The 143,482-nt window shown below is 44.5% G+C and overlaps 5 protein-coding genes and 1 pseudogene across 11 annotated transcripts; 2 read left to right on the top strand and 4 right to left on the bottom strand.

Annotated features, from left to right (window-relative positions):
- Nucleotides 1–94: 94 nt before the first annotated feature.
- Cabp5 (calcium binding protein 5) lies at nt 95–9,738 on the bottom strand. Of its 2 annotated transcripts, none has more exons than XM_057762684.1 (6): nt 9,676–9,738; nt 6,848–6,878; nt 6,192–6,335; nt 4,067–4,176; nt 2,090–2,237; nt 95–120 (listed from the first exon to the last, which is right to left on the bottom strand). In XM_057762684.1, exons 1-6 carry the CDS (start codon nt 9,736–9,738, stop codon nt 95–97), a joined length of 522 nt encoding a protein of 173 aa, XP_057618667.1. The 2 variants fall into 2 exon arrangements, with proteins under 2 accessions (XP_057618667.1, XP_057618668.1); XM_057762685.1 differs by having other exon boundaries at nt 6,848–6,875.
- A 3,865-nt stretch (nt 9,739–13,603) lies between these two features.
- Pla2g4c (phospholipase A2 group IVC) lies at nt 13,604–40,451 on the bottom strand. Its single transcript, XM_057762588.1, has 16 exons — nt 40,316–40,451; nt 36,613–36,724; nt 36,251–36,387; nt 31,592–31,781; nt 29,065–29,185; nt 26,864–27,004; nt 25,510–25,563; nt 23,946–23,999; nt 22,985–23,146; nt 22,455–22,622; nt 21,211–21,306; nt 19,990–20,144; nt 18,269–18,440; nt 16,712–16,862; nt 15,885–16,013; nt 13,604–14,389 (listed from the first exon to the last, which is right to left on the bottom strand). Exons 1-16 carry the CDS (start codon nt 40,363–40,365, stop codon nt 13,969–13,971), a joined length of 2,313 nt encoding a protein of 770 aa, XP_057618571.1. The 5' UTR covers nt 40,366–40,451; the 3' UTR covers nt 13,604–13,968.
- A 31,310-nt stretch (nt 40,452–71,761) lies between these two features.
- Lig1 (DNA ligase 1) lies at nt 71,762–103,225 on the bottom strand. 5 transcript variants are annotated; one of them, XM_057755485.1, is made up of 28 exons: nt 102,895–103,225; nt 101,124–101,197; nt 98,786–98,875; nt 97,727–97,862; nt 96,482–96,605; nt 95,926–96,021; nt 94,384–94,491; nt 93,290–93,415; nt 93,074–93,149; nt 91,717–91,797; nt 91,402–91,458; nt 88,116–88,288; nt 87,267–87,433; nt 86,814–86,890; nt 85,429–85,520; nt 85,121–85,220; nt 83,968–84,053; nt 82,644–82,759; nt 81,437–81,532; nt 79,651–79,761; nt 79,052–79,123; nt 76,797–76,941; nt 76,559–76,641; nt 75,208–75,360; nt 74,382–74,435; nt 73,474–73,617; nt 72,024–72,116; nt 71,762–71,929 (listed from the first exon to the last, which is right to left on the bottom strand). In XM_057755485.1, the coding sequence occupies exons 2-28, from the start codon at nt 101,186–101,188 to the stop codon at nt 71,846–71,848; spliced, it is 2,805 nt and encodes a 934-aa protein (XP_057611468.1). In that variant the 5' UTR covers nt 101,189–101,197; nt 102,895–103,225; the 3' UTR covers nt 71,762–71,845. The 5 variants fall into 5 exon arrangements, with proteins under 5 accessions (XP_057611468.1, XP_057611460.1, XP_057611445.1 ...); XM_057755477.1 differs by lacking the exon at nt 102,895–103,225 and adding an exon at nt 102,361–102,546; XM_057755462.1 differs by lacking the exon at nt 102,895–103,225 and adding an exon at nt 102,435–102,536.
- Zswim9 (zinc finger SWIM-type containing 9) lies at nt 103,145–122,894 on the top strand. 2 transcript variants are annotated; one of them, XM_057755505.1, is made up of 4 exons: nt 103,145–103,191; nt 104,393–104,676; nt 111,728–112,040; nt 120,170–122,894. In XM_057755505.1, exons 1-4 carry the CDS (start codon nt 103,147–103,149, stop codon nt 122,147–122,149), a joined length of 2,622 nt encoding a protein of 873 aa, XP_057611488.1. In that variant the 5' UTR covers nt 103,145–103,146; the 3' UTR covers nt 122,150–122,894. The 2 variants fall into 2 exon arrangements, with proteins under 2 accessions (XP_057611488.1, XP_057611495.1); XM_057755512.1 differs by lacking the exon at nt 103,145–103,191 and adding an exon at nt 103,353–103,372.
- Nucleotides 122,895–124,731: 1,837 nt separating this feature from the next.
- LOC130870016 (60S ribosomal protein L17-like) lies at nt 124,732–125,286 on the top strand (annotated as a pseudogene).
- A 7,044-nt stretch (nt 125,287–132,330) lies between these two features.
- LOC130862339 (vomeronasal type-1 receptor 3-like) lies at nt 132,331–133,278 on the bottom strand. The gene has a single exon (XM_057751915.1). The coding sequence runs from the start codon at nt 133,276–133,278 to the stop codon at nt 132,331–132,333; it is 948 nt and encodes a 315-aa protein (XP_057607898.1).
- Between the last annotated feature and the right edge of the window lie 10,204 nt (nt 133,279–143,482).

Here is a 143,482-nt window from a genome sequence, read left to right as displayed (position 1 = left end):
TCACCCTCCACCCAAGTACCCCTGGGAATCCAGACCTCTACAAGCATTCAACCCATGTTGACAAGGCAGCATGTGTCTGCAGCTTCTTACCTCTTCAACGAGACATCATCTTCACAAACTCTGAAAAAGAAAATTTCCTGTGAAGTTCCTCTTGGTGAAAGCAACTTGTTTCACATCTTATTCCCTGGAAAATAGGTCCCTCACTGAACCTGGGGCTCACTAATTGTTGTTGTTGTTGTTTTAATGGGTATTGCTGTTTTGCCAATGTATACATGTATACAGTGCCTGGTGAGAACAGAAGATCTCACTGGAACTGGAGTTGGGAACTGCCATGGGTTCTGGGTCCTCTGGAAGAGCAGCTAACACTCTGAACCACTGAGCCATCTCTCCAGACCTATCTCACCAATTCTTTGTTAAGCTGCTGACCAGGGACTGCAGTGAACCTCTGATCACCACCTCTGTCCTCCACCAGTTACAGGCATGTGCTCATGCCTGAATTTTTTCTTGCATGGGTGCTAGGTATCCAAACTCAGGACCTCAGGAAAATGCTCTTACCCACTGGGCTCTATCTCTAACCTTTGTTCCGTCTTTCAGACCTCCTGATGCCATCTTACAGAAAAGACATAGAGGCTAGTAAGGGACACTGGCCTGATTGTGGTCCAAGTGCACAGTGAATGGGATGCCCTGAATGAACAGATTGCCCATTACTTTGTCTAGATGTAATGGCAGATGAATTTGCTGGCTCCACCATATCTTGAGGTCATTTTATCCTTCCCTTGCTTATAGTTGGCCTACACATATGTCTGATAGCCTCACCTCCACCTCTTTCCCATTTTCACTGCTGCACAAGGTACATCTGTGACTGGTAAATTTTAGCAGGTACCTAACAAATTTATTAAGTTTCCATTTGGGGACTTGTAGAGCAGATGTGGTGCGGTGCCCAACGCGGCTTTTAAATGGCTGGGGAGCTGGATCAGTGGGTAGGAGTGCTTGTTACAAAAGCATGAGGAGCTCAGTTTGAATCCCTGGTACTCACATTAAAAATTCCAGTGTGCACCTATAGCCACAGGGCTGTAGGAGGTGGTAAGAGGAGGACTGCTGGGGCTTGCAAGTTACCAGCCTAGCTTCAGGTTCAGAGAGAGCCTCTGTCTAGAGGGAATACAGTGGAGAGTGACAGAGCTGGACACCCAGTGCCCTCCTCTGATCTCTGTGAGTGTGTGTACACACATATATGGTACGTTGGCTTCACACACAAACACCAGCAAAAGGAAGGGGTGAGTGGGAGATCCTCAGCTGGCCTGCAGCCTGGAAACAAACACAAGGTAAGTTCCATGTAAAAGAGAAAAACTGTCTAGAAGGCTCACAGTCAGGTTTAATGTACTCAGGCAAGGGGAAGGGAAGATTCTTAGCAACTGGTGATTGGCATGTGTCCTTGAGGGATACGGAAGTCTTAGAAGTGCAACAAGTAGACAGGGCATGTGATACAAAGGAAGAGAAGTTGGAGGATGTGCAACAGGAAACACATTTCCCCAGGGCACAACAATTCACAGCAAGGTTGAAGAAGACAGGACTGGGTGGGCTGAAGCGGCATGGACTTGGAGAACAGACTACACATGGTCCCATGTCTAAAGGCAATAACTAGATGCTAAGTACTTTAAACCAGAGAATATCACAATTTAAACTTGATGTAGCCAACCTATGCCTCCTTCAGCTATGAACCCATAGTGTACTAAGTTTATAGTTATTATCACCTTGACACAGTCTAGAGTTGTCTGGGATGAGGAAACCTCAACTAAAGAACTGCCATCATGAGATCACCTGCGCACATATCTGTGGGTATTGTTTGGTGGCCAACTGATGCAACAGGTTTCAGTCCACTGTGGGCAACACCATTCCCTGGGCAGGTGGTTTCTGCATGAGAAAGCTATCTGAGCAAAGACCAGTGAGTGACCTGTTTTATCACGGCAACAGAAATGAAACTAGAACATACCTTCAAGCGCAAACTTGGAGAAGTCTAAGGAATAATGATTTGGAGAACTCATGGTGGAGGAACAGATGTAGATTCCTGGATTTCTGTCCAGTACATTACCTTCAAAGTCAACAGTGCCATCTCCATTGATGTCAGCCTCCTGTACCACCTCGGAAATCTCCCGAGGTGTAAGCTTCTCCCCCAGCAGCCTCTGCATGGCCTGCTGCAGCTCTGCCAGTGTGATCTCCCCATCTCCATTGGTATCAAACTAAACAGAAACAATGAAGCTAGATCAGCTTCAGTGGTGATACAGCCTCAGAGAAAGTCGGGGTTCCAGGCCGCTCAATAAAGGTCAGGAACTAAGGACATGTCGTCAACTGGAATGTTAGCTCCTCAAGGATAGGATAGGGCTTCTTTTAAATTTGCATCTACATTATTTTTAACAACTTTGCTGGGATGTAGTTGATATCTAAAGATATGTACAATGCACACAACTGGATGAGTTTAGACATATGCATGGATTCATGGAATCATCACAACTACTGTGACAGATACCCATCACAGTCAGGAGCTTCCTAGTTCTTCTTAGCTTTTGTTTGTTTTCCATGTCCTTAAACAAATTATTACATTTGTTGTTTGTTTGTGTGTGGGCACATGTGTGGGCACATGCATGCCATGGTGCACCTGTGAAGGTCAGAGGATAATTTGCAGGAGTTGTTTCTCTCCTTCCACTATGTGAGTCCTGGGGATTGAACTCAGATCATCAGGTTTGGCAGTGCCTTTACCCACTGAGCTATCTTACTTACCCCATGTTCTTATTCTTATCAATTATCAATATATTTTATAAGTTATTATGACTATTATATTATTATAAATGTTTGATAGAATATTTATTCCTTGACAATTTTATTCATCCATTAAAATTTTTAATTATGACATTTGCAAGAAGATAAATAATACAGAAACAATTGTGTTAAACAAAATACGCCAGATGGAGAAAGACAAAAATCAGATGTTCTCTCACATACAAGCAACATAGATTTAAATTTGAGTATGTATGTATATACATGTGTATGTCATGATACTAGAATGCAGACAATGAGAGAAGAGGGATTTGTAAGGGAGAAGAAAAGAGGGAAGAAAATAACAGAATACATGTGACATGAAAGTAAAAGAAGGACCAAGGCCTTGCACATACTAAAGCAGTGTTCTACTGCAAAACCACACTCCCAGTCCCTCACTGTGGGATTCTAAGAAGGTGCTTTGCCACTGAGCCATTCCCCAACCCCCCACTGTGGAATTCTAGGTAGATATTCTATCATTGAGTCACAGCCTCTCACTGGGGGATTCCAGGCAGGGCTCTACCACTGAGCCGCTCCTCAACCCCTGGTTGGGGGATTCTAGGCAGGGGCTCTACCACTGAGCCATACCCCAGCCCCTCACTGGGGGATTCTAGGCAGGGGCTCTACCACTGAGTCACACCCCAGCCCCTCACTGGGGGATTCTAGGCAGGGGCTCTGCCACTGAGCCACACCCCAGCCCCTCACTGGGAGATTCTAGGCAGGGGCTCTACCACTGAGCCACATCCCAACCCTTCATTGGGGGATTTTAGGCAGAGGCTCTACCACTGAGCCATGCCACTAGATCCTAGAGACCCTGTCTGTTTCTTGTTATGTTCAGCAGTTAGACTTACCTCCCTTCCACAAACATCTTCCTGTCCTACAGCCTCGGTAATAGAAGTTTTCTTCCCCAGAATAGTTCTGCCCTTCTGGAAATAACAAACTCATAGATTGTTCCTTCCTGTTGCAGGAACTAAGATGAAAGGCTCCAGAATTTACCTTGGGTAATGTGGGGTGTTGGATATCATTTGCGATCCTTGATTCTGGGTTCTTCATATGTATGATGGGAATAAGTGTGTGCTTACTCCTAATATTGTATATAAGGGTTATATAAGATGAATACATATTGCCAAGTGTTTGGAATATATGATTCTCCTTACCTTTGTATCTAATCTCAACCGCCCATGGTATGGACTAATAAAACTATCGCCTTGAGGTCTCCTGCACCCCTCTCAGCATTATGGAGTTATTAACTCACCTCCTTGAAGGCATCTCTCATCTCCTGGACACCAATCATCCCTGCCGTCTCTGCAAGCAGTTTGGGGGTCATCAGCTCCACAAAGTCTTCAAAGTCTACACGGCCACCAACTGAGGAAGAAAGAGCATGGTTAGCCAGGATTCCATAGGCTCTGAGCTTCTATCCCTGCACTTTCCCATTTAAGTCAGAATAGGTCAGCTGCCATCTTCCTGCATGCTAAGGGTTTTCTTTGAGTCTCTTCTATTATGACATGGAATTCAATCTTGTTAACTCACATTCATGCCTAGGAGTCAGGGTAATTCTCGATTCAATCACAGAATCAACTTAGGTTTCCATTTAATGATGCATTGCCAAACAGTGCTACTCAGTAACACTGGATCCAAGTCCAGGTGTGTATTCAACATCCATCAAGCTACTCTACTGATAAGAACCTACATATGGTAAGGGCTCACTGGGGAATACGACTTTTCCCACAGTGGCATACTTTCTACAACATGATGAATAAGTAAGCCATGATCATATCTCTGCTTGATTGATAGGGAAACTATAAAAACCAGGGATATTCCAGAAATATCCCACTGTTCAAAATGGTCACAAGGAGTAAATAATAAAAGATAGACTCATAGGCCAGGGAGATGGCTTCTCAGGTAAAAAGTATTTGCTGTTCAGTTTGATGACATTGAGTTTGATCCCCAGGATTCACATGGTGAAAGGAGACCACTGACTCTGGCAAATTATTCTCTGACTACCACACAGACGCTGTAGCATTCACATGTACCCCCTCTTCCACCAACACACAAAATATATAAATGCAATTTGAAATTGTTAAGTGGGAAGCTGAGCCGGCTCAGCTATTAAGAGCACAGTCTGCTCCTGCAGAGGACCTGAGTTTATTTTTCAGAACCCATATGGTAGTTCATGACTGTGTGTAGCTCCAGTTCCAGGGAATCTGACGCCCTCTTCTGGCTTCTGCAGGTGCCAGGCACATACTTGGTGCACAAATGTAAATACAGGCAAAACATTCATACACATGATATTTTTTTTTTTTTTTTTTTTTTGGTTTTTCAAGACAGGGTTTCTCTGTGGTTTTGGAGCCTGTCCTGGAACTAGCTCTGTAGACCAGGCTGGTCTCGAACTCACAGAGATCCGCCTGCCTCTGCCTCCCGAGTGCTGGGATTAAAGGCGTGCGCCACCACCGCCCGGCAAATGTCATTTTATTTATTTATTTATTTATTTATTTATTTATTTATTTATTTATTTTTGGTTTTTTTGAGACAGGGTTTCTCTGTGGTTTTGGAGTCTGTCCTGGAACTAGCTCTTGTAGACCAGGCTGGTCTCGAACTCACAGAGATCCGCCTGCCTCTGCCTCCCAAGTGCTGGGATTAAAGGCGTGCGCCACCACCGCCCGAACACACATGATATTTTTAATCATTAACATTTTTAACGATAAAATTTGTATCTAGATCCATCTTTATTTTTTTTTTATTCTTTTTTAATTAAAATTTCCACCTGCTCCCCGTTTCCCATTTCCCTCCCCTCCTCCCAAATATTGCCTCCTCCCCCCACTCCCCTCCCCCTATCCCCACTCCTCTTCTCCTCCCCCCACACCATTCCCCCTCCCTCTCGATACTGAAGAGCAGTCCAAATTCTCTGCCCTGCGGGAAGACGAAGGTCTTCTATCTACGTTCAGGAAGGTGAGTGTCTAATCAGGCTAAGCTCCCACAAAGCCAGTTCATGTATTAGGATCAAAACCTAGTGCCATTGTCCTTGGCTTCTCATCTGCCTTCATTGTCTGCCATGCTCAGAGAGTCCAGAATCAACCCATGCTTATTCAGTCCCAGACCAGCTGGCCTTGGTGGGCTCCCAATAAATCAGTTCCACTGTCACAGTGGGTGGGTGCATCCCTCGTGGTCCTGATTTCCTTGCTCATGTTCTCCCTCCTTCTGCTCCTCATTTGGAATCCTCTTTCTAACCACTTCAAATGCAGCACCGTCAAAGATGCTTGCTGGCAGGCAGCTCTTTCCCCTTAACCCCCTTCCTATTTAAAGTGCTACTCTCAACCTGAACACCTTTCTCACTCCCACCCTGTCCCAACTCTGGGCATGTCCCCGACCCCTGCCCTCACGGTTCATGCGGATTTGTTGGCCCAGCTCAGTCAACTCCATCTCTGTAGGCATGTAACCCATCGTCCTCATGAGATTGCCCAAATCCTTGTAAGAGATGAACCCATCTCGGTCCTTGTCAAATTCAAGAAATGCTTCCCGGAGCTCTAAAAATGAAGAGAGAAGAGCTAGTTGTAGAGCAACCTGAAACAGTCAGTAGAGAAGACTGGTATCTCTTGAAATTATCAGTAAGACACAACTAGAGATTAAATGTATTCTACAAAGAAACTGTGTCTGAAGAATACATTTAATGAACTGAATGACTCGTTTTTGAAAAAGCAGGGATTTGTAAAATGTGCTAGTGAGGTAACCCCTGAGAGCACTGAAGTCCTCAGAGTCTTGAGTGAAGTTACAAGGGATCTCAAAACCAACCAAAGGAAAAAATAGCAACGTTTTTTAAATCGCTCTAAAACTTATCATTTCTGAGTTTCAAATGAGGCAGACACACCCCATTGATACTCGGAAAGCAGATCCTAAACTGACACAGAATGAGCTGTGCAAATTACATTTAACAGGGAGAGGGAGGAAAGGAATATTCACATGAAAGAATTTACACAAAAATGCAGGAGAGGGCAGATGTGGGTGGCTAACATGGAAGAGCATTTGAGCAAGGAGTTACCATCAATCTCATCCTGTCCCAGTGGCCTCTCCTGAAAGGAACACAAGAACAAGAGATTGGAGAAGTCCCACTTCCCCAGACAAGCTCATTGTTCTATCAAGCTTTCTGGTCCTTCACGGCTCTTCCACTAACTTTCTTCTTCCTCCTTCCATCTCCACCTCCCATCCCCAGCTCTTCTCTGACCACCCTTTTCTCCCCTCCCCTCCCCTTTCCTGTCTCCTATCCTTGCATCTTAATCTCTGACTGTCCTAAACATAAGAGAGTTGGAACCTCTTCTCTAGATGAAGAAAATATGCCTCATCTATTGTGTTCAGAGGGATGTCTGTGTCAAGCTCTTTCATTGTATTTAAACCTCAGAACCATGTCAGTGAGATAAACTCAAATATTCTCATCTCACTCATAAGAAGCTGAAAAACAGAGAGATTAATGAGCCTACAAAAGGTCACACAGTTCATATGTAGAATATCCCCCTCCAAGGGAGAGATAAATCAATTAATCCTGTTTTCCTTTTATTTATTTGCCTATTTAATCATTTTGAAATGCAAGCATTTTCCAAGTACTTGTGAGGTATCAGAGGACAATTTGAGGCAGTTAGTTCTTTCCTTTCTTCATCCTGGGGATAGAACTCAGGTCTTTGGACTTAGCAACAGGTGCCTTGACCTGCTGGCCCTCACTGGCCCTTATTGAACTATTCTATTCTATTATGTATGTATGTATGTATGTATGTATGTATGTATGTATGTATGTATGTATGTATTGAGACAGTCTCATGTAGCCCAGACTAGTAGCCAAAAATGACTCTGAACTTCGGATCCTCATGCCTTCATCTCCCAGGCACTGAGGTTACAGGAACTTCCTACCACACCCCCTTTTTATGGATCTGGGAATTGAACCCAGGGCCTCATATGTGCAAGATAAACTCTACCAGCTAAGATACATACTCAGCCATTTCATCCTTTTAAGAAATGAGTTTTTGTTAACAAAGAAACGGGTTTGCGCTGTGATGTTGTCACACATCTGCATCGCCGACCTTTGCTGTCTTTGCACCACCACCACCTCTAGCACATGTTCCTCTCTCCCCAGTCCCATTTCTCCCCTGAAGTAACACCCTCTTCTGCTTGTATGACACACATACTCCTTTGAGATCACTCAGAGGTCAGACATAGGTCTCCTGGCTCCCATGCCCAATTCTTTCTGCTACATCCCACCGACTCCAGCACCTCCATCCTCATTTCCAGTAAGCATCCCCTTTTGTGAAACCAGTGTTCAGAGTGCTTCATGAATATTTGGTGTCAGTCTCACATCTGAGAATTGCTGGTCATTGTTCTCTACCCACGAGCACACCTGAGGTATGCTCAGGTTAGCAGGCATAGTGCCTGGGAATTTACTCCTTATCAACCTTAAAATTGGAGACCTCCTCACTTTGGATTCTTCTTCTTTTCTTCCCATGCAAGCTCTTACCTTCCCTCAGCTCTCTTCCCTCTCCCTTCCCCTATCTTCCCTTCACTTCTTTTCTCCTGTTTTCTCTTCCCTGCCCTGCCTTGCCCCACCTTGACTCATGTTCCCTCCCCTTCTCTTCCCTTTCATCTTCTCCCCTCCCTTTTTACCTTCTCCTTTCTTTTCTTCCCCTTTCTGGTGATTTTAAAGGCTTACAATGAAGAACATGTTCCTAAGAATCAAACAGGACTAAATACGTGGAGCACTGGACTGAGCTCCCAAAGTGCAGTCAAAGAGAGGGAGGAGCAATAATATGAGCAAAGGGGTCAAGACCATGATGGGGATACCCACTGAAACAGCTTACTTGAGCTAATGGGAGCGCACCGACTCTCGTCTGACAGTGGGGGAACCAACATAGGACCGAACTAGACCCTCTGAGTGTGGGTGACAATTGTGAGGCTGGGGCAGACTGCAGGGCCACTGGCAGTGAGATCAGGATTTATCCCTACTGTTTGTACTAGTTTTTGAAACCCATTCTCTTTGGAGGGATACCTTACTCAGTCTGATATAGTGGGGGAGGGCCTTGGTCCTGCCTCAAAGCAATGTGCTAGACTTTGTTGACTTCCACGGGAAGCCTTACCCTTTCTGTGGAGTGGATGGGGCTGGGGAGAGGGGAAGGTGGAGGGAGCCAGAAGAGGGAGAAAGCGGGAACTGGGATTGGTATGTAAAATGAGAAAAGATAGTATTTTTCATAAATAAATAAATTTTAAAAATTAAATAAATTTTAAGTAAATAAATAGGTAGATCCATAAATTGTGCTACTGATTAACTGTATAGACTTAAAGCAAAATACTTCATGATTTAATGGTCTCAATTTGCTCCCTTGTAAAACAGGAATGAAATCATACCCAACCTCATGTGCTATTCTGAGGATTGAATGCCACCAAGTCTTTTGCACAGGACTAGGCACACAGCAAGACTTAATAAGCAGTAGCTATTTTTAATACCATCATCAGCGTCATCAACACCATCACTATACCCATCATCATCAGAAGCGGCAGCACCACCACCATCACTATCACCACTGTCATCCCCATCATCACTACCATCACCATCAACATTGTCAGCAGCAGCAGCAGCAGCACCATCATCACCACCGTATGATTTATAAAACAATGATGTTATCAAGAATGGTTCCATCCCAATCCCTTTTACATTCCTCTCACTCCACCATCCTGCTTTGCTCCTGACTTCTGATTGCTGATCTTTGTATCCATATGGTGCGACTTGAACTCAGTTCACGCTCTCTCCACCTGCTCCCTTTGTTGCTCAGCATTTGCGCACCAGTTTTTCCCATGCCCCAGATTCCCTTGCTCTTCCTGCCACCTCACCCGCTGCTTCTCAGCAATGCCTTTCCTCAAGAAAATGCAGGCAGGGCCCATGGGAAACTGCATGGGGGCAGGTAGAGTTCACCAAGCTCTGATGTCAAGATGGCCCCTCCTTCTTCCTCCCCTGCAGCAGGCAGCCCAGTTCCTGATTGCTTCAATCCTTTGCCAATTCTTCTTGCCCTTCTTGGACTCTCCTCAGTCCCTGTGACAGATCTGTGACAGCTCGTGGGGAATCTCTAATCAGACAGTGGAGGGATAGGAGCTCTTCCTACCTCCCCATCTGGCTGGAGTGAGATGGGAGGGGAGAGCCAGTGTGGGCATCTGAAACTCTTTTATCCCCAGAATGGAATTAGATAGTACATTTTGAAATGGGGATTAAAGTGAAGCCTCTACTCATTTGCTGTTCCAACAAGCATTTTGAACATTCATCTAAGCCTGACCCTTGGTGAGTGAAAGTTGGAAAGGATGGATGTGGTATTTCATAAGTCAGTCATGTGCTCAAAGGAGCAGGATGCAAGAACCCTTGATACCAGGTCATATAGGCCTTAAGGGAACATGTTGCTGTTGTGCTAAATAGGTTGAAAAACTGTCTTCTAAATATTTAGTGCTACAGTTGACTTTGACTAGAAAAGCCTCCTCTGCAGTAGGCAGTTGGTAATGCAGAGACAAGAGCTGGTCAAAGTGCTGAGAATAAATGTCTGCTGAGTGCCCAGCCCTAACTGGGATATTGCTACCAACCCCTTCCTGAAGGTTCAGGAAATATTGAGCAGTGGGGATGAAAGTAAGCACTAAGGATGTGGGAAAGTACTGTGAAATATTGTCTTCTGGATGCAGCATGTTCATTGCACTCATGCACATTCTGCACCTATGGTTACTTGCACAAAATCAAGTCAACAAAATCAGTTAGCAGTGGATTTTCAGAGAGAAAGAGAGAGAGGTGTTGAGAGGTGTCAGGCAGTGTGGATACACTCAATAAATATTGTATATGTATATGAAATTGCCAAAGAATATATAAAAATAAAAAGAAACCACTTGATATGAGGCGTTGTGTGATCTCCTAAGGAGACATGAATACATGTCTATTCTCCCTAAGATAGGGCACAAGCAGCCAACCAAAGAAAATATTCCACCAAGCTTGACTCGGTGAACCAATGAGTTTATTGGGGTTGCCTACAGGGATATGAATGGTGAATTATCACCCAGATGCAGCTGCATCACCAAAAAGTCCATCTCAGCATGGATAATGATTTATGAATGTCACATACTGGAAAATCCCTACACAACTTGCAAACACTTCCACTAAAGAGTACTATATGGTGGTTTGAAAGAAAATGGCCCACAAAGGGAATGGCACTATTAGGAGTTGTGGCCATGTTTGGGTAGGTGTGGTCTTATTGCAGGAAGTGTATCACTGTGGAGGCAGGCTTTGAGGTCTCACATATGCTCAAGTCATGTCCAAAGAGACTGACCATTTCCTGTTGCCTGCAAGATGTTGGATTCTCAGCTACTTCTCCAGCACCATGTCTGCCAGCATGCTACCATGTCCCACCATGATGATAATGGACTGAACCTCTAAATTGTAAGCAAGCCAACGCAATTAAATGTTTCCTTTATAAGAGTTGCCATGGTCATAGTGTCTCTTCACAGAAATAGAAACCCCGACTAAGACAAAAGTTGGTACCAGGGACTAGGGTACTACTGTGATAGAACTGTTTTTGTTTGGAGGAATTTGAACTTTGGTACTTTGGGTTAGGAAAGCAGTAGAATGGATTAAGTGCTGCTTAGTGGGCCATACCAGTAGAAGCAAGACAATGGTGCTGAATGTGATTTGATGAGCTGGGAGTGGGGCAGGGGCTGGCTCAAGAGGTTTCAGAGGAAAATAATATTAATATGTGGCCTAAAGATCATTTTTGTGATGTTTTAGCAAAGAAAGCAGCTGCTTTTTATCCCTGTCCAGTGTATCTGGAGCTAAAGTGAAATGAATTAGTTCCATTGGCAGAGGAAATCTCAAAACAGCCTAGGATAGACTCCGTCATGTGGTTACTAGTACTCATGCTTATGAAGATGTGTCTGTCATGTGGTTACTAGTACTCATGCTTATGAAGATGTGTAATGGAAAGGAACATTCTGAGAGAAAACAAAGAACCATGAAGTGGAATGGAACTAAGTTCTGTGTTCAAGGAGATAAACAGATCAAGAAATGGAATAAAGGGAATGGTGACCTAGGACAAGATCCCACCTAGCTTAATTTCCAACCTGTGAAAAGGAATTAAAGAAATGATTAGACCAGGATGTGATGATGTACACCTTTAATCGTAGCACTCCAGACAGCAGAATATCAGATGTCCGCCTCTGGCCTCTTCAAGCCCATATTAGGTGCATGCTACCATGCACACACACATGAACACATTTTTTTTTTTTTGCCTGACACAGCATCCATCACTTTTATGATTTTCCTGAATTTGATCAACTATCAAAACTACCAAAGCAACTACTCACACCCTTCAAAGGGTCAAGGTCACAGAGTGAAGGGAAGATTGAGAACCTCACTGAACTTGGCAGACACCAAGATTTGGACAGTGCAGCACAGGACTCTGAGCCCAGACCCTTTTACCTCAGATGTCGGTATTGTGACAAATGATAACTCATTAGTCATTTTTGGTATTCCTTGCCTTGTGTGTACATCATAGCAACCTCTCCCTTCATATTCTCATAGCCTGGTACCTCCTTAATCAAGAATTTGCACTTGGCATTGTCCCTTTGGAAGGTTTGTCAGGATGTTTTGAGGATACGGCAATCAACTTGCTAAGGTGAAAACTGGAAAACAATAAAAAAGAAGCCCTGGGTGAAGGGAAAGTGGTCCAGTTCTGGAAAAGGTTAAATTCATTCTTAAGGTGTCTCTGTGTCTTCTTTCCATGGACCCACATGAACCCACATCTGTGTCATAATAATCTCATCTGCAAACTCTGAATTTCCTTTTAATGTCATATCTACAAGCACATGAGGTATGGCATCGACTTTTGGGGAGAAATAAACAATTCAACTCGTAGCAGTCTTTAACATTTAATGAGCCATGAGGAAGAGTGAAGTCACATTGTTTGTAGGAAAATGGACAAACCTGGAGCCCATCACATTAAGCAAAATAACCCAGCCTCAAAAAGATAAGTATAATGATTTCCCTCCTAAGTGTAATAGCTATCTCGCTATCTGCCTGCTATCTTTCTTCTGTCATCTATTTATCATCTATCTTAACAATCTACCTTATATCTATCTGCTGATTATCTTATCTATATACCTTGTATCTACCATCTATCACCTATCTACCTATTTTACTTATCTTTATCTATGTATTACATATGTTGTAGAAGTAGAAGGGGGACAATTTGGTGGAAAGAAAGGAGTCAAAAAAGATGAAGGACAAAAAGGAAATTAGGAAAGAAGAAAAGACAAATATGGCATGTCTTTTTTATATGCAAAATTTAGGTTAAAATACATATTTATGCACACATACCTATGACACAAGAGCAGGAGGGGAGTATTTGGAGGGAGGAAGAAGACCCACGTGAGAAGGAAGTGGGGCCAAATAGAGGTAATGGAGAAAAAGTATTAACAAAGTACAATTAAGCCATGATGAACCCAATTATCTTGTATGCCATCTAAAAGTAACTAATTTTTAATCAAAAGAAACAAACATCGGCTTGGGGAAAAAATAATGAGTACTGCCTCTTGAAAACTTTGTCTTTACCAGAGCTGCTCTTAGGGTCTTAGGACTGCATTCATGAGCCTCCCAGGACACAGACACAATTATCTACTCCACAGATGATGAAAGTGAGGCTCACATGTGAAAGGACTTGCCTGTGCTCTTACAATGAGTAAACTGTGGGACCAAGGCCCAAATCAGATATAGAGTCATCGAGCTTGACCTCGGACTTACAGGTGGGAGGGAGACAGGCAAGCAGAAAGGAGGGCTGAGGCAGCAGATAAGACAGCCAAGGAAGGCACCTATCTAAAACAGACTGAAGGGAAGACATTAAGGGAGAAAGGTATGGAAAGCAAGCCACACAGCATGTCAGGGAATGAAGAATAAAGGATACATCAAGGGTGGCATAGGATACAGCAGTGTGCTAAGAGACTAAGAAATGCATCATCAATCTGTTAGTCAAGCAGAAAGTATTTATAGAGTTTTTTGGCTCTGCAGAGATGGGCCATGATTTCAGATGAGATCTCTCCTTTCACAGAGACAAGCAATCTGACCAAAGTGTAAAATGAGCAGTTATGGACGAAGGGAGGAAACTTTTAAACAGCTTTGGTCTCAACCACTACATCCATTTTAGCCACATGGATGTTGGACATTGTGGCTCGGATGATCAAGGAGTCATGTTCCAGCTTCAGGGTCCCCTGAGGGATCTGAAGTTCATACTTTGCTACCTTTTGCTCTGGAGACCCATTTCCCTGAATGATGTCATCAAAAACACTCTCCAGGTCTCTGGAGACTGGCTCGGTTATGATGGCTAAGGCAAACTTAATTCTGTGAAGCGCATAGTTGAAGGGAATAGAGAACAGTAAGGCCAGGTGGACACTTGGGCCCTGGTAGACCAGCATGCCCACAGTGCCCTGGAAGCTGGAGCTCTTTTTCACAAAGGAACAGCTGACGGTGGACTCTGGAGACAGCACAGGTGGTGGGCCCACTAGTAAATGCCCACTCCGTAAGTAGTGCCTAGGAAAGAGAAGTTACAGGTCACTATCGCTCTAAGAAGATGGCCTTGCTTGTTGGAGAACAGAACATCTGGAGGCCTCTATAGACCATGCATGGTTCAAAGGAATTTTCTTTTCATTTATCTTATTCCACAAGAATACCTACATTTAATCTCAGCTTCACTGCCTAAGGGGTGTTCCCATCACCTATGCTTATTGTGTAAGTATTAGTTTATCTAATGATGTCAGTCTAGGAACAACTGTTCAGATCCAGAACAGGAGTGAATGACTTAGTCTACATCAAATATTAGATCGCTCAGAATCCACATCGTATTTCATTCTGCGTTTTCTGTTTCTTCACATTGAGCCACCACTAATGGCTTTCCTCCCACTTATTCAACAGGTTAAAGTCATTCTACTCCAGATTCTTTGCATGTGGTTCCCACAGACATCGTCATCGGCACTCTTTCCCTGTGCTTTGCAACCCTGATTCACCCGTGCACCACTTAAGGGCTGATAACAAGAAAACCAACATCACTGCCTCTGACTATAGGCAGCTGTGAAAAACTACATTCATCTCTGCCGCATGACATGGTGCCCACCCTGGGGAGGGAGTGTCCCACCATCAACCCTTCCATGTAAATGAAACCCATGTGAGGATGAAAGGGCAGCAGGTCCTCAAAAGATAAAACCATCCCAGCAGCTGTGCTTACCTGCACAACATCAGTCCACAGCCCCGGATGGGTTGGTGAGGGGCACAGAATCTCACACCCTGCATGAGGAGCTACTTACAAATTTAATAGTTTCTGGTGGAGAGAACATGTATTTTCTTTAAATAGACTTATGTCATCCCAGTAAGTCTACAGTCCGAGCTTTGGTGGATGACCTAACACCCACATATATGTGGGTAGCACCAGATGAACTCAGTGGGTTATTAAAAAAATGGACATGAAGCCTGGAAGGGGGTCTGGGGGCATCTGAGAAGAATTGTAGGGGATTTGGGAGAGTAAATATGATAGAAAGCTATCAAATATATATATTTCTCAAAGAAAAAGTAAAAAAAAATACTACATTTTTAAAAGTAAGATTGATGGCTTGACAGTTAAGAGCATTTTCCACTCTTTCAGAGGACCCAGGCTCAATTCCCAGCACCCACACGGCAGCTCACAGTTGTCTGTAGTTCCAGTTCCAGGGGATCTGATGGCCTCTTCCAACCTCTACTGGCACTGCACACACAATGCACATGCATATGTGCAGGACAAAATATTTATACATATAAGTTAAACAAATAATTTCTTAAAGTAAGAGCTTTGCAAACTTATGTAAGCATGCTATTAGCACATATGCTGTAAACAGGAAGCTGAGACTTAAACTGGCTACATCTATCTGATCTGCCATCATACACTGAGCCTTGTCTCTGAATTGGAAGCCCCTGCACAGATGCCCTATGATCACATATGGGGCAGGGGGATGGCTTAGGACAAGACTTGGGAGAACAAGAAAAGGATGAGACTTACAAGGGCTCCTTGAATATTATGTCCGTGTTGTTGGATATCTTAATCTCCACAGTCCGAGAGCTTTGGACATTCTGCACTCTGTATCCCAAAAAGTCCTCCTTATTCATCCTTGGCAAGTTGCCAGTTTTCCTGAGAGTGGAATGACAAGCAGCTCTGAATATCATCTGACAGACATTTCGGATCCAGGGGCAGTGACTGGGGACTCAATGTCAGTTGTGAAGGGCTGTGATGGAGTGGTCATTCAGTGTATACTCTTTGCTTATTAGAAAATCCTCACCTATCTGGCCTCCAAGGAGGCCCCAGAAGCCATGGCAACCCAGGCCACTCTGCTTTGTGCTTCAGAAAGTCACTCGCTCCAGCACTATTCACTGCCTATCTCCTCCCCTTCACACATGCAAGCTCTGGTGGTAAGAAACGGTTTCTGTCATGCCATAAATTTTTATTTTTAGTGCAGAAGATGGAGCCCAGGTTTCATATAAATTAAACAAGTACCCTACTACTGAGCTACAACCTGACCCCTCACTGGGGGATTCTAGCCAAGGGCTCTACCACTGAGCCATGCCCCAGCCCCTCACTGGGGGATTCTAGGTAGGGGCTCTACCACTGGGCCATGCCCCAGCCCCTCACTGGGGGATTCTAGGCAGGGGCTCTACCCTTGAGTCACACGGCCAGACCCTCATAGGAAGAGTTCTAGGCAGGAGCTCAATTTTATCTACACCCACAATCCTCCCACCAGATGTACTGAAAGTTAGTTCTGCAACAGATATTCCTTAGCGCCAACTCAGAGATCAGGGCATTTACAGCTGCTGATATAGCCTGATACTCACCCAGCCACTTTCCTCATCTCACTGAGGATATTATCCTTGTTTATCCGAACATTCTCCCTAGACAGCCTCAGCAAATCTGCCACAAGTTCTGGTGTGTAGCAGTCAGATGGTTTCATTGTCTCATATTTTTTTCTCCATGTGTCAATGTCATCTGAAATAGAACCAAACCAAGAAAAGCATTTGTCAAGTTAGGATTGTGCCCATTTATGTAAGAAGTTTGTAAACTACTTTTGTGGACCAAATCCAGCTGGCACACTTGATTTATAAATAAAGAGGTGTTGGTATATTGCTTTATAAAGTGAAGCATTGTTTTACCATCTATCCTCCATACCTGAACAAAAAAGAAAAATGTCTCCTTTTTCATATTAATATGTATTGCTCAGAACGACAGGTAATGTAAGTGACTAATAAATATTTGTTAAAAGAATAAAGAGAGAAGGCTGGAGAGATAGCTCAGCAATTAGGAGTAATAACTGCTCTTCCAGAGGAAATGAGCTCAATTCCTAGCACCCACATGGTGGCTCACACCATCTGTAACTTCAGTTCCAGAAGATCTGATGCCCTCTTCTGTCTTCCTTGGGCACCAGGCATGTGCATGGTGCACATGCAGAAAAAACACCCATACACATAAAATAAAAATAAAGCATCTTTTCAAAAAATTAAAAGAAGCAAGAGAGTACATACACTAGATGAGTATGGGAGTACATACATATCATAGTAACACTTGGGGACCAAGGCAGGAAGATTATGAGTTTGAGCTAATGCTAAACTTCACAGTGAGACTCTGTCCTAGAAATCAATTTAACAGGAACCAGAGGAATGGCCAGGCAGAGCTCATACTGCTCTTTCAAAGGACTGGAGTTCAGTACGCAGAACCCATGTCAGGTGATTCATAACCTCTGTAACTCCAGCTCCAAAGGATCCAGTGCTTCTATCCTCTTTGGGCATCTACACTCACATGCACAGACAGGCAAACACACATACACATAACTAAATAAACAAAAATAAATCTTTAAAACAAAACCAAGGCCAGTAGAAAGGAACAGGTTAAAGCAACGTGTGCAAGTCAGCACTCGGAAGGTTGAAGAAAGGGGAGCCTGAGCTCAAAGCCAGCTTTGGCAATAATAGGAAGACACAATCTACAGAAAGAGAAAAGACAGGCTTTCTACGTTATCCCTTCGAGGGAACCCCACTCCATAGGCAGTGTGGCAGAGAACTCCAGGGACTCCAGTGTGTTAAACAGCAGTGCTGAGACTGCCAAGAACAGTGCTACATGCTGAGACCCACCTAGGACTGTTCACCTAGGACCGGATAATAAATGTGGAGTGCCCAGATGGAAGGAGCCAGACATCCAGCTAGGACATGAATGTCCCAACAAAAGGAGGAAACAGACATAAATGTCGAAGAGAGAAACAGAAAGCACGATGCCCTTTTGGAGGTCCCACAGTGGACAGGATGAGTTTTAGATGTTGAAGTGTGGACTAGGCATCCCTAAAATATAGCACCAGCCAGCCAGAATCCCATGGCTCCTTACCCTGTTCTTCCTCCCACACCTACCTCCACAGTTGTTCTTGTTGAACAGAGTAAAATGCATGACAACAGGTCCAGTTTCCCCCCTGAGGATGTAGCAGCTCGCTGGGGCTTTGGCCCACTCCTTCAGCTGATCCTCTCTCACTTGAGGAAAAGGAATTCCATAGCGTTGGCAGTAGTCCGCTGTGGTCCTGACGGTCTGAGAAGGGGAGAATAGGGACCCTTGAGACACACTGGGACTTCAGCAAAGACCTCAGGAGGAGGCTGGAAAGTGCATGGTTGTTTTGGGTTTGGTTTTGTACAGAAGACATCTCTCACTCACTGTGGGTCAATGAACAGTTTCTTCAAGGCTTGAGAATAACTTTAGGGTTCTGTATGAAGAACAATGTACTCAGATGAGGGGTCACCTACATATATTTGGGATCAGTTAATCTCATTTCCTCCCTGAGAGACTCTTTAACCTCTACCTCCCAAGGAGGGATGGATGGTGACAGACAAAGCCAGTTTCCATTACTGGCTAACAGAAATGGAAAGTCAGCCATGCAAGTGCTTTTAAATAGCCTAATGATTACCACGGAAGTCAGCCAGTCCACTTTCCATTACTATAGCAAACACCCAAAACAATCAGCTTACAAAAAGAAAAGGTTGGTTTGGACTCAAGGCTTGGAGGTTCCAAGCCATGATCACTTGGCCACATAGTGAGAGTGAATGACAGAGCAAAACTGCTCACCTCACAAGGCAGATAGATAGCAGAAAGAGAAAGACCATGCTGTCCTTTGTGAGCATGCACCCAGTAAACTAGGGACTTCCCCGAGGCCAGTGTTTCTCAACCCGTGGTTATCAACACTTTAGGGGGTGAATGACACTTTCACATGAGGTCACCTAAAATCATCGGAAAACATAGATATTTACAATAGGACGCATAACTGTAACAACATTACAGTTATAACCTAACAACAAAAATAATTTTGTGGTTGGGAATCACCATGGCATGAGGAACTGTATTAAAGGGTCACAGCATTGGGAAGGTTAAGACCTGCACTAGGCACATCTCCTCAATGTTCTGACACTCCCCAATCGCTACACCCTAAGGATCAAGTTCAAACACATGGGGCAGAAGTTCTTAACTTCTGGGGTACATTCCAGATCCAATTATCACAGCCAGAAAAAAAAAAAAAAACATAAGTGTGAAATATAAATCTTTATCCACCAGCATTGAGGCTAAGCAGGTAAAGGCATTTGCCACCAAGCTTGATGATCTAACTTTTAATAAACACAAGTATACTTTTATATATCTGTATGCATTGCATAAGAGGTGCAAATCCATATTATATAAGTGTGTATATTTTAAAGACAAGATATATAAACTCATATATATACTTATTTTGTGTGCATGTGTATGTATGTGTGCACAGCACACACGCAGGTATGTGCATGTATTGCTACAATGTGTGTGTAGCATCAGAGGACAACTTATGAGATCCACCACATGGGTCTAGAGGATGGAACTCAGGTTGGCAGCAAGTACCTTTATCTGCTGAGTCATCTTGCCAGTCAACAAGGTTTTAAAATTGTGATCATTATGCGTGTCTATGCATGATGTGGTGTGTACATGCCATAGTGCCCCAGACAACAATTGCCCAATGTCCATTGCCCAAGCAGACCCTGAGTTCCTTCCTGCACTGCCCCATCTCTGTCCAGGCCAGCTCATCTTCTTCCCTCAAATACATAAGTTTCTTTTCAGTTACCTCTAGTGGATCTCCAGCACTGAAGTCAAATGAGAGAATGAGGTGAGTTTCACGAGCCGGAGGCAAAACAAGCGGGTAGGGAGTGTTGATAGCCAAACCAGCATCTATCAGATGCAGAAACTCCCGGCTCTGCATGGCCTCATCTGTGATGTTACCTAAAACCAGGAAAAGACTTGTCTAATCTAAGGTCAGAATGCAGGGTATAGGAAGCAGTTTGAGCAGACAGAACTGTTGTCTCAGACAGGTGAGTGGAGACCCCTTCCAGTAGGGTTCACTTCTGCTGTTGTCTGAACATGGTTTGAGTGTGCTCCTCAGAGACTCGTGCCCAGGAAGACTGGACTGCAGTGTGAGGTGCTAATGTGGAGGAAACTTTTAAAGGACAGACCAATTTGGAGGTGGAGGCATCAGCCTTGGAAGGGATTTGTGTGGCTGTAAATTATTACTTCTGGAGAGAGCAAAGTATTACAATGATGCCCATCCATCTGTGTCCCTTCTACACATGGCTTCTCCATTACATTATATTGCAACCAGGAACACCCAAACCAGAGGGTGCCACCTCATTTGGACTTTCATCTTCTAATGCTATGAGTTAAATAAAACTGTTTTCTTTATAAAGTACATGGCCTGGGGTATTTTGTTATAACCAATGAAAATAGAGTGATACAACTTCTCAAGGCATGTATGGTGCTGACCAAGTTAACAACATTGTGAAGCTTATCTTCCTAGGGAAATTACCTTTTCTCAAACTACAAAGGCATCAAGGCACAAGATGTTGGTGGTAGGCAGTCTCATCACGGAAGAATGGTAAATGGGAATTGGCATAGTCTTGGAAGAAGTCATTCATAGAGCAAGATGACAGAAGTTTATAAAATATACAGTGACCTAAGAGTATCCCACAGGCCAGTGTATATTCTGTCTGAATGATGGAGGGCAGATCATGAAAGGATAACCTATGGTGAATGTCTACGTATTTTTAGAATCAGAGGAAAGCACCACTATTTCAGGGGCCTTACTATGCCTTCTATTGACAACAGAAAGACTATGTGTCTCTTGTTAGGAACCACTACCATGGAGAGGCCACACACATCATTGAGCATCATGCCATCCCCACCCCCACAGCTCCACGAAAGGGATGAGCTGAGATCACTTCATGGCCCTCATCCTCCATAGCTCACCACAGCCCATTAGAGATTAGGAAGGCAGAAAGGGGTGCATTCTCACCGTTTTTATAGAGGAAGTTGTAAACAGTTCCCCACTCCCACCTCCAACAACAAATTGCAGTTTTACTCAGGAAAGTAAAAGTGTCCTGGAAATAACCTAGATGCAGAAATGGAAAAGTAGAAATTAAGTATCATGGGCTGGCATGGGTTGGCACTCCTCTAAAGTCCTATGGTGAAGCACTGACCTTCAATGTGACACAGGGTTTGAGTAGGGAAGTCCTACCTTATAGTAAATGACAATTTCCCAGGGGCTTGGGTCCCCAATTGAAAAAAGAGAAAAAAGTGAACTGAACACCAGCATCTCTCTCTCTCTTCCTGTTTTTCGCTCTATATGTGTCTCTTTTCTGTCTCTCACTCTCCTTCTCTATCTCTGTCTCTCTTTCCTTCTCTCTTTTCTCCCTCTATCTTTCTCCCTCTCTATGTCTCTCACTCCAACTCTGTCTCTCCATCTCTCTTTCCATCTTGCCCTGTCTCTCTATCTCTCGGTGTCTCTCTGTGTGTCTCATCTCTGTCTCTTTCTGTCTCTATGTCTCTGTCTTTATGTCTCACTCTGTCTCTCTCTCTGTCTATCTCTGTGTCTCTCTGTTTCTTTCATCTCTCTCTTTCTCTGCTTTCTGACTGTGGATAATGTGACCAGCTACCTCAAACTCCTTCTGCCATGGTGGACAGTATCTTCTTAAACTATCTGTCTCTGTCTCTCTATGTGTGTGTGTGTGTGTCTGTCTCTATGTCTCTGTCTGTCTCTCTTTGTGTCTCTCTATGTCTCGCTCCCTGTCTCTCTTATATCTCTGTCTCTCTGTCTCTGTCTGTCTCTCTCACTCTGTCTCTCTCTCTCCTTCCTGACTGTGAGGCAATGGGACTAGCTGCCTTATACTCCTTCTGCCATGGTGGACAGTATGTCCTTAAACAGTCTCTCTCTCTCTGTGTCCCTGTTTTCTATCTCCATATGTATCTCTGTGTGTCTCTATGTGTATCTCTCTGTATGTGACTCTCCTCTCTCTTTTTTCTCTCTCTGCTCTCCTTTGTCTCTCCTGTCTCTCCTCTGTCTGTCTCTGTCTCTGTCTCTCTCTGCCTTCTGATTGTAGGGCAATGTGACACTCTTTTTGATGGACAGTATCTCCTTCAACTCTGAGTCAAAATAAATCACTCTAAGTTGCTTGTGCCAGATAATTTGTCACAGGGATAAGAAAATGTGACAGATACCAGTAGGGAAGATAGGAGGAGGCTGATAGTGCTGGCACTTACTCCCAATCCAGTTTGTCGGTGCAGACCTGGAACCCACAGGAAGCGCTTTTGTCCTCATGAAGCAGTACAACAGATATTCAAGAAACTGCTCCTTCTCCTTGGGAGAGATCTCATTCCAATTCTGGACCGCCTCAGCCAGCCAGAAGTACTTCTGTTCACCAAACACATCTGCCACAAGAAATCCAACTGATTACCCACTTCATGACAGACCTGTGCCATCTCTTGAGAGTCACTGTTTAGCCTACTCCATCTCATCTCTTGTGCCGACCTGGATGTGACTGTGCTGTAGAGCAATTTGCTCTGAGAGAAAACATTCTATCCTTCAGAGAAGCCTATGAAAGCTCAGGAAATATCAGGCAGCAGAGCTTAGTTGCATACACAGTCACTTACAGGGGGGAGGGAGAAGAAGAAAAGAGGGCCACATCTCCACGGTGAGCCACCTGGCTGTGTGTCAACCCCCTGCTTCCCTCACGCTCTCTGGTCCCTTAGTATCCACACAGTAGTTTCCAAGTGTGAGCTCATGTACAAACCTCTCTTAGCACCCAGAACCTGCTGCAGGGCCTGGAGCTTATCCTTGATGCTGGGGTCATTCTGATCTTTAAGAAAAGCCATCATTAAATCCAAGAGCACTTCATCCACCTGTGTCTCTGGTGCTCCCATGTATGCCGCTGCTCCAGCTGCTGATCTAGGCGCTGCTCAGAGATAAAAGTAGCCTCCCATGAGAGTGTAGAGAGACCATCACTGCCTGTCCCATAACAGTCTCTTTGTCACCCCATTCCTGACACTGCTGTGTACACCCAACCCAGCTTCCGTGTGTTTTACTTAGAAAACTCCCACATGAAATTCACGAACCTAGATGTTCCTCCCAGGCCCACCTAGGCTGACAAATGGAAAGTACAGAACAGAAGCCCACCTCCCTTGTTCCATGTAGCACAGAGGCATGAGTCCTCTTGATAAGGCTTCTTACCCTCCCTCATTACCTCTTTACAATTACTGGAAGAGTAAGGAACACACAGACACACGCACACAAACACACACTTCCAGCTGTGGTTTCTCTGTCTCCCCAGATCCTCAGTTGCCTCATCTGTCAAAAATCTCCTGAGTGGGGGTAGGGAGATAACTCCATCAGTAAAACACTTGCTACTCAAGCATGAGGAACTGAGTTCAGATCCCCAACACCCACTTAAAAAGAAAGGCAAAGGGGCACACACCTGTAATCAGCAATGATGGTGGGGATGGGAGCATCCTAGAGCTTTGCTGGCCAGTCAGTCTAGCCAGTTAAGAAATTCCATGTTCACATAAGGTAGAGAGTGATAGAAGATGGCACCAGACATCATCTTCTGGCTTCCACACACATGCATAGCACACACACAGAGAGAGCACAGGTGAGCAGATGAGGTAAGAATAGCACTTCACAAGGTGACTATCAGCATAACCATGACATCTCATCCATGTCCTCATCAGTGATTCAGAACACAGCAGGGTGCTTACCTCCCATAAACAAATGTCCCTGGTTCAATTTTGCTCTCAGGTCTGCTAACATGTCTGCAAGAAGGTAAAAACGTAGAATGTTTATCTGTACAATGCAGTCACTGGCTATGGTGTTGAGTATATTTTTTTTTCAGTTTTCGAAGACAGGGTCTCATATTGCCCAGACTGATTTCAAACTCCCTTCATAGTTGAAGATGACCTGGAACTCCTGATCCTCCTGCCTCCACCTCCAAAGTGCTGGGATCACAGGCATGCACCACCAGTCCTGGTGTTGAGTGTGTCCAAGGCAAGTTTCTCTAGGGCTATTCCTTTATACTATTGGCCACAGCAGGCTGGAATTTTGCTCATAATGACTCTCAAGACCTAACTCCATGCCTCCCTTCTAACTCTACCTCCAGTGAACCCATATTGGTAACTTGAAATTGGACAGGACAATACATACCACTATAAATCAAGGCTTCTTCACCAGAGAACAAGCCTAGTACACCCACTAAGGAAATGAAACATGACTTCACCTCCAACTTTAGCCTCTAGGTCATTTAAAAATCATCTCTGAAAGGCTGGGGTGGGGACTTCTGTCTCAGTTATAGGAGGTATAGTGTCACAGAGCATTTGGTTGGCCAGAGCATATTAACATACTGCTCAGAGCTGTGATGTGACACCATTCATTCCTACATTAGTGCTCAACTGACAGTGAGAGTACACAAGTAACTCAGCATTCTTATGACTCCATGGCTCTCAAAAAAACTAAAGTTGAAGGTTGGGAAGATGATTCTGTGGTTAAGAGTACTGCTGGCTTATCCAGAGGACTCAGACCCAATACCCAGTACACACATGACATTTCTCAACCATGTATAACTCCAGTTCCAGGGAATCCAATGCCCTCATCTAGCCTCTGCAGCCACCAGGCACATACAGATATACATGCAGACAAAAGATCCATGTACACAAAATAAATAAAATGTTAAGATAGGGTCTCTCTATGTAGTCCCGGTTGTCCTGGAACTTTCTATGGAAACCAGACTGGCCTCCAACTCACAGAGAACTCCTATCTCTGCCTCCCAAATGCTGGGATTAAAGTGTTACCACTATGCCTGGCAAAAATAAACAAAATTTTAAATTCAGGTGATTTTAGCATCCAGTCCTTTGGGTTGTGGTAACGATAATATAATAGAACAGATAATAACTGCTATTGTTACCCAGTGCTTTTACCTACCAGGCTCCATCCTTAGTACTTTAGAGGAATTCACTCTCTAAATCCTTACAAATACTGTTGTTGTCATCTATGTGGTGTAGATAGAGCAATGAAGATGCAGAGAAGGTGGGAAAAGGAAGTCACATGTAACTAAGCGCCACTGTTGCCAAGGCAGCCCACACCCAGCCACTCTGCAGCAATCCTGGATGCCCCAATGGTGGATTGAGAGAAAGCACTAGCATTAGGAAATATAATTATAGGCACAATAACAATAGTCTCCTCTTCTGTCACAAGAAGGAAACTGAAAATTAGTTTCTTTACATAAGATATCTCTAGGCTCTGGCCCTTGGGTCCCCCTCAAATACTCACCACAAATAAATTTCTTAATTTCTTCTATATCAGCTAGAGCACTTCCCCATAAACCTGGAAAGAAAAGAGAAATAAGACAAAAACTTCCTGTAATTAAAGTGAATCAATAAGGTTCCATTACATGTGAATCCTGTTGCCTATAATCGACAGAGGCAGAATGGGAATGTGGGGAACAGCTGAGGGGTTAGCAGTTCTAGTGTCAGACAGTGATAGCTTAGGTGTGGGATGCTGTTGTCGGTGGGAAGGAAGGCGTATAAATGGAGTCTAAAAACCTGGAAATGGAATGTAGATGATTTATATCCAGATTAGAAATATATAAGATGCAGAGATGACATCAAAAGGCCCTAATTCAGTGACTAGATGGTTGGAGGGCCATTTTCAATGGAGGATAAGGTGAAGTAAAACAACAGTCTCAGCTCTGTTTCTATGCAGAAGGAGGCATCCATGATGGACTTCACAGTATATCTCAAAATTATATGTTGACCAGACATGGCAGTGCACACCTATAATTCTAGAATTTGGGAGATGTTGCAAGGAGAGACCACTTGTTCGTCCCGGCAACCCAGAGCTGAAATAATCACACAGAAACTGTATTAATTAAATCACTGCTTGGCTCATTAGCTCTAGCTTCTTTTTGATTAACTCTTACATCTTACTTTAACCCATTTCTATTAATCTGTGTATCACCACGAGGTTGTGGCCTACCAGCAAAGTTCTAGCATGTCTATCTCTGGCAGTGGATTCATGGCATCCCCTGACTCTGCCCTTCTTTCTCCCAGCATTCAGCTCTGTCTTCCCTGCCTACCTAAGTTCTGCCCTATCAACAGGCCAAGGCAGTTTCTTCATTCATTTATGGTAATCACAGCACACAGAGGGGACTCCCACATCAGGGAGAATGGATACAGAAGAAGTAAGAATTCAAGACTAGCCTCAGCCACATAGTCAGTTCAAGGCCAAAATGGGATACATGAGACCCAATTTAAAACAACAACAAAAATAATTTACTGAATAAATAGAGATTTAATTATCTTTGAATTTCTACCATACTCTGGGCACAGTGTTGAATGCTTCATTTGTGAGGTCACATATAAATCCCATACCCGCACTCTAAACCTGCTTATCATGTAACCTTAGATTCAGGTGCCTCCTGGACCATTTAGAAAGCAATCAGGTATCTATCTGTCAAGCAAGGGAGTCCCTGGGAGATGCTGAAGGCCATCCTCTGGAAACCCCAAGACCTCTCCTTTTCTCCTAGCAATAAAGAAGCCTAGCAGAGCTAGGTACTCAGAGAGGTCATTCTTGCCCAACATCTACTCCACACCTCCAGTGAATTCCATCTGATCCCAATACTGACCTCTCAAGTAATTCAAGTCTCCCTCAGGCTCAGATCTAACCAATTTTCCATTCTTAAATCTGCTTCCAAACTGCGTGATGGGGACGTAAGCCCCAAGTGCAGGGTAGCCAGCATGATGAGGGGTGAATTCGAACCAGGACTCTGGGGAGGCAAAGCAAAAGTAAACTATAAGCTCTGAGCCTGGAACATAGGTGCTGGAGGAAGGGATGCCATAGAGAAAGGAATGCTAACCAAGAGACTAGAGATGGGCTGACTGATCTCAAATATTTGGGGATCTCTTCCCCATGCCTCTGAAAGTCTATTCAGATGGAAACAATTCATTACTTCAAAAACCCTGCATCCATTACTTCCCCAAACGTAAGCCTCATACCCACCTTTCTCTTCAAATTCATCACAGATGCAATGTCAGAGTGATGGAAATTCCAGACACACTGTGATATGAGGGTTATCTGGGACACTGTGGACTGAGTGACTACTTATTATAAGAAGGATAAAACGCACATAATCATGTTTGTTCTAGAAATTTCCATCAAGTAGCTATGGAAGGCACAGATGACAATGTCTAGGAAAACAGATGAGGAAATAATTACAAGAGTCCTCAAGAGAGATGCTGATACTTGGTCCACACTGTGGAGAAGACAGCAGTTGCGATGTTGAGTAGAGGTCTCATTGTTCATTAGGGAATATTTGTAAAGAGTGCAGCTATTCTGACATGCTTTACTGAGTAACTGTCTTCCTCTACAAGGGAAGGCCACCCTCTCCAAACCAGTGTACAGCTCAGGAGGGACATATGGAGTGGCTAGAGAGGAAGGAACCTCCTGGATAGCCAATAATATCAGTCAAATCAACCTCAGTCATGAATGGAGTGGCGGATATTACAGCCCAATTAACCTTACCTATGAGCTGATGGGGGAGGTCTATGAAAAGGAGATCGCCTCTACCCACTCGAGTGGAAAAACCATACAAGGACTATGCTGATTAATTTCAACTTTCAACCTGGCATGGGCCAGAATACCTGCTAAAAGAGGGGCATTTTTTGCATTCTTTTTTTTTCTAATACCAACCACAGTTCCTCTCTCTCTTGTCCTACTCCCCCTTACCCCACTCCCACCTCAGCACCCCACCATCCACTCCTCAGAAAGGGTAAGGCCTCCCATGCAAGGTCAACAAAACCTGGTACATCAAGTTGAAGCAAGTCCCTCACCCTTGTATCAAGACTGAGCAAGGCACCCCACCATAGGAAATGGGCTCCAAATTCAGGAGTCTTAATGGGTAATAGATCAGGTTAGCCTATGGGAATGTCTGTGGGAGTCTTTCTTGATTGTTAACTGAGATGGGGAAATACAAGCCTATTGTGAGTGTCAGTATTCTCTAGGCAGAATCAGTATAAAGGGAGGGAAAGCTAGCCCAGAGTAAGCAAGAAAATAAGGATACATGTGCATATTTCCTCCCTGCTCTTGACTTCCCCAAAATAATGGGCCATAACCTGGAACTGTCAGCCAAAAAACTCTCTCTTTCCTGGGCTGCTTTTTGTTACAGTAATTGTGAAAACAACCAAAATGAAACAAGATCAAGGACACAGACAGGGACGAGAGAAATAGAGCATTGACCTCAGGAATTTCCGAGCTTTAAGATGCTAAGGTGAACAAGCACCTGGAATATGGCTTGACAGATATTGAGAAATAGGGGCAAACACATCAAACAAATAAGTGCATTTTATATATAGTAAATTGGGTGAAGAGTTCTTGATTCCAGGGCAAAGATTGTGGCTGAAAGGAAAAATGGAACATTAGGAAAGCCAGCAGCACTGGGGTAGTTATTGGAGCCATGGAGAAAATGACAGTAAAGAGTCATGCCACTGTATCTCCAACCTGGGTCCCTCACTTCACCCATATTTCAACATCCTTGGTCACCCAATGCAAGTATGGCCTGTGTGGTAGTTTCTGGGAGGCCTGTTTGCTCTCTGTGAGCTGAGCATACTATTCTATCCTGACAGAAAAATATCCATTTTTGCTCCTGGACCTCCCAACGGGGAAGTCTGGAAGAAACAACCATACATTCTACTCAAAGCCTTGCTGGGGAGATGGAACCCAGAGTCCCATGCATTCAAGGCAAACACTCTACCACCAAGCTATATCTGCAGCCCTGTTCAGTGTCTTTCATTCCCTTGCTGCCTCCCCTCCCTTCAATTTTTTGCTTACTCCGAGTTTTTCTCTTCCTCCAGTCAGGCTGAAGGTCACCATCAATGGCTGCAAAGATTGGATAGGGCAGCAGTCCTTCTTCCACGTGCTTCTTTATGCTGGACAAGTTAGAGTTCTGTAACTATGGAGGAAAAATACCCAGACTGAATGGGGTAGAAGCACAAGGGGATGATTTATTCTCCCCAAACTCAGTGGGATCTTTGCATATAGTGCATCTAGTTCCGAAATAGTCTTTTCTTCCTTTTTCATCTATGAAACCCATTCCACATGTGTGGAAATCCGAGGACAACATGAAAGAGTCAGTTCTCCTTCTACCACGTGGGTTCCAGGATTGAACTCAAATCTTCAGCCTTGACCGCAGCTATCTTGACAGTCCACTGTTCATATTCTTCAGTGTAGAAAACAGACAGCGCTCATCTACAGAGTACAGTGGGGTACCTCAAAGGATGAGACTGGAGAAGAGTCAGAGAGACCACTGCTGAGGAAAGCAGTCCCACAGGCCAAGAATAAAAAGAGAGATCATGTCCCTATTCATCTGGAGGAATTGTATCCCCTTTGAGCAGCAGTTCTCATTTGTCTCTTTCTCAGGGTGCTGACCATCACCATTCTGTTCTTCATTCCTGTGATTTTACTATCTTAGATGCCTCAGAGACATGGAATCTTGTGACTGGCTTGTGCCACCTAGCATAACTGAAGGGGATAGTTGTCATACAAACCATTACCATGTCCATCTGTCTCACAAATCACACACACACACACACACACACACACAGAGAGAGAGAGAGAGAGAGAGAGAGAGAGAGAGAGAGAGAGAGAGAGAGAGAGAGAGGAACACAAGAAATTAGCACTTTGATCATGATAGAGTTCACGGGTAAGTGCATGTATCCAAAGTCATCAAGATGTGTTTGAAATATATATGTATGTTCAACTGTGCACGTATCAGGTATACCTCCATAAATCTTAAAAAAAAAAAAAACAGTAAGTTAAACTGTGAGAGAGAGGGTGAGAGAGAAGTACAGTGATGTAGGTGGGTCATCTGTCTACGTATTACTTTCATTGGTTAATAAAGAGACTGCCTTGGCCTTTTAATAGGGCAGAAAATTAGGTGCATGGAGTAGACAGAACAGAATGCTGGGAGAAAGAAGGCAGTGAGGCAGACGCCATAGCTCTCCTGTCTGAGATGGATGCAGGTTAGAATCTTCCCGGTAAGCCACCACTTCGTGGTGCTACACAGATTATTAGAAATGGGTTAATCAAGATGTGAGAATTAGTTAATAAAAGGACAGAACTAATGGGCCAGGCAGTGTTTAAATGAATACAATTGTGTGTTGTTATTTCGGGTAGAAAGCTAGCCGTGCGGAAGCTGGGCGGGATGAAAAGCAGGCCTGCCTGCAGCTCATCACTACAGTACAGGAAAGAGAGAGGATGGAGAGGGGACTGGAAAGATAGCTCCAAGATTGAAAACACCTGCAGAGGACCAGGGTTCAGCTTCTAGCACCCATGAGGCAGCTCACAAGCATCTGTAACACAAGTTCTAAGGGATACAGTGCCCTCTTCCGGTCTCTACGTACAGTGCATGCATGCAATGCATATACATAAATGCGGGCACTCATATACAAATAAAACAAAAAATAACCTTAAGGAAAAGGAGGGGGAAAGGTAGGAGGGGCAGAAAGGCAATGAGAAAGGGAAAAGGAGGGAGAGGAAAAGAGGGATAAGAGGAGAAAACAAATACACCGTGGGTTCCTGTTCTACTTTAATAGTTCTAAATAGCATCTGTTCCCCTAGGACACACAGTCTGGTAGGAATTCTAACAGTGTCATTCAAAACTTCCATTTTCTCTCTTTTTATTCCTGTCTCTCAGTTCAAGCTGTGTCTGTCTCTCATTTCTAAGAATGGCACAACCAACCCAACTCAACCAAACCACAAAACCAGAAGAAATCCACTGGAGAAAGAACTCTTGGGGCTGAGTTCCTACTGTCATCCTGACTCTCCCATGATGAGTTCACCCTGCAGGTCACAGACATTTGGATCGTGGTAGCCATCTGCCCTGAATAGAGCTGACCAGGTGATATGCACAGACAGCCTGGGGATGGATCCTAGAGCTTGCTGACTAAAGGGTCTGGAGGTGACCACAATGGCACTCTGGGCCTGGAGAAAACTTTTCTAACTAAGAACACAGGGATGTAGAAAACTCCAGTGTTTCTGGGGTAAAGAATAAAATATGAATACAAGCAGAGAAAAGTAAATTCAAGAAAAGAAATGATCAAGGACAGAGATGGAAAAAAATAGGTGCCTTGGAGCCTCTTGCATTTGGATGATCCTAGATGTTTCTATGGTCCTCATAATTTCTATTCACTTTACTGCACAAACCACTCAGAGTCTGATTCTTCTACTTCCAAACAATCAATCCTGGCATATTTTTAGTCTTGAGGTAGAAGTTCCGAGTGACCAGATTTGGAAGAGCTGAAAGAAGATATTGGTCAAGTCTTTTGGGACCCCATGTCCTCTACTAGGAGTGACTTACTTCTCTGGTTTGCCTGGAAACAACAAAATAGGCCCAAAAGTCAGTCAAGGAGTAATTCTTTTTCTTTGATGCCTGTATGGCTTTCTCCAAGTTCTCTCCAAAGTGCCACCTATTCTCCTCATATCGCTGTTTCAGCTCCTCTTCCATCCCTTCCATATTTCCATTGTTGATGTAGAATGAAGACAACGCCCTGGAGAGAGAGAAAAGAAATCGACTGAGGATCAGAATAGTGACCCCAAAATGCCATTAACCCTGACTGTCTCTATCATGTAACAAGCCAGGGGAAGAATGATTAACTGTCATAACAGAAAATAAGTATGCAAACAAGGATGAGAGTCCATGGAAGACTCACGCATGTGAAGTATGTGTGGTATGATTCTTTTATTCAACAGATAGGACAGTGAGAGCAAGATAGAAGAAATACATCATAGTTTAATGTTAGACTCCAGGCCAGACTGCTACCCTGCCCATCATACAGATGACACAGTCATGTGCCTACTAAGACCATAGTCTATGAAGATCTAGTTAACATATTCCCAAATATCAGGACCTCTAACCTGGGGAAATAAGTTTACATCAAAGAGGGTACAGACAGATACACATCCTGCTCCCCAACTGCTTCCATGATGGGAAATCAGAGAAACTAACTGCAGCATCATGCTGAAACCTACCTCTGAGACCTATAAAAAGTACTCTACCATGTGAGTCCTGACTCCTGTCAGAGCCCCCACCATGTTGTCTGTCTCATTGCTGAACACTGAACTCTATTGTTATCTATGTGTTGATGGCATTAATAACTGGTGGTTTGAATGAGAATGTCTTTTATAGATTCATGTTTTTGAACTTGGTCCCCAGTTGGTGGCACTGTTTGGGAAGGTACTGGAACTTTCAGGAGGTAGAAACTTGCTGTAAAATACATCACTGAGGGTGAGCTTTGAGAGTTCACAGCTTCACCATATTTTCAGTTCACACTCTCTGGTTTCTGCTTGCACAGGGGATGTAATCTCAACATCCTGCTCCAACTTTCTGCTGCTATGCCTCTCCTACCACTACAAACTCCCCTTTAAAGCCATGAGCCCAAATAAACTCTTCCTTATACAGTCACTTTGGCCATCATGTTTTATTACAGCAACAGACAATAACTAAATAGTAACTTCTGATAAAGTTTTAACCCCCACAGTCCATCTCAGTGTCCCTCTGAATCCCACCTCTGAGACTGGATCCCAATCCTACATATGACAGGCAAATAGTATTTGTTTCAGATGAACATCTATCAAGTATATGACTGTTACATCTCATTTGGTTTCTATTGCTGTGATAAAATCTGACCCAAACTAACTTTCAGAGGAAAGGGTTTATTTGGCTTACAGGCTAAATTATACTTCATCACTGAGGGAAGTCAAAGCAGGAACTCTGGTAGGGCAGGAACTGATGAAGAATTCATGGAGGAATGTTGGATCCATGGCTTTCTCAGCCTGCTTTCTTATACAACTCAGGACCACCAGCCTAAGGATGGCCGTAGCATTTACCTAAATTATTACTAGTGGAGTACTGACCCTTGTAGTCGGATGCTGTTCATGCATTCCCAGCTTCCCAAACTCAAAATAATCATACAGAAACTATATTTTTTGCAATACTGTTTGTCCAATAGCTTAAGCGTATTGCTAGCTAGCTCTTATATTCTAAACTAACCCATCTCCACTAATCTGTGCATCACCACGAGGTCATGGCCTACCAACAAAGTTTCAGCAGGCTCTAGCAGAGGCCTCTGTCTCCTGTGGCAGCTACACGGCTTCTCTCTGACTCCACCTACTCTCTATATATATCTTTTCCAGCCTTGCTATATTCTGTTATGTCATTGGCTGAAAGCAGCTTCTTTATTAACAAATGGCAATAAAACATATTGACAAAATACAGAGGAAAATCCCACATCAGACCCTGCTGGTCACCTTTTCCTGATCCAAAAGCCCCAGAAGTACCCCCATCCCCTGCTTCTCTCTTCCTGTCCCTCTCTTTCTCCCGACTTCCTCAGTCTTCCAACAGCTCTATGACTAATCCCAGTCAGTCAATTGTTGGCTGCTGCTCATGGTCTTAATAAAATGCCAATAAGCTATTAATCTACTACCACTACTGCAAGATCGAGATTTTAAATTCCCTTTGGTCATTTTCTAAAGATACTTTCCATTGTACAAAAACATCTGTCATAGTTATTCTGGCATAAATATGCTGCTGCTTATACAATGTATATATCTAATGTATGTTTTACAAACTCAAAGAATTCTTGTGAGTTCCAGGGAGCCAAATTGAAGGATTCACTTAAACACATCAGACACACAGCTCTCTCAATACCCAAGCCCTGGCATCCCCCTCAATTACCAAAACCTAAAGAAAATTTTTTTCTTCCTAAACTTAATTTGTCCTCTGCTCTGCCAACACCTTTCCAAGTCAAAGAGACACCAGACAGTTCCACAACAAATCCTGAACAGGAGTGAAAGAATCAGCTACCCCAGGACATGACCCTCTTCCTCAATAGCCCAGCTTTCTCAGGTACCCCAAGACTCCAACATCCACAGATAAGCAAGAAGCAGTCTTGAGAACCCAGTGCTCTCATCCCCTTAACCTATCATGCCTAACTCCTTGCCTTATTATAAGAAAAAGGTGGGAATGTTTTAATCTGCTGGCCTGGTCTGCCACCTGGGTACCCTGTCCCTTTAAGAGACAAGTCCCAAACTCCCTCTCCTCCCCTCCCCCCCTCTCTCCACTTCCCCTCCCCCTTATTAACCCCTTTCTCTTATGCCATTCCCAATACACCCTAAATAAACTCTATACCCATAGTCTCTCTGCATGGTGTATCTATCTGTCTCCCATCCTCATGGCCTGGGTCACCAGTGTCATGTCACAAAGCCCCATCTGTTGATGTGGGAGTGATTTCTTTCTAATCTGTTGCTTTCATTGGTTAATTAATAAAGAAACTGCCTAGGCCCATTTGATAGGTCAACCCTTAGGTGGGTGGAGTAAACAGAACAGAAGGCTGGGAAAAAGAAGCCGAGTCAGGCAGTCGCCATGATTCTCCTCTCTGAGGCAGACACAGGTTAAGATCCTCCCTGGTAAGCCACCTAGTGGTGCTACACAGAATATTAAAAATGGGTTAGATCAATATGTAAGAGCTAGCCAATAAGAGGCTGGAACTCATGGACCAGACAGTATTTAAAAGAATACAGTTTCCGTGTAATTATTTCGGGTATAAAGCTAGCCGTGCGGGCGGCCGGGTGCCAGGAACGTAGCCCGCCGCTCTTATCACAACAATCTGTTATATAACTGACAGACTATTTTGAAGAGAACTTTCAGTCTGGGAAAATGGCTGAGTAAAAGTGCCTGCTATGCAAGCATGGGGACCCAAGTTTGAGTCCACAACATTCATGTAAAAAGTAGGCATGGCATCTCCTGTAATCAGATTGGTAGCCACCCCAATTGTCACCAGAGAGCTTCCATCTGACTGGTGAAAACAGATGCAGAGATCCATAGCTGAGCTCGGAGAATTCTGTCAAAGAGAAAGATTGTACAAGCCAGGGGGGTCAAGGTCTTCACAAGGGAACCTACAGACACAACTAACCTAGGTTCATAGGAGCTCACAGACTCTGGGCTAGCATGGACTGACCTAGGCCTTCTACATATGTGTGGCAGTTGTGTAGCTTGATCTACTTGTGGGAGTCCTAGTGGTGGGAGCAGGGCTGCCTCTAACTCTTTGGCTGGATTCCAGAAACCTATTCTTCATACTGAGTTGCCTTTCCCAGCCTTAATGGAGGAGCTCGGTCCTACCTCAACTTGATATGCCAAGCTTTGATGACACCCAAGGGAGACTTGCCTCTTTCTGAACAGAAACAGAGGAGTGGATTAGGGAGAGTTGGGGAGAAGCGGGGAAGAGAATGGGAAGAGAGGAAGGAGGGGAAACTGTTATCAGGATGTAAAATATGAATACATTTAATTAATAATTTTAAAAGGCAGGCATGGATGAACATGCCTGCACCACTAGCACTGGAGAGCAGGGACAGGTGGATCCTACAGTCAGCCTAGCCAAAATTGTGTGCTTTAGACTCAGTACGAGGCCATATCTCACAGCAATAATGTAGGACCAACAGAGGACACTTGATAGCTGCCTTGCTCTGGTCACCACAGGCCTCCATAGGAATATGCACAGCCCAACACCCTCACATGCAGCAGTAAATCTGAGAGTGAGTCTGTGAAGGTGTTTACAGAGACATTTAAATGAGATGAGAAGAAACACCCTCATGTGGTCACACCATTCCCCAGGCTGGACCCAGATGATGCTCAGCTGAGCACCAGCACACCTCCTTCTCTGCTTCACAAAGTGCCCTTAATGCCATGACACACAAGGCCTTCAAGCTGAGAACCAAGGGAAACCTTTCCTTTGTTCAGTTGCTTTTGTCAGGTATTTTGTTACACCAAGAAAAATGAAAATACATCAGTGCACAACCAATCCATATACTAAAATATCACAGCATACAACATAAAATACACATCTGTCCATTTAAGAAATGGAAAACAAAAGACAGCATGCATTTGGTATCTTGAGGAAGATGCTCTCATTCTGATATCAAAAAACATGGTACACCTCCCGTCCCCACACACAACACTTACCAAGTGGACCCGGAGACCCCTGCGAGGTATGTGATAGCATCCAACAGGCCAAGTTCTTTCATCTCACTCAGTACCCCAAGACAAGCGATGTGGGCCCGCAGACCCCCACCAGAGCCCAGGACAGCAATCACTGGAGCCTGGGCATTAGAGGAAGGACAATTAGAGCCAGTAGATAATGTGAGGAATAAGAGGGCATCCAAGGTCCTGCTTGGGTAGGGTGACATCTGTTCCATGTCGATTCTCTAGCAGAGTAAGTTCATACCTATTTATCCACCCTTCCTGTTCATCCTGGATGAGCTGAGCTGCAGAGCCTAGGGACAGTAGAAGCAATCCCACCAGTATGGAGCCTCACTTGCACTTACCTGGTCGGCCTGGATGTTCAGCTTTTGCAGAGCCTCCAACACCTTGGAGCTACGTTTGTTCACAGCCGCCTTCTCTTCTTTCTGGAGTCCAGTGGCAAAGTAAACGCCAGAGCTTCCCAGGACAAAGGGGAAAAACAGGAACCGTCAGGAATTTTGCAGTAAGTAAACAGAAATTACCTAGAGTTCTGTCCTCCAAAGAACTATCTACCAGCTGCAGGTTGCTCAGGAGCAAAGGTGATCAAGGGTTCTGAGTTTAGTTTATCAAATAGTGAAAACATAAAGTGCAGCCAAGGGCCAGCCAAGATGGCTCTGAAGGTAAAGGTGCCTGCCAACAAGTCTGATAAGCTGAGCATACAATAAAGGGAGAGAACTGACTACCCCAAGTTGTCTTCTGACCTAAACATGCTGTGGCATGTGTATGCAAGCATGTGTGCATGCATGCATTCACACACATTCATACAAATAAATGAATATAATTGCTTTGAGAGGGCTGGATACTTGGCTCAGCAATTAAGACTGCTGGCTGCTAATAGTCTGGAACTGGAAGCAACCTAGATGTCCTTCAACCAAAAAATGGATAAAGGAAATGTAGTCCATTTGCATAATGGAGAATTATTCAGCAGTTAAAAATGACATCATGAAATCTCAGAAAAATGAATAGAACTACAAAAAAATCATCCTGAGTAAAGTAACACAGACCCAGAAAGATGAACACAATATGTACTCACTCCTCAGTAAATATTAGCTATTAAGGATATTCACACTATAATCCACAGTCCCAGAGAGGTTAAGTAAAAAGGAGGTTAGGTGGGGGGGTTGCATGGATCTCCCTGGGAAGGGGAAATAGAATAGATTTTGTGGGTGGACTGGGAGCAGGTGGGGATGGGAACAGGCAGGACCAGGTTGGAGAGGAATGGACAAGGGGAGAGAATACAGGAAGAGACTACTGGACCTGGGGGACAATTGGAGGCAATTTGGGAACCCAGTGCAGTGGAAACTTCCTAGAATCTATGAGGCTGACACTAGTGAGGACTCCTGGTAATGGAAGACATAGAGCCTGAACTGGCCATCTTCTGTAACCAAGCAAGGCTTCAAGTGATGGGACCGGGACAGCAACCAAGCCTCAAAACCTTCAGTCTACAACCTGCCTGCCTATAAGATATGCTGGGCAATGGTGGCTCAGAACCTGTGGGAGTGGCCAACAAATAACTGGTCTAACCACAGGAGGGAGACCATGGCTGACACCACCTAGATGGCTAGGAACCAGAGACTGAATAGCCCAGAGACCTAGGATAGAACTAAACATGTCTGCCCCCCCCAAAAGTCAATGAAATGATTCCTAATTCTGCTATCCTCATAGATCACTGCCTAGCCCAGTCTTCATCAGAGAGGTTTCCTATAGAAGCTGATGGGAGCAGATGCGAAGATCCACAACCAAACATTAGGTGGAGCTCAGGGAATCCTGAGGGAGAAGGAGGATTGTAGGAGCCAGAGAGGTTGAGGATACCCAGAGAACATGGCCCACAGAATTGACTAAGCAGGGTTCACACGGGCTCACAGAGACTGAGGTGGCAATCACAGAACCTGCATGGTTCTGCGCTAGGCCTTCTGCATATATGTTGTCTTTGTTTAGTTTGAGGTTTTTGGGGGACTCCTAAAGTGGGAGTGGGGGTATCTCTGACTCTTTGACCTGTTCTTGGGACCCCTTTCCTCCTACTGGGTTGCTTCATCCAGCCTTGAAATAAGGGTTAGTGTCGAGTATTAATACATCTTGTTATGCAATGTTCAGTTGCTATCCCTAGGAGGTTGCTCTTTTAAAGGGAAACTGAGGAGGAGTGGATCTGGGGAGATGGAGGTAGTGGGGGGACCGGGAGGGGTGGAGGGAGGGGAAATTGCAGTTGGGATATATTGCATGAGGCATGAGAGAAGAATAAAAAGAAAAGAACACTTGCTGTTCTTCCAGAGGACCCAAGCTCAGTCCCTAGCACCTGTATTAGGCAGCTCACAACTGCTTATAACTCCAGTTCCAGAGGATCCAACACCCTCTTCAAGCATCCAAAGTTACATACAAATAAAAATAAATCTTAAAAGAAAATTCAAAGAGCACACAATAGTTCAGCAAGAAATTTTGTCATGACTTGTTGAAATGCCACAATTCAGGATATAATGGCTACAAACACCTGGTGCCCTCAATATTTTCAGGGTCTGTATATGCAAATTCAGTGACCCTCTGAGAAACTTACTGTCAGACACTTTCCAGCCACTATCCACTGAAGAAGACAGTGGATCATCTGCTCCCACAGAACTGGCTCTTACTTAGAACTGAAAGCCAAGAGGATGTGTGGATCTCTGCAGGTACCACAATGTCTTACATAAGAGAACAGGACACCTGGGGGAATGGGTGTCTGCAGAGGGCTAGTGCTGGTCTGGAACCAACACTTCATGGATACTGAAAAGTGGCTGCATTTTATAACAGCATAGCAGAAAGCAGTTCAGTGGTTCTCAGAAATGCTGCACAGAAAAGCTGGCATGGTGGCTTATGCCTGTAATCCTACCACTTAAAGAGTTGACAGAAGAGGATGCTGATTGGGGATCAAGGCCTCACAGTGATGCTTGATCTCAAAAAGGCAAAAGAGAGAGGTGGGGAGATAACTTATACAGTAAAATGCTTGCTGAGCAAGAAGATTTGAGTTCAATCTGTAGCATCCAAGTAACAAAGCAGTGTGTGCCTGTAACCTCTGCAGAGGTGAGGATAGGACAAACCCAGGGACTTGCTAGCCATCTGATCTACCTAAATCTGTGAGCAACAGTTTCGGTGTATAACCCTGTCTCAAAAAATAAGGTGAAGAGCAACTGAGAAAGACATCTGATGTCGAGTTCCGAGCTGCACACATATATAAGCAGCAAAAAAAAAAAAACAAAACAACTGCAATGTGACCCAGAAATTTCAGTCCTAGGTATATATTCCAAGTAATTCAAAGCAGCTATTCAAACAAAACCTTGAAAACCAACCTACAAGTTGTTCATAATAACTAACAGGCAGAACTGACCCATTGTCATCAAGTGATGAACACCCAAACAAAATGTGATCTAGTTGAGTGATGGTTTATCACTCAGGAATCAAAAGTTTCCTGTACATTCTGCATTGTAGGTGGACCTTACAAAGGAAATCCTCAGTGACAGAGACAAACACAAAGGTCATATCTTATATGACCACCCTACATCGAGAACAGGATCTAACACACAGTGATAGGAAGCAGGTCAGTAGCTGCCTGGGACTGGAGAGTGGGAGAAGTGGAAGAGATGCTTAGTGCGGTAGGGGGTTCCTTTTGGGGTGCTTAAAATATTCTGAAATTAGACGGAGGTGACACTTGGACTTCCCTGAAAATGTGATAATTGCTACTGATTTGTTTACTTTTACATGATCAAGATGGTAAATTTATGTGTTTTACCCCAATAAAAACAAATAAGTAGTTAAGAAACTAAACTTCACCTGTTTGGAAGGCATCACTATGATAGCACTTGCCTTCAAGTCTCATGATCTGAGTTTGATTCCTCGGACCCACATGGTAGAAGGAAATGGCTCCCATAAATTGTCTTTGAGTTCCACATATAAGCCATACCACATACACATCCTTCACATACACGCTAAATAAATGAATGTGATGAAAACATTAAAATTTAAATTATACCCATGACTCACCGCTTATGTATACTGGATGGTTGTAACATGGGAGACTCTTCAGGGTTCATCTTCTCAAATTCTTCAACTACTTTCAATATTGTTTTATTCTGTGGCACAGTCACGTCCCACTTTGTGGTGAGTTAATGGAGTTCAATGGTCAGTATTGACTCTAGTTGTGGTTTCTGTAGTAATGAACCTAGATGAGTATTCTTTAAGGCAGATCAGTTGACCAGTACAGCCTTACTTTGTAGTGATTATCTGATAAATGTCATGTCATGGGTTGAATTCAAGTAGTCATTTTTAAAAAATTGAAGCTAAACAAGAGGGTAAACCCAAGGAAAAACATATAGATATCCTCCCAGCTATGGGAAATAGACAAGATTGATGGTCAAAAAATTGGAATCTTGGGGGTGGGGTGGGATGGGGATGAGGGGTGATGGGGAGAGAAAAGTGTGAAGGAGGGGATGAGGGGAACTGGGGGAATCGGGGTGATTGGGGATAAAGGAAGGTTGGATAGGGGAGCAGGGAAACTCATACCTTAGTTAAGGGAGCCACCTAAGGGTTGGCAAGAGACTTGAACTTGGAATGGCTACCAGATGCCCAGGGCAATGTCCCCAGTTAGTTCATTGGGGCACCTGAGGATAGGGAACCTGAAATGAACCTATCCTATAATCATACTGATGAATATCTTGCATATCGCCATAGAACCTTCATCTAGCGATGGATGGAGATAGAGACAGAGACCCACACTGGAGCACCGGACTGAGTTCCCAAGGTTATAATGAGGAGCAGAAGGAGAGAGAACATGAACAAGGAAGTCAGGACCATGAGGGGTGCACCCAACCACTGAGACAGTGGGGCCGATCTATTGGGAGCTCACCAAGGCCAGCTGGACTGCTACTGAAAAAACATGGGATAAAACCGGACTCTCTGAATGTGGCGGACAATGAGAGCTGACGAGAGGCTAAGGAGAATGGCACAGGAACTTTCATCTGGCAATGTATCGAGAGAGAGACAGAGACCCAATTTGGAGCAACGGTCTGAGCTCTTAAGGTCCAAATGAGGAGCAGAAGGAGAGAGAACATGAGCAAGGAAATCAGGACTACGAGGCATGCACCCACTCACTGTGACAGTGGAACTGATCTATTGGGAGCTCTCCAAGGCCAGCTGGACTGGGACTGAATAAGCATGGGTTGAAACTGGACTCTCTGAACATGGCGGACAATGGCACTAGGTTTTGATCCTAATACATGAAGTGGCTTTGTGGGAGCTTAGCCTGTTTGGATGCTCACCTTCCTGGACCTAGATAGAAGTGGGAGGACCTTGGTCTTCCTGTAGGGCAGGGAATTTGGACTGCTCTTCAGTATCGAGAGGGAGGGGGAATGGACTGGGGGGAGGAGAAGAGGAGTGGGGATAGGGGGAGGGGAGCAGGGGGAGGGGGCAATATGTGGGAGGAGGGGGAGGGAAATGGGAAACGGGGAGCAGTTGGAAATTTTAATTAAAAAAGAATAAAAAAAATGAGAAAAAAAATTGAGGTGAGGCACAGAAAAGAATATTTGGGTCCTTGTTGAAAGCCTATTAGAAGGTTCTCTGGCTTTGAACCAGATATTTTTGTCTCTTCAGCCATTGGCTCTCAGCCCAGGAGGGCAGTGATTCACTCAAAGTGAGGTTATTGATATGACTGCTGGTAGGATGAGGCTAAGCTGGAGGGCAAAGGCATATCGTGAACATACCACCTTCCTGGAGGACAGTCCACACTGTCTCCTACCCTATACCCCACCCTCAACTTGGAGATTCAGAAGACCAGACTCCTTGGTAGACACTGAGAAGGAGGCTCCCTTGACTACACCCAAAACATTTAAGAACAGTGGGTTCTAGGGCTAGCCGTAACTCCTGCCCTGCCCTTGCCCTGCTCCAATCTAGAAATTCCTCACTTCAGAAATGGCTTAGATGTTTCAAGTCTTTGTAGAGTTTGCTAGAAGATGGACTGAGAGGCCGAACACCTGTACCTCTCCAGCTTCCCCATACACGTCCATCCCCAAAGACTCCTGTATCCTGAGGGATGGACTAATGAAAAGAGCCAAATTCCATCAGACAAAATTAGCTCTGGGGAAAGAAACTACCAGTTGAGAGTTGCAATTGCCAGTGACTATCCGTGCTGATACAATTCACAAGTCAACACAAGATTGGCTTTTTATTTCAAAAAAAAAAAAAAAAAGGTTGCTTTTATTCTATTTATCAATTGCTCCATCCCCGCACTACCCGAATTTCTTGAGCAATTTAGCTGGTAACTGCTGTCCCCAGCAAGAACCCAGCACCTTCACCATCAGGGTGTCAAAGTACAAACAACTTCAGTGACACAAACACATAGAAGAGAAAGTTTGGTTAAAGAAATATTTTGGTACTTACAGACCCTGGGGAATCTCCACAGGCCTCCAGCACAGAGGAAAGATAGACAGGAGAGAGTGGCAACCTGCAGTATATACTGGCTCTGGGGTTGCTTCAAGTTATCAGGCAAATGCCTGGGTGGTACATTTAAAGGAAACCCAGCCTGTAGAGGGAGAGGAAAAGGGTGCTTTCTAACTTTTATCTATGTTGCAAGCTGGCACCCACTGGGTGTGGTAAAGAAGTACATGGAAACTCTCAAAAGAGACTTACTTGGAAATGTTGTTCTTGAGATTTAAGTTAAACATTAAGAAGTATAAGCACCCACACTAAAGCTATATTTTTTATGAGGATATTATTGCTCCAAAGGAATCACAGGTTCTCCCACTTCTACCCCTGATTTTGCTGATTTTTCAAAGCAGTATTGCATATGTATTTAGGTTTTATTAGAGCTTTCAATTTCCCAATCCAACTTTTCTGAGATAATAAAAACTTATGTTAAGTGGAAATGTGGTGTTATCTGTTATAGTTTCCATCGTCACTGAGATTATACTTTCTATTAATAAATGTTGTTCTTTTAGACATGAAAAGGAAACTGCAACTCATGAAATCTCGACAGAATGGTTGTCCAAACAAGACCTGTAAAATGAAAACTAGTTGACATGTAAACATGAGTGGGGAAAAATCGTACATGGCCCCACCCCTAAGTGAAGAACTACTGGCAATTAATGACTGCTGAGAGGGAAAGGCAGTCTTCTTCTCAAAGAATGTGCCAAATAGGTTATCAAATCCAAAGTGGTCCCCAGAAGCACATGTACATACAAGCACTATTAAATAGACTCATTATGGTGTATGTGGTGCGGGTATGGGTGTGTGATTTATGTGAGCATTAAAATAGAGATCAAGTATTTGAGAGAGAGATGCAGCAGAAACTAGAGTGAGGAGATAGGAGATGTGGGAATGCTGTAAATACAGTATTTATATAAAATTCTCATAAAATTTTTTTAAAGTCCCTAATAGGTTGACCATGTTCCAGTGACAGGCCACAAATCCATGAACATATGAGCAACACAATGGGATTTGATGGGTGAGGAAATTAAAGACACAAAGTTGGATGGATAGGGAAAGTAAAATGGATCTGGGAGGAATTAAAGAAGGGTGAATGTGGACAAACACTGCATAAAATTCTCAAAGAATAAAAGTTTTAAAAACTAGGTTTTAATGTCTTTTATTTTATGGCTAGAAACCGATTATGAGTGAGTACATCCCATGTTCCTCTTTTTGAGTCTGGGATACCTCACTCAGGATAGTGTTTTCTATTTCCATCCATTTGCACGCAAAATTCGAGAAGTCATTGTTTTTTACTGCTGAGTAGTACTCTAATATGTATATATTCCACACTTTCTTCATCCATTCCTCCATTGAAGGGCATCTAGGTTGTTTCCAGGTTCTGGCTATTACAAACAATGCTGCTATGAACATAGTTGAACAGATACTTTTGTCATTTGATGTGGCATCTCTTGGGTATATTCCCAATAGTGGTATTACTGGATCTTGGGGTAGGTTGACCCCAAATTTCCTGAGAAATCGCCACACTGATTTCCAAAGTGGTTGCACAAGTTTGCATTCCCACCAGCAATGAATGAGTGTGCCTCTTTCTCCACAACCTCTCCAGCAAAGGCTATCATTGGTGTTCTTGATTTTAGCCATTCTGACAGGTGTAAGATGGTATCTCAAAGTTGTTTTAATTTGCATTTCCCTTATCGCTAAGGAGGTTGAGCATGACCTTAGGTGTCTTTTGGCCATTTGAATTTCTTCTGTTGAGAATTCTCTGTTCAGATCAGTGCCCCATTTTTTTATTGGGTTCATTAGCATTTTAAAGTTTAGTTTCTTGAGTTCTTTATATATTTTGGTGATCAGACCTTTGTCTGTTGCAGGGTTGGTGAAGATCTTCTCCCAGTCAGTGGGTTGCCTTTTTGTCTTAGTGACAGTGTCCTTTGCTTTACAGAAGCTACTCAGTTTCAGGAGGTCCCATTTATTCAATGTTGCCCTTAATGTCTGTGCTGCTGGTGATAAACGTAGGAAGTGATCTCCTGTACCCATATGTGTGATCCTATAGAAGCTAAATAAGAAAGTGAACCCAAAGAAAATCATATAGTCATCCGCATGGAGAGGGGGAAGTAGACAAGATTCCAGGGCAAAAACTGGGAACTTGCGGGTGAGGTGGCATGGGGCAAAGGGGAAATGGGATGAGAAATATGAGAAGGGGAGGATGGGAGGAGCTCGGAGGATTGGGATGGTTGGGATATAGGAAGGATGGATACGGGAGCAGCGAAGTATATATCCTATCTAAGGGAGCCATCTTAGGGTTGGCAAGAGACTTGACTCTTGAGGGGTTCGCAGGTGTCCAGGAATATGTCCCCAGCTGGTACCTTGGGCAACTAAGGAGAGGGAACCTGAAATGACCCTATCCTATACTGATGAATATCTTGCATATCACCTTAGAACCTTCATCTGGCGATGGATCGAGGTAGAGACAGAGTCTCAATTTGGAGCAACGGTCTGAGCTCTTAAGGTCCAAATGAGGAGCAGAAGGAGGGAGAACATGAGCAAAAAATCAGGACCACGAGGGATGCACCCACCCACTGTGACAGTGGAACTGATTTATTGGGAGCCCACCAAGGCCAGCTGGTCTGGGACTGAATAAGCATGGGTTGATTCCGGACTCTCTGAGCATGGCGGACAATGAAGACTGATGAGAAGCCAAGGACAATGGCACTAGGTTTCGATCCTAATACATGAACTGGCTTTGTGGGAGCTTAGCCTGTTTGGACGCTCACCTTTCTGGACGTAGATAGAAGGACCTTGGTCTTCCCGCAGGGCAGGGAATTTGGACTGCTCTTCAGTATCGAGAGGGAGGGGGAATGGAGTGGGGGGAGGAGAAGAGGAGTGGGGATAGGGGGAGGGAAGTGGGGGGAGGGCAATATTTGGGAGGAGGGGAGGGAAATGGGAAATGGGGAGGAGGTGGAAATTTTAATTAAAAAAGAATAAAAATAAATAAATAAGTAAAAAAAAAGAAGTACAAAAAAAAATTAAAAAAGAATAAAAATAAATAAATAAGTAAAAAAAAAAAAAAACTAGGTTTTGCTCTTTGACAATTCCATACATGCATACATGTGTTCTGGATCCACTTCCCCATCCTCTCTTCCTTCCCACCCATGCCATCTCCCTTTATCCTTACAAATCTCCTTCCCATATTTACTAGTTTTTGTCTTTAGTGTCAGCTATAGAGGGGGAAGTGGCTCACCAGACCCTACCACTTACTCTTCATCTATTGGCACTAATAGATTCTGGAAGAAAGGATGTCATGGTACCCATTGCATACACACTAGTGAGTACACCAGCCTCTGACAGGTCCCAACTCAGGGACACATGGACAGCCCTAGTTTAATTCTATGAAGCTGTACCTGATTTTACCCTTCTACCCTCTCCTCTCCTCCTCTCTGTTGATGCCGCAACCATTAAATATCTCTCATATCATTTCATTCTCTTGTGCTCTCTCTCCCTCCTCTTTCTCTCTCCATCCTTTCCTTTTTGGTTTTCTTAATGCCTTGTTCCTCACAGCCATTTTCTTGGTAGCATTCTCAGCATCTACCCTGTTCCTCCTTTTTTACTTCTTTCTCCCATCTCTGTTCTGTACTCTACAGTACCCTAAGAAAAATACTGGCCTGAGACCAAGTGCTGGCTCCATTAAGCCAGAGATAAACCTCAGGTCTCTATCTCTTATGGTTTCCAGGTAAAATGTCACCACAGGCTCATATTTTTCAATACCTGGTCCCCAGTTGATACCACTGTTTTAAAAGCGTGTGGAACTTTTAGGACACAGACCTAGCTGGAGGATGCAGGACCACTATGGTGGGCCTTCCACATTGGAGACCAGCATCCCTTCTGGTTTAGTGCTATGCTTCATGGAAAGATTAACTAGATTCTCAGTGAATTCCAGCCCCTATGACAGGGTCCCAGCACCATGCCTTCCCTATCATGGTGGGTACCTATCCTTAAATCATGGGTCAAAGGAAATGCTCTCTTACCTAAGTGGCTCCTTTCAGGTCTTCTGACACAGGTATGAGAAATATAGTCTTTGAGATCAGCTCCCTCATCTTGACAGTAGGTAAATGACTGTGATGCTCAAATGACAAATGTGGAGGCTATCCCAGGACACAGCTGCACACTGAGATTGCCTCCCACCCCACTGCTCCAGTCTCTCCTGTTCACTTACCCCCTCTTCTGTTTCTCTTCCTTTCTCCTCCTTATTCTTGGCCAAGCACAGCACCTAAATAGGTGACTTGTAATATTCTGTGTTTGCAAAACAATGTTACTTCCCATTAATTTCTGCAGAAAATGGTTACTTAAATCCCCTGGGCCACAGGGCCATTGCCTATTGATAAGGACATTACCCCATTATTCTGCAGAAAATGGTTACTTAACTTGCCAGAAAGATCGTCTTCAAAATGGGGACATTACTTCCTTTGATTTTCAAGAAAATACTTAACTAACCAAGGTCTTAAGGTTCTTATCTGCAAATTATAGACAACAGCATGTCTTGCAGTGTGTTTACATGAGACATGAGTATAATCACTTACAACCTACCTTGCACACAGTAAGCAACATCTATATGTAAATGATTAATCTTATCAGTTGTTACCAGGTGGTGGTAAAAGCCAAACATGAAAAAGGAATGATGTGAAATTCCTTTCTACTCTTTGGTTTTGGGTTTGGTTTCGTTTTTCAAGGCAGGGTTTCTCTGTGTAGTCTTAGCTGTTCTGGAACTCCACTCTGTAGACCAGACCAAGCTGGCCTCAAACTGACAGATTTGCCTGCCACTCCCTCTGATGTGTTGGCATTAAAGGTATGTGCTACCACTACCCAGCCTCTCTATTATTCTTAAGAAACTACATTTTTCTCACTTCAGGCAACTTATTACTGATTTTCTCATATCTTTCCAGAATTAACATAGGAATTAACAAATAACAAATGTATAGTAGTATAATATACAAACATATATACTATACATACACACTATACACACATACACATTATATATACACACTATACATGTGTATATCTCATGTACATGTATTTGTTATATATACACTATACACATTCACCATACACTACATATAAATACTATATATACACACATACTACTCATATGCACACACTATAACTATAAACTATACATATAATTTACGTATATGCTGCACACATGCATGTCATATATACATGTATGCACATACATAGACAATGATCTGTACATCCCTGCATACTTACATCTATATTATATGGATATATAACACGTCTATACTACATACATATATATATATATATGAGTACATACATAAATATACTACAAATTTACAGATTTATAACATCCATACACATCTTAATACAATATATAACTACATATTTACAGATATATACTATATCTGTATTTATAATGATAGATAAATATATGCAAACATAAACGCAAAAGACATATACTGTGTATTCTCATATACACATATGTACGCATTGTGTGTCTGGTGGTATGCTAGTACACTTTTAACAGCTGTCTTTCTGTAGCAGGAAGATGTTACCTAACTTGAGCTCCTGGGATACAGACTATGATCCCCAGTTTGATAACAGGGACCCTGGCTTGCAGTACCTGGAAATTCTTGTGGTGGCAATAGTCTCATCACAGGTGATTTCAAGCTTCCATCATGAGGACTGTGGAATTGAGAAGAGAGGCCAGACAGAGAAGAGGAAGGAGACCAGTAGGAGCAGGTAGGGGAATGGAAGAATGAAGGAGACCAACAAAAATTTTGTGAAGAAATGTCACAATGAAACATACTGCTTTGAATGCCAATTTTAAAAACTAATTTTTAAAAATGTAAATAGTCACTAAGGGCCAGTGTGATCAGGCTTCAGTTCAGCACTTATGATAACAAGGAGAGAGAGGAGGGGTGGGCACAAAATCCATGAGGGGTTTAAAGCCCCTAAACCCTTAGACAAGGGAAAGTACAGGGGCCTAGGTTAGGAAATATGGAGAACTGTAGAATTCTAGATGTTGTCCAGTGATCCAGAATAGAGTGTGGGAAAAACCTGGGTGTCTGGTCATCTGCTGATTTGGCACAGTCACAAAATCTAAATGGGCCTGACAGCTACCAGTTACTTTTATTTTGGCACCATTCACCATGAAAGGGAGGAAAGAGATCAAAGGTATCCCAGAAAAACCAGTCTGCATTGATGGTTTCAAGCAAACATTCCTCAAATGATTAACCACAACTGCTGGCCAAGGGCAGGGTCAGGATTTCTTAGGCATGGTGCTCAGGGGTGTTACCATGGCCAAGATCTGAGAGACAGAGAACAGCTCCACACAGATCTCCAAAAACAGTTTTTTATACAGTCCACTACGTGCAAGTGACAACACAAGTGAAACCAGGGGGTTGATTGGAGTCGCCCAGTCTCATCAGCACTGACACTGTTTTCTCCAGGTCAGCTCCAGACAGCAGCAACAATGCGATTCCCACCCTAGAACAATGATGGAATGGGGCTAATTCCATCATTAGCCTGAAGAAGAATGTTCCTACTTTTATATTAGTTTGCCACACCTTTCCACTAAATCACTGGAAATATTTCTGTAGTTATGAAAACCTGGAATTTCCACTCAAAAGATTTATGGTGTGTTTCTCCTGCTATTTATATGAATTCTTTAAGCCAATTTCTTTTTGATGTTTTGTTCATGGTGAGAATAGATATTTGACAAAATTTGCTAAGACCATTCACAAATGCCATAAGTCCTGTTACAAATTCATTATTCAAAATAGAAAGCAGGATTCATTTCATAGGTTCTAACAGGGTCTAGGAGCCAGAAGCAGTAGTTCCTGTTTCCAGTCTCCTCTTTCCCATCATGCTCCACTCCTGCCAACAAAACCTATTCCAAGTAAGGGACATAGCATAGCCTGCAAGTAGTGACTACACAGAGGGCCCTCCTCCTCGCTTTGCAAAGAAATCCTCAAGGCTGCATGTCATCATAAAAAAGTCTTTTTCCCCCCAATGGATTCTCAGCTTTTGACAATTTAAAGAAAATCCTGAACATGTATTCCCAGACACATTCATTTCCTGTCTGCTATCCCGCTTCAGTCTGGGTCACCATTGCTGTCACCCTGTCCATCTCCTCACCTTAAGTACATTTTATGCATTTACTTGTCTAATTCTCAAGACCTTCTATGGTAACTTGTATAGTCACAAAATGTGCTTTTTTGTTCCCATTTACAGAGAAAGAATCACTGAAATTTCATATTCACATCTACCGCAGGCATGATTATCAAGTTATACATAAAAAAACAAACAGGGTTTCAGTGAGATCACAGGGGGCACCCAAACCCTTCACAGGCAAGCAGCCAAGCCATGCTTCATGAGAGTCAAGAATTCCTGCTCATCCGTTGTAGCAAGCACAGGATGGAACCAGAACAAAACCCCAGCAATTACAGACACCTGATTTTTGACAATGTTTCCAAAAATATAGAGAAATAGGCTCTTCAACTAACAGTACAGGAATAACTGTGAATCCACATGCAAAATAATGAACAAGATCCCTTATCTCTCCCCTTCTACAAAGGTGTGTTCCATATGGATCAGACATCTTTGTAAGAAATGTAATGCAGAGAAGAGATAGTCTCCATGTCAATAAGCTGAGACTGCCTTACTGGAACAGCAAGGAACCCCAGCCTTTCCTCAGAATGAAGGTTAATCACCTTTGCAGGAGCTGGGGGACATATAGATACACATAGGTACCTACAGCTGTTTCTGTAGTTTGACTGGGAACAGGGTAAGTTGTTTTCAATACACAGACATATTTTTTTCTGCAGATGGAGCTGAAAGGTCAGGTTTGGACAAAGCAAATCTTTATGGCTTGGGGCTACTGTCAAATACACCCTGACTCAACTCCTCATGACCTGAGTCTATTACCCAACAATCCAAAGAACTGAAACTCATGTTAGAGGAAGAATTGTAGCTGGAATGTAAAATGAATTAGAAAAAATTAAAAATTAGGGTAATCATTTCAAGATACAGGAACAGGCAAGGAGATTTTAAGAATAATCCCAGATCCAGGAGTTCCTGTGTAGGTGCCGAGAAGTTTCATCGGGACGGGCTACCAACCCAGAGCAGTAAGTCCCTGACCAGAGGGCAGGCCTCAAGGTCCCCGCCAGGGAAAGCGGGCCCCTGCTGCTGGGACTGCAGTCTCTGCTGTGATCTGCTGGACCTGCTCTGCCTGCGCCCTACTTCCCTTAGTCCCTGGCTCATTGGGGCATCCAGGAGTTCCTGTGTAGGTGCCGAGAAGTTTCATCGGGACGGGTGAGTGTGTGCTATCCTGGGGCGGACTGTCCAGGTAGAGAGCACAAACACCCCTCCCCCAGCTCCTGCTGCAGGGCTTGCTCTCCTACACACCCGCCCCCACCCCCACCCCCAAACCTGCCTTGTCTGCAAGGTCCTTAGCTGTGGAACAGTTTCCTGCCATTTCACTAAGGCTACCAACCCAGAGCAGTGAGTCCCTGACCAGAGGGCAGGCCTCAAGGTCCCCGCCAGGGAAAGCAGGCCCCTGCTGCTGGGACTGCAGTCTCTGCTGTGATCTGCTGGACCTGCTCTGCCTGCGCCCTACTTCCCTTAGTCCCTGGCTCATTGGGGCATCCAGGAGTTCCTGTGTAGGTGCCGAGAAGTTTCATCGGGACGGGTGAGTGTGTGCTATCCTGGGGCGGACTGTCCAGGTAGAGAGCACAAACACCCCTCCCCCAGCTCCTGCTGCAGGGCTTGCTCTCCTACACACCCGCCCCCACCCCCACCCCCAAACCTGCCTTGTCTGCAAGGTCCTTAGCTGTGGAACAGTTTCCTGCCATTTCACTAAGGCTACCAACCCAGAGCAGTGAGTCCCTGACCAGAGGGCAGGCCTCAAGGTCCCCGCCAGGGAAAGCAGGCCCCTGCTGCTGGGACTGCAGTCTCTGCTGTGATCTGCTGGACCTGCTCTGCCTGCGCCCTACTTCCCTTAGTCCCTGGCTCATTGGGGCATCCAGGAGTTCCTGTGTAGGTGCCGAGAAGTTTCATCGGGACGGGTGAGTGTGTGCTATCCTGGGGCGGACTGTCCAGGTAGAGAGCACAAACACCCCTCCCCCAGCTCCTGCTGCAGGGCTTGCTCTCCTACACACCCGCCCCCACCCCCACCCCCAAACCTGCCTTGTCTGCAAGGTCCTTAGCTGTGGAACAGTTTCCTGCCATTTCACTAAGGCTACCAACCCAGAGCAGTGAGTCCCTGACCAGAGGGCAGGCCTCAAGGTCCCCGCCAGGGAAAGCGGGCCCCTGCTGCTGGGGCTGCAGTCTCTGCTGTGATCTGCTGGACCTGCTCTGCCTGCGCCCTACTTCCCTTAGTCCCTGGCTCATTGGGGCATCCAGGAGTTCCTGTGTAGGTGCCGAGAAGTTTCATCGGGACGGGTGAGTGTGTACTATCCTGGGGCGGACGGTCCCGGTAGAGAGCACAAACGCCCCTACACTAAGGCTACCCAACCAGAGCAGCGGGCAGGCCTCAGCAACCCCCGAAAGGGAGCGCAGGCACCTCCAGCTTGTACTGCAGTGTCGCCTGTGTTCTACTGGACCCCGCCCGACCCCTTGCATTCGGCCTTCTTTACGCGGGTCATTGGAATACCACGCATCCATGTTTTGGTGTTGAGGAGTTCACCTGGAAGGGAACGGTTCCTGCCCCTACACTGAGGAGATACACCTAGAGAGTTAGTCACAGCAAAGACTGGGCCAAGACATCAGGCCTCTCCTGGCTCCATTTGAAGGAAAAGATGGGCAGGCGCCAATGCAAGAATTCCCCCAACAACTTGAAAGGCAACGTGACATCACCAGGATCCAGGAATCCCGAAATGAGAAGTCTAAACCCTAATACAGAAGAATTAGAAGAATTCGACTCAAAAGTGAATTTTATGAAAATAATAGAGGACCTTAAACAGGAGGTGAAAAACTGCCACAACCAATTAGAGATTACAAACAAAAAGGTAGAGGAAATGAATAAATATCTCAAAGATACCCAAGAAAACCAAGAGAAACAAGAAAAAGTAATCAAACAGGTAAGGGAAACGGTTCAAGACTTGAAGAACGAAGTGGAAGTAATAAAGAAAACACAAACCGAGGGAAGGATGGAGATGGAAAATTTGAATAAACGAACAGGAACTACAGAGACAAGTACCACCAACAGATTACAAGAGATAGAAGAAAGAATCTCAGACACTGAAGATACCATAGAGAAAATAAACACTCTCATCAAAGAAAACAGCATAACCAACAAATTCTCATCACAAAACATTCAGGAAATCTGGGACACAATAAAAAGACCAAACCTAAGAATAATAGGGATAGAAGAAGGAGAAGAAGTACAGCTCAATGGTCCAGAAAATATATTTAATAAAATTATAGAAGAAAACTTTCCCAACCTTAAGAAAGATATTCCTTTGAAGGTCCAAGAAGCATACAGAACACCAAATCGACTGGATCAAAAAAAAACATCTCCTCGTCATATAATAATCAAAACACAAAACATACAGAATAAAGAAAGAATATTAAGAGCTGCAAAGGAAAAAGGTCAAGTTACCTATAAAGGTAAACCTATCAGACTTACACCTGATTTCTCTATGGAAACCATGAAAGCCAGAAGGTCCTGGATAGATATACTGCAGAAACTACGAGACCATGGATGCAAGCCCAGACTACTATACCCAGCCAAGCTTTCGTTCACTATAAATGGAGAAAACAAAGTTTTCCAGGATAAAAACAAATTTAAACAATATGTAGCCACAAATCCAGCCCTTCAGAAAGTAATTGAAGGAAAATCACAAACCAAGGAGTCCAACAATGCCCACAATAACTCAGACATCTAAAGACCCTTCACCAGCACAACTTGAAGAAGGGAAACACACAAACTCTACTACCAAAGGAAAGAAAGAAAGAAAGAAAGAAAGAAAGAAAGAAAGAAAGAAAGAAAGAAAGGAAAAATGACCGGAGTTAACAACCACTGGTCATTAATATCACTTAATATCAATGGACTCAACTCACCTATAAAGAGGCACAGGCTAAGAGATTGGATACGAAAACAGGATCCAACATTCTGCTGCTTACAAGAAACACACCTCAACCACAAAGACAGACATCTACTCGGAGTAAAGGGCTGGGAAAAGGTTTATCAAGCAAACGGACCTAAGAAACAAGCAGGTGTGGCCATACTAATTTCTAAGAAAGTTGACTTCAAACTAAAATCAATCAAAAGAGATGGAGAGGGACATTTTTTACTCATAACAGGAACAATTCACCAGGATGAAATCTCAATCCTGAATATCTATGCCCCTAATATAAAAGCACCCACTTATGTAAAAGAAACGTTACTAAAACTCAAGGCAGTCATCAAACCACACACACTAATAGTAGGAGATTTCAACACTCCTCTCTCACCAATGGACAGGTCAATCAAACAGAAACCTAACAGAGAAATAAGAGGATTAAGGGAGGTAATGAATCAAATGGACTTAACAGACATCTATAGAACATTCCACCCAAATAGGAAAGAATATACCTTCTTCTCTGCAGCTCATGGAACCTTCTCGAAAATAGACCACATACTCGGTAACAAAGCAAACTTACACAGTTACAAAAAAATATCGGTAACCACCTGTGTCTTATCAGATCACCATGGATTAAAGTTAGAATTCAACAACAATGCTATCCCCAGAAAGCCTATGAACTCATGGAAACTGGACAGTCAACTACTGAACCTCACCTGGATCAAGGAAGAAATAAAGAAAGAAATTAAAGTCTTTCTTGAATTCAATGAAAACGAAGACTCAACATACTCAAACCTATGGGACACTATGAAAGCAGTGCTAAGAGGAAAATTCATAGCATTAAGTGCCCACTTAAAGAAAACGGAGAAAGCACACATTGGAGACTTAATAGCCCACCTGAAAGCTTTAGAAAAAAAAGAAGCAGACTCACCTAGGAGAAGTAGAAGACTGGAAATAATCAAATTGAGGGCTGAAATCAACAAAATAGAAACACAGAAAACAATCCAAAGAATCAATGAAACAAAAAGCTGGTTCATGGAGAAAATCAATAAGATTGATAAACCCCTATCCAAACTAATCAAACGGCGGAGAGAGAATACGCAAATTAACAAAATCAGAAACGAAAAGGGAGACATAACCACAGACTCAGAGGAAATTCAGAGAATCATTAGATCTTACTACAAAAATCTGTATGCCACAAAATTGGAAAATGTTATAGAAATGGACACTTTTTTAGATAAGTGCCATATACCAAAGTTAAACCAGGACCAGGTGAACAATCTAAATAGACCTGTTAGTCGCGAAGAATTAGAAGTTGTTATAAAAAACCTCCCCACCAAAAAAAGCCCAGGTCCAGATGGCTTCAATGCAGAATTCTACCAGAACTTCCAAGAAGACCTAATACCTATACTCCTTAATGTATTTCACAATATTGAAACAGAGAAGTCATTGCCAAATTCCTTTTATGAAGCTGAAGTTACTCTGATACCAAAACCACACAAAGACACAACCAAGAAAGAGAACTACAGGCCAATCTCACTCATGAACATCGACGCAAAAATACTCAATAAAATACTGGCAAACCGAATCCAAGAACACATCAGAAAAATTATCCATTATGATCAAGTAGGCTTCATCCCAGAGATGCAGGGCTGGTTCAACATACGAAAATCTATCAATGTAATCCATCATATAAATAAACTGAAAGAAAAAAACCATATGATCATTTCATTAGATGCTGAAAAAGCATTTGACAAAATTCAACATCCCTTTATGATAAAGGTCTTAGAGAGATTAGGAATACAAGGGTCGTTCCTAACTATAATAAAAGCTATTTATAGCAAGCCGTCAGCTAACATCAAATTAAATGGAGAGAAACTCAAAGCTATTCCACTAAAATCAGGAACACGACAAGGTTGTCCACTCTCTCCATACCTCTTTAATATAGTGCTTGAAATTCTAGCAATAGCAATAAGACAACATAAGGGGATCAAAGGGATTCAAATCGGAAAGGAAGAAGTTAAACTTTCATTATTTGCAGACGATATGATAGTGTACATAAGCGACCCCAAAAACTCCAGCAAAGAACTCCTTCAGCTGATAAACACCTTTAGTAGCGTTGCAGGATACAAGATCAATTCCAAAAAATCAGTTGCCCTCCTATACACAAAGGATAAGGAAGCAGAGATGGAAATCAGAGAAGCATCACCCTTCACGATAGCCACAAATAGCATAAAATATCTTGGGGTAACCCTAACCAAGGAAGTAAAGGATCTATTTGACAAGAACTTTAAGTCAATGAAGAAAGAAATTGAGGAGGATACCAGAAAATGGAAGGATCTCCCTTGCTCTTGGATAGGGAGGATCAACATAGTAAAAATGGCAATTCTACCAAGGGCAATTTATAGATTCAATGCAATCCCCATTAAAATCCCATCAAAATTCTTCACAGATCTTGAGAGGACAATAATCAACTTTATATGGAGAAACAAAAAACCCAGGATAGCCAAAACAATCTTATATAATAAAGGATCGTCTGGAGGCATTACCATCCCTGACCTCAAACTCTATTACAGAGCCTCAGTATTGAAAACAGTTTGGTATTGGCATAAAAACAGAGAAGTTGACCAATGGAACCGAGTAGAAGACCCTGATTTTAACCCACAAACTTATGAACACCTAATTTTTGATAAAGGAGCTAAAAGTATTCAATGGAAAAAAGAGAGCATCTTCAACAAATGGTGCTGGCAGAACTGGTTGTCAACGTGTAGAAGAATGAAAATAGATCCATATCTATCACCATGCACAAAACTCAAGTCCAAATGGATTAAAGACCTCAATATTAGTCTGAACACACTGAACCTGATAGAAGAAAAAGTTGGAAGTACTCTACAACATATGGGTACAGGAGATCACTTCCTACGTTTATCCCCAGCAGCACAGACATTAAGGGCAACAGTGAATAAATGGGACCTCCTGAAACTGAGTAGCTTCTGTAAAGCAAAGGACACTGTCACTAAGACAAAAAGGCAACCCACTGACTGGGAGAAGATCTTCACCAACCCTGCAACAGACAAAGGTCTGATCACCAAAATATATAAAGAACTCAAGAAACTAAACTTTAAAATGCTAATGAACCCAATAAAAAAATGGGGCACTGATCTGAACAGAGAATTCTCAACAGAAGAAATTCAAATGGCCAAAAGACACCTAAGGTCATGCTCAACCTCCTTAGCGATAAGGGAAATGCAAATTAAAACAACTTTGAGATACCATCTTACACCTGTCAGAATGGCTAAAATCAAAAACACCAATGATAGCCTTTGCTGGAGAGGTTGTGGAGAAAGAGGCACACTCATTCATTGCTGGTGGGAATGCAAACTTGTGCAACCACTTTGGAAATCAGTGTGGCGATTTCTCAGGAAATTTGGGATCAACCTACCCCAAGATCCAGTAATACCACTATTGGGAATATACCCAAGAGATGCCACATCAAATGACAAAAGTATCTGTTCAACTATGTTCATAGCAGCATTGTTTGTAATAGCCAAAACCTGGAAACAACCTAGATGCCCTTCAATGGAGGAATGGATGAAGAAAGTGTGGAATATATACATATTAGAGTACTACTCAGCAGTAAAAAACAATGACTTCTCGAATTTTGCGTGCAAATGGATGGAAATAGAAAACACTATCCTGAGTGAGGTATCCCAGACCCAAAAAGAGGAACATGGGATGTACTCACTCATAATCGGTTTCTAGCCATAAAATAAAAGACATTAAGCATATAATGTGTGATCCTATAGAAGCTAAATAAGAAAGTGAACCCAAGAAAATCATATAGTCATCCGCATGGAGAGGGGGAAGTAGTCAAGATTCCAGGGCAAAAACTGGGAACTTGCGGGTGAGGTGGCATGGGGCAAAGGGGAAATGGGATGAGAAATATGAGAAGGGGAGGATGGGAGGAGCTCGGAGGATTGGGATGGTTGGGATATAGGAAGGATGGATACGGGAGCAGCGAAGTATATATCCTATCTAAGGGAGCCATCTTAGGGTTGGCAAGAGACTTGACTCTTGAGGGGTTCGCAGGTGTCCAGGAATATGTCCCCAGCTGGTACCTTGGGCAACTAAGGAGAGGGAACCTGAAATGACCCTATCCTATACTGATGAATATCTTGCATATCACCTTAGAACCTTCATCTGGCGATGGATCGAGGTAGAGACAGAGTCTCAATTTGGAGCAACGGTCTGAGCTCTTAAGGTCCAAATGAGGAGCAGAAGGAGGGAGAACATGAGCAAAAACTCAGGACCACGAGGGATGCACCCACCCACTGTGACAGTGGAACTGATTTATTGGGAGCCCACCAAGGCCAGCTGGTCTGGGACTGAATAAGCATGGGTTGATTCCGGACTCTCTGAGCATGGCGGTCAATGAAGACTGATGAGAAGCCAAGGACAATGGCACTAGGTTTCGATCCTAATACATGAACTGGCTTTGTGGGAGCTTAGCCTGTTTGGACGCTCACCTTTCTGGACGTAGATAGAAGGACCTTGGTCTTCCCGCAGGGCAGGGAATTTGGACTGCTCTTCAGTAACGAGAGGGAGGGGGAATGGAGTGGGGGGAGGAGAAGAGGAGTGGGGATGGGGGGGGACTGGGGGGAGGGGGCAATATTTGGGAGGAGGGGAGGGAAATGGGAAATGGGGAGCAGGCGGAAATTTTAATTAAAAAAGAATAAAAATAAATAAATAAGTAAAAAAAAAAAAAAAAAAAAAGAATAATCCCAGACACTCAAAAAGTAATACCAAGAATTAAAAAATGGGATTTCAAACTTTTAAAAGCTGTGCATAGCAAAAAAAGAGTTGAATGAAAAGACAAACTGAAGAATTGCTTTAAAAGCATTCCCAACCAGTGCTGACCCAGCAACAAAGACTTTCTAAAAGCCAGATAATGGCAGAGTACAGTGATTCATACCTGTCATGCCAGCATTAAGTAAGAGGACAGCCTGGGCTATACAGCAAGCCCAACTAAACATAACAAAACCAGACAATAGAGCAGCCTCATGTCAATAAGCACTCACCTGAAAGTCTCCTAACAAGTCACTCTCTAGGGACCCCACTTCCACAGCATTCTGTTGGTTTCTGGACCTGCCTGCCCATGGATTCCTAATCTCTTTTCTTCCCTGAACCCAAATGAGGTCAGTGTTGTGTTCAAGGTTCTACTGTGTCTGGAGCTATGTGTTCCTTTGCTAAACCAAAGAGCCCATTCCTGTTTTCATATGATGGTTCTACAGTCTTCCTTTAGCTTCTGAATGCTAAGGTCCTTCTGTCTTCGAGGAGCTTCTAACTCAGGTGAAAGGAGGGCATAACCTCTGCTGTCAGCCTGCCCTCAGTCAGGGTCTCACCTTGCTGGAAAGAAAATTGGCCCGAGAACAGTAACCACACATTTCTAACTGGTCAAAAATTGGGTGTTCCTGGCAGCAACCTGAGCTGTTGCTTTGATTTTGTTGCCAAGATGGCAAGGAACTTGCAGGCAAGGAGTTGGGCAGTGTGCCCAAGACAACTCTTTGTGACAAGCCATAAAGGGCAGTGAAAGACAAGCTCCAGATAAAGGAGTGGCACTTGGAAGCAGATACTGTTTCCAACCACTATCTTTGCTACCCCTTAGACTCTCAGGCAGCTGGCGAGCTCACATAATTTCATCATTAGTGGGCTGGGAGGCCCATAAAGAAAGCATATCTTCAGCTAAGCAGAGAGGTCTATTTATATCATAATACATGAGATGTTCTCAGGGTTTGAGGGCACCAGCCAAATCTCAATCCACTACTTGCTAGTTAAGGTTTATAGCAAGCAACAGTATCCTGGTTAAGACGGATGCTAAAAAGAAATCCCACACTAGCTCAGAATTGAATATAATAAAGGGTTATTTATTTAGAGGTAGACTCATAGATCACAGTCCTCTGCTCAAACAGAGAACAGCAACCAAATCCAGTAGCTGGAAGAGAGAGGGAGCGCACACTTTACAATGGCATTTACAGTTAAGAGGCCATGTCCAAGTGGGCTGGTAACTTAAAGGCTACTGGCTAAAGGAGTTCCTACAGCACCTCCCTCTTTCGTTAAATAATAGAGTTCTAAGCCTAATACAAAATTATATACAATAAGAACAAATATTAAGTATAAAACTTAGAATTACAGCCAGTATAAACAATATAAACAAGAAGCATGTGATAAAAGTTTCAATAATTATCTTATCGTAAGGAGTCTAAGTCTTATATTATAAATAACTTGACCAAGTCATGAGGGGAAAGTAACTACAACTATCTAGTTTTAACCCCATTGAAGACCCAAGATGGGAAATAACATTACTTGAGTAAGCAGGAAGTGCAATCAAGCAACTTCCAAAATGTGCAACAAATGACAGAGACAACTGGCTACCTGGACAGTCACCCAAAGTCTCATTTGCAACACTGGAGCAACCAACTTTGGCTAAGGCCTAGAGTAACTGACAGACCATTTTCAGAGAGGAAAATTTTCAAAACTGTCTTACCTGTCTTGGAAAGATGTGACAGTCTTTTTTCTTATATTCTGCTTGTCTTGTCCAGACATTGTGCATTTTGTCAGTGGTCGATGCAAGAGCAGTTCCTTGCACAAAGGCCAATTTTGCCAAAAGGAAAACAAGCTCCAAGTGGAGTATCTTCAGCGCTCAACATTCTCTAGGAAATAGATCAGTGCTGCCAGGAGCAATCGTGTCTCACTTCAACAGAACCCTTAATTATTTAAATGCCATATTCTACAGCTCTTTGAACTGGTTGAAGATTACCTATCTATGCAGAATACAATCTCTATGTGTCTAAAGAACTTGATAATTCTAACTGTGAGTATTACAAACATGGATGAGTATTGACCTATAATTCTTAATGCCTATATAGCTTGAAGACTAAGAATTCATATTAGAATACTAAACAATTTTAAACAACTATGCAACAAATGAGGACAATGACCTCAAAATATAAACAATGTATAAGTATCTTGAAAAGAGGTCAAAATGTATAGTGCAATATAATAAATATATCCTAAAATTATATAAATATGCAAAATGTCTTAAGCAAAGGTAGAAGTACGCATGCATACAATATGACAAAATAACTTTGTCTAGGTGTACAAATACTATAGACAGAAATAGGAACATATTCAATACAATTTGAATTTATATCAATACACAAGAATCTATACCAATATAAAATGCCTATAAATAATAGCTCACAAGTATCCACTCTATTACTCACTATTATTATTAGTATGAGTAAGCTCACACTAATCTATTATCCCATCCAATTTCCCTTTATATTTTTTCAAAGAGATCTCTGAGCCTACATAATTTCCACCCCAATCCCCAACCCTATACCAATTATAATCAATTCTTAATTGATGTCCCTAACCCTGAGAACAAACTTTGTTGGGAGAGGGGATGTCATCTTCTAGAATTACTTCCAGTTGTCATGATGGTTAAGTTTCAAGATTACTGTCTGGTATAATTGCAAATAGTCTCTGAACAGTTGGGTTTTTCTGAGAATCCTATTCGGAATTCTGGCCAGAATGTTGTAAAAAAGTGTACCATTTCAGCTAACCAAGTAGAAACCATCTTGAGCAGCTGGTACCCAAAACTGGTCTTATAGTAGCACTATCAGCATCATGATGTTATATCAACTAGGTGGAGTTGTTATTGTGGGGCCCCATCTTCTTCCTGGTAACTTCAAAGATTACTGCAGGAAAAAAAATCATTCTTCATTGTGGGAAACTTAAACATTATTTATACAGACATATGTCAGGTATGAGAGAGACAAAAACAGGTATGTAGAAAAATAAATTTGTTTTCTAAATTTTTTTCTTCTTTCTGTCCCATACCATGGCTCCAGAGAAGAGACAGAAACTCTGAATTTTTTTTTTTTAAGAACATGCTTGGATTTAGAGGACAGAGCCATTTCCAACTCCAAAGCTAGTTTTGATTTTTAAGTGAGTCATGACTAATATTCTAATTTATGTTCATAGATTCTTATACTCAGATGACCTGTTCTCATAAGTCATAATTCTTTTTGCTTGATGATCCTATCTGAATAATTATCTTTTCCTCTTTAGACATCTAGATGTCCAGGGTCTTTTGACTTTTTGAAGATGAGTATTTTCCTGCAAAGACAAGAACAAAACCCTGCCCCAACCCTTAAGAGGTTTCCTTACCACCTGTGTTGTCACCTCTGTGGATAAGTCATCATTTCTCTTTATCAACAGGTTTTTTTCAAGCCAAATTTTTATCAATTTTGATGGTATCCATAGCTGTTCTTATCCTGTGGAAACAAGAGCAAAACCCTTTCCCCAATGTAGCACATTTCCTGGTTTCCATTGTGAGGTCAATAAATCCTTGAAATACACAGGCTTATTTGATTCAGAAGACCTTTATATTATTTAATATCCTCTGCTGCCCTTGTCCCTTTCTCATTAGCATTAAGAAAATTCAAGGTTAATAAAGCATTATGTAATCTATTTCTAGGTGTATTTTCCATCCCTTTCTATTTGTTTAACATATCCTTTATAGTTTGGTTTGATCTTTCTATAACTGCTTGACCTGTAGGATTGTTTGGTATACCTGTAATATGCTTTATATTATAATAAGCAAAAAAAAAACTGTTTCATTTTCTTAGAGACGTATGCTGGACCCTATCTGTCTTTATTTGTGCAGGTATACCCATGATGGTCATAACTTTTAATAAATGTATGATTACTGAATCAGCTTTTCTGAGCTTAAAGCAGTTGCCCACTGAAAGCCTGAATAAGTGTCAATGGTGTGATGTACATATTTTAATTTTCCAAAATCCGCAAAATAGAATATATCCATCTGCCAGATTTCATTCCTCTGAGTACCCATTGGGTTACTCCCTGCAGCCAGCAGTGTTTGGTTATAGGAAGAACATCTCTTTATAATATCCTTAGCTTGTTGCCATGTAATAGAAAACTCTTTCTTTAAACCTTTGCTATTGACATGTTTCCTATGAAATTCTGAGGCCTTAAGCACACTTCCAATCAATAATTGATCAATTTCTGTATTACCTTGTTCTAGAGGACCTGGTAATGTATATGGGACAAAGCCTATTTCTGATCATATCTTGAACCTGTATGGATAATGAAGTCAATTCTATATCATCAGGTATAAATTCAGCAGTTTCAAAATGCAAGACAACCCTTTCTGCATATTGTGAATCAGTAACTTTATCGAGAGGTTCTTTAAAATACCCTAGTACCACGAGAAAAGCATATAATTCTCACTTGTGAACAGAATTATAAGAGCTTTATTCCATTTACTTAAATCTTCTGATTTGTAACCTGCCTTTCCTGATTTATTTGCATCACTATAGAATGTACAGGCTCCAGTTATTGGTGTGTCCTGTACAATGCAGGGAAGGATCCAATTAGTTCTCTTTTATAAAGTCAATTCTATCACTTTCGGGTTAATTGTTATTAATCTCTCCTAAAAAATTAGCACAAGCTCTTTGCCAAAGTTTATTGTTTTTCCATATTTTTTTAATTTTATCAGTAAAAGCACTATTATCTCTGCTGGGTCTATTCCTCCTAGTTGACAAAGTCTCAATTCTCCATTTATGATTAATTCAGAGACCTTTTCCACATAAGTTTTTAATTTTTTACTTGGTTTATGTGGTAAAAAGATCCATTCTAAGATAATATCTTCCCTTTGCATTAAAATTTCTGTAGGGGAAATTCTAGAAGGCAGTATGACTAGACTGAAGTTAAGATTTGGATTCGCCCTATCCACATGTGCCTCCTATAATTTTTCTTCAACGACAATCAATTCCTTTTCAGCTTTAGCTGTTAATTCCCTGGGACTACTTAAGTCTTTGTCACCATCTAAGGTTTTGTTTAAATGAACTATTAGATCAGGTGTTATCTCAACAGCTGGTCGTAGATTGGAAATGTCTCTGAACAATCTATGAAAACTATTAAGAGTGCGCAATCGGTCTCTCCTAATTTGTGCCTTTTGTGTACTAATTTTCTGTAAACCTATTTTATAACCTAGGTAATTTACAAAATCTCCTCTTTGAATCTCTTCAGGAACAATTTTTAATCTCCATTTTGGCAAAACTTTCTTTACTTCGACACACATTCTAAGTATGTACATTTGAGTCAGACAGCAAAATGTCATCCATGCAATAGTAAATTATAGATTTAGGAAATTGTTTACGTATTATTTCCAATGGCTCACTTACAAAATATCAGCACAGGATGGGGCTATTGAGCATTTTCTGTGGGAGGACAGTCCACTGGTATCTCCTAGTTGGCTGAGAATTATTATAAGTAGACACTGTGAAGGCAAATTTTTCTGTCCTTTTTTTGTAAAGGTATAGTTAAGAAAAACTCTTTTAAATCAATAACTATAAGGGGTCATCCTTTTGTTACTAGAGAAGGCAGAGAAATTCCAGACTGAAAAGGCCCATAGGTTGAATTACCTTGTTGACAGTTCTTAAATCTGTCACCATTCTCCATTTACTAGATTTCTTTTTAAGAACAAATAAAGGAGAATTCCAAGGGCTGGTTAATTCTTCAATATGCCAAGCATCTAGCTGCTCCTGTATCAACTGTTCTAAAGCCTGAAGTCTGTCTTCTGTCAAAGGCCATTGTTTAACCCATATTGGATTCTCAGCTATTTTAAAGGTAGGACTGTTGGTACCTCTAACGGTTTGTCAATTGCTTTGTGTTCTTCTACAGCCTGAATGGCTCGTAATATTTGTGTATAGTACCTTATAATAACCTTCCCAAAAATAAGAGTTTCTGGGACCGCAGGAAGATTAACCTGGGTATTTCATTGCTGCAGCACGTCAGTACCCCATAAATTCACTACGATATTAGCCACATATGGCCTCAGCCTTCCTCTCTGTCCTTTTGGCCCTTGTGCTTTGTTTCACGTGAGATAGGGTTCCAATTCCTAGGAATTGAACTTCTGCTTCTTAAAGATGCCAATTTGGATGCCAAGATTCTGGACTAATGATACTCACATTCGCACCCATGTCAATCAAACCCACAATTACAATGCCATTTATGCGTACTCCTAGCTTTGGTCTTTGATCATTTATAGAAGTCTTCAGAATACACGTTTCCTATTTCCTATTGGAATTTTTGATTCAGTCTCCATGTTTATTCAATCATCCAGAACAGTATGGTTGGTTGGTTGGTTGGTTTTACAGAAGGCACTGGATTTTTAAATTTCCTGGTGAGACATGTCGTCCACAGTGACTGGGAATGACTGGACCACTTTTGAGTTGGGGGCCTGTGAGAGACCCCCCCACAAGGAGTTTCCCAATGGTATTGGGTTGCCTTGTCTGTTTTTTGTTGATCTGCATTCATTGGTCCAATGTCAGCCCTTGCCACACCTCCTACATAATCCAGAAGGTTGATACCTTCTATTTTTGCCATTCTCAGAGGAGCCAATATTTCTAGGAATTCCTTGTCTACAATCCCTTCTCAGATGTCCTATTTTTACCTCAATTAAAACATTTAGCATTTTGATGTCTCATACCTTTGGAAATTGCTTCTCCTACCGAAGATTCAGTATTATAGTCAAATGTCTCAGTGTTTAATGTATGCAGGATCCATTAATCCATTGGTGCTGATATAACCTTTAAAGGCCCAAGTATCTTTTTGCATTCTAAGTTAGCGTTTTCAAAAGTCAGGGATTCAATAAGTACTCATCTAGCTTCTGGGTCTGTTACTCCTTTTAGCTAATCTTTGTAAAAAGTCACTAAAGGTTTCTCTCTGGACCTATTTAACCCTGATATATGATTCATCTTCCTGATTCTTGAATCTTGTCCCAACCATTTATGGTTGCTTTGTGGCATAGGGACAAGGCTTGTTAATCATAAAAAGTTTGAGGCTAAGGGTCAGCAAAACTGTCCTCGCCAAGAATTTGATCTTGGGTAGTCTTAAGTCCTTTGCTTTTCCCTGTTGTTCTAAAATTTTGGCCTCTTCTCACAAATAATATTTCCACAGTAATTGTGGCCCATCACCCAGGACTGCTGATACAAATTAAAGCCAGTCATGTGGGGTGGCCTTATTGCTAGAAGCCTGTCTTTACCATCTCCCTAACAAATGCTGAATGCAAGCCCTAAGATACTACTGCTTGCTTAATTTCATTTAGGTTTTTCATTTCTATAGGTATCCATCTACCTTCTTTGGATACTTTTGGGGATTTAGAACTTGATGCTTTGTCAGAGTAGATTACAGGGTAGGAAGCTAAAACCCTGAGTAAGTCAGGTGAAGTTAAATCCTGTCCTTGTAACTTCTTTCACTGCTCATCAACTCCAATAATTTCCTCAATTGCTTTAAATCTTTTTATTACTGTCTTGTGTAAAGCCTGAATCTCCAGGCCTATATATATTTCTAGTGATTTCATTGAGGTACCTAGCCTCTGGTCCTCATTCTGCACGTGTGATTCTAAGGTCTGAAGTTTTTCCTTTAAAGATAACACGTCATCCTTGGACATTATTTGAATAGTATGCAGACTGCCTTCCTGGAGAAATACTCTTTCTGTTAACCTATCATAACTTTTTAACCGATTTTGACTGTCAAATTCAATAGTATGAATTTTTTCAGATAATTTCTCAGTACTCTTTGACACAAATTGAATTTTGCCTGTCAAATTAATGTTATTCTTTACAATAGTATTATTTTTTTTCCGGTTACTTTTGATTTTCAATAGTATTAATCCCTCAGCTAGCTTTTCATTATTAGTCTGTAAAGACTGTATCATTTCTAAAAATACCTCATTCTTGACTTTGTTATCAAACCATTTTCTTAAGGATATAATATAAAGAAAACAATGAGTCCTAATATCGAATAAATGGATGTATCACAGTAACCATATAAGCCCTGCAAAATACACTTCATAGTATCAGCAAAAAGGTTATTAAAATTTTGCATGGTAATTGTTGGCCATTACACAACTTTCAAGTTTACTGATTTATTTATTAATCAAATAGTTACCTTGTTATTAGATTTGGTAAATTGTTGATGTAGGAGGTTCTTCTATCTATGTTTTGCTTTCATTGGTTTAATAAAGAAATTGCCTTGGCTTTTTGATAGGGAAGACTTAGGTAGGCAGAGAAGACAGAACAGAATGCTGGGAAGAAGGGCAGAGTCAGAGATTTCCGCCATGGAGCCAGCTGCCAGGCATGCTGAATCTTTCCTGGTAAGCCACAACCTCATGGTAAAATACAGATTATTAGAAATGCGTTAAATCAAGATGTCAGAATTAGCCAATAAGAGGCTAGAACTAATGGGCCAGGCAGTGTTTAAATAAATAGAGTTTTCTGTGTGATTATTTCAGGTATAAACTAGCCAGGCGGCGGGACATGACCCACCACTCCTCTTACTACAAATTGTTTTAGGTGTAATGATCTTTATTGTCCAGCAGGTTTTGCGGTTGCAGCTGCATGGCGAAGACTTGCGGCTGATGGCAGCGCAACCGGTGGCGACAAGAACAGTCCTGTGCGGCTTTGGTTTTCAGCCGTGGTGCCTGACAAATATGCTTGGCTTGACAAGTAAAAGTAATTAAATCAATTCCACACACAGAGCAAGGAGCCTAGAACTTATAAGCAGGGAGGAACGAGGCAGTGGGGGGTGGGGGTGTGCGTGAGCCTGGAAAATTTCCAAGTCACCTCACTTAGCTCCTCTGTGGTGGGGTTTTACAAAAAGCCCACTTAGTAGGTGAAAGCAAGCGAGGTGAGCAGGAAGGAGGGGGATCTTCTGGGCTGTGGACCTTTGGACCTTTTAGACCAGTCTATCCAGTAGGTGTGAACTTGGGATCTACCTGGGGCACCAGATGAAGATAGACACTAAAAAGAAATCCCACACTAGCTCAGAATTGAGTATAATAGAGGGTTATTTATTTAGAGGTAGACTCAAAGATCACAGTCTTCTGCTCAGGAACAGCAACCGAATCCAGCAGCCAGAAGAGAGAGGGAGCATGCACTTTACTTCAGCATTTATATTAGAGGCCACTCCCAAATGAGCTGGTAACTTAAAGGCTACTGGCTGAAGGAGTTCCTATAGCACCTTATAGTGTGGATAAGGTTTTCTTTTACCAAAAGACATAAAAAATAACTGTACCTATGAGGGGGAGCCTCGAGTACGAGCCTCAGTACCCCTCAGGGCTCAGAACTGGATGTCTATAGCAGGCAAGGAACTGAGGGTAAAAAATTAACTCAAGTACATTACCTCTGCATGTTCTCTATTTTTCATGTGAGGGGAGAAAGTGAAGAGGTGTGGAGTAGAATAAAGGGAAGAAAGGAGAGTAAGGGGAAGAAGTACAAAAATAGTGAGGAGAAGAATAAAGAGTAAGGGCTGATCTCCACGAGGTTGCCAGTTTTTACAGAAATAGTTGGGAAATTCCATAGGCAAAAACAATGATAATATGCATATCAAAATTACAAAGAGGGCAGGTAGAACCTGACAGAACTGTAGTACTCTGGAACAGATGACCCGACCCAGGAAAGAGCCAGTATTCAAGGGGAAGTATCTAACATTCCAAACCAGTAGGTAAATGTCCCTGAACCGAACTCATCCGTTCTCCTCATCTAATCTCTTTTGTGATAACCAGCTTTGGGGATGCCCAGATTTGTTGGTTAGCAAAGGTAGACCATGCTGCCTTTCTGCTCAGTCCTGTCTTCTATAGAAATTTCTATGTAGTCTGTTAGCAAGTACTTTTGTGGGACTGGTTCTATGTAAATTTGACTGTTAGAGCAAAGAGTGAATGCCATCACTCCAAGGCCTCTTGGCGTGGGGGAATAGAACAAGGTTGTTCCACTGGCTGTGTAGAAGACACACTGCTGAGGTGCTTTGGGAACAAACCCCATTTCAAAGGGAAGAATCATGGCTTCACAAGGTTTCCACAGATATGACAGTGACTTTTCCAAAAGACAAGTGTCCCCACAGCTCTGCAAAACGGGTTATTCCATGTGGACGTGTACATATACACTTCACGTGGATCTGCCTATTGGTCTGTCAGTTGTGCATTCACTGTAGAGTCTTGTGGGCTCCAACATGAACCAATAGAATAGCTTCATGGGAGGGGGTGAAGTCATGCATGAGACATTTAAGACAAAGCCTGACTCATTTTGTGTCCATATGGAAAAAAGTGGTGAATTCCATTCACAACTGGCTGGTTTAAAAACTCCTTCCCAGCAACCTTTGTAGTAGGTGTAATCACGTGACTGAGATCTGATCATTCTGATTCACCTTGAATTGGGAGTGTCGCTTCCAGTTCAACCCCTCATGTTGCTCTCTGAAATATACTCAAACCCCTGTTCTATCATCTTTTCACCTAGACAGGCCTGTGACAACTTTTAAGATGAACAGGATTTCACTCTCTGGGGAAAGATTATTAAGCCCACTGCTCACCTAACTCCAGGCTTGTTTCTTCAGTGTCTACATACTCTACACTTCAGCATGATTCCTTCCTAGCAGACTCGATCATAATAGGTTCCATATTCTTATGGGTGTGCGTGAGGTCCACATGGCATACTTACTGTGAATATGAGGCCTGAAGCAGAGAGCTCAAGCTAAATCCTGTCTCAGCCCTCCCCCATCACTCAGAATTTCCACCTGTTAAATGCAAATCACTTATAAACTAGAGGGGCTCACTGGTGAGAATGAGAGGAAAATCAATGGCAAGGCAAGAAGGCAAAAAGCCACTTGGTTCAGGCTCATGTTTAACACAACTAGATACCATGAGTACTGTGCTGGCCAGAGAACATTAACCCCTGTGCTTCAAGCTCCTTCTTGCCTCACCTTATTTAACTTTTATAACAGCCCAGGCAGGATGCCAATTGTAGCCAACACAAGACCCCAAAGACAACTGTTTCTGTGTGTATATATACATGATCCTATTGGTGTAGTCACGTGGGTGTGCAGGTACATGTGTGCTTACGTATGCTCAAAGTTAGTGTCAGGTATCTTCCTCAATCACACTCCACATTAGTTTTTGAGGTGGATCTGGTCTTTCACTTAATCTAGAGCCTGGCAATTCAGTTCATGAGCCACAGGGATCCTGCTGTCACTATTGCTTCTATGCTGGCATTATAGGCGCATACTACAATGCCTTACCTTTTTTTTAATTATGAGTTCTGGGGCAGACTGGACTTAGATCTTCATGCTTACACAGCAAGCACTTTACTGACTAAGCCATCTCCCTGCCCAGGACAACTGCTTTTAAAGGGCTTTGTGAGGGAAGAGTTGTGTCAAGTTGACACAAGGTAGGGAAGATGGAATCTTGACAAAATGTTTCCATTAGGTTGTCTGTAAGCAAATCTGTAGGGCATTTTCTTGATTGACGATTGATGTGAGAAGACCTGCTCATTATGGGGAGTGCCACCCTTGGGCTGATGGCGCACGCCTTTAATCCCAGCACTAAGTCAGAGGCAAGTGGATATATCTGTGAATTCGAAGCCAGCCTTGTTTACAGGACGAGGGCTGTTACACAGAGAAACCCTGTCTCAAAACACAAAAAGGAAGGAAGGAAGGAAGGAAGGAAGGAAGGAAGGAAGGAAGGAAGGAAGGAAGGAAGGAAGGAAGGAAGGAAGGAAGGAAAAGAAAAACAGGCCATGCAAGTCATGGGGAGCAAGCCAGTAGGCAGTACTTCTCTGTGGCCTCTGTATCAATTCCTGCCTCCAAGTTCCAACTGTGACTTCCCTCAGTGATAATGAAGTGAACCTATAAGCTAAAATAAACCCTTTCCCCCTGAAGTTGCTTTTGGTCATGGTGTTTTATCACAGCAATAGAAAACTCAACTACAATAGGCTTTACTGCGTCCCACGAGAATGGCTCTAGCTGTGCAGACCTGGATATGTCTCCTCCAGTTGGTGGTCAGAGAGCTAGCTGCTGCAGGTCCCTAGAAAGATGCCAGGGCCCAGTTCTTTCTGGAAACATCTCAGAAAAGCAGGGCTTTCTAGAAGATTCTCCCTCTCATCTTAGGGGCCTTTCTTTCACATCTGCCTAAGTTCTATAACATGTCTCTGTCTTCTCCAGCCTCAGGTGACCTTCAAGGACAAGACAGGCTAGGGCTATCTACGCCTCTGTGAGGACCACAGTCCCTCCTGAAGCACAAGAGAAAAGGAAAGGGACACTGCAGGATGACTAGCAGTGATGCCTAGTCTCTGGTCACGTGTCAAAGGAAGCTGGCACTCATCCAGTACTTCTGAGCACCTGTCATACACAAGACATTGTGTTCAGGGCGTGGCCATGAGCAAAGCAGTCAGTCACTTGTTGATCTTGTGGACTAAAGACGGAAATGCTCAATTGCGGATTCTAAGATGATGCCTGGTGGCAAGATGGTAGGTGACACACATTGGAACCACACACCTGGGACTGCAACTACTGTCTCCCAAGAGACAGTATTAGGAAGATATGGAACTGACTGCCAGCCTGGCCACTGGATTAAAGCCATGAGTGCTGGAGATCTTGACCAGGGTGCTTGGTGGCCCCTAGCAGTTTCAATGTCCTCATCTATATTTGCAGAAGACAGCATGACACTGTCAACCTGCCAGAGTACCGAGAGTTCAAAGAAGTTAAAACATGAAGGCTCTCAACTATTGCTATTAAATAATTAGCACTAGTGACATGTGGCTATTTACAATACAATTAGCTCTTCTAGTCTTAGGTGGCAATGGCCATGTGTTGAGTAGCTGGAGGCTGCCGGACTGTAGGGAACTGGAAACCTGAGTAGCACCAGGCATGTCATATACTATACCCCGTGTGAGCTCACAGAGTAATGCCACAGAGCTCAGTGTAGACCTCCTCACAGAGCAGGTACTTATAGTCATTTATTTAAGAAAATGAAACATCACAGTACCAGTATCCCACCCCTATTCCCCCCCCACACACACACACACCAGTCAACATCACCAAGCAAATAGTACCCAGGTTCCCTCAATCTCCACTCCAGGCCCAGGAGGCCAGGGGGTTAATAGCAGTCCTCAAAATCGGAGTCCAAGTCTGAGCTTTGCTGGTTCTGAATCTGACTCTGCTTCCGGTATAAACAGGCCACCTGAGGAAAGGGTAGAAGGTATCAGCAGCTCCTCCCCAGCTACTCCTACCTCTATGGTTCCTGGCAAGAATCAACCCCCTTCCCAGGGCCTCACCTGGTCACTGGTAGTGGCTTGCTCTGGCTGCTTGTCTCCACGGACACGAATGAACCGAGGGAAACGAAGGGAGATACCTTTTTCTTTGTCCACCTGTGGGAGAGAACAGTCATGGGGGTGGGGGATGGCAGGTTCTACAGGGCTCCAGTTGCAATAAGCTAACAAGTGATTCCCTAGTCTCTTCCTCTTTCCTGACTTGGGCCTTAGCTTATGGGACTGAGCAATGGGCTGTAAAGGTTAAAGAAGGTGTCAGCATGTTTGAAATCTTGGTACCCAATGTACAGTAACACTCAGGAAATACCAGCTGTTACTGTTATCTGTGCTGTTAGCACCCTGATGAGGACAAGTACTGAAAACCAGCTAGCAGCTCTCAATTGTCAAGCAGCTATGAGCCAGTTACCACAGCTCTCTGTGATGCTCATTCTCACCTATGAACATAGGCACACAGATTGGCATTTCTATGAGGCTTAAATGGGTAATGTGCCAGTTACTAAGCTATGGCTGCATCACTGGAAGTGTGTAGGACAAAGGTCAACTACTTGCACTTGGTACCAAGGGCCCTTGCTCTCTAGTATATAGTAAGTGTGATTTAAAGAGAGAGAGAAAGATAAACCAAGCCTGGAACAACTTGCTTGCAACCCCAGCTGCTCAGGAAGATGAGGCAGGAGAATTTCAAGTTCAAGGCCTGTGTGGGTTGATAAAAATTTGTCTCAAAATAAACAATATCAAAAGCACAAAAACAAAAACAGAAACACACGGTAAAGATAGAGGAAAGAAAGAAACGTATGATACGGCATAACACCCCAGTGAGGGGCCAGGGATGTGGCTCAGAAGTAAAGCACCTGCCTAAAGTCCCCCAGTGAGGGTCTGATCAGCAGTAGAGAACTTGCCCAGCATGCACCAGGCTCTGACTTAAGCACCAAATAACCCTAAAAGGCAAAAACCCAGGAGGTATACTTTTCAAACTACAGGTATGATTATACTCAGAAAGCATATGCCAGTCATGCTTCAGGAAGAACGGTCAAAGGAAAAGCCTTAAATTTGAGTGGTACTATCTCCTGTGTGCTGCCTACTGACTGCTATAGCCAACAAGGCTACATCACTGATCTGTTCTGACACAGGGACATTAGCCACGGAACTGCAAAACTTGGTAGCATGACAACTAATTCTGGGTGAAGTAGCAACTTCAGTCATGAAGGAAACACGCGGGGGGGGGGGGGGGGGGAGGCAAGCAGAATTTTCACCTAAGTCTAGGTTCTCAAGTTACTGTGGAAATGAAGGGCAGATGCTACCAAAGGGAACAATGTCACTGTCTTCTTACTACAACTGATATCTGACAGCCAAAAAATTCACAGCTTTTTAATCAACACACAGGAAGAGCATGACCCAGAGTGCCTCCCGATCAGTTCTGCCTTCCCTCCTGGAGTCTTTCCCAGACCCCAGCACTCACCAGGCCCCGTGCAGCAGGGTAGATGGGGGACAGAGAGAGATCTGCACACTTCACCTCCCACACGACACTGGGATCCAGCCAGTGGTCTGGAGCCACTGCCCCATCAATTCTCACATAGGGGCGTGGGGTTGGCAATACCAGGGCCTGCAGTGAGCAGAAGGAAAGGAGATGAGGTTAAGCCTCAAAGCCAGGGCAAGAGAAGAAAGTAGAGATGTTTCTCTAAAGCAGTTCTTTTTTTTTTTTTTTTTTTTTTTGGTTTTTCAAGACAGGGTTTCTCTGTGGTTTTGGAGCCTGTCCTGGAACTAGCTCTTGTAGACCAGGCTGGTCTCGAACTCACAGAGATCCGCCTGCCTCTGCCTCCCAAGTGCTGGGATTAAAGGCGTGCGCCACCACCGCCCGGCTCTAAAGCAGTTCTTAAGACAAAGAACTAGATATGGAGTATCCAAAGGAAATGGAAAAGGGAAGAAATAAGACACCATTGGGACTGAGAAGGAATACTAAAGATACAGAGAGGCAGAAGCCCAGAGACACACACACACACACACACACACACACACACAGGGAGAAGTTTGAGGAGGAAGGCACAAACCTAGGGAATAGCAGAGAGATATCCAAGAATGGGACAAAGATGGGGTCTGACCTGAAAATACCAATATACAGGACAGAGATTCACACCTCAAAATGCCTGAGACCAGTAAGAGAGATAGTCTTTCTCTAGAGGCTCATAGCACTTCTAAGGGACAGCTCCCAGATGTATGTTGTGCTGGGATATGCAGTCCCTTGGCCAGCATCTCCAGGAAGTAGTTGGCAGATCTGGCACTTGAACCTAGATGTTCTCAGAATCCATGCTGTCAGCACCCTGGCACAGGTGAGTGTGATGAGAGGCACTGGGTAGTCACAGGACCTACCTTCAGGCTCTTGTGATGCTCCTCCAGCTCTTCATCACTGAATCCAGTTCCCAGCTGCAGGAGAATATGGCAAATTAGAAGCTCATCTGACCAGCTAGGGTGATGCTACTGAACACTGGGCCAAAACTCTTAGGAAATAAATGAAAGGCTGTACATGTCATGTACTGCCATTTGTTTTCTAGAAAAATCTATCTCCTCTGCTGTGTCTCTCCAATGTCTAGGCAAGGTCTCTACCACTGAGCCACACCCCAGCCCCTCACTGGGGGATTCTAGGCAGGGGCTCTACCACTGAGTCATAGCCTCAGCCCCTCACTGGAGGATTCTAGACAACACTTATACTGCTGAGCTACATGCACTGACCTTGTGACTCTCCTACCTCCCAAGAGCTAGGATTACAGGCTTGCACCACCACTCACCACTCCTGCTCTTAACACTACCAGCAAACTTAAAACTATCATTTAGGAAATGCTAAAAAGGAAGTAGTCATAATCTGTGCTGGCAACTAGCATTAAACTGGTTATGTAAGTTCCTAGCTAGACAAGTCCTGTCTGTACTGATAGCCGTATTACTGGTTGCCTTCTGTCCTAATAATAATGCTTTTAAAACCCCATTCTGGATTAACACTGTAAAAATGCAAAAATATTGCAAAATATACTTTTGGCCACAGACTAGTACCCAAAATATGACAAACTACAAGCCACCTGATCACATGGGTAAATGTGAGATATCACTCATTTAATCAGAGATAGTGGAGCCTGAACATGCACATCTCAGAGTGTAACTGTATCCCTCCCCATCATGTGACCAGCACCCAACTCCCCAGGACCTTGCATATGGCCTGCAGCTCTTCACTCTCTTCATCATAGGCAGCCAACAGGAAGCCCCCATACCGGCCAGCACGCTTCCCCCGACCCAGATAGGCACCAATCACCACAAGATCCAGAGTGTCACCCACACCGTCAAGGTAGTCCTTCTTCAGCTGGAGGAGAGAAGTGAGGGATGAGAGGGGAGAAGGGCAGATGGGCTTGTCCTTAAGTACCTGAGAACTCCGAGGAAGAGGAGCAAAGCTCATGGGGAAGCTGCAGCTGAAAGGACTTTTCATCTTGAAACAAAGCAAATGGTTGGAAGTATGTGAGGGGAATCATCTTTTATCTTTCCAGGCTGAGCAGGAATCTGGATTCTCCTGCCTCAGTCTCCAGAGTGTTGGGGTTACACTATGTGTCACACACAGCTCAGGGATCCTCTTGTTTCCCTTTGCTTCAGTCCCCAAACAGTCAAGGTTAACTTACTCAACCCATTCCTTCACACTTACCCATCCACTCCAGAAACACTTATGAAGCACCAGCTAAGTGCCAGACAGGTACGTAAGCAGGCACAAGAGTCAACTACTGCTAAGGCAGGGAAGGCTTACACACAATGAGTTGCTTCTAGACAGAAGAAACAGACCACAGCCAAGAGGAAATGCACAACAGGCCTAGCTTGCCCAGTGATCCAACTGCCATCTTGTGCAAGAAAACACTCCCCCACACCCTTCTCACTTTTACCCAAACCTACATCACACTGGCTTATTCTCTGTAAAGTAGCCAGAGTACCTCTGCAAAGTGACAATAGGATCAGACTTTCTCTGAGACTCTGCTGACTTCCTGAACCCAGTTTCATCTCACAGGGCCCAAGGTGATACACAGTCTACAGCCTGCTCCCCTGACCTCCCCTGCCCACCCTGTAGCCTCCTGGCCCTTGCACCTGTGGCTCTCCAGTCCAGCTGCTCTACCCTCATCTTCACACGGCCCACCCCTTCCTGCTGTCCAGAGCTGGACCCAGATGTCCAGCTGGATGGCTTTTCTGTACCCAAGCCCTCCCTAACAGGATGTCTCTTTCCTCATGAGCTCACCAGAGACGGTTTATCTTGGAACAACCCTGAGGACTCTCCTTTGTGTACTTCATATAACAATGACACAGCACAGGGAGCACAGAGACCTGGCTTGGCTTCCTCACCCTGATATAGTTCACAGTGAGTTACAGGAAGAGCCATTAGCCATGCTTTGCTGAGGCAGGACATGTGACTGGGTTGGAATCATATAATGGGACCCATGCTCAAAGAGGAAGTGTTTGGAGACTCCACTGCATAGTGGGGACAGACATCCATACTGGGAAGGCCAGGCAGAGGCCAGAATCACCTTGAGCCAATTGTGTGACCTCTTGGCGATCTCATAGGTGGCATCAACATCCAGGGTCTTCACCATCAGCCCCTCACAGGAGTCTGTAGGAAACATGGAAGCCTGGTTGCGAACCAGTGGCTCACGAGGCCTGAGCAAGCAGGATTCCAAGCCAATCTCAGGGGTTGGGAAATGGAAACATGGCCAGCCCAGGCTACAGCAAGGTTTCAGACCCTGAGAGAGATCTGGTTGCACTCACCCTTCACCGACTGCTCCAAGAACTCAGCGATCTGCTCGATATCTTTGGTGTCCAGGGAGGTGGCGAAGACAAACTCACCCTCCGTCTCCACAAAGTTCTCCCGGAGCAGTTGCCGGCGTCGAGACAAGGGCTGGCGAGTCAGGGACTGAGGAGAGAAAGTGGACAACACTGAGGAAATAAAAACAAACAAACAAAAAAAGCCCAGACCTTAACAGTGTACACAGGGGCCACACATAACACATGGTTACAGAAAGCTGAGGAAGAAGGAGCCAGCGGCCAGCAGGACTGCCAGAACTCTAACTGCAGGTGGAGGGATCAGAGAAAAGCAGAGCCCCCTAGTATGCTCAACTCAGGATTACCTAATGGGAAGCCATCATCCAGCCAGCCAGAATGAACACTTTGTGGAGCTATAATTTAATGTCTATCTATTATTAATTTGTTTATCATAATATGAAGATGTGGGTACCCATGGCATATGTGTGGAGGTCAGAGGATAATTCTGTGGAGTCAGTTCTCTCATCTTCACACAGGTTTCAGGGACTGAAGTCATGTTACAAAGCTTGCCAGGCAATCACTTTTATAAATGCTATCTCGTAAGCCCCATTTCTTGTTATTTTTAATACTATCCAACAAAGGTTAGAGCCATGACGTTAACACACATTTTCAAAAGGATCATCCCCACACTAACGAAGGACTGAGAATCCCCTTCGAAATGAGAAAGTGATTATCAATGCAATGGTCCCTCAATATCTACGGGAATGAGTTTGGGAGCCCCCCGCCATCCCAGTTATCAAAATTCACACATGTTAAGGTCCTTTATAAGCAAAGGTGAAATAAGTTAGGCAGGGGTTGATGCCTGCTTACTAACTCAGGAGGATGAGGCAAGATCACACACATACAAACTTTATAAACACAGACAAGACAGACAGAACATGAATAAGATGTTATCTATCCATGGGAAAGCTAGCCTCTGCTAACCTTACTTCTCTATAACAAACTCATCTGTCTAGTCAAAACAATCTGCACTCTGTGGCTCAATTAGCCAGAAATGTATACACCATTATTTCTCCTCATAGCCCAGTGACAGATTCAAGTCTGGACCAGGTACAGAGATTTGACTGGAACTGCCCAGACAGAAGACATCAAGAGAGAAGCAGAAAGAGAAGTTAAGAAAAGAATGGGAGATCTTGTCACTCAGCCCAACCCCCTAAAGCACAAAGGAGGAGTTCTCTCCAGGCTGGTTAATAACGATTTCTGTGACAGGAATCATCAGCTTCTTAACTAGTATAGTACCCTAAGTGACCATTTTCAAGCTTTCATTCTTAAGACCCTTTATAGCCTTTTTTTTTTTTTTTAATTTTTATGTTTTTAGCAGATACTGGAGATATAAGATGGTTTCATAAATAGTAGGCAGGTACTTTACTTCTGAGCTCCAGCCCCGCACTGGGGGATTCTACACAGGGGCTCTACTACTGAGACACACTCCCAGCCCCTCACTGGGGGATTCTAGGCAGGAGCTCTACCACTGAGCCATGCCCCAGCCCCTCACTGGGGGATTCTAGACAGGGGCTTTACCACTGAGCCATGCCCCCAAACCCTCACTGAGAGAGTCTAGGTAGGGGATCTACCACTGAGTCACAACTTGTTAAAAAGTACTTGAGGACTCTCTTCAAAGGGCTTCTATTTAGGGGTAGGGGAGAGGTGGTCATTACTTCTTGATATTAATGATATCAGAAATTTAAAATATAGTTAATTCGTTAAAAAAACAGTGCATTCAATATGTCAAAATAGCACTTATTTTTTTCCCCTTTTTATGGTCTGCAAACAGAGCTTATGACCTTGAGCAAGCCAGGCAGGTACCCTACCACTATACTACACCTACACACCTCCAGACAGTGTATATTATAAAACACACATCTACTTAAAAATAGTGAGAAGAGAGGCACTGGCTGATTAACAGTATGCAGACCCTTTTGCTCAACAGAACAGAGGCTGGTTTTTTCATTGCTTCTGAAATCACTGAGAAAAAACTCCACTTCTATCATAGAGATGTAAAACTGCATGAGGAGTCCTCAAAATCACTGCAAGAGGTCTGGGGGCCTCTGGTCTATTGAGCCCACATTTAGAAAGCCACTGCCTGAGCAAGACACGGCAACTCAGTGATGGAGCAGAATCAGAAATGGGAGCCAGAGACAGCTCCAAACTCACTCCAACCTGCCACTCTGTGTGGCCACCTGTCACAGAGCAGAACTCACCTCTCCGTTGAGGAAGATGAGATCAAAGGCATACAGACACACCTGCACCTGTATCTCTGATGCATCCACCTCCTAGTAACAAAATAAAGAACAGGCATGAGGGAAGGGGAGATGACCTTCTGTGCCCTATCCCATCATGCCCCTCTCCCCAGAGAAGGTCACACTGCCGAGGAGGCAGCAATGCTGCAGACACAAGTCCTGAGTGAGGATGGCTTCTGGGAAATCCTGACTTCATTCTCCTTCACTGCATGATTTGCTTTCCACCCTCCCCCTGCTGGTAGCTAATGATGATAAAAATGCCACAATTCTAGCCAACTAGATATAAAAGAAAAGCCAGCTGAGGTAATGGATGTGTGACCTCCCCAGTAGGCCTTTCATAGAGAATGAAATATAGGAAAAGGACCCTTCTATCTTTCCTAACTGGGATCCTGGGGTGAGACTGTGATAGCTGGAATGATAGTAGTCACTTCGCCAAGGCTAGGAGATCCACATCCAGATTCATTCTGACCCTTAGGGGGCCAGGCAGGACCCAAAGTCAGGACCGGGAGGAAAGACACAGAGTGTGGCAATGCAATAGGGAGTTGATGGGCCGATGCTACCTTGCGCTTTCGTGTGGTGAGCACTTGGAATGGCTGGATCTGCTTCTTTTCCCGATCCCAGGCCACAGCCTCAGTGTCCAGGATGAAAGAAGTGACAGAGGGGAGTTTAATCTGCAAAGTGAGGATAGAGGTCAAAAGACAGACGCAGGCCAATGAATTCCTTTTCCCTCCATTGTTCTCATGAACCACAACTGACCTCAGCAAGACACAAAGACCTTCCTGAGTCCTCACTAAGGGGCACTAGCTTTCCTGGTGACTTGCCATTTTGCAGCAGCACCCACAGAGAAACTTCCCTCTTCCTCCAACCACATTCAACTTCCCCTGAACCCTTGAGGTTCCCCTCTGAGGTCTCTGAGCCTTCACCTCACCACACCCTGCCTCAACCACCCCAACTACTGGTCCCCAATCCTGCACTCTACAATAGCATCTCTGGCCAGCAGCCAAGGTGACTTTCACAAACCCTGATTATTACTGCTAGGCTTACTATTAAAAGTGGTGTCACTTCTTTAGACTCTGGAGAACTCTTCATCAGCCCCAGTCCTCTCTTCACTTCAGCAAATCAGCTGGCCTGTGTCTCTGAGGGGCAGGTATCTCACAGCACTGGGCCTTTACACACCCAGTTCCCTATGCAATGCCTGCCTTCCTCCCTACCCTCTTTCCTATGGTCTGCCTTCCCTGGGAAGCCTTCTTTTCCCTCACTAAAACACTGGTACAATGCCAGGGGTTGCCTTTCATGTTACATCCCAGATCTAGCTGTACGGTTTAAGACACTGCATGACAATTCAAAAATGTCCAATTCAAATCTCCTTTTCCCTCAGCGAAAGGAACTAAACATAGGGCCTTCAGGACCACATGCCAAGAGTGGCATGCCTTCAGCCTTCATTGTTGGGACTAAAGAAGAGTGCTCTACTGCTAAGTCACACCCCCAATTTCTCATCGTAGACTCTAGGCCATTGTTCGAACACTAAGCAATGTCCCAGTCAGTTATGGCTCTTATTCAGGGTCACAGATGATGGACCTTTTCTTCAGAGTCTATAGTGCACCCCTCTAACAAAGGCAGCAAGCCCTGGCTGTGCTACCTACCACAGGCTACAGCACACAGCAAATGCCTAATCAACATTTGCTAAGTGAATGGGCACAGAAAACATGCTCCATAAGGGTACTTCCAGGAAATAACAAAACCAAGATGTGCTCAGTGGTTAAGAGTACTTGATGTTCTTACAGAGGACTTGGGTTCAATTCCCAACATGGAGGAAGAACAGAGAAACTCCTGGCCCAAGGCCTAGCCCTGCTCTGCTCTGAGCTACTTGTAAAGCCACAGCTGCTCACAGGCCAGTGCCCTTTAGGTCCTCTCTTGGCCTCACTACTGGACAGGCTTCAGACTGATCCAGGATTCTACTAAGGATGTTACTCAGAACCTGTGCTAGACAGTGCCCACAAGTTGAAGCCAAAGGGGCCAAGGGTAGGGGTAGGGGTCCAAGAAAGCATTAACTTCCCCATGGGCTGGGTGAGACATAGCCTAGAGCCTCCTTTTCCCTTTGTTTCTATCTGGAAGTGTGGCAGTTGCAGGGAGACAAGAATAGGATGCAAGCTAGACAACCAGGACAGTGGAATCAGAACAGCCTTGAATCACCTGCCTCCAGACTGCAAAAATAAGCAACATCTGCTCAGGCCATACTGAAGCAAGGCTGCTACACACAGCTACACATCTGTCAGTCTCCTAGTAAGCCCTAAGTAAGGTTGGTCCAGAGAGGTCTATACCACAGCTCAGCAGGCAGACACTCACCTTGGGGATGCGGCTGATGATGTCAGGGTACTTTCCTGTGTTGTCTTCCTGGTTCCTGCTGAAGATCTTCACCTCTCCACCTTCCAGAACATGGATCTACCATCACAGGGAAGGGAGAGAAAGTCAGGCAAGCCCTTCCTGTGTGGCACTGTCTTCAGACCCCACCTTCACTGGTAAGTTTGGGAAGCTCAGTGAGATATTACACAGATCTGAGCAAATCATCTTAAGTGTCCTGGTACTTGTAACCTGTGTATGGGATCTACCATCTTCTTCTTTTAACATTTATATAATGTGTGTATGCATATACATGCTTGTGTGCATGCGTGTGTGCACAAGATTTACCATACTGTTGAGTGTAGAGGTCAGAGAACAAGTTGAGAAGTTAGTTCTCTCCTTGCACCATGTGGGTCCTAGGGATCGAATTCAGGTCATCAGGCTTGGGAGAGCATCTTGCCTACTGAGTCATTTCACGAGCCTGGTTGCCTGCCTTCATTGCTTCTGACTTCTCATTTTCCCACCTCCCTTTCTTTGAAAGCTCATCCACCTTGCTGAATGCAACCAGACCTGTCATGAGTTGTGCTACAATTGAACCATTCTGGATTCTACTGTTGGCTTAGTTGTTTGAATGCTGTCTGGTCACAAAATTTAAGCAGGGTTTTACATATACATGCCATCTCACATGTATGGTATCTTTAACATATATATGCATATGTTTATAATCATGACCACTATTATAAACTATTTTCTGGTTGTCTTCTCAGTATTATTCTGAAGACTCACTGCTGAGGCTGTACATGTGGAATCCACTGCTGTGACTGCCTCAAAGCCTCAGGTACCACTCACCTCATGCGCTATCCCTTCCTCATGTGATAAACGCTAAACTAATACCAAATCCCACAGATACAGAAAAGCCACAGCACACTGTCCCAGGAGGTACATGCCTGTCACTGCGCTAAGATGACACAAGGACCTCCCAGAATGGCAACCATAAATCATATTGTATTCACCAAGCACCAGGGGAGTCAGCATCTCCTGACGACCCTTCTGTGGGTCAGAACTTCTAGCAACTCCCATTTTGCCATAAGCTGGAGATGATAGGTACTGCACTCACTGAACAGACGGGAGATTAAAGCCAAAAAGAGGACTGTACCATGCAGGACCTGTACTGAGTATCTTCCTCACACAGGAAGCCGTGCTTAGCCCATACCTGCGCCCGCTGCCCATCGTACTTATACTCGCAGGTGAAGTCCACTTCCTCAAAGCGCTTCAGTACCTCGCTGACACCCCGAGTGGGATGGGCCAGCATTGGTTTAAGAGGGATCCCTGGGAGGAGAAGAAAGCAAATTAGGATGGCACAGGGAAGGTGATCAATCAAGGAATTAGAGGGAGAGGCAAAGGCTACCAATGTGCCCAGGACCTACTACTCTCTTCTCCTGCCATCATGTCAAGGGGAGGAACACCCACATTTCAGAAGAGACACTTGGGTCCCCATATCAGCCTCCCTTATTATTCCAGGAATAAGAGCTTCTGCAGTCCACAGGAATCATGTAGTGAGATTTCAGTGGATAAGGCAGAAGGCTGACCCAGCAGAACAAATGGATTCTCATGGAGGCAAAACCAGTTCACATGGTGCTGGGCCTACCACCTTTTGCATATCAAGTGATTCTCACAGTGAATCTCTTGTGCAATCATAAGCACTCTCCCTTGGTGTAAGATTCAGCAGAGTATAGACAAGTGGGCACGACTCTTTCCCACGTACTGGTATACTGGGTCATCCCCCCTACTCTATGGGACCTCCAGTGGGAAATTTAGACTTGGTTCCCATAGTCTAATCTCCACTTCACTCCCTGAGGTACCTCCCTGCAACTATCTCCCATTTGGCAGGACCTGTAGTCAGGAAAGGAGTCTTTCATATAGATCACATTTGGGACCTTCAAAGATAAAGAGACGTCCAAGCTCAGGGAATTTTCTTTGTTTTGTGTGATATAAAAACTGGAAACTTTACAGAAGAACAGAAGGAAAAGAATAAAGAAACTGATGCAGAAAAATATGTAGTGGAGAGTTCATTTTCACCCTCAAATCGAAGTCCCGTGCCTGCTGTAAGTCTTCTTCTGAACCCCGAGGGGACACTGAGGCTGGCATTCAGAGGTCCCCAATAAAGAGCAGTATATGGTCGTATCAGTCACATTCTTTATGAGCAACATGATTAGCTCCCCTCTTTCCCTGATCATATAGGCTTTAGAGCAACAGCTTCAAGCTAGCAGAGAGACAAAAAAAGGAACCCAGGTCCCTGAATGACCACTGTAGCACAGACACATGCTGCCATGACCACCTGCCAGGCCAAGCCACTGCCTGCTGGGGAACCTTTGTTGCTGCAGCCCATGTTCCACTAAATTATAAGGGAGAGCTCAGAGAAAAAGGAAAGGGTCTCGGCAAAGGGAACAAGGACTCAGAAGCTGTCTGGATGTAGCTGCTCACACCGGCTCAATGCAGGATAGCAGTCCCAGCTTCAAGGGCCCATGGCATGATACCTGGGCTCAGCCTGCAGTGCTCTGGGAGACGTTCCAGCCCATGTTCCAACAGCACAGGGATGATTCGATCCAGGTCAGGCACCTCACTAGGAAAGGATTAGAGAGAAGAGAACAAGATGACAAGGTCTTTTGTTTTCTTCCGTGGTGCTAGGTGAAGAGGTAGAACCCAAGGTCTTAAGCATGTGAAGGAAATGTTCTGTTGCTGGGTCACACCCCCAGCCCAGATCAGGATGGATCTAGGCAGACATCAGGGGTTTCTAGGACGTGGATTCTAGGCAAGCACTGTATCACTGAAGCCATCCTCTTCGCCACTCACTGGTGGATTCTAGGCAAGCACTCAACTGCTAAGACACATTCCCACTCTGATTTTATAAGACAGGATCTTGCTACATACCCCAAGCTGGCCTATAACTTGAGATTCGAAGTGTGTACTGAGATTTCAGATGTACGACCACATCCAGCCCATAGAGGTTCTTTCTAGAACTTGAAAACGTCTTGTCTATATACAAATCCAAGTACAGAGATACCAGACCTGGGTTCCTGAACACCTCTGCTTCACTGTGACCATGTCCCCAACTCCTCGTCACTATGTGTCCTACTCTCAGTCACCATACATGCTGACTGGTTCCCTAGCATGTATCCTCCATCACCCTTTGCTCATGTCCTGAGAGCAGTAACTGGGTCCCACTCAAGGCTATTGCTGACAGAGTCTGGCAGATCGTAGAGCCTCCAGAGGCTGAGCCACTGGGAGATCTGTAAGAAATTCATGACTGCTGTGCGCCCAGTACCCAGGGCAGTCGGGCCCAGGTCAGGTGCCTTGGGGATATTTATGGAACCACTCACTGCTCTTTCCTCTAGCATGGTCACCAAGTCAAAGGTCCTTGGTCAGCTACTAACTAAAGTCCCTCCATGTGGCTCACTATAGAGCCCTAATCCTCTCTGTGCCTGTAACATCTATTATGAGTGGTCACCAGTCTCTTCTCTGGGTACCTTAGGGAGTCTTGTGCCTGCAGCCCCACATGCAGTCAGTGTCTGCCTCTCGCTGCTCACAACCCAGTGTCATCCCTGTCATGATCATGGTCCCTTGCTGTTGTTAGACCCATGTCAGTCACTCACGTGTTGGCCATCACTCTGCCCCATCCCTGCATCTCACCAGAAGGTCTGCTTCAAGATCATGCCTTGTTCTTCCAACCACATCTTTCTGGCCTCTGCTGTCTTGCCCTTCCCAGCATCCACAACAGCAGGGGGAAATTCTACGAAAAGACCCACCAGCAGCTTAGTGATGAACATGACCCTCAGCTACTCCAGGGTCCATGGTCCCAGAGGGCAGTATGTGGTATATGACATGGAAAGGAATGAGGTAAGCTGCCCAAGAACATTCAGAGGAGAATCAGGCAACAGATGGAGAAGGAAAGCCCTGAAAAAACAGTGATGGCATAAAAATAGGCCAGAACTACTCACCTTGGCCAGGGGGTGTGAGGCTCACAGCCTGGGCAAGTGCAGCCAAGACCGACTGCTCAGCCAGCCCAAGGCGCAGCCGTCCACTTAAGGACCTGAGGAAAAAGCATCAGGGGTGAGCAGGCTCACTACTCTCTAGTTTTGCCCTCTACAGTTTGCCTGCTCCTGTCTACCCAATCTCCCCAATCTCCACCTTTTGTGAAACCTCTTCAATGTCCTATCTTCCTAGCTTCAAAGGAACCCAAGATTATCACATAACCCCTAAATGACAAGGAAACTAAAGCCAGTCAGGAATGGCCATGACCACTATTTATCCCTGGGAGAAGGAAGCAGGAACCTCACAAGTGACAGGGTATGGGCTTGAGGAGGGAAAGTCACAGACAAGACTCTGCTAGTGGGTGTCACAGTCAAGAACCTGACCCAGCCCAGGCTGTGGTTTAAGCCAGTCACTACACAGGTAGCTAAATCGCCTGCACCTCCACCTCTATCAACTGCAGGCTCTACCTGACAGAGCGGCTGGGAGAACTGACGCCATCAAACAGTAGGTACAGAGCAGAGCACCTAAGAAATTGTCTCAAGACACACTTCAAGAGAGGTCAGTGACTTTCCTTCTACCGTCATGATAGCTTTATGTTGAACTCAGGCCAAGGCAGACATAAGTAATCAATCACAGAATTTACCCTTGAGCTCCAGGATCCTTCTCTAGGTAGGATCACCAGTGCAGGGGAGTTCACCCATGAAAGGAAATTATTATAGTTTAATAAGAAATATTCCCCACGAACAGGGGGAGGATAGAAGAGGAGAAGGGAAGAAGGAAGGGGAATGGGAAAAATGTATATAGTTCAATAAAAACAATTTAAAAGATAAATAAATAAATAAATAAATAAATAAATAAATAAATAAATAAAAAGAAAGAAATGTTCCCCACAAGCTCAAATTTTAATGCTTGTCCACAGCTGGTGGTACTATTTTGGGAGGCTGTGGTAACTTCAGGAAACAGGGCCTAGCCAATGGAAGCAGGCCACTAGGTCACTGTGCAGCAGATTATACATGCCTTGGTTCTAGTCTTACTGTTTCCTTGTCTGCTATGAGGAGACACACACACACACACACACACACACACACACTCCTGTTGCCACACACCCTATCAAGCCTTCCCCACCATGATGAACCCAAACCTTCCAAATCATGAACCAAAATATTCCTTTCCTCATCAGGCAGTTTGACCACAATAATGCAAAAGTAACTAACAAAGATTCCTATGCAAAGTCAGAAGTGTTGGTACTTTTCTCATCAGAAGGCAGTTAGGTTTTTAACAGTACCTGGGGCTGCCAGGTGCTCACCACTATGCCCATATGCCTCCCCAGTCTCATGAGTCCCATGTTTACCTGGCAATGAATCGGGCTTCTGAGTGGCGGCAGGCAACAAAAAGGCCCTTGATGATGTCCACCTTCTTAGCCATGGACTGAAAAAGTGGAGAACAGGCACAGCACCATCAGAGGAGAAACCAGACAATCTTCACCTTTGGAAAAGCTGCCACCACCACCGCCGCCACTACTATCACCTGTGGTAGCCTCTTGCTCTGAGGGCAATGACAATGAACTAGCTCTCTGCCTCTCTCCCTTTATCCAACAAGCATTAACAAGAGTTCTGCCCTCCCCACCCAGGAGGCATGGCATTAGGTTCCAGGGTCTCCAGGAGAACAGGACGAGACACTGTGAACCACACAAGCAGAAAAGAACACTCAGCTTCCACAGTCAAAGCACACAGTCCCCTCCACATGCTTTGCTTTAGGTCCGAGGACATCTGGGTGTTGGGATGAGCCACTCCATTCCACTTACAGCACTGCCAGTGAGCCGGGCAATGTCACAGAATTTGGTAAAGACCCCGGAGGTGGTGAGTGGAGGTGGGGGCAGCATGAGTCTCTGAGTGCTGCGGCTGTTTTCGGCCACCAGTCCCACATCTCCCTTCTCAGCTACCTCAGCCCGGATGGACTCCAGCTGACGACCTTGATGGAGGAGACAGTAGGGAAGGAAAGGGGATGCAGACATTGTGGCTACCTGTCTCCCTTCAACGGCTGGATGCTTCTCCAGCTATCTGGGCTTGTGGTGTTTCCCCTTTCCTACAGATCACTTCCTTAGTACAGAAGAAGGCTAAGCGACAGCCATTCAGAGGAAGACAAGCAGCTGAGTGAACACACCCAGACTCAGGGACACGAGTGGACAGGACTAAAATCCATGGGATGGGACGAAGTCAATGAAGAGTGAAAAGGGATTCTGGTTCAAATCTTAGTCTCTAACAATCTCCAGCTTCCTGTTTATTTTGTTTCTGTTTCTGTTGTTCTACCTTTCAAAAATAGCAATAAAAATATGGGCCGTGCCTTAACCTTGTTTATGGTTAAATCAGAGTCACATTATGGCACACTAGAGGTACGAACAGGAGGCTGGCAAGATGGACAGGCAGGCAGTCACGGCAATTCAACGGCTGAGTTTGTCCCATTTCCTGTCTTCACCCCTCCTCTCCATCCCATAGCTCTTGTCCCAACAGGCTGGGCCTCCACACCCTGTACTACCCAGATCTTAAAAATCTGGTCCTGTCAAGTACTCTTCCCTACTGGCCTCTTCCTCTACCCTGCCCCACCCCCAACCCTTCACACCCTCCAAGTGTCACCTCCTGTTGGGGCTTCCTACCTGTGGCCTGGGCAACTGCCTTGAGGAGGACACCATCACCTACGCCCAGCTCTAGTCCCTGCTGAGGTGGCCCAAGGCGGCTGAGGCTGAGGTAAAGGACAGGGAGCAGGTCTGGGGGTGACAGGGCCACCACAGAGCGTAGCAGGTTGCTCAGTGTCTCCACCATCTTGAGGCTAGAGGAAAGAGTTGGAGTATGTCCACCTATTTCAAGGTCAGTGGGGTGTGGGGTCCCAGGACGTGAGGGGGTGGGCAAAAGCAACAAGAGAAAGGAGAGGGACGAAGAGCCAAGGAAATAGTGACAGCTTGCCTATGGAGGGTGACTGTGAAAAGGACAATGAAGATGGTAGTAATCACTAACGGAACAGCCGCCACACACAGACACTTCCCCAAGAGGGTGCTGTTTACCCTTTCCACCATTTGTCCCCTCTGAGATAGGTGGCATCTTTATCCCCAGTTTACAAGTGAGAAACAGGCATGGAAAGAATGAGACTTGCCCAAGGTCATGAAGCATCAGGCTGAGGTTCAGGCCGAGGTTGTCCACTCTAGGACACTCAGCCACTGAAAATGATGGCCATGCTGCCTACGAAACGTTGGTTATGGTGACACAAACAGAAACTGTGGGCTTCCTATTTGCCTGGCTTACACGGCCTAACTGAAGAGGCCATGTAGGCTGGGGATGTAGTCCAGTTGGTAGAGTGCTTGCACAGCATACACAAATGTCCACACAAACTGAGCACAGAGACACACCTCTAATCCTACTACTCAGGAGGTGGAGGCAGAAAGAGCAAATCAAGGGCAGTATGAGCTACATGAGACCTGTGACAAAAACAACAATTTTTTTTTTTTTTTTTTGGTTTTTCGAGACAGGGTTTCTCTGTGGTTTTGGAGCCTGTCCTGGAACTAGCTCTTGTAGACCAGACTGGCCTCGAACTCACAGAGATCCGCCTGCCTCTGCCTCCCGAGTGCTGGGATTAAAGGCGTGCGCCACCACCGCCCGGCAAAAACAACAAATTTTAAAGAAAGGTTGTGTTTTCTTACAACAGATGTTGGAATGTGCAGACACCTTCCTTCCGAAACCCTTATCTACTCAGCTCCAGAATGGGACATATCTTGAAATAAGAACTTTGTAGGTAGGACTAAGAATAGAGAGGAAAGCATGCTGGATTAGAGTGAACCCTAAACCCAAGGTCTCTCAAAGAATAGGACAGAGAAAGAGAAGGTGGTAATAATACAAGCCTAGAAATGCTAAGGTTGGCTGGAGTCCCAGAAGCTGGGAGAAATTGTGCCAGGTTCTCTCCCCAAGTCTGAAGAGGAGTCAACCTGCCAACCAACAACCAAATTGTTGCCAGCACTTTAGGCTTCCTGAGTTGTGAGAAAATCATTTTCTATTGTTTTAATTCACCAAGTGGCAATCTGTTTCTGCCACCCTGGGACAGCAGCAGAGGTGAAACAGTAGGTGGATATAAGAAAAGGAACAGGAAATTCCCACAAGGTTGCTAAGAGGGAAACTGCATAGTGGAAAAGCCAGGCATTCAGCTTTGGAACCAGCTGATAGGGACTAGACCGATGACATTATATGTAGTGAGAAAGCATTGTCTGAAACTAGGTCTGAGGATACATGCTACAAATCCAAAGTGAGACCTTCACCCAAGTGGCCAAAACTTTCAGCAAGTATCAAGGTCACAAAGGACAGAGACAGATGGAGGGGATGTCTGCGGACAGGCCAACTAAACACCACAGGCGGGAACCCAAGACAAGAAACCCGAACAGAAATGGGTATCACAATGCAAACGAAGGCAGGAATCTCTAACAGCCTTGTGTTGACATCTTGATTCTGACTGTCTTGGTTCTGACCATGGTCCAAAGCCCGAAAAAGACATCAACACAAAGGAAGCCAGTAGTCCAGATATATGACGACACCCAATTACTTTTGAAGGTTTTCTAAAAAACCTTCCCAAAAACCTTTTAAAAAAGAAACAAACAAATCGGATAACCCTATACCCCATTATTTTAGGCTATGGGTCAGGTCAGCCAACTGCAGTTCCTTCTAAGTAGATAATGTATGAGATTCTCCAAAAGTTAATGTCTCCCCTATGTCATGTTGATAAATTCAGTCTCCACAGAAGGCAGAGATGTATGTTCTCTCCTTTATTCATGGGGAAACTGAGTCTCAGAGAGGTAGACCAAGCCACCTGCCATGGGCACAAAGCCAGGAAGCAGAGCAATGTTAACTGTCCCCTTGACCACCTCACCAACTGCTGCTATAAACCACTTTCTGGTACTCAAGGCCCTTCTCATGTCCTCCATCACCTCACTGTAGAGTTACACTCCATGGGAAGTTCTTAAACATTCCCAAGGAAACATTTCTAAGGACAAAGCATTGAGGGCAGCCTAAAGATGTATAAAAATGAAGGAATGTTATAGGAAAATTTAAATATTCCAGAAAAGCTTAAGCCAACATGGAGAAGTAAAAATGAGATTGATCAAACAAGCACAGGCAGAATGAGTACACCCCATAACACTTATACCACAGAAGAAAGCCCTAGGAGAAAGTCCAGAAAGGACAGGACTGGGGAGAGAGGCGAAGGAGCCACCATGGACTACTGACGCTGATGTTGTGCATCACTGGGAGGGAAAGCTCTGCAGGGGAAGTGTGGCAAGCAAGGTCACCCTCGCTGTAACCAAGATTAGACTACACTCACTTGAGATGTGGAAGCGAGACTGAAACATTTCCTGTAATTCCTAGAATCTGTTTCCTAACCCTGCAGATCTGGCTGACCCTTGTTTCTCACACAGGCACATTCAATCTTTGACACTGCAAAGTCCACACTCGAGAACAGTGCAATCGATTTACAATCAACAAGAGACAGTTCTCACGATGCATTAAGTGTAAGATTTCTGTGTTGAGCTATAGTCATAGCTATCTTTGAGCACAGGTTGGACCTGGACCCACTTAGATCAAGAGAATATGACATTAGAAACGATGCTGTTGTGGCACATGTCTTTAACCCCAGCAATCTCTGCGTTCAAGGCCAGCCTGGTCCACATAGTAACTTCAGGCCAGCCAGGGCTACATAGAAAGACCCTGTCTCAAAAAGAAAAAGAAATGATGCTGAGAGTCTTCTGAGGCTGGGCCTCAAAATGATGTGAGCCATTTCTGTGAATGGACAGTGACAATGATGGGGAGAAGAGATGAGGAGAGACCGCAGAGAAGGAGGCAGCACACAATGCCATGCTCTGGACAGAGCCACAGAGCACCTGTCCCCAAACCTGAGTAATTAATTACCGAGCAGAAACCTCCTCTATCTTCTCAAATGTCCGGGCCACAGCAAGAAAAGGAACCCTGGGAAAGAAAAGAGATGCGAGAACCATTTGAATAGGCCAACATATCCTGTATCCAACCTGGCTCCTCACACCCTCCTAGGGGATAGCCTTGACAATACCAAAATGCAGAGGGAACTATCCACTATCCCTTCCCATGGTGCTGTGTCCCCAAAATAGAGATAGGAGAGATGTTACAGACCTTCCAAAGAGGTCAAAGTCACAGCCTCCCACAGTCACAGTACAGAAGAAAGACAGCATGGGAAGGCTAACTCCTTACTTCTGGCCGTGTTTCCAGCAGGCATCTTCAATGGGATGGTAGTTACTCTTGGAAGGATTATAATTTGTTGGATCCAGGGTTCTATGAAGGCAAAGGAGAAATAAAATTGGGTAACTCTAAGGAATGTTTCTACTACGTTTTAGCTGACTCACAAGGCAAAAGGCCACCAATACCATCTCCTCACTGGTAGAAACTAGGCAGGAGCTCTACCACTGAGCCTCTACTGCCTCACTAACTGATTCTAGATAGGTGCTCTACTACTGAGCCATACTCCAAGCCCCTCACTGCAGGGATGAGAGGGGGAATCCTATGCAGTGGTTCTACTAAGCCATATCCAGCTCCTTGCTAGGCAGGTGCTCTACCACTGAGCCTTGCCACCAGGCCCTCACCAGGCAACGATTCTGAACAAATCCTCTACCATTGAGTTACAACCCCAGCCCACATGGTTTTGAGTAAGCAAGAATGGGGTCTGATCCCATTACTTTGTAGGATGCTTATCCACCTATCCTAATTGTCCGTCCATTCAACAAATTTTCTAGTGTTCATAACCGGTGATATAAGAATGGCCCAATCATGATGGGCAGTAGTGGCGCACGCATTTAATCTGAGCACTCGAGAGGCAGAAACAGGCAGATCTCAGTGAATTCGAGACTAGTCTGGTCTACAGAGCAAGTTACAGGACAGGCTCCAAAGCTACAGAGAAACCCTGTCTCGAAAGAAAAAAAAAGAATGGTCCAATAACAATAAAACAATCACTTAGCAGCCTATTCAGAGAACCACAACTCTAATTCACCGTAGTTATCAGGAAAGAGAAGCGGCTCTAGGTGGTTCATACCCATTAGCCACTCAGGGCTGGCAAAGAGGTCCTCAGGAGATCCCAATGAAGATGCTTGTTGTTTCTGAAACATGTGCTCAACCTGGTAAGCAGGACGGTGGAATCAGAGTACTAAGAACTGAGGACAGAGTGCTGGGTGGAGACCAGTGGGCAAAGGGGCTTAAGATTTTGTTCTGGGGTTAGTGCATAACCACTCTGACGGGTGGATAGGTGAGAGAGGTAAGAAAACCCATGATTACATTGCCGTGTCGCATAGGTGCCCCCAGTCCTTTGACAGACAGACAATCCTTTGGAGGCTGGCTGGAGGTCAGGTAAGAGGCCAAGCAATCAATGCATAGGCAAACTCTGTCTCTGAGCAGTTCTTATTCTGCCTGCATCCTACAGCTTTGCAACAGGGGCCAAAGATGTCTAAAATACTGACCAATGCCCAAGCCCTCTGAGCGTAGGAAGCCCAAGCTGGGGCTGAGTCATGGGATGAAGACAGGAATGTCCTAGATGTTCTCATACCTGGGCACGACTTACCCCTTGGTCTCTTCCTTCCTTGGAGTACCTGACTCTTCTTGTTTCACTTCAGCTTTCACTGCTGGCTTCCGGGGAGCTGCAAGGGAAGACAGGGAATAGAGGACCTGACTCCTGACAGTCCCACCTTCCAAGCTTTGTCCAGCCAGCACTGCCTGAGCAGAGTCTGCAATCTGCTGGCTGCACAGCCCAGAGGAACAAGGGGAGAGAGGTGCTCACCAAAGAAGCTGCTGAGTGTCTTGGTACTTCTAGCAGGAGGTTTGCTCTGCTCCTCTTCCTGAGGATCCTGTTTGACACCAGCCTTACACACTGGAATGTTCTCTGTCTTTGGCAGGGTTACTGACTCTGAAGTAAGAAAGGTGATACAATCTGTTTCTACCTATAGACTTTAAGAAACCAACTTCCCTGTATCCTAGAAGTAGAAAATCGAACAATTCCGACCTTTCTCCATCCATTAAAAATGCAGGGCACAGTGCTAATGAAAGCACAGCAGCACTGGAAACGGAAGACTTAGGAATGGCAGCGAAAAGAAACCTCAACACCCAGCATCTGCCTGAAATCCCAGCCATTCGGGACACTGAGGCAGGAGGATAGAGGAAGATCTGGGGGTGTGACTCAGTGGTAGAGGACTTGTTTGGAATCCCCCAGTGGGGGGCTAGTGGAATGGTTCAATGGTAGAGCTCCTCCTGCCTAAAATCCCCAGAGTGGGGCTGGGGGTGTGGCTCAGCAACAGAGCACTTGCCAAGAACCCACTAGTTAGAGGGCTGAGGTATGGCTCAGTGTGTTAACAGAGGACTGAGATGTGTTAAACACTTGCCTAGCATGTGCCAGGCTCTGCGCTCCACCACAAGGACCACAAAAAAACTAACTAAAACCTTAATGTGATTCGAACAGTCTTCTTGCACTTGTAGGAAACTAGATCCAAGTATGTCTTAAAACTGTCCTTGTAAACGTCACCTATGACACAAGGATCTCAAGGACACCAGGGCACAGAAGCTGCACCATGGCCTCCAAGACCCTCCCGCTTTTGAATCTTATAACTAAGTTTAGATGTCACTCTTAATAAATACCTACTCAGTTCACTGTATTTGATTGGCACTTCTGATGTCTAAAAGCACAATTATTTGAGGTCTCTTTCCTCTTTTTCCTCATACAAACAATAAACCCAACAGTAAAAACAAAATCTATGATAACCTTGGGAGTTCCCACTGAACCCAAGATGGAGAGTCCATGCCTTGTTTTAAATGGCCCACCCTACAAAGACAAGTACCACCCCAATCAGGATCATAAAGCTGGGGGAATAAGCAACTCACCAGGGGACTTTGCAGGCTCAGGGGGCACTATGGACTGGCTCCCCTCCTTTTCTTCCTTCTGTTTTACACCTTCAGCCTCTGTGAGACTTTCTGTTGGGGTCTGTGCTTCTGGTGATACACAAAAAAGTTAAATGGCAGTAAGGCTTAGAGGCACTCCCACTCAATAGATAGTCCAGGACAGGAAAGTCACAAGTTCAAAGCCTGCCTAAATTACAGAGTAAATTCAATTTTTTGTCTGGGCAACTTTGTAAGACCCTGTTTCAAAAACAAAATGATGACATGTAACTCAGCAATCCAGCACTTACCTAGCCTGTACATTTTTATTTACAAATGTAATGAAAAGTTATGCCCCGGTAATGATAACACCACAAAGACTAACTTGGGGGGAATTTGCCTTAGGACAAAGATAACTCCTTTTACTTTGAGATACTCAGAATAGCTAAAATCTCCAACTTACAGTGAAATTTTTTACGGACTACAGATTACCAATAGGAAATCAAGTCTCCACCAAATTAATCAAACCTGCCATGGGAAACTGAGTCTATTTTTTTTCTTAGCACATAAACAAGAACCTGGCTGTGTCAGAGACTGCAACTGATGGAATCACAGACAGCTCCCATGATCACTGGATCTATCCCCACGGCTGTTTCCCTGCACTGCACCAAGACAAAGGGAACTGTCTCAACAGGCTGACAGTCTATAGAGTGTCCAAAGGAACACAGAGACACCTGCTGGACACTAAATGAAAGAAAAACTAGCAAAGGGAATTTTGAGTTTTCAGTTGTCTCAAAGTAGAAAATATATCTCAAAGTACATCCTTGGATAAACTCACCACCAATGAAAAATAATTCCCCTGAAAATGGGATGTGCTGTATGAGAGAAGAATATATTAGAAGAAAAATACACAAAAAAAACTTCAGCAAAGCAATGGTAAAAAAAATAATAATTATTATTATTATTTCCATTAAATAAAAACAAAATTAGTTATATACAATACTAAATTAAGCCGGGCAGTGGTGGTGCATGTCTTTAATCCCAGCACTCGGAAGGCAGAGGCAGGCAGATCTCTGAGTTTGAGGCCAGCCTGGTCTACAAGAGTTAGTTCCAGGACAGGCTCCAAAGCTACAGAGAAGCAATGTTTCGAAAAACCAAAAGGAAAAAAAAAATCCTGAAATTAAGGCAAAAAAAAAAAAAAAATAGTTTCAAACAGTTTTCAGGATGAGCGTCTATGTACTGGAATATGGAATGTTTATTTATTGAAACAGGGTTTTGCTATGTGGACCAGACGGACCTCTAACAGGCAGTGATCCTCCTGCCTCAGCATCCTGAGTGCTATGATTATACCATGTCTGGCCCCCGAGTGCAAAATGTTGATTTAAAGGTTTAAATAACAGATCTGGAAATCCAAACATGCTGTACTGCACACACCTCTCCTACCCCTGAAGGTCCCCATTCCATATCATGGATAGGCGTGTGCGCGCGCGCGCGCACGCGCGCGCGCACACACACCACACGAGCGCTCCTCTCATCCTGGTCCCTCACCTTCTTCCTTCTTCCTTTTCTTGGCTGCTCTGTCTTTGTCTTCATTCTGCTCCTCCACAGAGTCCTGAATTGTCCGTTTCGGGAGCTGTTTCCGAGCTGGAAAGGCAAAGGGAGCACTGTGGTTGACCACTGGTTTATCCGCGCTTGCCCTAGTGAGATCAGACACTGCCTGGTCGATGGGGCAACTTAGAAGGTTCCGGATCTTTCACACCTGCCACAGTTACTTCCCCAATAAACATCTCATCCTTCAAGCTCTGAATCTGAGACCTTGAAAGTTATTTAACCTCTGTCCTGCCCCTTCTTATATTTTAAGATAAAAAAGTTCTAGTAAATAACAACCTGGTGTCTGACTGTAGGCCGAATCAGCCTTGAATCCTGGCTCTTCTGGGCTGTTGGCACTGTACTTCAGTTCATACATACCTCTTCAAAGGTGAAGTTGCTTGCCTCAGGTCACACAGCTGAGGGACAGTTAACTGTGCTCACCACCAGGAGTACTATCATCATGACCACAAGAAAAATGACCACCATGGGAAGGAAGGAGTTAGCCTGACCTTACCAGTGCGACGCTTTGGGAATCCTGATGGGGAAACATCCATGGAGGGGCTGTTGAAGAAAGGACTGTTCTCAGGACATGTGCCAGGGCTGGAAGGAGAGTTCTGTTTGGAGTCTGACACAGACTGCTGGAAGGAGACAAAAAGAAAATTTCTAGAATAAAGAGAACGTATGCATTTATCTGGCAGTTGTAGCTACCACACTTGAGAGCAGAATGGACTTGTCTCTTGTGTCTGCCATATTTCTGGTTCCTCAGTCTCATCCCTACTCAGGCTATCTTCTCTCACCAAAACACTTTTTCACTTCATTATGAACCCCATATTAATTCTGCCTCTTAGAAGTAACAGAATCTTCCTTTTCCAGCTGTACATCTGGTGGCCTAACTAAGAACTGATTGTACCAACCTCCCTTGGAATTAGTAGAATCATAGGCCTGAGTACTACATTTCTCCACTTCCTCTGTGGCTAGTGTGCTCATGAGACTAAGGACTGTTTTTTCAGTCGTCCTTGTATCTTCTACAAGGCGCAAGGAGCAGACTAATTCTTGCATGTTACTATGTGACACCATACACCATGGTATGCACACGCATTCCACACATTGATAAAAAAATTTTCTTTTACATAGAAGCAAGAAGTCACAAAGAAATGTGACCACAGAAAGCACAGAGACCATAGGCTGGCTCAGCAGATGAAGAACAGGCTTCTAGAAGTATGAAGTGGTCTTCCCTACAGGCTCAAAAAAAAAAAAAAACGGCACTGCCAATACCCTAAGATAACCCACTCAGGTACCTGACCTACAGAATTATGGGATAATTGTAACATAGGAAGCACTATATGTTCTCCATGGTGCACCTGAGGTATGACACTGTCAAGGTGCCAAATGAGCCCCACATCCCAGAAAAGAGGTAAACTGGGACCCTGTACCCCAAACCTCCTGCTTGAAGTCACAATAGCGGAGATTACTTGTCTCCTGGACCATGTCCCCAGAGTCTTCCTGTATAGCTACTGCACTCAGCTGTGTAAGTGAGCAGGAAACTGGCAGGCTAAAGGTCAGCAAGATGGCTTGGTGGGTAAAGGTGTTTGCTGTACAAGCATAGAGACCTGAGTTCAATTCCTAAAACTCATGAGAAAGTGGAAGAAGAGAACGCCACAAGGCTGTCCTCTGACCTCCACTCACACAGCAAGGATATATATACACAAACACACAAAAATTAAATTTAGAAAAAACCCAGCAGGCTGTTGGAACCTACCTGAACTTTGGGGGTGCCAGGAGCTTCATCTTCCTCCTCCCCTTCGCTGCTTAGGACCTGGGCTGCCTTCCTTCCTGGCCTCTTCACTGGAGAATCACTCTCAGACACCAGTCGATTCCTCTCTTTCAATGCTACCCTAGAAAATGGGAGGGAGATGTGTGGCAAATGGCAGGCAGAATGGGGACAATGCCCAAAAAACTGCATTCCCTTCTCTTCCATTTCGGTGAGCATCTTCCAGGTACCCCCATGGCATTCACTCTTTTGAGATGGTCTCATGTAGCCAAGGCTGGCCTCAAACTCAGTATGTATCAGCTGCTGACTTTGAACTCCTGATTCTCTTGCCTATACCTCATGAACACTGGAATTATGGTGTGGGCCACCATACTTAACTTTATTATATGCACTTAAGTATTCTTCCCTCAGTCCCTTTCTCCATCCTGAGGCATCCTGCATGTCCATGTGGTGGTAATATGTCATAAAAAGCAGATGAATTTCTTGGCAGGGACCAGGCACCAATTTAACCATATGGAGGCACCATATGGAGATCTTCTACCTTAGTCACAGGAGTTGCAGCATGGTACACACCCAGGCAACAGAGTAACAGCCTACAGTCTTACATAAAGAAAGGGAGACTACTATGCTAAGTCACTGTCCCCTTGATGCCAGCTCTGAACTCCCAGCTTATGGAGACACAGGCATGATGGCATGTGTGGTGGCAGCAGTCACTCAAGTGCTTAGTGTCCTCAGAAAGCTCACAGTCACAACAGAGGCCACCATGAGAACCAGCTACCCCATACTTCCTGATAATAGGCACTAATTCTACAGAACTTCTTTACAAAGAGGGAAGCAGGTTCATGCTCAGCACCACAGAAAGACTTCTAAAGACAAGAACTCTGAAGTATTAGATTCAGCTGTGCCTAAAGTTGGACCTGCCTTTTGACTGTCAGATATCTAAATTTAAAATATCATTTTAAGGACTGACACCTCTGCAGTAGGTTTTAACACACAAAAGAATCTTGACTGCTAAAGGCACACGCCCTGCCCCAGCTCGTTACATACTTTGGAGGGGACTCCTTCTCTCCGATGCTGTTGGCTGTCTCCTTTTCAGGCTTCTTTGCTTTACCCTCTTTGGTGGGTTGGAAAAATGACCTGGAGGAGCACAAGGGGATGAGAGACATTAATAGCACCAATGCTTCACCTACCTGGGAAACACCTGTAGCTCCAGACATCCATCCCCAGCCAGGCAGGGCCACACACCAGGGATGTAGTTTAGTGGTAAAGGGCTTCCCTAGGATGGGCAAAGACCTTAGGATTTACTCGATTCTGAACAGTAAAAAAAAAAAGAAGGAGGAGGAGCAGGAGCAGCAGCAGCAGCAGCAGCAGAAGAAGAAGTAGTAGTAGTAGCGATGGTAGTAGTAATAGTAGCAGTAGCGGTAGTAGTAAAGGGCAAGAAAACAAGAGAACAGAAAGCATCTGAATAAAAAGCTGTCATCCCAAGACAGACCAAATCCAGGTTTCCCATGCCAAGAGTGAGTGGGGATTTGTGTCTCCCGGGTTTCCACAGTGGAAGTCCAGGACTGAGACTGCTAGTATCCTTCCCTCCTTCTCTCTAATGCACCCCTCTCTCTCTGGTCTTCCCTTAGTACAGGCCATGAGTGGCCTACACTTCCACCTATGACACATGGACACATGACTCAGGCCTCACCAATTAGTGCAGTGCACTGCACACCTATTGCCCACCACGATTTTCCCAAGTCAAAACTTGACTGTGATATTGCTGGGTCAGAAAGGAGGTACTCTCGTACCTCAGTGGTGTGGAACAATTCTGTATCTGTCAATTATGTTTTAAATAAACGTTGATTGGCCAGTAGCCAGGCAGGAAGTATAGGCGGGACAGCCAGACAGGAAATAGAGGTGGGGCAAGGAGAACAAGAGTATTGGGGGGGGGGGGGCCGCTGGAGAGATGGCTCAGCAGTTAAGAGCATTGCCTGCTCTTCCAAAGGTCCTGAGTTCGATTCCCAGCAATCACATGGTGGCTCTACAACCGTCTGTAATGAGATCTGGTGCCTTCTTCTGGCCTGCAGATATACATGCAGACAGAATACTGAGAATACTGTATACATAATAAATAAATTTAAAAAAAAAAAAAAAGAGTATTCTGGGAAGAAGGAAGTTCTTTCCCTCAGTCCTGTGCAGACACCAAAGAAGCAGGATGTGACCTGCCCCGAAAAAGGTACCGAGCCACATGGCTAACACAGATAAGAATAATGGGTTAATATAAGTTATAAGAGTTGATAAGAAACCTGAGTTAATGGGCTAATCAGTTTATCATTAATATAGTTCTCTGTGTGATTTCTTTGGGGTTTATCGGCTGTGGGAACTGGGCAGGACAGAAACCCCAACAAGCAAGCCCTCTTGTTACACCTGAGATTGCTGATCTTGGGAGAGTCAGCCTGAGGATGACAACATCAATGGTAACAGAGCTGACCACAGAGAGGCAGACCATGACAACATTTTACTTGTTGGATCTATCTGGCCAAGCCTGGAGTTGCACACTGCAACTATGGAAACCAAGTACCTTCCTCTCTCATGTTTCTAAAGCCACCTTGCCTTAGTACAGGATTTCTGAACTGGCACTGAGGCTGTCCTGTGCACTGAGGGAGGTTTAGTGCATGCCTAAGTTTTGTCCACTAGATATCAAAAGCAAATCTCAGACCCCCAAAATGCCTGAACCAAGAATGTCTCCAGACATTGCCACATGTTCCCAGGGGGTATAACTGCTGAAAACCAACACATTAAGGACCTATACCCTGCAACTAAGAATCAATTAATGAGCTAATTGATTCATTACTTTCTCCCATGTCCTACTTCTCATTTTCCAAACTACTCAACACTAGGAAATTTCGACTTGAAGGCTCACTCAAGGTCTTCTCAAAAAATGCAAATTTGATACAGAAAGCCCAGAGTTTGGAGAGTGCATTATGTAGACACTATCTCTTGCAGGGAGGAGGAAGCTCAAGAATCAGGACGCTCAAGACACTGAGGAGGCTCAGACAGTTACAAGACTCACATGCCCCTTCCCAAGCTTTATATAAACAGCCAACAATTACTGAGGGTTGAGAGGGATTCTTCAGTGGAGCAGCCTGCAGACTGAGCAAAGAGCTCCAGCAATACAGTTTTCCATGCTGGGGTGGGCTTTGGAGTGAGCGGCTGCCTTTATATCACCAACTTTCCTATAAGTGACACCAATAAACTTGGTGGTTCATTAAGCTAAACTTGGGTGGAATCATTTCTTTGGCTTGTCATTGGTCCCCTATCTGGAGTGAATGAATATCAGTCCTCATTTTCCCAGGAAAAGTCACAACACAAAGTGCCTGGAGCATGGCAGGGGCCTTACATAATACTTCTCTGCATGGTGGCAGCGGAGTTCTCCCCTTTCCTCTCTTGTTCTTTCTTTCTCATTAGTTGTACCTGAAAAACAAATCCAAAGACCTGCTAAGGATGTTGGCTGTGCAAAAACTAAAGGCGGGGGGGGCACAACTGCCTTCCTTAAGGTCATAAAGAAGAGCTGGGTATGAAGGCACACGCCTTTAGTCCCAGCATTCAGGAGGAAGAAGCAGGTAGATCTCTTGAGTTTGAGGACAGCCTGGTCTACAAAGCTAGTTCTAGAAAAGCCATGGTTGTTACATAGAGAAACTCTGTTTTGGAAAAAAAAAAAAACAAAAAAACTGCAATCAGAGGCTGCAGAGATAGCTCAGGGTAAGAGTGCTTGCTGGAAAAGTAAGAGGACATGAGCTTGAATCCCCAGCACCCATGTCTAAAAAGAAAAAGCTAGGCACGGCTATACACGCCTGTAAACCCAGAACTGTGGGGTGGAGACAAGTGGAGAAAGGCAGATCCAATCAGCCAGACTAGCCAGAACACAGAACAGTGACCTTCAGGGTCAGTGAGACCCTGTCTGCAGACAGTAAGGCGTGGAGTGATATCGCACACATGGGCCTGGATTCCCTCCCATAGTCATGAATTACCAAACACATTACATACATAATCCCTGGTGTATACACACACACCAGAAATAGCTATACAATCAGAAATATGCATTTCCTCCTCAGGAAAAACACCCAATTTTATAAACCAATATGAAACTTTAATTAAAATTTATTATTAAGGCATAAAATTTCCAAATCCGAAAAGGGACGTCTTCTTTTCCATATGGTGCCTGCTTTCCATCTAATAGAAAAACAAAAAAATCACTGAGAGTATGCAGACGTTTTCTCAAGTTTTTATTCTTTGAGAGTTAAGTTTCTTTATTCTTTCTCCTCCGCCCGTCCCCGCTCCCGTTATGGTCCTGAGGATAGATGCAGGCAGGGTCTGGAGCTGCTAGAAAGCACCCTCACTAATCTACATCGCCAGCCCTCTTTGGCTGCCTGTCAGCTTCCCTTTCCAAACGTCCCTCCTCACCTTGACAACTTCCTTCTATTCTTGCTAGCCAAGTTTTTCTCCCTCCCCAACTCCACACACAGTAAGCAACAAGCCGTGACTCAGCCCTAAGTGTGTCCAGGCCTCACCTCCAGACCTCCAGTCTTGCCCCACCCAGGCCCAGGCCTGGGTCCCTCTCTGGCAACCCACCTCACCTTTTACCTTGACACTCATCACACCAAGCTTCTCTCGTGTTCACAGAGGAGCGCTATCTAACCAGTAACGTCACCTTGCTCTCACTACAAGACTCCATGCGGCCCCATTCCGTCTAGCATCTTACAGTGATGGACAGCTGGCGTCCAGGGTTAACACAGCAACACTGAAACCTTCCCTGCAGCCCCAGGCCGCCCCTCCTCACCCGACGCTTTCAACGCCCGTGGCCACGCCCACCACCGGCCTTTCTCCCCGCCCCTCCGCCGCGGGTCCCGCCCCTTTCAAGGCCTCCAGTCCTCAGCAGACGCGACACTTTCAACCTGCTGCGGGCCCCGTCCGCGAGCCAGCCGGCAGCTCTCCCTCCACACCGGCTCCTTGTTGCTCTCTCCCCGCGCCCTCTGCCGCCGCGACGCCCCCACGCTCGTTCCGCTCCCCGCCCCAGAGCCGGCGAAGTTCACCAGCGACGAGCGCTCGGGACGCTCGCCGCTCCCCCGCCCCAGCCCCAGCCCCAGCCCCGCTCCCACGACCCCACTTGCCTTTCGAGTCACCTCACCAGATGCCGGACTTGCTTGCTCGGCGACGCGAACCGGAAAACCCGAAATTCGCGCCACACGGATTTCGCGCGCAGACTCTGGCGGGCGGGGTTGAGGGTGGAGACAGCAGAGGGTGGGTCCCGGGCGCCTCACGCAGCGCCATTATCGCCGGAAGGCTGCTGGGAGTTGTAGTCTCCGGAGCATGAGGCAGCCTAGAAATGGGACGGGGAGGGGAGGGGCGCTGTCCCGCACAGCATGCTGGGAAGCGGCCCGGAGCCTGTCCTCCCCGTGGACGAGCCGGTGAGGCTGCGAGGTCGTAAGGGTGACAGGCGGGGATAGGAAAAGGGTTGGTGAAAAGCTGCCTTGCCAGACACTGCGGGAAGAAAGGCGGGAGATCGCGCGGGGCATCCCGGGAGCAAGGGCCGGGCCGGGCTTGGGCGCGGGGCATTGTGGGAGGTGGACGCTGCTCCGGGTTGGGTAGGTGAGTTGAGGGGGAGGGGGCGGGAAGGGTGCACAGCTTGGGGAGTGGAGAAGCACCGCTGTGTAGGATGGTCAGGCCGGGAGGGGCGGTGGTGAGACGGGCTGGAAGGATCTGGGGAGCTGGGAATCAACTAGAAGGGGCTGCGCGAGGGAGGGAAGGCTCAGCTGAACGTGGGGGGGAGCATCAGGGGTGAAGAAGCCCATCTGAGGACAAGGGGCCAAATCCAGAACAAAGACATTGAGAATAGTAGTTATTGCTGGGAAGAGGGGGCTGCAACTTAACCCAGGAGGAGAGTAAGTCTTACGAGGAGTATGAACCACAGATGACTGTTGGTGACACTTCTGAGTTCAATTGGCCACAAGTGGGCCACACCCCTGTAGACTAATGGCCCATGACAGGACTTGGGAAGGACATCTGAAAATAAGAGCATCCCTGGGAAGCAGAAGCCACAGATCAATGTAGCAATTTAAGGCGGTTATATCTTAGGGGCAACAGCTGCATATCTGATAAATCTAGGGGAAGAGGAAGCCAGGGTGTATAAAGAATATAGCTGGGGTTTGAAATCCATGCCTAGCTATGAAGGTAGACATGAGTTACAGTCAAACGTAGACTCGTGGGAAAAAGAAGTTCCAGATGAATGGGACCACTAAAAGTTATCACCAGGGGCAGGAGACACATCTGGAATAAGGAGAAATCTTAGCCAGAGACTAGGAATACATCTGCAAAGATGTCCACAGCTGAGCTGAGGGTAAATATTTAGAACTGATTCCCTTGTACCTAGAGATCACATTTAAGGCAACTGGGACTAGAATAGAAATGAAGTGCCAGCTGGACCTAGGGAAGGTAGACCACAAAAATGGGATGGAGATTCCTTTATGGAAACCAAACAGTAAGACCACTTTGATCCACCCAGAGATATATACGAGGCATCAGCAGCTGGTTAGACAGTCTGAATAGGGAAAAATGGGGTAACCCAGGTGGGGATGGGTCTGATGTCCAGTTCTTCCCACTTCCACTCAGGGCCCCAGGATGGAGCTGTCAGAACCCCCACCAGGCACAGCAGTGCAGAAGGAGGAACAGGAATTGTTGGATCGAACCTTCTTCTCATGGGCTGAATTCAGCCGCTTCTTCGACAAGTGGTGCCAGCAACGGCTGGTGGTCTTCTCGGTGAAGAGCTCCACACATGTGGCACGCAGCCCCTGGGCCAGTGCGCCCCCTCTCTACAGGCTCATCCACGTGCTCAAGTACAGCTACGTGCTGCTGGTGTGCAAGGATGTGCGCATGCCCAACCAGTCCACAGCGTGGTGCGTGATCCTGAGCTGTGACCCTGCAGGGGGAGGGGAGTCGGGTGAGCCAGACAGCTTCCTACCCACAGATTCAGTATCAGGGAAAGAAGCCATTGGCTCTGCCAAGTACAGAGAGGCCAAGCAGAACAGATCAAGGAAGGACACTTTCTGAGACAAGGAGAGAAACTGAGCCAGGGGACAAACATAATCACTATAAAATAATTCATGCTTGATATTCAGGGCCTAGTAGAGGCCATGAAAGAGAGTGAAAACACAATGAAACAAGCTGAAATGGGAGAATTGGTTCCCCAAATACCAGAACCAGCCAGAGAAGTAAGAGGGCCAGGGTTTGCACTAACCAGGTTTTGCAGGCCTATGAAGAGCAACCTGGGAGTCTGAACTGCAAGGAAAGCCACAAGACAGGCAGATATCTGTATTCAATGTAGAGCCAGATCCTGTGCTGGGAGCTGGGGTCATTTCAGACTAAAATCTGCCCATCTGTAAATTTTTGACTGGCCAGGAGGATTGATGTTAGCAGAATAAGCATGCAGGTAGGTCCTGGCAAATGTGTAGTGCCACCAGATGACTGGTTGACAGTCCAAGAAGGTCTCTCAGGGCTGGTCAGGGCTGGGGATGTTCTCATTGGTATGTCTCCAGTCTTCATCGAATGTAGGACAAGACAAAACCGTGCTTCTGGATAGCAGATGGTCAGCTGCTGAGATAGGCCTTGAGAGTTCCTGCTTGTTCCTGTTCTCTTTACTGCCTCATACTCAGAGCTGCCTCTGCTTTATCCTGCCTGTCTTAGGTGTGTGAGTGGGGGAGGGGAGATAAAGAGAAAGATTGAGACTGATAGTTTGAGGCCATGGATAATAGCAGAGTGCTTAAGAACATAGGCAGTTCCTTTGGGCTGGCTGCCAGGTGCCAGCTCTAGTGTGTGTGTATGTGTGTGTGTAAGACTTTAAGAATACAGACTATACCTTTGGGCATAGACTCCAACTGTACTGCTTATTAAAGTGAGGTACCATTAAGCGATAGATTTCACACCTCCAAACCTCAGTTTTCACATCCCTGGAATGGGGCTGTCACATGTATACCTGCTTCCCAGGACCATTGTGAGGATACATGAGTATGAATAAGAAGGCATTTGCCCCATGCTTGACACCCAGGGCAGCCAGTTAAGTGACAGTTGTTACCAAAGTAGGGGCATAAACGCGGGACTGGTGTCTGCCTATGACTGTAGTCATGGAGGAAATAACTCCACCCTCCTGGGCCTCTGCTTGCTCCTTTAGAAAATAAGGAACACAGAAGTATCTGTGACATAGGTTTCAAATCAATGAATTAATATCTGTTAATTGTTTGGGTGGACATCCCACACAGGGTAACACTCCACAGCTGTTCTTACCCAAGGTATTTCAAGGTTTGTTGTGGAGGTATGCTCTAGCTTCTTCCTTATTCTAGAAGCCGAGATTCAAAGGTCTAATACCAGAGCAGCATCAAGCTCATGTCCTCACACAACTATCTAGAGAGGGAGCACTTTCATAAAGGACAGGGCTAACCCAGTCTCTGCCTTTGCTAGCAGGACCAAATTCAGCATTTAGCAGCCATTTACTAAGGACTTCTTGTGTGTCTGTGTTCTTTACTGGGTGTTTTCAGACCAGAGTTGACTATCTCACCTCTTGAACTACTCAGAAACTAATGAAGGAGACAAAGGCAAAGGGAATGAAAGGGAGGAAAGAAAAAACAACGCAGAAAGGAAGAGAGAAATTTCAAATAGCCATATAGAGTAGCGAGCATCAAATTGAGAGTGGAAATGAGAGATGGATAAAAGGAAACAAAAAGGGGTCCACTCTACTTAAAATCTTTTTTGTTTACATGTATTTATTTTGTGGAAAAGGGAGGAAGCATGCCACAGTCTAGGTGCAGAAGTCATAGAACAACTCGAGGGAGTCAATTCTCTCCTAACTCCATGTGGGTACCAAGGATCCCTTCGGCTTGGCTTGACAGCAAGCACCCTTACCCACTGAGCCATCTTGTATTTGGAATCTTAGGAGAGGTTCTAGAAGGGTTTCTAGAAGAGATGCCAAGTAAAAAGGTCCTTGGAAAGTTTATTTATACACTTGGGCAAGTACAGTTTTTTAACATATGGTGTTTACTATCTGTAGTTACTGTCCCAGGCATTCTACAAATGCCAGGAAGAGTCATTGGGCAGGGGTTGCATAGCTGTGGAGACAGACTGTTGCCTTGATTTGAGCCTGATGACCTAGTGGACAGAGTAGAGCTCTGTGATGCAAGGGTCATTGGCTAGTTTGGGGACACTGATTTGAACTCATCATTTCTGAGCTCTTGAACCTGCCCAGTTGCTCAGAGCGGGCCCTCTCAAGTACCACAATCTAGGGACAGGCCATTGCTTTAAGTCCCTAACAGGATTGGTGTCAAAATCAGGACTTGGCAGTGCTGAGTCCAGGGACTGAGACTTCATTCCTGTGATACTGAGAAGTTCCGAAAGGCTGTGGACAAAGTCAGTACTAATTTAGGAAAGTCTCATTCATGTGTGTAGACAAAGGCTGCTCGTTCATTTCCTGGCTGGCTAGACCCGAAATAATACTAATTGCAATACTATTTGGCCAATAGCTTAAGCATATTTCTAGCTAGCTCTTACATCTTAAATTAACCCATTCCTATTATTCCTGCGGACATTTTTTTCCTTGGGCAGCTGCATTGCGTCTCTCTGACTCTGCCTTCTTTCTCCCGGCATTCAGTTTAGTTTTCCCTGCCTAGCTCTATTCTACCCTGTCACAGGCCCAAAGCACCTTCTTTATTAACCAATGGTAATAAAACGTATTTACAGCATACAGAGGGGAATCACACTTCACATATGGGCCGTGGTCTGGAGGACAGGGTTGAGAGTCAAAGGAGGAGGCTGAGTATCTGGGGAGTATTTGAGAATCACACTTTCCATAGATCCAGTGGCCTTAAGTTGCCCTCCAAATACCTCCTGCTCTCCAGCACCAATGTCATTTCCCCTAACACTTTTCCTGTAGGACTGTATTCCTTAACTCTTCCCAACATATCCCAGCCTTTAAAAACACAAAGTCTTTAAAATCTACAAGATGAAGAATGATTATGTTGGGCCAGTGAGATGGCTCAGTGAGTAAAGGTGCTTACTTCCGAATCTGACCACCTAAGTTTGATCCCAGGGATCTAGATAGTAGAATGAAAAAAATGACTCCCACAAGTTATCCTGAGCTGCACATCTGCCCTGACACAGTTTTTTTTTTTAATTTAAAAATGAACAAGAAGGGAACACTATTTACTTTTGGATGAGAAAAAAATGATTTTATGAAGGAGGAAAGAATATTAGGTTGGTGGCTGTAGACATGGAAAAACAAAACCATGGATGGTCCAGAGATGTTTTGAAAACATAACAAGCAGGGTATAGTGATGAGTGGTTTTGATGAGATGAGAAGGGTGGCTGAATGCGTTGCCAGGTGTTTAGGTGGGGTTCAGTGATTCATTCAGTGTACAGTTGTCTTTGATATCTGTGAATTGATCCCCAAACAGCAGAGTCCACAGGTGCTCAAATTGTGTAGCATTTTCATGTAAACCATGCCTATCTTCCTGTGAAATTTAAATACCTATAGATGACTGCAATGCCTACTGCATTCATGTGCTTAATTGTGTTGTGCTGCTGGGGAAACATAACAAGGAAAGTATGTATATATGCATGCAGTACAGATGGTTTGCAGTTTTTCTTTTTCCGACTGACTGATCTAAAATTGGGAGATCTACAGGTAGAACCACTATATATATTTGCTGAACTTCTTTGGGGGCCAGATGATACTCTAGTAATGGATAAAATGGGTAATTCTTATCCAAATTTGCATTTAGAGGTGCTGGCATTATATGCCACCACTATATGCCCAGAAAAATGACACATTTAGGCATCCATACTTTGTTATGTGAGATGCCAGGACCCCACAGAGAACATGTGTTTTCTGTCAATATGAATGCCTTCACAGAGGAAGTGGCATCCTCTGAACGGAGACCTGATCTAGGAGCAGAAACCACCCAGGATCAAAGGGATCAGGCCAGATTCCAACAAATGACAGTGACCTCGCCTTAGAAAACAAACGGGTAGATCTCGGGAATGTACCATTTTTGGTAGATCAAATGTGGCTGCGTGTTGCTTTCACCTGGTACCACTGTGGGGCCTATATGTTTGGTTTATTTATTTATTATAATATATTTACTTATGAATTTTCTGGTTCCAGCACTGAAGCAGGGAGAATTCAAGGCCAGCATAGGTTGCACAGCATGACTATGTCTCAAACACCAAAATAGATTACTTTTCTAACTTTTGATTTTATTATTTTAAAAAGGGGGAAAGTCTCAAGTTATTTAGATTTTTTTTTCTTTTTGATCTGCTGGCTTCTTCAGTGTGCATATAGAGAAAAGAAGTGTCTCAAAGGAACTTTTCATTATGCTGTTGATCCTGAGGCCAAACACCTGTCTCATGAGAGATTTGGAGACAATGGAAGACCATATTGGGGGATCTTCTGCTGACATTTACTAGATTACCAAGGGACTGTGACTTCCCTACTACATAGCAGGCTGTATATGTTACAGGGATCATAAAACTAAGAAACTTTGGAGCTTCTTTCAGCCTGAAAATCATGACGTTTTATTGAAACACAACCATTCTGTTGATTTGTATATGTATTGTGTGTGTGTGTGTATGTGTGTGTGTATATAATGTATCTTTTGAAATATATCTGCTGTCTGACTCTTGGCACGAAATGTTTGCCAACCACTATTCTATAGGTAAAACCCTGCCAGGGGAAAAGCACTACTCCATAGAGAAATACTGCAGAACCCTCTTTCAGGAAGATGTCAATTTACATACTATTATTATGAACACACTGATTTTTTTAAGATCCTGGGATCAAACCCAAATACTGATTTGTAATTCCTATTCATTCTTTACAATACTAATTATAACTCCCAAAATTGATTCCATGCAAAGGGATTTGCTCCACAGTTCGAGAACCACTCATACAAAGAGGTATGCTTTTAGATATCTATTTGAATGACTGTAAAGTCTTTTAATAATTGTCAGGGTCGTGAAATGGAGCATTAGTCAGCATGCAGAAAGCCTGGGAAGATCTATAATAGTCTTCAAAGGAAGCACAGAAGGTGCCCATTGTCTTTGTCTCCTGTTTTGCAACCAACTACCATAAATACAATGGCTTAAATTTTTTTTTTTTTTTTTTTATTGAGACAGGTTCCCATGTAGACCAGGCTAACTTTGAGCTTGCTGTGCAGCTGAGGATGACCTTGAATTCCTGATCCTCCTGGGCTATGCTCCTGGAGGTGTGGGGACAAGAATCCTATTCTTCCAGCCTTTGGAGCCCACACAAGTGCTCTGATCCTTTCCCTGAATCTTTTACTTTCTTTTCTCCCTCATAAAGATCCTGATGATGATATCAGTCTCCTCACCACTACTACAATCCATAACTGTCCCATTTCAAGATACTTAATCACATCTGAAAGTCCCTTGAATGTTAGGTGACATATATAGTTTTGATAACTAGGATGTGGACACGTGATGGGGTACCAGTTTTCTCACAAAACAAAGAGTTTCTTTCCAAAGTGCAACACACATATAGAAAAACATATACACTATGCATTTTCAACATGATGACTTTGCCAAAATAAAATGCATGCATAAAAATTCTAGAACTAGACCAGGTGTCTAAAAAGGCCACTACTTTCAAGTCTAGCAGTAGAGGTGAACTTAGTCTGCATTTATATTTAACACAGATGAGAATCCCACAATGGGCTGCTCTTCTGTTCCTGACTTTGTTGAGGTACATCCACATTGGAGATGGTAATGGTTAGTTGGTTCTTAGTGTTGTTTGGTGTCACATTTTTAAGTGTATATCAAAGGCTGTTTTCTTGACGCATTGCTGTTGATCTGGGTTTCAGGTTCTGGCTGTTATACATAGTCCTGTTGTGTACATGCCAATAAGTGTCTTTTGTTGCCTAGATGCAGGCAGTCATGTTGATTGGGATCTTAAGATACAGGATTCCATAGGTAGGTACTGCCCGGGTTCTTCAAAGTGTCCTTGACACATCTATGGCAGGTACTGCATGATGGGAACTGTTATCAGTCTCAATTCTTGAAGTTTCCTGTTTTCATTTGTTGGTTTATTTAAGAGTTCTGGCTGCACTGCCCAGTCTAGTCTGGAATTCCTGGACTCAGGTGACATTCCTACCTCTAGAAAGAGTAAAGTAACTGGATATACAAGGTTTGAAAGCAGGACTATACAACTCATTGCTTGTGGTTTTGAAAACCTGGCAAGGCAAAAGACATAATTGCAGGTAGTGATTGCCTCTGAGTACAGAGGAAAGGGAGAATTCATTAAGGCCTCATCTGGAGATGGTATTGTGAAACCAGAAGCAGATACAAGACAATCTGAAGTGTTTTTCTGTGATACTATATTTCTTTACTTATTGCATGTGTGTCTGTGCATACATGTGTGTGCACATATGCATAGCAGTCAGAGAACAGTTTGTAGGAGTCTGTTCTCTCCTTCCACCAAGTGGGTTCTGAGAATCCAACTCAGGTCATCAGTCCTGGTGGCAAGTGTCCTTACCCACTGAGTCATCTCTTACCAGCCCCTGAGTATTTTATTGCTAAGATTTTCTGGTGGTCATGTAATAAGGTATATGGTCAGTCACTGGACAGAGCTGGGTGTGGAGGTGTAAAACTTTTTACCAATGTGTAGTGCTTACTATGTTGTATATGCTAGTTCAGTCTTTTGGGGGGTCTTAAGCATGTCAATTCTTTTTCAGCCACACAAGGATCCTATTACCAGACAGAGAAAATGAAACACAGAGACTTATACAAATTCACCCAGCTGATATATTCTTAAGGCTCTCCACTCTTCTCTGTCCTTGAAACTTAATGAGAGGAGGAGAGAGGTGGGAGGGAGGGGGAGAAAAAAAACAAACAGAACTGAGAATGCACAGAGGGTTGTGACAGAGGCGCTGGTGGTTCCCTCTGCAGGCCTCCCCAGCCCAGCTGCCCAGCCTTCATCACTGTCAAGCTGAGCCCTTTGCGGGATCGACTCGTGGTGTCTGAGTGCCAGCTGACCCACTCGCACCCTGCCTGCCCACGCGAGTTCGCCTACCACTTCCGCCCGGGCCACTTGCTGGCCAATGCCTGCCTGCCTGTCCGCATCACCAACCAGATCTCCAAGCAGTTTGTGGCCCCTGCTGATGTGCGCCGCCTGCTGTCCCACTGCAAGGGCCCAGACCACGGGGTCCTGGATGCCCTGCAAGTGCTTGAGGGGCTCTTCCGCACAGATCCGGAGGCCAAGGTAGGGTCGCACAGGAGACAGCATTGGGAGGGAAAAAACACACTGACAGATTTCATGGATTGTTCATTCATCCTCTTGCCACACATCATTCCTTCATCCGTTTATTCAGTAAGCACCTGGTAGAGTGCTTAAGGTGCAGCCACAGAACACCCGTTAGTGCAAGCTGCCCAACAACTTTCTACCCAGTGCAGACTCTCTGATTCTGTGTTACATTATATGGGAGCCCTAGACATGCATAGCCAATGAGCACTTGAAATGCAACCAGTACCATAAGAGTCTGAGTTCATCTTAGTTGATTGAGACAGCATGTATGGCTGTTGGCTGCCTTATAGAAGTTCTAGCGACAAAAACAAAAACACCCAGATAGGATGTCAGTTGCATACTAGGAAAAAGAGGATACAGGTGAGGGAAGGGGCAATCTAAATTTTTAAACATGGACTATGCAAACAAAGTACATAAACAAGTCCACTGTTTAATGAATGTTCCCAAGAATTATGCCCCTGAATTGGCCCCCCAGGAAGCTGTGATATATAATGCAGTAGAGTGAAAAGTATTGTAAACAAGCTGGGGGTGTGCAGAAAAATTGTAAGATACTGTTGACTCTCTGTTTCTTTTTGTGCTCCTGGGGATAGAACTCAAGGCCTATTACATGTCAGACAAGTTCTCTACCACTGAACAATACCCCTGCCCCTCACTGGAGAATTCTAGTCAAGTGCTCTACCATTGAATCATGCCACAAACCCTCACTGGGGGATTCAGGACAAGCACTCTACCTCTGGACTGCATCTCCAGCCCCAGCTTTCTATACTGATAGTAATTTTATTTCTGTTATCCAGGATAGTAGCCATTGCCCTCATATGATCATTTAAAACTACTAACATGAAGGAGGAGCTGAGTTTTTGGTTTGTTGGTTGATTGGTTCCTGTTTGTTTCATTTTTTTATTGTTGATTGTGGGGGATACACACATGTGTCTGAGGTTAACCTTGGTTACTTTCCAACATTTTAAAAATGTTATATTTATTTTTTGTGGGGGTGGATATGCAGGTGTACCTGTGCCACAGCTTGCATGCAGAGAGAGGTCAAAGGACAATTTGCCAGAATCAGTTTTTCCCTTCTACCATATAGGTCCTGGGGATCTAACTCTGGTGCTCAGGCTTGGTTGTGAGCACTTTGACCTGCTGAGCCACCTCCCTGGTGCCTCCACCTCTGTTGTTTGAAGCAGAGACTCTCACTGAACCTGAAGCTCATTAATTTGACTAGGCTGGCTATCTGGCCAATGAGCTTGTCTCTGCTTTCCCTAAGCCCCCCCCCCCACCTGCTGATTTTTTTAATGTGTGTTCTAGGCATCTGAACTTGGGATCCTATACTTAGTGGCAGGCACTTTACCAACTCCTCCATTTCCCCAGCCCAGAACTGGGGTTTTTAAGTAATTGAACTTAAATAGACATCATCACTAGTATGGCTTTTACATCAGGTAGTGTAGAGTTGTACATGCACAGGTAAGTTTGCATTTATGTAATATATATATATATATATATATATATATATATATATATACACACACACACACACATGTCTAGTAACAAAGCTATGAGTTCATGAGATATCAGTTGAAGTGTTTTATGTACTTGGACCTTAGTCACCAACCCCACATCTGCCTCTCCCCATCCTGTTATACTCCTCATTCTCTTTCCTAATAACCCTCCTTGATTTTCATTATGTATACTTTCTGATTGTACATCTGAGAGAAAACACAATATTGTTCTGTTTCAGTTTGACTTGCTTAGTATGATCTCCAGGCCCATCTATGTCCCTGTAATTGACATATGAGCTAATATTGTTCTTCTTTATGGCTGATTAAAACTCCATTAACGTTTGTCCCCACCCTCCCTGCATATGTGTGCATCTGCATGCATATGCATGTGTATACACACACCACTCAATAATGCTGTCTATTCTACACATCATTTGCATTCTTTTTTCTGGTTGTTTCTTTGAGGCAACGGCTTATTGTAGCCCTGGCTGGCCCGGAACTGGCTGTGTATCTAAGGATGACCTTGAACTCTTGCTGGGAATGCAGTAGTATGCTGTCATGACTAGCACACAAATGGTTTGTCTTGCCTTGCATGCTAAAGAATACCAAATGCCAACATCTTTCCTTCTTTCTCTGGGGCTTGATCAGGTCCCCTGAGAAAAGTCTTCCCACCTTCTGATTGGTGGTGAAGGCCAGGCTGCCAGAGTCTAGCAACCATGTGGGGAAGAGCCTGGAGCTGGCAGTCAGCATGATGCATGCCAACCCTGCATGGAGCTTGGAATCTCCCTCCTTCATTCTCAGGTGGGCCTGCTGTCCCCAGGGCCAGCAACCTTTTCCATTTACCCTATTTACAGAATAAACCTCCGGTCACTTGGGAGAGTGACAGCCTAGAGGGAGAGAAGAAACCCGGGGTTTCCAGCAGCCTCACCTGGTCTTATGAGAATGTCCTGTGTTGCCTTGTCCTGATGGGGTATTCCACTACTGGTTTCTAGTACTTCCCACCTGCTCACTTAGGGTTCATAGTTCTTGTGGGTGGGATGACAACCCATTTTCTCACCTGATTTCCAGTTTCTAAGGTAAGTTTTGCACGTGGCATCTTTTCACTTGAGAAGTTGAGGAGAGAGTGGGGTGCTCAATTCATCCCCTTGCATAGTTTCCCTCAATTTCTTTCATTTATAAGTTCTTTTAAAAGAGTTCTATATTATAAAGCACGCCAGTATTCTGAATTCTTTATTGTCATCCCAAGACTAGATAACAATGTTCATCTATTCCTTTCACTTTGCAGCAGTTTTCTAAGTAAAGATGCATTGGCTTTACATCACTATACTCAAATGTCCAAGGCCATGAACAAAGTAAAGAGATTCATTTAGTTCATAGTTCTAGAGGTTCGGGTCAAGAATCAGCAGCCGTATTGCTTTGGGCCCCTGGCACAATGGTACATCATGTGGGGAGCATGTGGCAGAGCAAGCTTCTCAAGACCCTGACAAGACGGGAAGCAGAGAAGCTGCAAGGCCAGATGGGGTCACAGTCTTTCAGATACATACCCCAATGAACTAAAGACCCCTCAGAAGGCTCCAAGGAGCACAAGCCTTGTAACACATACACCATTGTGGGACACTGCTAGTACTGAAAGGCATAAGCTCAACTCCTGGCCCTTTTCTTTGTATTTCATTGACCATAGCAAGGCATGATGCTGCTCACTTGCAAAGCACATAAAGTACAAATGCTAAGTGCCCAGGATAGAGAAAACTGCAGTCACTTGTCATGGTTTGAATGTGAAATGCCCCCTATAGGCTCATGTGCTTGAGCACATGGTCTCTGGTATGTGACACAGTTTGGGGATGTTGTAGAGCCTTAAAGAGATGGAACATGGCTGAAGGAAGTGGGACACTGAGGGAGCATCTTCAGTCTTTATAGCTTGGTCCAACTTCCTGTTGGAGCTCTGCTTCCTAACTGCAGTCACAGGTGACCAGCCACTTCACACTTCTCCACATCCCAACTCCTGCCATGAAGGACTGTAGCCCCTCAAACTGTAAGCCAAAATAAAATCTTCCTCACCTCAGTTGTTTCTTAGCAGGTATTTGGTCACAGTGATGAGAAAAATAACCAGTACAGTATGCAAAGGACAAAGACAACCTCCCCAAGTTTTGACAATGTTTATGTCCCATCAGCCATTTTGAGGGAATATAGTCAAAGCTGGCAGTGTGATTTATTGCTATTGATACGTTCTGGAAGCTTCCCATACATTATGGCTGTGTTGTTTACAAGCTGTGGGAGAGTGAATGCATTATGAACAGGTAATTTAGGTTCTTGGAGCTCCAGTTTGTTCATCTGTAAATGTAGATTGATGATGATGATGATGATGATGATGATGATGATGATGATGATGATGATGAGATGACGACAATGAGATGATGACAATGATGATAGACACTATTTTATATGGTTGTCAGGTGAGGGTTAAGTGTGTGTGTCAGGGAATGTGTGACCTTTGCTTTAGGAGATGAACAAATATCTGTATTCACCCGTGATAGGGCATCAACAACATACCCAAGAAGCAGTTCCACCTAAGACTAGCTTCAAAAACTGGTGAGTTTGTTTAGGAACATGGCAAGTTTACAAGGAGCTACATGACTGGGGGGGGGCTGTTTCCAGCAACTAGTAACAGCCTATACATCTCTGGGGAGGGACTGGTTTTCTTGAGTCATTCCCCACCATCATACTGGAGCTTTGTTGGGCCCAGTCCTGTGCAGGTCTTAGATAAAGGAGAGTGTGTGTGTGTGTGTGTGTGTGTGTGTGTGTGTGTGTGTGTGTGTGTGTAGCTGCTAAAATATCAAAAGAGCAATGTCATGTATTGTCTAGATGATGTAGATGACACTCTTCCACAGCAGTGAAATGGGTACAGAGAAAGAGAGAATCTGGAAAGTAAGAGGGCTTTTATATCTTAACTATTAGCTACTATCATCACGCCCTCATTTTCCTCCATTCAGCACAAAGTAGAGACTGATACCACTCTGATCATATGAGTGGGAGTGATAAGTGCTGTGGTCTCTCTATTAGCATTTCTAGCCTCTACCCACTACCTGCACACTCCTGAAATAGTGCTCCTTAAGCTTTTCCATCTCTGGAGACACACCAATGTGCACAAAGTCAGATCCTGTGAGTTTGGCCTTATGCCCAAGCCACGTGGACTCAAATCTCTGACAGTTACTATCTGGATGACCCAGACAAGCAACTGGCCTCTCTGTGTCTCAATTTCCTCTCTGAAAGAGGGAGTGGGTAATTACAGGGCATGTTTTGTGGGGTTATCAAATGGTTTGGAGGGATGTCTACTAGGGAAGCCGCTTCATGCATGACTAATGTTTCTAAACACTTCATTCACCCAGAATCATCAACTTGAGATGTATTTCTCTTTGGTTTGCCGCCTGTCCCACACTCGGTGTTGCACCTTATTTACACCCTTCCATGCCTAGAGCAGTACTCTGCGTATTATGTTTGCTCCGTAAATGTTTGGAAGAAAACTAAACTTGTTTACAATATAGAGCACCACCTTTATCAAATGTCAGCACATTCAGCTCTCCCACACACGCATACACCCTGCCACTCCTAAACACCTGAACCTATCTCCTAGACCCACCACTTGCTAGTGCCAAAACTTGGGCAAATCAGCCCTCTGGTGCTGTTGGAGACCTTTTGGTGACTCTGGGTGTCAGTGATTCACTAGGAGTCACAAAACACAGAAAGCATCTTATACTCACAGTTAATGGTTTATTACAATGAAATGACACAGCTTAAATTGAAATGTAAACAACTCCATGTGCCTGCCCTACTGAATAAAATATGTGAGTTAAACATATTTTAAGCAAATTAAAACAACACTAAAATGCTAGAGGCTGGAGGGTTGGGTCAGTGGTTAAGAGCACTGCCTGCTCTTCCAGAAGACCCAGTTTAATTTCCAGCACCCACCTGGAGACTTATAACTGTAACTAATTCCCAGGCATCCAACACCTCTTCTGGGCTCCAAGGGTACCAGACACACACTTGCTTCACAGCCATACATGCAGAAAAACAATACACAAAATAATTTTTAAAATTAAGCAACGATGTGTGAAAATATTGTAGTAGAATTATAACTGAGTCATTAATAAACGTACTGTATTTTTTTCTTAAAATATATTGAATCTCACCAGGCATGGTGGTGCATACCTTTAATCCCAGCACACAGAAGATAGAGGGAGGAGGATTTGTGAGTTCGAGGCCAGCCTGGTTTACAGAACAAGTTCCAGGACAGCCAGGGCTACAGCCTGTCTTGGGGGGGAAGGGGGAATATATATAATATATATATATATATATATATATATATATATATATATATATATATATATCCAGGTGGTGACAGCAGACACCTTTAATCCTAGCACTTGGGAGGCAGAGGCAAGCATATCAGTGAGTTCAAGGCCAGCCTGGCTACAGAGCAAGTTCCAGGACAGCCAGGACTGTTACACAGAGATATCTCAAAAAAAACTATATGTATATAAAATCTCATCCTTTGGGGTACTAAATGTGTGATTTTTAGGGTTAGGAAAGCAATGTCTTTCTTCTCTTTGAATTCTGCCAAACCTGTTATTTAGTAGATATCTGTCTTTGTGTGTGTGTGTGTGTGTCTGTGTGTGTGTGTGTGCCTGTGTGCCCGTGTGCCTGTGTGCCTGTGTGGCTATGCATATGTGTGTAAGCATGTTGCATGTGCCTGAGCATGAGAGTGCACACATCCATGCAGAAGCTAGAGCAGAGCATCATGCCTTCCTCTATCTCTGTCTCATTGCCTTGAGACAGGATTTCATGCTGAAGTGAAAATTACTGTTTTCAGCTAGACTGGCAGTCTCCAGGCTCTCAGTATCTGTCTTTGCTTCCCAGTGCCGGGGTTACAGCTGTGTCCAGTTTTCTATATGGGTGCTGTGGATTTGAATCAGGTCCTCATGCTCATTCTGCCCATTGAGCCATCTACTCAACCTGTCCCCACGTTTTTAGTATATTTTATGAAGGCTGAACATGATTCAGTGTTTTTTAAATAGTCTTGCAGGATGAGGTTGGATTATAGCAGAGTGGCTGTGGAATGTTCTCTGATTAAATTGGATTCAAATTCTGTTTCCACTGCTGTGTGTTATTTCTTACAGAAGCTGGCTGAAGGAGTCCAGGACTGGCCCAATAACTAAAGAAATATAGCTCAATTGGTAGAGTTCCCTGGATTCCACCCCCAGCACCTAATATAAAACAAGTGTAGTGACACATGCCTGTAATCCCACATTTTTGAAGGTAGGCAGAAGGATCCGAAGTTCAAGGTCATCCTTTTTTTGTTTTGTTTTGGTTTTTAAAAATATTTATTTATTTATTTATTTATTTATTTATTTATTATGTGTACAGTATTCTGTCTGTGTGTATGTCTGCAGGCCAGAAGAGGGCACCAGACCTCATTACAGATGGTTGTGAGCCACCATGTGGTTGCTGGGAATTGAACTCAGAACCTTTGGAAGAGCAGGCAATGCTCTTAACCACTGAGCCATCTTTCCAGCCTCTCAAGGTCATCCTTAACTACATAGTTTGAGACCAACCTATGGCTACATAAAACCCTATCTTGGGGTTGGGGGAGTCTGTAAACAGATACTCAGTGTGGTCATTTATGAACTTGGACTGTTAGAAAGTACATACTCCTTAGTAATGATGCTGCTTACACCAGGTAGTATACAAGACACATTAATGCAGTTCATTCCTCTAGTCAACAGGACTTGCTGTTGCCATTTTAGAGATGAGATGGAGGTGACTCAAGCTGCCAGAAGCCACTCTGCCAGAAGGCAGGGGGTGCAGGACCTGGGGTGGAGCAATCTGGTCTAGAAAGCTTTGTTTTTAACTACTGCTCCCTCACTAGGAGGAATAAACAGTTCCTACAAGAGGAAACCAGCAGAAACGGAGGTTAAAGAGGAAACTGAGGCAGGGAGGTAAAATCAAGCCATGAGGTAGACAAGAGAGCCTCAAATCACCACCTTTTGATCTACCTCCATTATCTGCTACTTACCAGTGACCCTCAAATTAAAGCCATGGGGACTCCCAGAGAGGCTTGTCTAAGCAACTTCAAAGTCTCAGCTCCAGCAGATGCAGAGTGGGTCCAGGCAGTTGCTTGTCTCTTGAAGCTCCTGTTGCTGGTAGTGGTGGTCTTAAGGCCCTTGCATAGACTGCTCTTGGGTGTAGGAAGGAATAACACTCGGCTTCCAGGAATAGCAACTAGATCTGAAGAGTATAAAGGGTCTAACAGTATCACAAATATCCTAATATTATCAGATCAGATCGGGGTGTCCTGGTCGCAAACGCAGGAGAGCTACTAGTTTACAAGAGCACTTGATTTTGATTTTATTACACCGTCTCTTGCCAATCAAAAGATTCTATGCAAATGCATGAACGAATGGATTTGCATTTCTACAGAGGAAGTATGTGCCCTGGGAACAAGTGGGCAGGACGCGCATGAGCGGACACGGACACACACACACACACACACACAGTGTGCCCTGACCTCTTTCCTTGCCTCCCTACCCTTGCCCGCAGGTGAAACTGGTGTTTGTAGAGGACCAAGCAATGGTGGAAACGGTGTTCCTCCTGACATCACGCACCAGGGCGCTGCTGCGGCGCTTCCCGCGCATCCTGCTTGTTGACCGGCTGCCTGGGCTGCAGGGCGCGCTAGACTTGATGGCAGTGCTGTGCGTGGACAGCGCAGGACGTGCGCGCCAGACCGCCTGTTGCGTGGCGCGCCCCGGCACGCCTAGCCTGCTGAGGTTCATGCTGGTCTCCCTGCTGCAAAGCGCTCCGGACGTCAAAGGCCGCGTGCGCTGCCTCACAGCTGGACCTGAGGTGGCTGGGCAGCTGCGTGCAGTTCGCCAGCTGTTGCCGTGTGCGCGCGTGCAGATCTGTCGAGCTCAGGGTCTGGAGACTCTGTTCAGTAAGGCACAGGAGTTGGGCGGTGCCAGCCAGGAGGATCCAGACCTATGGCCACTCCTCTGCCGCCTAGCAGATTCAAAATCCTATACAGCTTATAGTGAGGCGCTGGCTGAGCTACGTTCCCAGGCTCCAACTGCCTTCATCAGATACTTTGAGCATAACTGGGCACCCCGCCACGACATGTGGGTACGTTTCCGTGCCTACGAAGCAACCCGTGACCTGGATGCCTGTGCTTTAGTGCGTGGCCATCGTAGGCGACTTCTTCGCCGCCTCAGCCCTTCACACAGTGTGGCTCAGTGCCTTCGCGACCTAGTGGCCATGCAGTGGGCTGATGCGACTGGAGAGGCAGCCTCCGAGGGTGCTCATGGTGACAGAGTGTTGCTGGAGAGTGAGTCTAGGAATAGGGCACAGATGGAGAAAGAGAAGGTGAGGGGTACAGAGGCCAGCAGCTGGAGAGGGTCTGAGCGAGAAAGTGAGAAGCGAAAGGGATTACAGTTGAGAGATGGTCAAGGAGTCTGGTTGGAGAATCAGAAGGTGAGGGGCCCTGAAGGGACAGGAGCCCAGCTGGAAAAAGAGCACTTGAGAGGGCCAGAGGTCAGAGACTGGAGGGGAACCCAGGTGGAGGATGGAAGGGTTAGGGTGCTGGGGTCCACAGACCAGAGAGGCACCCAGGCTGAGTCTGAGAAGACCAAAAGTCTTGAAGGAATTCCCTGGAGGGACATCAAATTGCAAGAGGAGACGGCACATCCAACGAAACTTCGAGATTGGAAAGGGCCTCAGTTTGGCATAGAGAAGGGGCTAGATATTAGGAAGAAGTGGGGGGACGGCCATGTGGAGAAGCTCTTAGAGTGGGTCCCTGAGAATGGAGATCAGAGGGGACCCCAGTGGGGCGGTGAGGGGCAGAAAGGATCAGAGATTGCAGAGGACAGAGGTGGGAGGTTTCGAGTCAAAAGAAGACGGGGCCTGGAGGACATCGTTGTTGTTCATCTGGAGGATGCAAGAGCTACAGGCATAGCAAATGGAGATGAAGGGGGCCCCCGAACTGTGGGTTCCAAGAATGAAGGACAGCAGATGGAATTTGGGGACTTAGGGGGGAGGCTTCCAGGGCTGGGGAATGGTGTACCGTGCACCACCCCTATGCAGACTGTGTTGGAGGGTCATCCAGAATGGTCAGTGACAAGGGTCGAGTCCCTGGCTGCAGGGGAGATAGTACAAGACGGAGGTGAAGAAGGCCCAGGAGAGCCAAAGAGGTTTTGCCGCCCCTGCAAAGATGAGGGGGTGGACTGTGAGCCACTAGCCAAGTTCCGAGCTGCCTGCGGACCAGAACTGACAGACCTAGTAGCCGAGGAGCTGGCCTTCGCCAGACAGCACGGAACCCGAGGTTTCCACTGGACCGGAACTGGCTTTGCCCTTAAGGATGGCACTTCAGACTTCTTCCTGGATGGGGCCCTGACACACTGCAGCTGCTCGATCCATGCTGCCAGACACCTGCCCTGCAGACACCTTTTTGCTGCTCGTCTCCTCACAGGGGCAGCCTTGTTTCACATGGATTTGCTCAGAGATTGCTGGGGGAGATCCCAGGAACCCTGACCCTGTGCACCCCTGCCTGCTACCCTCCACATGGAGGGCAGGAACATATTCTTTGATCCCAAAGATAACAGGGCTCAGCCCAATGGGCCATCCCAGCCCTTCTTATCACTTGAGTCATCTAAGGACCTCCTCTTGGCCCTCTTCTACATCCTATGGGATGCTGACTATGGTCTCTGAGATCCTGGAGCCACACCTGTGGGAAGTGCTAATGGCCCAGGCACATTAAAAGGACATTACTCTGGAGAAAAATGCATGAGGAGAGCTGTAGACAGGATCAGCCAAGAAAGAAAACAAGAAAAGGACAGAGCTGGGATGGGGAAGGCTCAGTGGAAGTCACATAAAGAAGCAAAGGTATGGGGACAGTGACAAGTAAACTGAGAGCCCTGGGGACTACAAGATTGAAACCGGAGAGGCCAGGGAGAATGAACAAGACTGAAGGAGAAGAGAAAAGATAGAAAGGGGGAGACTCCTGAGGGAAAAGGGGAGAAGAGATAGGAGGGAGGGTAAGAGATAGGACTGGGGAAGTGAGGCACTGAAGAGAGGGTGGAGGGAGAGGAGACAATTTTAAGGGAACATGACAAAGCACAGGAAGAGAAAAGATGGTAGGATGACCTGGGGACTTGGCCATTTCTCGGGGTGGGGCAGAGGAGATGGCTCTGAAGATCTAGTGGGACAAGCTAAAGACTGCCTCGGAGGGAAGGGAACTAACTGAATGGCTGTGCTTTGACATGGAATAAACAGCATTATTTTGGTCTCCAGGCTGAATTCATGGCTTCTGGGGGAGGGAGGGGCACAGATCCAGAGGAAAAAATGAAATGGCCCAGAGCATCCCATTGTTCTTTCTGTCAGTGAATTTCTTCTAGGATGAATGGAGGGCTCACAATTAATCCATTGCTAGGACAGCTGATGTCCCATCCCTCATCCTTCCTCTTCTAAACCACTTCACAACCATAGCAATTTCCAGACATTTGGCCATGCCCAAGTCCTCTGAGTAATTAGTTTGAAAAATGGGATTTTGGCCCACTGAGTCTTCTCAAGAAGAGGCAGGACTTCTAGGAAAGATTGTCTTACCCTTTTGGTTTGTTTTGTTTGTTTTGTTTTGTTTTGTTTTAGAAAGGTTTCTTCTCTGTGTAACAATCCTAGCTGTCCTGGGACTCCCTCTGGTAGACCAGGCTGGCCTTGAACTTCCAGAAATCCACCTGCCTCTGGCTCCCAAGTGCTGGGATGAAAGGTGTGCACCACCACCGCCCAGCTGTCTTACTCTTAAAATGTTCCAAGATGAGATGTGTGGTGATTCTAGGCCTACTCACCACCAATCACCTTAGGCCAGTGTGGAGATGAAGCCCATACTGAGAAGGAACAGAGAACTGGGAGATGAAGAACATCTAATGTCAAAAAGATGGCTCATCAAGTTAAAATTTTTAAAAAAATAAAATTTAAAAAAGGTTGCTTTGCCAGGTGGTGATGGCACATGGGAAGCAGAGGCAGGCAAATATCCATGAGTTTTAGGTCTAGTCTACAAAGCAAATTCTAGAACAGCCAGGACCATTACACAGAGAAACCCTGTCTCAACAAAACAAAATGAAAAAAAAAAGAAACAAACAACAACAAAAAAAAGGTTGCCTTGCAAACCTGATAATATGAATTCAACCTCCAGAACCCACATTGGAAGGAGAGAACTGGCTCCCAAAAGTTGTTCTCTCACCTCCACATGCATGCATTCACAGAGAGAGAAGAGAGAGAGAGAGAGAGAGAGAGAGAGAGAGAGAGAGAGAGAGAGAGAGAGAGAGAGAGAATAATCTAGAAATCTCGATTCCTGCTGGACTCTGGATCCAGGTCATAGGCTTTGTTCTGGTGTAGTGCTTCTGAAGTGAAGGGTGTTAATGATGAAGAGTAGCTTGACGCTGGGGTTCTGTGTGCACAACTAAAAGGGACCTACATCAAGAGTAAGCTATACAACCCAGCTTGAGGTAGATTTTGCTTGGGCTTCCATGTAGACATGAAAAGTAAAACTTGTTGAGGCACAGAGTTGGATTTGGCAGGTCAGGGAGGAGCAATAACTTCAAGAAAGATGATGGTTCTGTTACTGATGGATCACGAGACACACTTAGAATAGCAAAAACAAACTAAGGTAAAAGACCACTCTGGTAAAAGACAAGGTGTCAAAGACTCTAACTACACCTGAATGGGGGGTTTCCAATGACAGGTTTCTCCTCTTTTGTTCTGCCCTTTGTGTGTTGGAACACACACACACACACACACACACTGCCCCTCCTGGACAAAGAAGATACCTGTTTGAAGTCCTACTATCAAATGCTCATATTTAGATCTTATATGATCCATAAGTCACCATGTTGACTGGACTTGCTGTCAGTTGTCTATGGCTACACTGATGCTGTGCTAACAATGAAACACATCCTAGATATACAATAATAAACATTTATTGCTGCTGTGTCTTGGGTCACCCAAGAGGATTCTCTACACCCTTGTTCCCCCCAGTCCACAGAACAACATTGATATGGGAGAACATTAGAAATAGGGGTGGGCCTCTTCCTGTAAGCGGCCAGAGGTGACCCATGAAGATGGTTCGCTACTCTCTTGACCCAGAAAACCCTACAAAATCATGCAAATCGAGAGGATCAAACCTTCGGGTTCACTTTAAGAACACCCGTGAAACGGCCCAGGCCATCAAGGGTATGCATATCCGAAAAGCCACCAAGTATCTGAAAGATGTCACTTTGAAGAAGCAGTGTGTGCCATTCCGACAGTACAATGATGGAGTCAGTAGGTGCGCCCAGGCCAAACAGTGGGGCTGGACACAGGGTCGGTGGCCAAAAAAGAGTGCAGAATTTTTGCTGCACATGCTGAAAAATGCAGGGAGCAATGCTGAACTAAAGGGTTTAGATGTGGACTCTCTGGTCATTGAGCACATCCAGGTGAACAAAGCACCCTAGATGCACCGACGAACTTACAGAGCTCATGGCCGGATTAACCCATACATGAGCTCCCCCTGCCACATCGAGATGATCCTCACTGAAAAGGAACAGATTGTTCCAAAGCCAGAAGAGGAGGTTGCACAGAAGAAAAAGATATACCAGAAGAAACTGAAGAAACAAAAACTTATGGCACGGGAATAAATTCAACATGAAATAAATGCAGATAAAAGTAAAGGTCAAAAAAAAAAAAAGAAAGAAAGAAATAGGGGCGGGAGTGGCTTGGTGGTTAGGAGCACTCTCTGCCCTTGCCGAGAACCTAAGTACAGTCCCCATTGCGACAGGGGGTGGCTCACAACCATTATAACTCTAGGGGATCTGATGCCCTCTTCTGGCCTTCATGGACACACAGAAACACACACAGCAGGGAGAAATTAAATTTTAAAAACAGAAATAGAGCATAGAAAGAGATTTAGGTAAAGGAGTATGGCTCTCATAAGGAACTTCACCTTGAAAAAATGTTTGCCAAAAACAAAAAACAGAATGAAGCTTATTTTTGGCCCATGGACAGTATCTATTTTTTAAAAATGCCCTTAGGGAAGGCAAAAAGAAAAGTCAAGGTTAGTGACCCTCATAGTTTTTGTCGACTTGACAAGTCTAACTAACTGAAAAGGAGGAATCTCAGCTAAGAAGCTGCCTGTGTCCTGGTTAGGTTTGGCTTTGTCAGCTTGGCACGAGCTGGAGTCAAATGAGAATCCTCAGCTGAGAATGTGCTTCTATCCGATTGTGTGGGGCAAGTCTGGGGGGCGTTTTTTTAGTTGCTAATTGACAGGGGGAGGCTCGGTCCTCTGTGGGTGGTGCCACTTGTTGGTAGATGGTCCTGTGTAATATAAGAAAACAAGCTGAGCAAGCCACAGTGAGTAAGCCAGTGAGCAGTGTTCCTCTATGGCTTCTGCTTCAGGTTCTGCCTCCAGGTTCCTGGTTTGAGTTCCTGTCTTGGTTTCTCTCCATGGACTGTAATCTGGGATGTGCAAGCTAAATAAACCTTTTCCTTCCCAGGTTGCTTTTTGTCATGACATTTTGTTTCAGCAACAGAAAGCAAACTAAGATAACCTCCATCAGGTTGCCTTGGGGACATGTCTGTGAATCAATTTTCTTAGTTATTAATTAATGTAGAAGGGCCCAGCCCACTGTAGGTACCATCTTTAGGCAAGTGGGCCTAGCCTGTTTAAGAAAGATAACTAAGCCAGGCATGGTGGTGCACACCTTTAATTCCAGTACTAGGGAGGCAGAGACAGGTGAATCTCTGTGAGTTGGAGGCCAGACTGGTCTACATATTGAGTTCCAGGACAGCAGAGCTACATAGAGAAACCTTATCTCAGAAAAGAAAAACAAAGAAAAGAAAAGAAAAAAGAAAAGAAAAGAAAGGTAACTAAGCAAGCCAGTAAGCAGCATTCCTGCACTGGCTTCCCTTGATGAAGAACCAGTTCCCAGTAAGTCAAATAAACCTTCCTTCTCCGAGCTGCTTCTGGTCATGGTGTTTATCACAACAGCACAAAGCGAACTGGGACTGCAACTTCCTGGGCTATGCTCCAGGCGCCCAGCTGGTGAGTAAAGTCAGTCCCTTTGGACCAGCGCAAGACTCATCTACTGAAGACCATCCCTGAGTAGTGTCCCTAAATCACCTCACCCCATGCTTGGGCTTTCTCTACCTCATCCTCTTAGACACACGCCATCTTCTGGAAGTTCATCATGTATTGACCAGTATGGAAACATATTGCCTGGACTTGCATCCTTGGCTCCATGCACATAGTTTTCAGTTAGTTAACCTCTTTATGTTTTAATTAATGTGTTTACTAATTAACTTTGTAAATGTGTGTGTGTGTGTGTGTGTGTGTGAGAGAGAGAGAGAGAGAGAGAGAGAGAGAGAATATATGTGGAGGACAGAGGATGACTTGCTAGAAACTAGGTTCTTGTTTCCATGGGTTTCAACCCTGCTGGTCGGGGTGAATGCAAATGCTCTCAGCTGCTGAGCCTTTTCCTGGCTCCTTTAGGTTGGTTTGGGGATGACAATAGTGCTCCCTTCACAGGGTTCTGTGGGGTAAACGGACGTGTGCACAAAGACTCTAGCATTGCTTGCATTTCTTCTTAGACTGGCCTGTCACTATTAGCATACTGGTTTTGATCAGTGACCTATGAAATTATTATCAGTCTATAACCAACACTCCACCCTCCCAGTAAGGAAAAAAAATCTTGTTACTTCTCCATTGTATCCAGGATTTCTGGTGCAGAGTAAGCTGTGAGGTGGAAAGATGAAAAGAAAATGGCCGATCAGCTGGGAGGGCTGCCGCTGCATCGTTCCTGTGGCGACAATACCTGCTTACCCTTTAGATCCCAGCTTCAGAAACCTTGTCCCACATCCAATTCACCCATCCATTGGTCATCTGCTGTAGTGCTGTAGAACGTAGGAAACTACAACTTCCATCAGGCTGAGCGTCGCTCCGCCTTCTGTGTGTGTGTGTGTGTGTGTGTGTGTGTGTGTGTGTGTATGCCCTTTGTGCTTAGCTAGAGCGCATGCGCAGTGTCCAAGCCTTGTTACTAAACCAGAGTCTCTGGCACCAGCGTCTGCCCTTAACTAGCTTGATTGGGAGGTTGTGGGCTCTTAGTCCGAGAAAGGGAGAGGAGGAGAATGGGGAATGTCTTTACTAGGAGAACAATAGCACTGCTCTCAAGTTCAGACAGTTACTGGGCCCAGGTCCTGGTCGCCTGCACTTGTGTGTGGTTTCCATGGCAACGGGCGCATCTCATTATAATGGGAAAATACGAAGGTTGCTGTTGCCATAGTGATCCTCGTGCAGAAGGAGGTGAAGGGACGAAAGATGGGGGGAAGGGAGGCTGTTAGGATTGTTAGTCAAGGAATTCAGTGACCTAAGCGAGCTGGGATGAATGGAGTGTGATAGGGGGATTGGCTTGAAACAAGAGGAATTTGACTAATATTAGGGAAGTTGGAATGTTTCGAAGGAGAGAGAATGTTGTGAATATGTCTGTAATAAGGAGACTGGAGGGGACCTGAAGATATGGCTTAGTGGTTAAGAGCACTGGCTGCTCTTGCAGAGGACCACGGTTCGGTTCCCAGCATATACATGATGGTCCACAAATATTTATAACTCCAGTCCCAGGAGTCCTCTGGCCTCTACACGCACCAAGCATGCACATGGTGCACAAACATACACACAGGCAATACATCTATACACATGAAATACAAAAATAATAGAATTTTAATAAAGAGATGTGGGGAGGTCACTGGGAAACCAGAATGTGAGGAGATGGGGGATGCTTTGGGGAAATTTCCAGCCATTGCAATGTGATCTGTAGAGTTCCTTGTAGGTCAGGCATCCACAGCCATGAAGAATACCATAGCTAGCAGGGCAGAACATAACTAGAGGCAGAATTTCACATCTCTGAGTGATACAGAAACAGAGCATTCTAGTCCCTGTGGGAATGACAGGGCCAACCTGATTGAATGAATGAGGCACTTTCAGAAACAGGCACCCAATGCAGGAAGACAGGTATGAATATTAGTGGGGAAACTGGGGTTCCTTTTGGGGGTTCTTGGTATCACTAATAAAAGCATTTGAGAGTGACCATTTTACTAGTCTTTGAGGGCATAAAAAACACAAAACAGAACAGCTAACCTATAACCTTTGGCTATTGCTGGGACAAGGAATTTGGATAAAAGAAAAACCATGCCTTTGAGGTTAGGGTCCAAGAAAGTCATGCTCAGCAATAGAAGTCCGCAAGCATCTGCATGGCAGATGGGGGGCTTCAGGAAAAGACTGAAGATGTTCATGCTATCATATAGAAAGAGGCAATCTATTACAGGGGAAAGCAAAGTGGTGCATACCCTTAATACCAACACTCAGGAGACAGGGTCACTGTGAATTCAAGTCCAGCCTGGTGCACACCTTGAGTTCCAGGCTAGTCAGAGCTACATGGGGAGTCCCTGTCTCAAAAGAAAGAAAAACACATAAAGTGGAGAACAGTCTCAAGAATGGGACTGTACTAGTGAGCTGAAAGACAACAAACTCCAAGTAGCCAGGTCACTGGGCAGATGACCCTTTATATGATTTTTATTACACTTGCATCGAGCCCCCCCCCCACAAACACAATATTTGCATACCCAGAATTCTTCCAGGACTCTTGTTTATTTATTTATTTTTTATTTTTTGTTTTTTTCAAGGCAGGATTTCTCTGTAGCTTTGGAGCCTGTCCTGGAACTAGCTCTTGTAGACCAGGCTGGCCTCAAACTCACAGAGATCTGCCTGCCTCTGCCTCCCCAGTGCTGGGATTAAAGGCGTGCACCACCACGCTTTCCAGGACTCTTCTACAAACCAGTCTGCACATACTCTCTTCACTGATGATGCCCATGTTGGAAAGGGCTTCCAGTCTTCCTCTACATGTCTGCGCATGACTTCTCGTTGTATGAAGTCTAGGCTGGCTGAGCTTTCAGTCTCTGTGGCAACTGGCTGCTTATGTTAATTTTGATGTGACAGCCCCAGATACCTCCATATTAACTAAATGTCCAAGTAAGGAAGACGAAAACCCACAACCAGACACGGGAAAGTGAGAGGCCTTGCAACACTCAGCCCCAAAGGGGGTGTCTGTTGAAATTTAAAATAATGTCTCCATTAAATCCCTCCTCTCAGGGGTCAGGGAATCTTATAAAAAAAGAGACAGAAAAAAATATAAGCACCAGAGGGGATGGAGGACACCGAGAAAACAAGACCTTCTATACAGCTCTGCGGGGAAAGGCTCTCCAATGGCAGTACTGCAGTTCTGAAAGGGAGAGTTCACCAAGTGTCACAGCTGTGAAGGGAAAGGTATCCTGGCAGTCGGAACCCAAGGAAGACCACAAAGTCACACCACAGCACAAACCTCTCACCAGAGATGTACTGGAAGACACACAAGAGGGTGTGCTCAGGAGAGAAGCAGCAGGGAACTGAGCAGGAGACAGACAGGCTTATAAGGTTTCTTGGGGGGGGAGTTTTCCAGGGTAGATATTTTCAGGGTGGGAACTGATGGGATTTGAAGCCAAGCCCAGGTATTGGTGGGACTTTGAATTGATGGGTTTCGATAGATTTTTAAACCTGGAAGTGGGCTCTAAGTCAACGTGATCAAGGCTCATATGAACTCACACAGACTGATGCAGCATGCATGGGGCCTGCTCAGTTCTGCACCAGATCCTCCACATAGATGCTATGGCTTCGAGGTTAGTGTTTTTATGGGATTCCTGAGTGTGTGGACAAGTGGGTTTCTGTTTCCTGTGCCTTCTCTTGGATTCTTTTCCTTCTGTTTGTTTGTTTTGTCCAATTCTAATGTGTTCATTTTGTTTTAGCTCATTTTATTTTATTATTATTATTATTAGATGAAAACAACACAGTGAAGTAGTTAAATGCACACAAACCAGATCCCAGTTCCAATTGTTATTTACCCTGTGACCTTGGGCAATTAACTGACTCTTCCTGCCTGTAATTAGTTTTAATTTACAACATGACAATCTAGAGTCTAAGCAGTTGTCTAGATCAAGATGGACTGTAGGCAATCTATGGGGTAGTTTCTTTATTGTTAACTGGTGTGAGAAAGCATAGCCCACTATGGGTGACACCATTCCCTAGGAAGGGGATCTGGACTATCTAAGTATAGTGAGAATGATAAACCAGGAGTCAGCATGTGTGCATTCATTTCTCTCTGCTCTCCACTGTGGAAGTGATGTGACTAGCTACTTCAATAGTATTTTGCTTACAATTTTACTGCTGTGGTGAGACAGTGTGACCAAGTTTTAGTTTGTGTTTATTTGGGGCTTACTACTCCAAAGGGTTTGAGACCATGGCCATCATGATAGAGAACATGACAGCAGATAGGCAGGTATGGCACTGGATTTGTGCCTGAGATCTTGATCAACAACCATGACACAGAAGGAGACTCCTAACTTGGAATGGTGTAGACTTTTGAAACCTAAAAGTACACGCATGTAGAGGCCCATGGTTGATGTCAGGGATCACCTTCATTGCTCTTCTACCTTATCCATTGAGAAAAGGTCTTACAGTCAGGCCCAGAACTCACTGATATGGCTAGCCTCACTAGTTAGATTCCTCTGGGGATCCCCTGTCTCTACCTTCTGAGTCTCAAATAATAGCTTGGCTGCTATGCTCACTCAGCATGTACATGGGCTCTAGGGATCTGAACATGGGGCCTCATAATAGCATGGCAAATGCTTTACCCACAGAACTATCTTCTCAACCAAGATACCGCAAATATGCTGCAAATATGGCATTCAATCTTCTTGTTCTCATCTTTGCTATTGTGTTCAATTATTTACTTGCTGCCATTAAGATAGTGCTAGAACATTTCCAGCATGTTTAACAAGGTGATAAGTAAAAATTGCTCAGGGAAGAATAATTTCACAGAAGATCATCCATACATGAAATGGTCAACTTTCTACTCGCTGTATTTTTCTTAGGATGAAAGTCAGCTTTATTTCACATCACAATAGGATGGAGAACTTCAAATGTAAGATGGTGAGGAGGACTGAGATGCCACCTTGCCCCAAACTGGTGTCATTGGGCATTCAAGGTGCTTGAAAGTTAGAGCCCATAATCCTTGGCAAATCTCATGAAAACAAAGAGAAAAATCAAAACAATAGCACCAATCAGGGAGAGACAAAGCAGGCTGGCAGGTCACTTAGAATAATCAATGTGATTTCCAGCCATAAAATGACCCCAGGTTTTATTGCCCTTAAAATTTAGGACCATTATCTAATGGACACTCTGTAATTCAAAAGAGTTCACGTGTGCATATGAAGTTAACTATAATACTATTACATATCAAATTAGTTCATTATAAAAGCAAACACAAGGTCATATGAAAAGTGTTTGTTTATTAATGTATGTTTGTTCCTATGAAGTCTTCAGAGTCTCATATTAAAAACATATCAACTCTTTAAAAAAAAAAAGTAAGACAGCTACATGCCTATAATCCCAGTACTTAGAAGGTTGAAGCAGGAGGAGCAGGATTCCAAGATCATCTCCAGTGCTTAACAAGTTTGAGGCCAGCGTGGCCTATATAAGGCCCTAACTTTAAATGCAGTATCTGTTTGTTCTTATCATTTGAATATTAAGAACAACACGGTTATTTTGCTCAGATGTGGTAAAGAATCCTCTAAGGTAGAAGGGAGTTTGGGGTGTCAGATTAGCCATGGGGTCCTCTTGTAAAAAAGGAACATCCAAAGTTTGAAAAGGAAGAAATGAATTTGGAAATAATTTTCCTATTGTTCATCAAAACATAAGAGCAAACTATTGGATAGCCTGAAGATAAAGCTCCACTAATCAGATCCAATACTGGGCTGTTCTTAGGTCTGTAGAATGAATAGAAGGTGACAAAGGTGTTTGAGAAATAGAAAAACACAAAGAAGCCCACAAGCAGAAGGATGCTGTATGTGGCTTTCTTTTCAGAAGAGGCCTGGGAAGAGTCACTGGAACTGTGGACATGCCGTGTTCTCCTATTGTGTCTGAACAGGAGGGTCACCATGTAGAGGCTGGTCCATATTATAACAAATACAAACAGGATGTCTCTAATCGTTAATGCAGTTACAAGTGACATGGTGGTGTGGTGGCGAACCTGGTTACTTTGGCAATATGTCTGGGGATATCTAGAACCCACAACGGTGAAGTTGATTTGGCCCTTTATGTTTTCAACCATTGGAATATAGAGAAACGTATTGATGATCCAGATGAAGAGGAGTGATGGCAAAATGCAGGACTCAAGCTTAGATTTAAGCCATGCCCACTTGGAATGAATAGGACTGACAGTGATGGCTTGAAATGCACTCAGTAGAGAAGTAGTACAGATAGAGAGCCCCCTGGTAATACTGTATGCATACAGAACTGCCTTACATCCCACATCATGGAAAAGGAGCTTGACTGCAAAGGATGCCATGACATCTGGTATCAGCCTGAACACAATGCTCAAAACATTGACAAGTGTCAGATGTGTGAAGATCATATCGATGGGCTTCTTCAGATGGGGCTGAATTAAGAAGGCATACATGTATAGTATGAAGAGCAGCGAGTTTCCCACGAAGCCAATGAAAACTTCTGACAGGAGAAAGAACCCAGAAATTAGGTCTCTTGGAAACATTATCTTGAGGAAGCCTTTGATGCTCTTATTGGATAAGACAGGCCAACCAAATATAGATGCATGATGTTGTGAGATTAAAATTAATGGACTAGGTGGGTGACTACAGTGATTGACAGATAAGCCCAAGGAGAAGGTAGTGAGATGCACACTCCGCAGCCAGGATCAGCGGTGAGCCTTCCAGGAACTGGATCCCATGATTTCTGAGAGCCTGAGAGTAGAGAAGTTGGGGTTAGAGAGCTCATATGGAAACACAGCATATTAGTATAGGAACCTGGACATATCTGACTCAGATGAAAGACAGATTTATATTGTACAGAAATAAATCTGAACATCAAGAAAACAAACTTTTTTTAAAGGATAGAATTAAAATGCAGAGGCCTCAAAAGATGAAAGGCAAATGCTGAGAAACACTTTTATAAAATGTCCAGAATCGTTAGTCATCAGGGAAATGAAAATTAAAATGTAGATTTCAACTTATCCCAGTTAGAATGACCAGGATGAATAAAACAAATGACAGCACATGCTTGGGACAATGCAGAGAGAGGGGAAAATTTCTCCAGAGTGCTAACCACTACAGGCACTATGGAAATCAGTGGGCAGTTCTCAAACAGCTGAAAGTTGATCTACTGCAAGATTCAGCTATGTCACCCTTGAGCATATGACCAAAGGACTCTGCATATTACTGCAGAGATGTAGTACATTGCTCATCCATGTTTATTACTGCTATGTTTGAAATAGTCAGAAATTAGAAACAGCCTAGAGTTCTATTAAAGATGAATGGATAATGAGAATGTGATAGCTCTCTCTCTCTCTCTCTCTCTCTCTCTCTCTCTCTCTCTCTCTCTCTCTCTGTGTGTGTGTGTGTGTGTGTGTGTGTGTGTGTGCATACATTCAGCTTTTCAGAGAAAAATGGAATTACAAAATTTGCAGGAGTATGGATTGAGGTAGAAACAATCATCCTGAGTGAAGTAACCCTGTCCCAAAAAGATAAAGGCTGCAGTTTCTCTTCCGGCATATTCTTGCTTTGTACTTTCTCTCTAAACCAATGCATTCTTAATTATTTGACATTTCTATAGAACATTATAGCTCAGAATAAGAGTGCAGGTGTTAGTTGTTCTAACCTTGGTTTAGACTCTATCAAGACAAGGATCATTTAAACAATTATCTATCAGAGCTATCCAGGTACAGACATTTAGCTCGTTACCTCCGACTTTACTTTCTGAGACAAACCTCAATGATTGGGACAAATGTGGTTCACACAACTTGTAAAGGCTCCTGAAATACGGTAGGGAAAGCTAAAACTATACCTGAATATTCAACTGTACAAAACACAAATCTTACCCAAGAATGTTCTGCCCCAACCCAGTGTTCATGCCGTGATAGAGACACCTAATCTGACCAAGAACTGTAGTGTCTTGCCAAGTGGTTTGTGTGAATATTTTGTATACCTTTATTGAAAGATAATTTTTGCATTCTCACGCATAGTTACAATGATACTGATAAAAGTTGGGGAGCCATAAACATGAAAACTTCAATCAATGCCAGGCAGTGGTGGTGTATGCCACCTTTAATCCCAGCCCTCATGAGGCAGAGGCAGGTGGACCTCTGTGACTTCAAGGCCAGCCTGGTCTACAGAGCAAGTTCCAGGACAGGCTCCAAAGCTTCAGAGAAACTCTGTATTGAAAAAAAAACCAAACCAAATAAAAAGGAAGAGGGGAGAAAACTTCAACCAAACTATAGATCCTGAAGTGTCCGGAGAGGTGAAAATAATGACATATGATCACTGAGTGACCGAGCATCAAACACACCTCTTTTTCTCTAATTCTTCTTTTGTTATTCTTCTCTTATATTTTACATCCTGATCACAGTTTCCCCTTCCTCTTCTCCCAATCCCTCCTACCTCTCCTCCAGATCCATTCCTCCTCCATTTCCCTTCAGAAAAAGATAGGCCTCCCAGGGATATCAACCAAACATGGCATATCAAGTTAAAATAAGACTAGGCACCTAGCCTCATTTTAAGGCTGAAGGAGGCAACCCAGTAGGAGGAAAAGGATCCAAAAATCAGGCAAAAGAGTCAGAGACACTTGCCCCTGCCACTGGTAAATGTCCCACAAGAAGGCCAAGCTACACAACCTTATACATATGTGTAGAGAGCCTGGGTCAGACCCCTACAACTCCCTAGCCATTGGTAGTCTCTGTGGGCCCCTATGAGCCCAAGTTTGTTGATTCTGTGAATTTTCTGGTGGTGTCCTTGACCCCTCTGGCTTCTGCAATCCTTCCTCTCTTCCACAGGATCCACCAAGCTCTGATTAATGACTGTCAGTGGGTCTCTGCGTCTGTTCCCATCAGTTGCTGGATGAAGCCTCTCTGATGATTATGCTAGGCTCTGGTCTACTAGTACAGCAGAGTATCGTTTCACTGACTTTTTTCCTGGCCTCTGGTTGCTGGCCCTCCAGGCAGTGTCACGTGTTGGCACCCTCTTGTTACATGGGTCTCAAGCTGGACCAGTCATCAGTTGTCAACTCGCTCAAGTTCTGCGCCAGCTTTACCCCAGCACATCTTGCAGGCAGGGAAAAGTGTAGGTCAAAGGTTTTGTGGGTAGGTGCCCCAATCCCTCCATTGAAAACCTTGCCCGGTTACAGAGATGGCTGGTTCAGACTCTGTAGATCCCAATACTAGGAGTCTTTGCTAGAGTCACCCTAGTAGATTCCTGGGAGTTTCCATTGCAATAGACTTGTACCTTGCTGGTGAAATGCACCCCTGCCCCCTCCGCAATGCTAGTTGTCTCTCTCAGCATTTTCTCCCTCCATTCCCCACCTCGACCTGACCCTTCCTGTTCCCATCCCCGCATACTCTTATTTTCTTCAAATCTTATAGATCTCTCATATTCTACAAACACTCTCCTTGCACACAGGAAGCAGTGCTGCAGAACTAGGTTCTGGCCGTGGGCCAAAGAGCAGCCCAGTGACTCTGCTCCAGTCCAGCTGAACTGTGTGCTGGAGCTAGTCAGGGCCAGTCAGCATTCCAACGGAACCTGAATCACCCAGGCTCAGTTACATGCTCATCAATGCAGAGAGAAATCTATACCCTCAAGAGGATCCTTATTCCATGACTGGCTTTTCAGATCAAGATCTTAGATAGAGGCCATGTGATATACTCAGGGACCAGGATGGACACAGATACATTTAAGCCCATGTCCACAAGACAGACAATGAAAATTCCTCAGACAGACTCTGTAGTATCTGTGAGATGCAAGCCCATGGTCATGATTTGCAGGGAACTAATCCGCCTACATTACATTTATTAAAATATCTTAGAAAGGTGGAGATGGCCTTGGTCTCTCCTATGCACAGAACTGAAATACAGGATTAATATTCAGATAAAAAGGTGGGAGACTGGACAAGCTGCAGGGATGTGACTAGGGGCTGAGTACATCATGGGTGGAAGTGCCAAAGCAGCACAGACCATGGAGGCAAAGCAGAAATGAAATCTGAGGGCCTGAGGCTGAGTGTCTGGAAATCCCAAGCAGACAGACTGAGAAGGACCCTTCCCTACCAACTCACTGCCTTGGGATGCAGGCTCAAAGGGACATGAGACCTTCACTCTCAAAGTGGGTGTGGTCCTGCTTAAAGGCCTTAAAGGCTTGTCTAGAAAGAGACCACCTGGAGACCAGCCCCTCTCCTGCCACTGTCTCTGGACCTTACTAGGGCCACAGGTGAAGAAGGAAGAGACCACCTGGAGACCAGCCCCTCTCCTGCCACTGTCTCTGGACCTTACTAGGGCCACAGGTGAAGAGGGAAGAGACCACCTGGAGACCAGCCCTTCTCCTGCCACCGTCTCTGAAGCACAACTGCTCCACTGCAGGATAAGCTGGACTGGCAATCACTGTATCTGCTGCTGTTACCGTCCCTCCCCACCCCACACACTATAGGGGGGAAACGTAAATTCAGCGTGGACTAACTCACACAAAATAAAAGAAGCAAAAGGAGTGGGAATAAAAGAGAAATAAAGCCTAAAGGAGAAAAACATCCACCCTAACAATGTGCAAAACTGAACACACACGAAGGCATCTACCATCATCACACCTTCAAATAGAGGAGTTCAACACCAGAATCAAGGGGAAAATGGGTTGAAATGTCTGAAAACCACTCCAGGTCCTACTTTACAGAGGATCCATGATTGCATGTAGAACTCAAACTCATGGTTTAAGCATGAAGTAAGCAGATCAACTCAGGGCCCAGATAAAACAATTAGCAAAGTGAAAGAAAAGGCCAGCAACTGGAGAGGGTAATTAAAGACTCAAAGGAAAAAAATAGCAAAGTAACTAAGACTCTGAGAGCAAACAGAAATGCTGCCAATCAATCAATCAGAAGCATAGCTAAAAGCTTCAGCAGCAGAGGAAGACTAACAAAAAAGGAATTTCCAGGCTGGAGGACGACATCAAGGATATACTATACCAACCAACCACAGTTCCCTGTGTGGTTGGCATGTAAAATAAATTTAAAAATTTAAAAAAAGAATACAATACATTGAGGTGTATGTAAAGAAAGGAATGAGTAGGGCTGGAGAGATGGCATGGATCATTCTGAGAAGGGGAAATACATGAGATCTTCTGGATAAACTGGGGGTGGGAAGAAGGATGGGGGAGGAGATGAGGGATGGGAAGGAACATCAGGGATCAGGGATGGTCAAGTTGAGAGACGGGCCATTATGATGTTAGAGAGAAACCTGGTGTCAAGAAAACTCCCATGAATCCACAAGGATGACCCCAGCAAAGACTCCTAGCAGTGGTGGAGAGGGTGCCTAACTGGTATTCCCTTGTAATTAGATTGGTGACTATCCAAATTGTCATCACAGAACCTCCATCCAGTAACTGATGCAGATCCAGAAGCAGATGCAGAGATCGACAGCCAAGCACTGGGCTGAGGACCAGGAGTTCTGTCAAAGCGAGGGAGGAGGGATTATATGAAGGGGGTCAAGATCATGAGGGAAAACCCACAGAGATAGCTAACCTGAGCTTGTGGGAGCTCGTGGACTCTAGACCAACAGCTAGGGAGCTTGCAGGAACCTACCTAGGTCCTCTGCATGTGGGTGACAGTTGTGTGGCACATGAGCTGACTTTTTGGAACCGATTCCCTATGGTGGGATGCCTTGCTCAGGCTTGATGTAGGGGAAGGTGCTTGGTCCTGCCTCAGTTTGATGTGCCACGCTTTGTTGACTCCCATGGGAGGCCTTACCCTTTCTGAGGAGTGGATTAGAGGGGGTGGGCTAGGAAAGAATGTGGGAGGAGGGTCGGAAAACTGTGGCTGGTATGTAAAATAAATTTTTAAAAATTTAATTTAAAAAAAGAGCACTGACTCCTCTTCCAGGGAACCTAGATTCAATTCCCAAGACCCACATGGCAGCTCACAGCTGTCTGGAGCTCTAGTTCCAGGGGATCTGACACCCTCATATACACATGCATGCAGACAAAACACCAACGCACAGATATTTAAATTAAATTTTAAAAAAAGGAATGAATGTGTCCAGCCAAATCTGTGGCATACACTCAACCAACCCACAGTGGGGTAGAGCATGGTGAGATAATCTACAGACACTGACAAATTAAACAACAAAACTAGAGCTGGTGTTTCCCAAATTTACAGAAGAAATAATCATCCACACACACCCCAAATAAATACACCAGAGAGGAGCCAAACAAAGGCATATCATAGCCAAGATATCAAAAATGTGAACCCCAGACCCTGTCTTAGATGTTATAAGGGGAGATTGTCAACCCACCTACCACAATAGCCACGCGAGAACAACATCAGCTCTCAAATCAGCAGCCCCAATAACCAGGAAAGCACGAAATGATAGATTCCCAGCCCGGAAAGTCACTGGCTTTTCAAACACAGTTGCTGTGCCCAGCAGAGTTCTCTTCCATTTGGTGGAGGTGTAAGTGCATGTCAAGACAAGCACAGACCAAGGCAGTCCTCGAAGCTAAGCTGGCAGTGCAGAACTTACTTGTAACATTCCTGACAGCAATGGGAAGAACGCATGTTTTGAGAGGGGCGACTAGAGAAAGGAGAGCTTGAAAGTAGTCAGTACCTTGTAAAGAATACTCCGCTCTGAGACTTCACACTGCTCCAGATGAAGGAAACAGCATCAGGATTAGATGTAGATGGCATCTGGGAAATGCAAATATTGCTAAAAGATGAGCTCCTAGGGCGGGAAAGATGGCTCAGCACTTAAGAGCACTTTCTGCTCTTCCAGAGGACCCAGGTTTGATTCCCAGTGCCCACATGGGAGCTCACCCCTGTCTGTAACTCCCCATCCAGGGGAGTTGACACCCTCAGACAAACATACATGCAGGCAAACACCAGTGTACATAATATATATATATATAATTTATTTTATTTATGTATAAATACAAATTTATATTATATATTAATTTCTATATATATATATATGATGATATGATGAGAAGTCAGGTGGTGGTGGTGGCACCTGCCTTTAATCCCAGTACTGGAGAGGCAGAGGTAGGAGGATCTCTGTGAGTTCAAGACTAGCCTGGCCTACAAAGCAAGTTCCAGGACAGCCAGAGCTGTTACACAAACAAACACTGCCTCAAAATAAACAAATAAATAGATAGACAAATAAATAAATAAAAGATGAGATTGTGGGATCCTATCCGAGTACATACAGCTGGGAGTTTTAGGAACATGGAAAAGTTCTGGGGTATAACTTCCCAAAAAGGACACCAGAATTGTAAGGAATCCTTACTGAATCCTTGGCTAGAACACATGCTAAGATGGAGAAAGGAAAGAAGATGGTAAAAGTGTGTATGAGGGATAAAGAGATGGAGCGAAAATAAGAATGAGGAAACATTACAGTCGACAGGAACCATGAGACAAAATACCTGATAAGGTCACAAGCTGGGAAAGGGACATACCTCCCTCTCATTCCAGGCCCCAGTATCTGGGACTCCTCACTGGAGGCGACTGCAGCCCAGGCAGGTGTGTTAAGAAGGCTTCCTAAGCACACTCACAATTAAATTGCACACAGAATGGCAGCATGTTTCCTCCCCGTGGGAATGGACCCTGTGGTACCCTGATGCATCGATGGCCTTGATTTAGCGCATCACTTTTGGGCACCCAGAGGAACGCTGTGACAGTTCCCACCTCTACAATGAGTCTCCAGTGACGGGGCACCCAGAGGAACACTGTGACAATTCCCACCTTTACAGTGAGTCTCCTGGTGATGGGGCACCCAGAGAAACGCTGTGACAGTTCCCACCTTTGCAGTGAGTCTTCTGGTGATGGGGCACCCAGAGAAACGCTGTGACAGTTCCCACCTCTACAATGAGTCTCCTGGTGATGGGGCACCCAGAGGAATGCTGTGACAGTTCCCACCTCTACAATGAGTCTCCTGGTGAACTTGTTAAGCTAACTTGGCCAGCTGTCTTGGAGGACACACATTTTCCCAAGTTGAGCTACACCAGAGAGTCAACTTTGGGATCTGAAAAGTCATTAAAAGTTAGTTTTCCTGCAGTGGCAGAGATCACCACAGCTACTCAAACAGGCTGAGCACTGAGCAGGACCTCAGAGAATGCGCTCCCTGCTCCACAGGAAGTCGCTGTGCCTTCTGTTCCCACAGTGTGCTTTGAACTTCTTCATGCTCCATAGAGGGCGTGATGCCAGACTGTAATGTTTAGTTTTGCCCTTGTACAGTGATCAGTCATGGCTGTAGCACACTTCTTTATCCCATAGGCTCTTATTTTGAAATTCCTTGCTATGATAATAAATAAAGATTTCTTTACTTACTGTGTTAAATATTCCTGATCAACTCATGCTGTAAATCTCAAAAGAACATGAAATTATGCATATCCCACATGGCAAATAACTCTGGATTCCTCAAATGTGTACTTATAAAGTCAGTGTAGCCCTTCCTTATTTCCTGGGACAACTATTGAGAACATTTCATATAGCTTTGACTTTTAGGTTTAATGCCTAAAAAGCAAAATTAAAAACAAAAATCAACCATGCATGGTGGCACACTAGGAAGGCAGAGACAGCTTGCTCTTCATGAGTTCTAGGCCAACCTGGTTACCCTTGTGAGTTTCAGAACAACCAGGGCTAAATAGAAAGACCTTGTCATAAACCAACAAACAAACAATGTATACAACTGAGAATTTAGGGACTTTATTTTAAGTGAATGTATTCTAAGTCCTGTCTTCAAAATATATTTTAGATGTATGTACATACATTATTTGTAGATAATTCGTTTCCCCCTACTGTATTGTGTTTCATCTCATGAATGTGCCATAATTTTCCTTCTATTTTTCAGTTAAAAGATGAGATCATGGGATCTTATCCCAGTAAACCTGGGGAATTCAGTTGATTTAAGATCCCACAGCTTAGCAACCAGATAAATCCAAATAAATCAATAACTCTAATGATTCTTTGAGGAGTTTCCTGCAACATGGTTTGATCATATTCACCCTCCCCAGCACCTCCAGTTCCACCCCTGCTTCACTATCTCACCCACTGCCATGTTTTTCTTTGCTTCTCTCTCAACCCACCGAGTGCAACTGTTCTTGTGTGTGGTTCTTATCCCACAGTGTGGTTGATATGCAGATGCCACACATCAGTGAGAACTGATCTAGTCTTCCCAGGCAGTCATCAAATGTCTATGTGCCTACTCTCTGCTTCCATGCTGGGATTTTTGTCTGGTTTGAGCTTGCCCTAGTCTTGTAATGCTGTGAATTCATATGTGCCTTAGCTCTGTTGTATCCAAAGACCAGTTTCCTTGAGATCACCCATCATCTCTGATTCCTACAGCCCTCCTGTTCCCACTTCTGCAAAGATCCTTGAGACTTGACGGGAGGGGTGCGATGTGTACTTTCCATTTAGGGATGAGCTCTCTGAAGTCTCTTATCCTCTACATGTTGATTATTTGTGGGTTTCTGTGTTCATTGCCATCTACTGAAAGAGCTTCCTTGGTGAGGACAGAGAGATACATTAATTTATAGGTAAAACAGTAAGTCATTGGAAGTCATCCAATTCTTTGCCCATTTAATAGAATAATAGTAATAGGTTTTCCTTAGAGCTTATACACTATCTAGCCACAGGTTCTCAGTCTGGTTAATATTGCCAGGTATGGGTTCCATCTCTGAACAGGGCCTGAAATTTAGTCAGGAAATGGTTACTTACCCTGTAATAATCATACCACTGATGCGTCAGTGAGCATCTCTTGTCAGGCAGAATGTTATTGTTTTTCACTGGTTTCCCATCTGGGTGAGACTGATAATTACTTTTCACCACTAGTAGCATGCACAGCACCATCTAGCACTATGAAGGCTAGCGAATAGGAATGAAGCTTCCAGGTCAGTACTCACTTGATTTATTTGTGTTCTGTGACTCAAGTATGTGTTGTTACCTTGGCTACTTTCCCATTGCTGTGATAAGATAGCATGATCCAGGGAACTTGTAAGAAATTTGGAACTTACAGATTCAAAGTGTTAGAATTCATGACTATCATCACCATGGTCCTCTCACACTACTTTGCATTGCGGGATCTCTGTTCTTTCTGGCAACAGGACGATGATAAAACTATGCCTAATTACTTATTGCTACACCCATAGGTCAGTCTTCACTCAGCCCTCACCAGAGAAGGTTCTCCTTGGTGTAGATGACAACTGACACAGAGACCCACAATTGGTCAATGAGCAGAGACTAAAAGACTTTGAGGCGCTTGATTTTGTGAGCTATCCACCAGAGACTACTCAGACACATAGTTTAAGCCAATAGAATGTCTTTGTTAGCTGGCTGGTGACTATACTTTGGTTTGGCATCGCAGCTAGTCACAAGACTTTCTCAGGCTGAGCATTTAAGCACAAAGAAAACATACCCAGGGTTGACATATTTCATTTAACAAGAACAGTTAGCCAGAAAGAGGAACTATAGAAGTCAAAAAGCAAGGTTAGTACATTTAGAGACTTCTTCGGAACTATGGACTTGGATGGATTAAGTCTTACTTTTCATTTTGGCTGATGGTGCTGTCTATGTGTTGAATTTTATAGCCAGAAGGGTAATCCCATCATGGAATCAGTTGTGCTAAGGTCTGTTTAACATGGGACCTGTTAAACTCAGCCCTAAATGAGATGACTTTATCACATGCTTCCCCGAAGGGATATATGAGGAAGAGGAGTTAGAAAGACATA

The sequence above is a fragment of the Chionomys nivalis genome, chromosome 2, assembly GCF_950005125.1.
Source record: "Chionomys nivalis chromosome 2, mChiNiv1.1, whole genome shotgun sequence".
NCBI lineage: Eukaryota > Metazoa > Chordata > Mammalia > Rodentia > Cricetidae > Chionomys > Chionomys nivalis.
Note: the sequence above shows the minus strand (reverse complement) of the source record. Positions and strands in the feature narration are given on the sequence as shown.

What these genes read in the sequence shown, in the direction of transcription:
- LOC130862339 (XM_057751915.1), bottom strand. Translation starts at nt 133,278, where the DNA reads ATGTTTCCAAGAGACCTAATTTCTGGGTTCTTTCTCCTGTCAGAAGTT.
- Lig1 (XM_057755462.1), bottom strand. Translation starts at nt 102,458, where the DNA reads ATGGAGTCTTGTAGTGAGAGCAAG. An exon ending in TCATCAGCCGCATCCCCAAG is followed by an intron (nt 79,762 to 81,436) that starts GTGAGTGTCTGC and finishes CTCACTTTGCAG; the next exon opens with ATTAAACTCCCCTCTGTCAC. An exon ending in TCACCACACGAAAGCGCAAG is followed by an intron (nt 79,124 to 79,650) that starts GTAGCATCGGCC and finishes TTTTGTTACTAG; the next exon opens with GAGGTGGATGCATCAGAGAT.
- Pla2g4c (XM_057762588.1), bottom strand. Translation starts at nt 40,365, where the DNA reads ATGAACCCTGAAGAGTCTCCCATGTTACAACCATCCAGTATACATAAG. An exon ending in GGTTCTGGGTGCTAAGAGAG is followed by an intron (nt 22,623 to 22,984) that starts GTTTGTACATGA and finishes TTCTTGTGGCAG; the next exon opens with ATGTGTTTGGTGAACAGAAG. An exon ending in CAACAAGAACAACTGTGGAG is followed by an intron (nt 16,863 to 18,268) that starts GTAGGTGTGGGA and finishes GTTCTATTTCAG; the next exon opens with ATGACATTGACACATGGAGA.
- Zswim9 (XM_057755505.1), top strand. Translation starts at nt 103,147, where the DNA reads ATGCTGGGAAGCGGCCCGGAGCCTGTCCTCCCCGTGGACGAGCCG. An exon ending in TCCTCCCCGTGGACGAGCCG is followed by an intron (nt 103,192 to 104,392) that starts GTGAGGCTGCGA and finishes ACTTCCACTCAG; the next exon opens with GGCCCCAGGATGGAGCTGTC. An exon ending in CCCAACCAGTCCACAGCGTG is followed by an intron (nt 104,677 to 111,727) that starts GTGCGTGATCCT and finishes TTCCCTCTGCAG; the next exon opens with GCCTCCCCAGCCCAGCTGCC.
- Cabp5 (XM_057762684.1), bottom strand. Translation starts at nt 9,738, where the DNA reads ATGCAGTTTCCCATGGGCCCTGCCTGCATTTTCTTGAGGAAAGGCATT. An exon ending in GGGACAGGATGAGATTGATG is followed by an intron (nt 6,336 to 6,847) that starts GTAACTCCTTGC and finishes CTTCATTTTTAG; the next exon opens with AGCTCCGGGAAGCATTTCTT. An exon ending in TGAGAGATGCCTTCAAGGAG is followed by an intron (nt 2,238 to 4,066) that starts GTGAGTTAATAA and finishes GTTTCTGTTTAG; the next exon opens with TTTGATACCAATGGAGATGG.